At 43.0% G+C, this 144,179-nt stretch overlaps 3 protein-coding genes across 6 annotated transcripts in view; 1 reads left to right on the plus strand and 2 right to left on the minus strand.

The window, feature by feature from the left end:
• Positions 1-5,518, plus strand: part of LOC115198696 (synapsin-3) — a 118,208-nt gene extending 112,690 nt beyond the window's left edge. The window contains exons 11-14 of the mRNA XM_029760854.1: positions 1,003-1,134; positions 1,322-1,352; positions 1,509-1,671; positions 2,883-5,518. Of these exons, the coding sequence (XP_029616714.1) occupies positions 1,003-1,134; positions 1,322-1,352; positions 1,509-1,671; positions 2,883-3,006 (450 nt within the window). The 3' untranslated portion in view covers positions 3,007-5,518. The remainder of the gene's footprint in view (positions 1-1,002; positions 1,135-1,321; positions 1,353-1,508; positions 1,672-2,882) is intronic.
• Positions 5,519-28,232: 22,714 nt separating this feature from the next.
• Positions 28,233-91,544, minus strand: LOC115198701 (ras-related and estrogen-regulated growth inhibitor). Its single transcript, XM_029760861.1, has 5 exons — positions 91,293-91,544; positions 86,957-87,131; positions 35,011-35,067; positions 31,193-31,266; positions 28,233-30,050 (listed from the first exon to the last, which is right to left on the minus strand). Exons 2-5 carry the CDS (start codon positions 87,015-87,017, stop codon positions 29,640-29,642), a joined length of 603 nt encoding a protein of 200 aa, XP_029616721.1. The 5' UTR covers positions 87,018-87,131; positions 91,293-91,544; the 3' UTR covers positions 28,233-29,639.
• A 7,690-nt stretch (positions 91,545-99,234) lies between these two features.
• LOC115198699 (ras association domain-containing protein 3) overlaps positions 99,235-144,179 on the minus strand; it is a 54,742-nt gene continuing 9,797 nt past the window's right edge. The window contains exons 1-7 of one of the 4 annotated variants that reach the window (XM_029760857.1): positions 142,157-142,292; positions 137,970-138,094; positions 107,932-108,039; positions 104,468-104,623; positions 104,254-104,341; positions 102,515-102,630; positions 99,235-102,435 (exon numbers count right to left, since the gene is read on the minus strand). In XM_029760857.1, the coding sequence (XP_029616717.1) occupies positions 102,286-102,435; positions 102,515-102,630; positions 104,254-104,341; positions 104,468-104,623; positions 107,932-108,039; positions 137,970-138,094; positions 142,157-142,277 (864 nt within the window). In that variant the 5' untranslated portion in view covers positions 142,278-142,292 and the 3' untranslated portion in view covers positions 99,235-102,285. Of the gene's footprint in view, positions 102,436-102,514; positions 102,631-104,253; positions 104,342-104,467; positions 104,624-107,931; positions 108,040-124,829; positions 125,172-137,969; positions 138,095-139,150; positions 139,257-142,156; positions 142,293-144,179 lie in introns of those variants that run through there. The other 3 variants (XM_029760858.1, XM_029760856.1, XM_029760859.1) reach the window with 3 other exon arrangements.

The raw sequence follows: 144,179 nt of genomic DNA on the forward strand, positions 1-144,179 counted from the left end.
CACCAACAGGCATGTCACCCGCCCAGTTCTCTTCATTCTACCCATCTCCCAGCTGCGCACACGCACACGCACACGCACACACACATACATACATACATACATACATACATACATACATACATACATACATACATACATACATACATACATACATACATACATACATACATACATACATACATACATACATACATACATACATACATACATACAGACAGACAGACACTCGTAGACACACACATACAGACACTTGCCTGTGTACAAGGGGCACATGGATGAAAGGACTTCTGTCTGTTTACAGTGTGCTCTGGCCACAATGCGTGCAGCGGCCTGATACCGCTCTGGGGACACAACACATGCATTCTGCTGGCAAAGTGTTCCCTCCGTTCTCTCCCTCAATCTGTGAGACACGCTTTCCTCTGTTTGTTTTGGTTCTCATTTGGCGTGGCAAAGGCACAACCCTCTCATGCGGAGGAAAACATGGCTGTTGGATCTGTGTAGAGCCACATGCTTTGCGGAGATGGTTTTAAAACAAAGCACATGTGTTGTGAGTTGAAATGCTACGGCGTTGAGTCAATTTTCTATGTGGCTGTGCCATGTCCTGACATCCAGTGTCCACCCATAAGTTATGAAATAAGTACAAAATGTACTAAAATAATGACTGTACTATTTCTGATGTAATAATATGGGGGAAGTCACATCTCTCATGTTTTTGCCTATAGTACTGTATACACATTTCAGCGGTCAATAGACTCCTTTAATCACTGTGCTCTAACATCAAAACGGCAATGGTTTCACCCCCTCACCATCATCTTCATTAGGCCTAGCTCCTCAAATAAGATGTACAATACCGCTCTCTAGTGGCAAGAATGAAGTCAATCATGTTGAATGGATTTACAGTGAATTTCCCATTTTACTTGCATTGACGCAGTCCAGAATCCCTGCTTATACTGTCCGTGTTGTTCTTCACTCTGATTGGTGTACCTCTCCTGTGTCATCTAGGTGATGGACAGTTCCATGCCTCTGATTGGTGAGCACGTGGAGGAGGACAGGCAGCTGATCACTGATCTAGTGATCAATAAGATGTGCCGCGTGCTGCTCGGTATCAACACACCACAGCCCAGCGCTGTGAAGGTAAATCTCTTTCACCTCTTCTCCAGAGTGTAACACTATTATGGATTTGCATTTGAATTGATTATGTAGGTTCGATCTCAAAAGTAATGAATAATTGCTTCAAATAAGCCCTTGTGTAGGGAGTATATCAAACCAACCATGCATCATGCACTATTACTGTCCATTTTCAATGCTTTTCATTTCACAGCCACAGACGACCCAGCCAAGAAGGGCCCAAGGTAAAGAGACCTCCATCGACATCTTATCACCAGTTTGATTGCTACAACAATTGATTGCTGTTGTGGTGAATATGAATATTATGATAGTGTTGAGAAATACGCATAGTAGTGCCTTGAGTCTCTGAGACGAAACATGAGTGTGTGTTCGCTCTGCAGGTGGGCATCGCTCTGGCTCTGATTCTCCCTCCCAGTCAGCACAGGGTTCTCCTCAGCGAGCCCGCTCAGCTAACACCTCTCCCAGCCAGGCCTTCCAGCCAGGACCAATACCACCTCCCGCCGCCACCGGCACTGGCTCCCAGAAACAACCTCCTCAACTGAAGTAAGTGATCAAATGCCTCAAATCTCATTTCCATGATCAAGGCTGATGTTAACATGGGTGTGTAATACTAATACTAACTCAACAGAAGAATATAATTAAGCAATAAGGCATAAGGGGGTGTGTTATATGGCTGAGGGCTGTTGTCAAGCACGACACAACGCGGAGTGCCTGGATACAGCCCTTAGCCGTGGTATGTTGGCCATATACCACAAACCCCCAAAGTGCGTTATTGCTATTATAAACTGGTTACCAACATAATTACAACAGTAAAAATGTATATTTTGTCATACTCGTGGTATACGATGTGATGTACCACGGCTTTCAGCCAATCAGCATTCAGGGCTCGAATCACCCAGTTTATAATGTCTTATATTGGCCAAATACCACACCTCCTCGGGCTTTATTGCTTCATTAAAATTGTAAAGAAATCTACTGTGCTAAGTACAAGATCTCTAGTAAAAGTTCTGTGAAAACTGTCGTCTGATCATTAAAACCTTCTGGGTGAGTACTAGGAATATCTCTACTTGGAGCAGATCTGTGCAGATGCCACAAACGGCTGCTAGATGGAGACATTGTATAAAGATTTTACCGTACATGCTCCTGTAGCTCGACACTTCCTGTTTACAGAAATACTCTATTATAATCTCTGACATGCCAACTTTTGTTCCTGTTTAACGGCTGTTTAGTAATGGCCTGCATTTACAGGATGCTCAGCTCCAGCCAGCTCTTCAGAAAATAATGTGATAAAAGTGAAACTACCTCTTGAGTTTTGATTCTCTCGTAACTCCTCCCACGTGGATTGGCTGTTCATGGCAAAGGGGTTGTTGGTTAGGCAATTTGCAAGTAGTTTACAACCATTCCCCAGTTTGCCTCCTGGCTTGGATACACTTCTAAAGTTTGACTGTATTTCTGTCCATGTAGACAGTTGTTGGCTTTGCTATAATGAACATTAACATGTGTCTTCTAAGATTAAGCGCCTTTGTTAAAATCTTGTTGGCCTTAGAGAGCAAAGTGCACTAGTTTATTCCCTGTTGTGTGTGTCGTTGGCCAGCCTCTATTGATCAAACTGTGCAGTGGCGAAGTTGGCAGAATATGATCCCCTCGCCCCACTTCACACATGCGCATGCATGAATGCACGCACATACATCCACCTTCTCCATGTTGCATGCCCCTCAGGCCTCAGGCTCACTTCTCACTTTCGCACCTTGCAGCAAATCCCAGTCGCTCACCAACACCTTCACTGAGACCCTGAAAGGGAATGCCACGGACGACGAGGCCAAGGCAGAGACCATCCGCAGCCTGCGCCAGTCCTTTGCCAGCCTCTTCTCCGACTAACTTCAACTGACTCCCCATATCCATCCGCCTAATGTCAGCCATCGGCCTCCAGAAGTGCTCCAAGATACCATTATTTTACAGAGCTCGCTCAGTCAACCCACAGAGCGGGAGCTTCCTGTCCACCACTTCCTACTTCCTGTTCTTATCCATAAATTGAGAGCGTCCACCTCTCAGAATCATCCGTCAGATTTTTTTTTTTAAATACAAAATTAGGCTATAGTTCATCTAGTACTGCTTGGTTGGTGTAGTTGAGATGTCGGTTTGCATTCTATTTGTTCATCATCTGATTCATTCTTTTGTTTTGGTCATATTTGTGTTTATCAACTTCAAGGATGTTGATATACTTTGGGAGATAAAGGCAATATTACAGTATTTAGAAATGACCAATAATAGTGTATGAGCTAGGTTCACCAGCAATGCTTAGCATCTTGCCAGTCTCATTTCATAGAAATACGATTGCCATGTCTTGTAGACCCATACATATTGATTGGCTGATATTACAATATAATGATTTGTGATTTTGGCCTTTGAGTACCGAAGTATTTTTGATTAAAATTCCTTGAATTAGGTCAAGATAGTTTAGGCTATATACTGTACCTGTAAATTTGCAATTTTACGAGGCGGAAATATTATCTTGAGTCTTCCATCACAGACAATTCTTCCCTAAGTTCTAAGCATTTATGAACTATCCAGTGTAAATAGTGCTATGAACAATTTTTTTTAAATATTGGGCATTTGATTCACTACTATTCCCTTGCTGTGTATTGAAAGGTGGGAATTGTGTACATAACACAGAGAAGAAGTGCTGAAATCTTTGCTTCAATGGTTATAAGATAAGTTACCTTCTAATTCTGTACATACTGTAAGGTTGCAAATACTCCTGGGAGAATGACATTTACTTTTGATCCTTGGGTTTTGAATTTTGAAGCGTTGTCGACCTAAGAATAGACATGATTTGCAATGTGTTGGTATGTCTATAGCTTACATCCGCTTCAGGAAATGACAAAGTCGTCTTGTACTCAGCTACCACATATGCAGATATTCTATCTACGCTAACGATACTATCTGATAGCTGAGTGTCCATATTATCTCCCCCCCCATCTCATTATAATAGAGAAGGACAGACCAACACATGACTGGCTAGTTTGTTCTTTTGACTTAAGCGCAAACATTTTAAGTCTCTGCGCCCAAATGGATTTTCTGTTTAGGGTTACATGTTTGACTGGTATGAAAAATGGCAATTCTATTTCATGGAATGAATATTGTCCCCATACTTTCTTTTTACTAATTGCACTTCAACTCGCACTATCAGCAATATGGGTGAAATGAAACTCTCTCCATCTTGATTTAAATACATTTTTAAACAGTTAAGATTGTCTTTTCACTTTCAAACTATTTATTGTCCTAAACATATATGCCAATCATAGTAAGGTATTATTATCAAAATGGACCAAATTATGTGTTTGTATTGTAAAACCTGTGTGTTTTAATTATTTTGTCTGTTGAATGTGAAATGCTTCTACAATTCAAAGTACCGAATACTATGAAAAGCCATAACAAAACAATGATTTACTGAAAATCTGTTTTTTTTTGTTAACTCGTTATCACTGTGAGTGTTAGTTATGCTTCTAACGATTCAATCATTTTGCTTCTACGAGTGTTGATTAATAGTGTACATAGGTATAATGCTGTAAACTTGTGAATGCCACATCCATAGTGATTTATTTAGTCATTTGTTAATTGACAATTTCAGTAAGCAAATAATGTTAATTAGGCACTGAAGAAATTCAGAATTGAGTGGTGAGGTCATCTAGTAACTACCTCAATTCCAGCAAGCTGTTCTGCTAATAGTAGTTACCACTAATACTCTGAAGTGTGTGGAATTAAGACAAAAAAAAGGAATGGCTTTCACTTGAACTAATCTGTATGTCTGCATGTAATCCTACAATTTTAATCCTAACATTCATACAGTAAATTTGATGTACTGTGTCTCTCAAGTAGTTATTTCCTGTGAGTAAAAGGCAATACACCCATAAATGAGTATCTACGGTCAATAACTAAATGAATATGACATGGTTTTCATATCATGATTTACATGTCATTGCAATGGAGAATTAACGGCAAAAGCCCTTAAATGTATGCTTATTAAAGTGTGCCCTATGCCATTCAACAGATGCTCAGAAGTCATGTACACCAGCGTTGAATAGCCGTCCTCATCTCTTATTTTCCAATCTAACAGAACCTATTGTCATATATCCTCTTATGATGAGCATCTGCTGGAAGGCATTGTGTGCTCCCCTGTGTGTTACTGATATAAGTGTGGCATGAAAACTGACCCCTGGTGTGCCTCTGGTGTAACAATATTGTCATGTAAATAATTGCTATTGTCTGGCTGCTTATACTGTATGAAGTGTGTGATGCATAATGTGTGGTAGTGTTATAGATGCAAGTTATTTTAACATTGTTTTGTTATTTTGTTCAGTTTTTATTAAAAGTGACATATTTTATTACACTTACAGTGGTAAGTCTTATTTTTCGTATTGACAAAGCATTGTACAGCGACGATTATAAACCCCTATTATACAACCATGTAATATCCCATTCTCCATCTCAGGTAGTGTAGAATGCATAGCATCATGTCCCCATTGTCTTTGTCATAAGGAATACCCAGACACGGGATCTTTAGGACGTGAAACTCATAGAACACAGAGGATTTACAAGGTGAGTGCCCACAAACCAATTTATGGCAACATTGGAATTATCGGCACTTTCCATTGTCTCTGACTGTCTGTCACTTTGTATTTAAAGCATAGAACTTTATTAACTACCACCAACCCTCTTTCTGTTACTCAAGTCCCAGATTTCAGTGTGAGTGTCCGATCGCAGACAAGTCTTCTCCATTTAAGGCTGTTAGTGAGTCCTCTGAATTCTCTTGAAAGCACACAACTGTCAGATTTATTAATAATCCCAAAATTCCTTCGACTCAGATTAGTCATTTATTTGAGTTGGCGTGAGGTCTGGGTCTAGGAGTTGGGCAGGGGTAGGAAACTGCCGGAGGTACTGCAGGATTTTATCCCAACTAGGAACCACACTTAGCTACTTACTGATCAGGGCCCGGTTTCCCAAAAGCATCTTGATAGGATACCATAGGATCGTATGGTTCTAACGAAGAATTTAGCTTGAAGCTGCATTTGGGAAACCTAAATTAAAACCCACCTAGGTTTCCAGGTCGGTTAAACAAATACAAAATGTTGTGCCTGTGGCTCTCCAGAACCAGGGTTGCCTATCCCTGGAATAGGGGATTGGCAACAGCCCGGGCCCATTCCAGACCAAATAGTTTTCTGAATTCCTTACTTTGCTATGATCTGGACTGTTAAGAGGTGATAAAGTTAATGTCTCGCAGGCGAGTATTCCGTGACCGATCTAAAGCTCTTGGTTAATTTAAGATGAGGATTAAAATCAGGTTTAAAAACCTGCATACCTGTTTATCAGCTGAGTAACATTACAAACAGGGCCTGTCGCTGGCCTCAGTCTCTGTAAAGAGTTTTTTCTTTATAGTCAAAGCACTCGTTTCAGTAAACTCCATATAATGAAAATGACCTCTTGCCCCTCAGGTGCAGGTGACTAGTGCGAGGTGTCATATGAATATAGGTGCTGAAAGAACCGATACCATGGTTTCACCCTCATGGTTGTGGAATGTGTAGAAATTATAACTGTATCCTCACTGTCCAATTCTGAGATTAGGGTGCCAGGGTGTAGACAAAGGGACTGCCTGTGCATGGCACGCATAAGTAAATCGTCATTAAAGGTGATGACATAAGGTCACAGAGTTATTTGACTGGCCTCTGCAAGTGATATTTAAAGGTGTATATGGTATTCTTCATAAAATACCTCTGATGGAATGTTGATTTTTGCATTCACCTGTAATGAAAAAATATTGTAGAATTCAAAGACGAGACGAATTCGGTATTTCCAGATTTGTTACATAATACTTCAAATTATTTATTCACCTGCGACATTAAACTAACATTTCAGTTCCACCCTTGTGTAAAAGCAGTGGTGAGAAAAGTACTCAATTATCATACTTGAGTAACAGTAAAGAAACTTTACTTATACTAATAGAAAATGACTCAAGTGAAAGTCACCCAGTAAAACACTACTTGTGGAAAAGTCTAAAAGTATATGGTTTTAAATGTACTTAAGTACAGTGGTTGAAAAATACTCAACTCATACTTGAGTAATAGTAAATGCTATAAATCAAATTCCTTATATTAAGTAAAGCAGACTGCACGATTTTCTTGTTTTTAATTTACAGACAGTCAAGGGCAAACTCCAACATTTAGAAAGTTTACAAACAGTATCTGTTTAGTGAGCCCATCTGATCAGAGTCAGTAGGGATGACAATGCGTTATTAATAGCTGTGTGCAGGGTTCTACACTTTTCCACTGGTACTGCTACCAACTCAGTGGTGGCACCAGCACACGATTTGGTCACACCAATTTATTTATTTTTTAGATAGTTTTCCAAATTATTGATAAATGACCTGGCCTGTGTCCCATAATGTGCCTGCATTCCATACAGAACCAGGCTAATAATAACTAGCCATCTTTTAAAGTAGCATGCCGTTGTGTCCTTACATTGATTTGTATAAATTTACTGTAACAGCAAAGAAAAATCTTTCAAGTGCAAAATGTATTTATTGCAGATTTCGAAGTGCCATGTGTTCTATTTTGCAAAAATCCTCTAGAGGGCAGAATTTGAAAAAACAATACTTGATACTAAAATGATACCACAGCAACAAAATGTTCAGGTTTTCGCACTCAACATGATAATGCACGGCCTCATGTCGGAAGGATCTGTACACAATTCCTGGAAGCTGAAAATGTCCCAGTTCTCCCATGGCCTGCATACAGGTCACCCGTTGAGCATGTTTGGGATGCTCTGGATCGGCGTACACGACAGCGTGTTCCAATTCCTGCCAAAATCCAGCAACTTCACACAACCATTGAAGAGGAGAGGTTCAACTCTATGCGAAGGAGATGTGTTACGCTGCATGGGGCAAATGGTGGTCGCACCAGATACTGACTGGTTCAGATCCACACCCCTACCTTTTTTAAGATGGTGTCTGTGACCAACAGATGCATATCTGTATTTCCAGTCATGTGAAATTCATAGATTAGGGCCTAATCAATTTATTTAAGATGACTCATTTCCTTATATGAACTGTAAAACCTTTGAAATTGTTGCATGTTGCATTTTATATTATACAAAATACAGTATTTTGCAATGTTTTCATAATTCATTTCATTGAATGAAAACAATCTTTGAATCTTGGCATCAAGTTTGTTACGTGTAATGTTCCCTGTGAATTTCTGTACCAGCTTTAAGTTACAGTTTTAACAGTGGCGAATTGTATCAATGTGTGCTTACCAGAGTAGCCTACCACCAAAAAAACATGCAGGCCTTGACATTAACCTGTTTAGCCACTTGCCCTTCAGACAAGGAGGTGACTGAAAATGTTGTGGTGTTTGATGCAAGAAACCACTTTACAAAATAACATTCATTATTATTCCCATACCATTATTAGAGAGAATCCGACAAATTATGCTACCCTCTGCCTATTGTATTGGCTATTTAGCTTATTCAAGACAACTCAAAATACAACACTGCCCCTTTTAAGACATAAAAAAAAAACTCTTTACCTGACTTGCTTTTCAAAGATGGCTAGTAATCAACACATTTTGTGCTCTTGTAGGAAGCAACCACTCCCCCATTGTTGACTAGAAATTAGCTATATAACTGGGCTAATAACTCACAAAGTAGCAAAGAATATGAACGGGTGGCTACATGCAGCTCTTGCTTTGATCTCGAAACAAGCGCATGTACTCGCGACCGCTCATGCAGTAAACAGAATGGCACAGATCCATATATGGCAATTCTATTTGCATATAGGCTTACTGCAGCTCTGATTGGCTATGGTGCACCGGTCTGTGTAGCGTGTAGGTAGGTGCCTGATGCTTGTCAATCGAATCCTACTCCGATGCGCTCTGCCTACAAGAACATCTCTTGCATAGTTCGTTTTGTTTCTGTATGTTAAATTGGCTAATATTGCGTTGATTCGAGCACAATTCCCACAGTAGATCGCAACGTTGGTAGTGTTATCTAAAGGGGAATACTCTAGAAAGTTGAGTGAAGTTCAATCTCGTGTTTCTCTGCATGCGCTGATATTTATTATGCATGGCAGTCGAAGGGGAGCTGCGCGCAGTTTAGTTATTATATTGTGCAATACTTACTATGTAACCCATGTTGTTTGCTCCCCCCTGTGTCATTGATTGTGTCCACCAATTCCTGAAGAAACTCCAGTCTTCTTCCACCACATTCATTGCCTCCATGCCCTCATGCTCTCATATTTCATGCTGCAATGGTTCTCCATCTTCTGTCTTATCCAGCAGCTCTACAAATGAAATGTATTTATTTATTTATAAAGCCCTTTTTACATCAGATGTTACAGCGTGCATATACAGAAACACAGCCTAAAATCCCAAACAGCAAGCAATGCAGATGTAGAGGCATGGTGGCTAGGACATTTTCCTGGAAAGGCAGGAACCTAGGAAGAAAGATGGAGAGGAACCAGGCTCATACTGAACATAGAGACACATAAATGGTGTCCACGGGTTCAACTGACTCTGGTGAAGTAGATAAAGGGTATCGTTGCCAAAATTCCGAAATATCCCTTTAAGGCATGGATTTTGACAGCGCCCATATGCACATGGAACAAAATAGATGTGCTTTATGTGCCCCTAAACCACGTATTTAGAAACAAACTTTTTTTGCACTTTGTTTAATTTGGTTAAAAACCAAGCATCCCCTCATGTCAATGAAGGCTGTTTTTTTTGGTCCTGCCAAATGCATTCGCCAAGTAGTCAAGGCTATTGATAAAGGGTTTGGCTCATGAAACCGCTTTGAAATCTTAATTACCAGAGCTAAATTATTTTAGCCAGCTCCTGTTATTATTTTGGATGTGCGTAAAAACCCTCATGTACGTTACATGTACCATGAGGGGCATATGGACGAGATTAGCTGATGCCAGTGACAATATTTTAGAAACATTTAAGTTATTTTCCTTTTAACAATTGCTTGTTATCCGTTTCATGTGATTAAACAACAAGCCCTCAGTGGGAAAAACGAAATCTGTTTCGACAGCAATGCATCAGGTGTATTTATTATCCTGGCCATTCATTAGCCAAGGAGACTATCCATAAAATTTTTCTAAATGGTCTACTCGTGATGCTTTTGCAATATTCACAATTCACATAGTCCTACCTGCAGTGCAAACTGCATTCGGCTTGTATCCATCCCAGTTTCAAAAGGTCACCTCTTTTCCGGTTACCAAAGACGCGCTCCACCAAACATATTCAAATTATTCAGTCCTGTAACGCCGTATCAATGGTAGGCCTTAGCGTGTTGCTTATTGAGAACGTGCCTCACAGGTACAATACAATTTACCAGGGGCGAGAATCTGATATCAATTTAGGAGGGGACAATTACATGACATTTTATCAAGAGCAATTCCTGAGAGGGACACCAAAAGTAGTGCTGTAACAAGTAGCCTACGTTGTAATATGTTATATGTATATTGAGGAACCATAATTACTACTACTGGATAATTGATAGGTAGTTAACTGAAGGGTTGTGCCAACTTGTTTAAATATTTAAATCATTATACTACTACTACTACTACTACTACTACTACTACTACTACTACTACTACTACTACTACTACTAATAATAATAATTATACAATGGTACTGTACACTATATGGGTGCCGTTTTCGTAAATACAATGAGCATGGTGCGATCTCATCTAAAATCTCCATTGAGAACCATCACAAAGTTGGTCTCCGTATTGAATTTACCTTTTTATTTCACTTTTTCTGATACATTTATATAGTCATTAAATGTGTGCCACTGGCCTGAGTCTACTACAGTAGCTTTACAAGAACAAAAAGCTCAAAATAAGTACAGTTCTAAAAGCTAAAGAAGTAATTCAATGAATAACCCAAATAAATCAACCAAAATATCCTTCAAAAATACTTGTTTATTGTTCAGTCAGTGTCTCAAGTCTTCAAACAACAGCTATAGACAAGCATGTCACACAAAGTATGCAATTTTAAATAAAATAGCATCAAATAAATAATTAGTAAGTGTACTGTCACGTACTAAAAACTACTAAAATAACATATCATACTATACACCAGGGGTTCTTAAACAGGGGTCCGTGGACCCCTAGGAGTCCCTGGTGTAATTGCAAGGGGTCCGTGAAATAAAAAAGTGTAATGAACGTATTCAGTACGACAAGGTTTCCAGTAACTTTACATATAATATAGAGGGGGTGGGGGTCCCTGAGGACCGCTTAAAACCTTGCCTGCCTTGCCTCAAAATATGCAGGGGTTCCAGTACCCAAAAAAGGTTGAGGACCACTGCTATACACACTACTGAACTAATGAACAAAAGAACCAAACATGTTTGCGGGTTTCAATGGATCAAACATTGCTAGCAGATATTTTCCCTCTTGAGACTGTCCAGCCTGTCTTTATGTACATTAGACAACTACGCCGTTCAGTCTCTCTTGGCCCATGATAGCCCGTAGCCAGGTCTTCAACCTGCGGAGTGCACTGAAACTCCTCTCAGCCTTACATGAAGACACTGGCACCACAAACAAAATTCTGATCAGCACCTCAACTTGGTCAAACAACCCCCGCACCTCCACTGAAAGCCTCCTGAGGACCTCTGCTGCCTCTCCACTGCTGCTACAGGGGTATTTGTTGCAAAAGAGGGGCAACTACACTGAAAGATAATCTATGTTCAGCTCAGGGTACTGATCTAGAGACTTATCCAACTCACCCGTGAGAAGCGCTCTTTCCAACTTTTGTAGGATGTTTAGACTGTCCTGGTCAAAACGGTCGCCAAACTGAACCTCCACACCATCCAACACTTAAAAAAATTCTGCCTTATGGTGATCCACTGCTTTATCAGCAAATCGTCTTGAGTGTGTTTCAATGGAGTCAATCAATGTTGTTGCTTTCTCATACAGTGCAAGGTAGCTTTCGTCATTTCTCTTGCCCCTAAGAGATGACCGCACACACTCGACTCCAGCCTGCATACCAGAGACAGTCTGAGTTTCTTCTGCAGTGAAATGTTTATGCATTCAAGCTCTCCAAGAACAGCAGAGGCAAGTGTGAGGCCCAACACAGTCTTGCCTTTGCTGAAATGCTCAAATTAGCCACTGGCAGTTGAAGCTGTCTTGGATGCAGTTTTTGCCATCTCCTCTATGCTGCTTAGTACCCGCTCATACTGCCCTAGCACAGCTCTAATAGCAGTATTCCGCACAGTCCACCTTGTTGGACATAGGGGTTTCAGGGTAGTCAGATGTGTATCTTCGGACATGGCAATTGATTCAAACATGCTCTTAAACTTTCCTGACTGGCCATAGAGGACACCTAACTGATGGACCCAAGAAAGGGAATCCCGGATCAGTGGGGAGGCTGAGCAGCCAGCCTGTGTAATCAGATTTACAAGGTGTGCTCAACAATGCACATAGAGGGCTAATGGCTGCTGCCTCCTCACAATTGCCTGTGCACCTGTGTATATTCCTGCCATGTTTGAGGCACCATAGTAATTCTGCCCACGTAAGCCAGACATGGGCAAATTTAGCCTCAATACATGTTGCCACTTTCGCAATGCCCTCGCCTGTTGTCTCCGACACCCTGTATAGCCCAATAAGCTCCTCGTGAGGGACAAGGTCATGGTCAACATAACGCAGGCAGACACTCTCCTGTTCAGCACCAGAGACATATTGAGTACCATCAAAAATTACTGAAAATTGTACAATCGGAAGAGACCTAATCTCAGCTGCAATGCCTCGAATGACTGTATTGGCCATGATGTTCAGAATTTCATTCTGTGCTTTGGGGCCTGTGTACATCGTGGTATGCTCTGTTACTTACTTCAGTAAAATGGGATCATCCTCTTCTACCCTAAAAGTTTCAAAAGCTGGTATAAATTCCCACTATCATCTGTGTGGCCTCTAAAGACTTGTCCCTGTCTTACTACATGCCGCACCAAACTAACGATTTTCATCAAGCAATGCCTTGCGTCCTGCTGTTTACCCCACGCGCTGGATAACTGGGCACTGATTGGATTTAGCTGGTGTGCTGTTAGTTACAAAGTGGCGGTGGGTTTGGCAGTTCTGATGTGCTGTGAATTTTACAATGGCTTTTCTCCAGTTTCTAAATCCTGCACTAATGAAGGCAGCATCTTGCTCTTCGGCCAAAAGATGTCTTGAAAACCCTTGGCTACAGTGAAAACACAACACTCCTTTTATTGATGAATTATAATGTAGCCAGGGGAAATCGCGAAACCATTTCTCTTGAAACGTCAATACTCTGTTGGCAAGAGTTTGAGGTTCTATAAATTGTAGGTGTGGCTGATATGGTTTTGTGCCATCACTGAGGTGACTGGACAATGCTGTGCCACTGTCCCTATACTGGTGATGCTGGCAACAAGGTTGACACCTGGTCCTGCCGTGGCTGTGACACTTGAAGTGTCATTTGAAGTGTCTCTCCCTGGCTCTTTCCCTTTCACCACCCTCACTGACTCAGTCTGTCTCCTAGAAAATAAATAAGGTGTTTGCCATAGTCCTAACTACCAGTACCCAAAACAACACAGTTAATCACAACAGCAATACCATTGCCTTAAACTTGTGACTGAACCTAGATTTGTTTATGTTGAGTGGGGGTATCCATGGCATTGTCCAATTTTACAAGTCTAAAAAAGAGAACCTTTCATAATGTTGCCAAACAAAGACTCAACAAACTTACCTGAGACTGCCAGTCTGTCCCTGCCTATCTGTCCCCAGCTCGGCTGTCTGTGCCATCTGTTGCCTGCTCTGCCTAATGTCATTATTATGAAACATTTCCGTTAGCATTTCACGTCTTTCTTATGAACATTTTTATCAACTAGTCTGAGATATTAGGCTACTAGGGTTCTTACTTTGCTTTTTGGTGTACTGAAAATGCTCTGATGTCCATACAGTGTGCAGATTATTTACAGTAGGAGATGGGCTTCTATCATTCTATAATGGGCTTTTATCTACCAGGTAGCTAGCTAGGATTGCAGTGACAAGTGTTGACAGCTGTATGAGTTCACCATTTACGCAACGTAAGCTGCAATCTTTTGTAATTTTAATATAGTTGGTTTTCCTTTTATATTGGCTGGCTTCCCACAATAGCTGAATTTGCTGAGCTTGCGAACACAAATTCCATTTCCGTGGTGTTTGCCATAATCTTTGCTATCGTCAGTTTACTCCAAGATCGGCACACAGGTGCTTCAAAGTCCCCTAGCGACAATTTAGCTTTTGCAACGAGACCATTAAAGATATTTAAGACAATGGTAGAAGAGTGTAGTTCTGTTCAGTTTATCGCTAACCTTATTACTGGGACTTCGAAGCACTACAGCTGCGTGCTGATCTTGGAATAAACTGACGATAACTGACAACGCCACATAAATGGAATCGGTGTTAGATAGCTTGCTAGCTAATGTTTGCTTTAGTTTGCTCCATCGGTTTGCTCGCTAGCTCTGCAAATGCAGCTATTGTGTGTGAACCCTGCCAATGTGACAGGTTAAAGGAAATACTCATAGCCTGCTATACATTAAAAAGTATTAGTAAGTTCATAGTATGTGAGGATCTTAGATGTTTTAAGGTTAAAAAGATCATGCATTCTGTATTAGTTGATAGAGATTGATAACATTCATATAATTGTGTTAAAGTTAAAATCCATCAAGTGTACAAAAGGTAAGAATTGTAAAAGGAATGTGCAAACGTTATATTGATTACTTTATTTTGTGGTGCCTAATTGAAGGGTAAAAGTGTTAATCTGTGATCTACTAAATGCTCTTTAATCCATGAGCCTGAGATCGATTGCTCTGGTCTCCACCCAAGCTCGCGGGGAAATCGCGGTCTTTTCCTCATTACAGTAAAAGTTCTCATTGAGGAAACAATACCGTATCACTCTCGTGATTATTTCTCCCCTTTTTCAGGTACGATATTGATGATAAAACTGAGTCATTTAAATGTAATAATTCGCTAACATGTCAAGAGTGTTTAAGGTGTGTCATAGTAACATATTGAGGAAGTTGAGTTAAGTTTGCAGAGTAATATGAGCCCTGCTCGGTTGCAGCTAAGGCTATCTTCGTACTGAGAGTAGCTGCCATTTTATGTCGATCGTGAATGAACATGTGAATGAACATGTGCGTTGCTAATAAGATATGTTGCGGTGTTATTTGTGTAAGGGTTTTTCAAACACTTTATTGACTGTTGATAAATTGAGTTATGGTTTACTGAGTTAAAACGTTGTGCTTGACAGTTATATTGAAATGAGTGTATGTTTCAGTGAATTAGTGTATACTGTTGTGACTTGAATAAGCCTTGTACCCTACAACACTAGCTCTTTCCTGTAGATCTGTTTTGTAAAATGTGTTACTTGTGTAAAATGTGTTACTTTGGTAAAATGATTACAGTAAAAGTTCTCATTGAGGAAACAATACCGTATCACTCTCGTGATTATTTCTCCCCTTTTTCAGGGGCGTAACACCAACATAAAACTAAATCGCTATGACTGGATTAACCTCACATTAGCTACGTGCGTTGAGTGCCTTTCAGATGGTAGACACGAACACTGTCACCTTGGAACACTACATTGCATTGCTAGCTTCTCTCATTGACTTGAATTCAAACCGCTGCAAACACTGGTTGATGTTACTGCAGCTAGCTAGCAAACGTCAGCTAACCGCTAGCTAACATAAAGAGTGACCTTCAATTCAATCCAGGTCACTTAAGATACGTTTTCCCAAACTCAGTCTTGCCCCCCCACCCGTGTGCACAGTTTTTTTTGCCCTAGCGCTACACAGCTGATCCAAATAACCAACTCTTTGATTATTTGAATCAGCTGTGTAGTGCTAGGGCAAAAGCCAAAACATGCACCTGGGAAGGTCCCAGGACCAAGTTTGGGAAACTCTGGCTTAAGAGACTGATGAGTAAGGTTGAGACTCATCCAGAAACAAAGATGTGTATTGCATTCAGAGGAGGCTGGTGGGAGGAGCTATAGGAGGACAGGCTCATTGTAGTGGCTGGAATGGAATTAATGGAACGGAGTCAAATACAGTATGTGCTTTCCATATGCTTGATGTGTTTGATTCCATTCAAGCCATTACAATGAGACTCTCCTCTCATAGCTCCTCCCACCTGCCTCCTCTAATTACATTCCATCCCTCTCTTTACTCTGGAAACCACCAGAAAACAGAGCAGATAGATAGTAGATACTCAATCTAAAATATACAGGGGAAAAAGTGCTTGCAGTGATTTTAGTAAGTCAGTAGAAGGCACTGCTCCTTAACAAACCAATCCAAACCTACATTTACAAGGTTGTCCAAACCGACATTTACAACCAGAGTACTTCCAGCACGCTGTCAACTTAAATTACAAGGACAAAGTATTTTTTTGTAATTAACTATGTTTCTTTATTGTCAGTATTCAACTAAACACCACTTCTGGTTTCTAGCTTTTCATGATCATGGATTGCATGGCAGCTATTCAGGATTGTTATTTTTCAGGTCTCAGTGAAGTTAGTGATTCATGTATCATATCTGAATAAATAGATATTTGGAAATGATCAACTGCGATGTGCAGTTATCCAAAACTCCCACTTAATGTTACATATGTTGATTGTTCATTCAGAATCTGCTCAATTACATTATAAAGTAGACAGTGGGAGTAGGAGAACAAAACTTTCCTCTGTACCATTCCAAAGGAAGGAATTTTAGTGAACCCACCTGTGAACTATGTATAGATGCCAGTCTTTTTGTCCCTTCCATCCAAGTCCCTAACCACACTTTCCCCTCAAGGTCTGAACATGCGTCACAGCCTCACAGGGGTCCTTATTTCATATAAGATCCTCCCACTCTTGGGCATGATGTGTGCGTATGTGTGCCTACGCTATCTCCCAGACCTGTATATTGTGTCGGTCACCATAGAGAGAAGGGGGGGAGAGAATCTCCTTAGGTTAGAATCAAGGGAAGGCCTTGGTCGTCATGGTAACTGCAATGAGAATGAGAGAGAGAGAGAGCTTAGGAGTGTTGAAGGGAAGGCCACCAAGATGTCAATTACCCGCTAACCAATTGTGGTTATCTCAATGTGCTTGCATTTATGAGATGGAAATATTTCCTCCTCTGCCTGTTGTCCGAAGCCTCTCGACACACGCTTGTCTAAGCCACCGTCCTTCAGTGCTTCTTCCCATCCATACCTAAGATGACATGACAATAGCCTGTCATTATAATATGACTTTAGAAAAGCATAGGGAATGGATATTGTGCAATGGGATTGGTGCAATGTGTTATGCTTATAGATTATGATATATCAGGGCTATTCTGACACCGTATGTAGGCATAATGACAGTCAAACAGCAATACATTGGTGAATCGTTCCTGTTGAATAGCACGCTACTGAATGCTACAGGGTGGTCCCTCTGTGAGAATAACGTGGTGTTATATGACTAACTGCACAAGTCATTGTCAAAGATGACATCAATTCTTATCTCTGTTAGGTATTCATCAGGAAGTCAGAACAGTCTTTTGAAGTAAATTCAAGATAATTCCCTGTGTATTTTGTCTGCAGCACTGAGGAAAACGGTCATTTTCCCATGAACGCGGGCAGAAGAGCTGCAGTAGCTATTATTCTATTTGGCCTATATATCGATTCATATAGTCTGCCTGTTATTGACGGAACATTGTACCCTGACCATAGTGATTTCATTTCCTCTTCTGACAGTGTATTTCTTCTGTTATCCTTTGTTTTATTACTCCCCCCCACACACTTTCATAATTGAAATTTTTTCATCATAAGGGTCTGGAGAATGTGGAAATTGGATGAGAGCATGAAATATGTTGTAATGAGTTTGTGTGTGTGTTGAGTATGCATGCATGTATGTGTGCTGCTTGAGTGCATTCATTCATGTTCATACTCAATTTCCTAGATTTGATTGCAAATGTTTGCTATTTTCCCAAGTTAAACAGGATGTCCAGCATGGGGATTCTGACTGGCCTAGAGTAATAAAACTAGACAGATTTAGCCAAGTCGTTTTCACAATAGGTCACTGGGCAGAACCCAAGAGAATATGTACAGTATTACTTGAACTAAGTCATATACATGTAATTGTTATAGACGACAACATATTTACATGGCAGCTCAGTACATTCTTAAATTGTAATAACATGTAAGCTACCAGCAACTGTTCATACTAGAAACAGCAGTTCCAAAGGGACCAATTTGACCATGGCCTGACCCTGCCAATGGATGGCAGAGTTATAATAACTGTGATTGAAACATGGAACATTATTTGTGATACAAATAAGCAACAAAATTGTCCATTTGAGTTCAAGGCCAGATGGCAGCAACACAAAACAAAACTGTCTTTTGATGTGGCACTGTTGTATCTGCACTGTTGACATGGATTTCATGCCAAAGATACCATGAGGGTAAGGGAGATGCACGCACGCGCACACACACACACACACACACACACAAGCCTCCTGGAGCTGTTAGTCTGCTGGGATTCTGGCCACTGAAAGAGTTATCTGCCTGCAGAGGTAAATATGGTAACATGGACCCAAGGCAGGGTGCTACTGTATTAGCAGGAAGAGTTGCCACTGGAGTGTGTTGTGCTGAATGACAGCAGGTGGGCTTACCCCCAGAGCCCTGAGAACCGTCACAACTAGGCCATACATATAGATGAGATCTGTGCAGCCCTCAGGATCAACTAGTCACAGATTTACTTTCCACTCGATCACTAGATAGATCCAATGTTAGATCCAATGTTCTACAAGTGTGCTAGATATGATTTAAAGGTCCCTAACAGTTATTCTGATTGCCATGTAAAACCGTATTTTGCGTTAAAAACATCAGTAAAAACATCTCAAGCAAATTTAGTGATGCGCAACTCAAAACAACATTGAAATTGCACCAATGATGTCAAAAATATTTTACATCCCCCGTTTGGCATGTCTCTTTGTAATGCAGTTTGCAGCAGCACTGACGGATGTGTTGACTTGACAAATGTGTCAGAGTTTTGAACGACCCTTTACCCCCGTTTGTTCCATGCTGACTGAAGACCTAGCTAGCCAGTATCTAGCTAACACCAGACACCAATGAAAGGGCAAACATATACATATCTTTGCCATAGATGAATAGGGTTAACTTTTAATTATATTTGCTGACACCCTAGAGTCAAATTTTGGCTGATGTTTAATGAGCTGGGAAAAAAAATCCCTGAAATTTTCCATACCCACAAAAAAATATTTCTCTTAAAATGTGTGAACAAATTTGTTTACATCCCCCTCTGCTCTTTTCCTCAGGTTTGAAGCACATTCCTAACACCCAGACAGACTTAAAGAACTTGGCAAACTCCCATCCATCCATCATCTTGTTCTTGGAGTTTATTCTCAATGTTAGAGAATAACATGTGGATCTATTTCTATCATGCAGAATTGTAGTTTAGCTTGTAACTTGGGAAGCTCATTCAATAATACAGATTTGGGTGATTTCTGTCCCAGGGGACTGAACTGTAATGTTTTTGTTAAATTTAGACCACAATAAATTGAATGAGGTGTTAGTGAAGTGCTGGAACAAAAACCTTTACTGTCCTGTATAAAGAATATATGGCTGTCATGACTTCTATTGACTAAATACTGAACAGTTACCATTTTATTTTGTTAATCTATGCAGGTTTGATTTCTAAGAGCCTGGTAGAGATGGATACAACCATATTACAAGGCAGGACATTTCCCTGCATCCAGGTTGAGGCCTGCTACCAGCATGACTTACTGTCAGTGTCAGTAAGTCATGCATATTTTTATATATACAGTGCATTCAGAAAGTATTCAGACCCCTTGACTTTATCCACATTTATAAAAAATGAAAATATACATGACTTTGACTCAGTACTTTGTTGAAGCAACTTTGGCAGGGATTACAGCATCGAGTCTTCTTGGGTATGACGTTACAAGCTTGGCACACCTGTATTTGGGCGGTTTCTCCCATTTTTCTTTTCTGCAAATCCTCTCAAACTCTGTCAGGTTGAATGGGGAGCGCTGAACGCGTCTCCTTCCTGAGCGGTATGACGGCTGTGTGGTCCCATGGTGTTTAGACAGATGAACGTGGTACCTTCAGGCGTTTGGAAATTGCTCCCAAGGATGAACCAGAATTGTGGAGGTCTACAATTTTTTTTCAGAGGTCTTGGCGGATTTCTTCTCATTTTCCCATGATATCAAGCAAAGAGGCACTGAGTTTAAAGGTAGGCCTTTGAAATACATCCACATGTACACCTCCAATTAACTCAAATGATGTCAATTATCCTATCAGAAGCTTCTAAAGCCATGACATCATTTTCTGGAATTTTCCAAGCTGTTTAAAGGCACAGTCAACTTAGTGTATGTAAACTTCTGACCCACTGGAATTGTGATACAGTGAATTATAAGTGAAATAATCTGTAAACAATTGTCAGAAAAATGACTTGTGTCATGTACAAAGTAGATGTCCTAACCAACTTGCCAAAACTATAGTTTGTTAACAAGACATTTGTGGAGTGGTTGAAAACAAGTTTTAATGACTCCAACATAAGTGTTGGAGTCATTAAAATGTGTATGTGTGTGTATATATATATATATATATATACACTGCTCAAAAAAATAAAGGGAACACTTAAACAACACAATGTAACTCCAAGTCAATCACACTTCTGTGAAATAAAACTGTCCACTTAGGAAGCAACACTGATTGACAATAAATTTCACATGCTGTTGTGCAAATGGAATAGACAACAGGTGGAAATTATAGCCAATTAGCAAGACACCCCCAATAAAGGAGTGGTTCTGCAGGTGGGGACCACAGACTACTTCTCAGTTCCTATGCTTCCTGGCTGATGTTTTGGTCACTTTTGAATGCTGGCGGTGCTTTCACTCTAGTGGTAGCATGAGACGGAGTCTACAACCCACACAAGTGGCTCAGGTAGTGCAGCTCATCCAGGATGGCACATCAATGTGAGCTGTGGCAAGAAGGTTTGCTGTGTCTGTCAGCGTAGTGTCCAGAGCATGGAGGCGCTACCAGGAGACAGGCCAGTACATCAGGAGACGTGGAGGAGGCCGTAGGAGGGCAACAACCCAGCAGCAGGACCGCTACCTCAGCCTTTGTGCAAGGAGGAGCAGGAGAAGCACTGCCAGAGCCCTGCAAAATGACCTCCAGCAGGCCACAAATGTGCATGTGTCTGCTCAAACGGTCAGAAACAGATTCCATGAGGGTGGTATGAGGGCCCGACGTCCACAGGTGAGGGTTGCGCTTACAGCCCAACACCGTGCAGGACGTTTGGCATTTGCCAGAGAACACCAAGATTGGTAAATTCGCCACTGGTGCCCTGTGCTCTTCACAGATGAAAGCAGGTTCACACTGAGCACGTGACAGAGTCTGGAGACGCCGTGGAGAACGTTCTGCTGCCTGCAACATCCTCCAGCATGACCGGTTTGGCGGTGGGTCGGTCATGGTGTGGGGTGGCATTTCTTTGGGGGGCCGCACAGCCCTCCATGTGCTCGCCAGAGGTAGCCTGACTGCCATTAGGTACCGAGATGAGATCCTCAGACCCCTTGTGAGACCATATGCTGGTGCGGTTGGCCCTGGGATCCTCCTAATGCAAGACAATGCTAGACCTCATGTGGCTGGAGTGTGTCAGCAGTTCCTGCAAGAGGAAGGCATTGATGCTATGGACTGGCCCACCTGTTCCCCAGACCTGAATCCAATTGAGCACATCTGGGACATCATGTCTCGCTCCATCCACCAACGCCACGTTGCACCACAGACTGTCCAGGAGTTGGCGGATGCTTTAGTCCAGGTCTGGGAGGAGATCCCTCAGGAGACCATCCGCCACCTCATCAGGAGCATGCCCAGGCATTGTAGGGAGGTCATACATGCACGTGGAGGCCACACACACTACTGAGCCTCATTTTGACTTGTTTTAAGGACATTACATCAAAGTTGGATCAGCCTGTAGTTTGGTTTTCCACTTTAATTTTGAGTGTGACTCCAAATCCAGACCTGCATGGGTTGATAAATTGGATTTCCATTGATTATTTTTGTGTGATTTTGTTGTCTGCACATTCAACTATGTAAAGAAAAAAGTATTTAATAAGATTATTTCTTTCATTCAGATCTAGGATGTGTTGTTTAAGTGTTCCCTTTATTTTTTTGAGCAGTATATATATATATATATATATATATATATATATATATATATAGATATATACATAGTCATGCTGGTATATATATATATATATATATATATATATATATATATATATATATATATATACACACACACACTGCCGTTCAAAAGTTTGGGGTCACTTAGAAATGTCCTTGTTTTTGAAAGAAAAGCACATTTTTTGGTCCATTAAAATAACATCAAATATATCAGAAATACAGCGTAGACATTGTTAATGTTGTAAATGACTATTGTAGCTGGAAATGGCGGATTTTTTATGGAATACCTACATAGGCGTACAGAGGCCCATTATCAGCAACCATCACTCCTGTGTTCCAATGGCAAGTTGTGTTAACCATTTAACATGATACACTTGGATTAGCTAATTGATCAGTAGAAAACCCTTTTGCAATTATGTTAGCACAGCTGAAGATTTTTGTTCTGATTAAAGAAGCAATAAAACTGGCCTTCTTTAGACTAGTTGAGTATCTGGAGCATCAGCATTTGTGGGTTCGATTTCAGGCTCAAAATGACCTGAAACAAAGTACTTTCTTCTGAAACTCGTCAGTCTATTCTTGTTCTGAGAAATGAAGGCTATTCCATGTCAGAAATTGCCAAGAAACTGAAGATCTTGTACAATGCTGTGTACTACTCCCTTCACAGAAGAGTGCAAACAGGCTCTAACCGGAATAGAAAGAGGAGTGGGGGGCCCCGGTGCACAACTGAGCAAGAGGACAAGTACATTAGAGTGTCTAGTTTGAGAAGCAGATGCCTCACAAGTCCTCAACTGGCAGCTTCATTAAATAGTACCCGCAAAACACCAGTCTCAACGTCAACAGTGAAGAGGCGACTCCGGGATGCTGGCCTTCTAGGCAGAGTTCCTCTATCCAGTCCTCTGTCCATCTTGTTATTTTTTGTCCCACCCTTCAGCTCCACTCAAGTTGCTGCAGGGGGTGCTGAGGTATTGGCCGGGGTAGCCAGGTGGAAAGGTGTATCAGTTCATAAACCATGTGCCATGGAATATTTTGCAATCTATATGGCACAGCTGTCAATTTTTTGGTCCTTAAATGGAACTGGTATACTTTCTTATTTATCACAATTTTCATTAACCTCTTTTGGTCTTCAATGCAGCGCCGAGAGACAAGTTCCTTCCTTTCTCCCCCTTCCACTTGCCATTTTCGCGGTAATGCTGCAAATAGTTGGTTGTCATTTTGAGTAGAGCAGACATTTCCATATTTTTGTTAACTGCATGTGTGACAACTCAGTCCTATTTGATATAATTTACAAAGATTATATTGTTTTTAAACATTATTTCCAAAGATATAGTTTTTTTAATCAATTAGTATATTTGAGTTTAACCCTAATATTTGTTCTGTGTTTTCTGGTTTGACAGAGTATGTCCACTTCACTGTCAGACCATTTTATTGATAAACTACACAGTAATGTAAAATGTATATTTCTTAGTGATACAATAAGTATTATATTATTATGATTATTATGATTCGAGCCCTGAACGCTGATAGGATGACAGCCGTGGTATATCAGACCACTGGTATGACCAAACATTTATTTTTACTTCGCTAATTACATTGGTAACCAGTTTATAATAGCAATAAGGCACCTCGGGGGGTTTGTGGTATATGGCCAATATACCACAACTAAGGGCTGTATACAGGCACTCTGCATTGCGTCGTGCGTAAGAACAGCCCTTAGCCGTGGTATATTAGCCATATATCACCCCCCTCTGGCCTTATTGCTTAAGTATAGTACCCTTATCATAATTAGGTTGTAATTCATAGAGGTTAGACAAAGTATCTAGATCCTCTATGAGGCTGTGTAGGGATTGAAATTGTGGATTTAAAAGAAATCATGAATCATCAGCATAGTGACACCTTTGTTTTTAAGCCCTGGATTTCTAGCCCCTTGATATTATTGTTGGATCTCATTTTAATAGCTAACATTTCGATGGCCATAATAAATAGATACGCCGATAGTGGACAACCTTGTTTTACTCCTCTTGACAGTTTAATACTTTCTGAGAAGTGGCCATTATTTACTATTTTACACCTAGGGTTACTTTACAAAACTTTAACCCATCTTATAAGAGATTCTCCAAAATTGAAATATTCCAGGCATTTATATATACATTCCAGACGTACATTATCAAAGGTTTCCCTGATTTTTCATAGTGTTCTATTGTTTCCAGTACTTGTCTTATATTATCTCCAATGTATCGTACATGTAAAAAACCTGGCTGATTAGGATGAATAATATCCAACAATACCTTTTTAATTCTATGCATTTTGCTAGAATTTGTGCATCACAACACAAAAAAGGGGCCTCCAATTTTATAATAGGACTGGATCTTTATATTTACCGCTTTGGTCCTGTTTCAGTAATAATGAAATCAGACCTTCTTGTTGAGTATCTAATAATCTACCATTTTTATGGGAGTGGTTAAAACATGCTAATAACATTCCTCTGAGTACATCAAAAAAGTTTTGGTATACCTCAACTGGTATGCCATCCAGCCCTGGAGTTTTCCCAGACTTAAATGCTTTAATTGCATCAATAAGTTCCTCCTCTGTAATTTGGCCTTCACATGAGTCTTTCTGTACAGCTGTTAATTTTACATTATTAAAAAAAAATCCTTACAATTAACTACGGTTAGTGGAGAAGGAGGAGACTGAAATGAAAACATACTGTAGCTTAAAGTACTTCACGTCCCCTTTCAAAGTATAGTAAAAAGTTTCACTAAATTCTTTTTGGTAGCATTTCTATGTTGAAGATAAAATGCACCAAATTGTTTTTCCCCATTCTATCCAGGTCGCTTTATTTTTATAATATATTAGACTTGATCTTTCTTGAATAAGTTCCTCCATTTCTTTTTGTTTTTCCTCTAACGTATTCTGTGCCTCTATGGTACAGTTTTTATTGCTATCTGTCTGTACTGTTAGTCCCTCTATTTCCTTTGTTAATATTAATTATTTTGACCTAAATTGCTTTTGTTTTAAAAATGTGTAGTTATTGAATTGCATGGCCTCTAAAGGCACATTTAAAAGTTTCCCATAAAATAAGGGGATCTGCTGTACCTATATTATGTCAGAAAAAGTAAGTTATAAATTCTTCTGTCCTGGTTAAAAACAAGTTGTCATCCAATAGGCTTTGATTAAATTTCCAATTTCCTCGCCCATGTGGAAATTCCGTAAGAGTAATGTAAATGCCAATTATTTGATGGTCCGACCGCATTCTGTCCCCTATCAACACTTTTTTAAACTTTTGGTGCCAGCAAGAATGACATAAGAAATTAGTTGAGGACAAGCATAATTGAGCCTCCCATGAAAATCTCACTAGGTCAAGATATTTAAGCCTCCATATATCCCCTAGTTTCAATTTATCCATGATATTCGTCATTTCCTTAAGTGCATAAGGGTGATAGTTTGTAGTGTGATTTCCTTTACGGTCCATTGAGGTATTTAAAACTGTATTATAATCTCCCACTAGAGTCTTGTATTGTTTGTAGGCTTGATAAATGATTATATATATTTTCAAAGAAGCAGGGATCATCATTTATTTGGACCGTATAGATTGAGCCAAATCGGTTTATGTTCCAATAACATATTTAAAAGAATCCATCCAACTTGCGGATCTGTTTGAACAATTTGCACATTCGGATCAAAATAATTGTTAATTAACATCATCCCTTTTGAGTTTCTTTGCCCATGGGAGAAGTATATTTTGCCCCCCCAGGCCTTTTCCGACTTCATCTAAAATTGATGAGTTTCCTGTAAACAATAGATATTATATTCCTTCTCTTTTAGCCAGGTAAATACTGATCATATTTTCTTATCTGCTAAGCATTGCAATTATAACCATTTATCATGAGATATATGTTTCAAAACTATTTTTCATAATATACTGTAGCAGTCAAAAGTTTGGATACACCTACTCATTCAAGGGTTTCTTTATTTTTACTTTTTTCTACATTGTAGAATAATAGTGAAGACAAACTATGAAATAACACATATGGAATAATGTAGTAACCAAAAAAGTGTTTAACAAATCCTAAATATATTTTATGTTTGAGGTTCTTCAAAGTAGCCACCCTTTGCCTTGAGTGTGGTGTGTCCAAACTTTTGACTGGTACTGTCTATTTTTATTTTTGAGAAACCTAGCTAACATCAGCTACACTGCAGTGATGACGGTGGGAGTTAGCTAGTTAGCTTTCATCCAGCAGTTTCAATTTAGCTAGATATCTAGCTAGCTAATGGAATTTATAATCAAATCAGATGGTTAACTAGCAAATATATTATTTGTTTTCCCTTCTAAAGCTGCCTGATAAAGCTAGCCAGTTGATAGTAAAGCTAGGATGAATGAGGCCAGCTTGCTAAGACAATAGCATCTGTCAATGCAATGGCTGGTCTGGAGTTAATCTGAAATGTACCATTATATTTCACATGATAAGCAAACTACTGTCATGCCTTTTCACAAAAGAATGCAATGAATACAGTTAACAGACAATTACTTTCAAGTCGATAGTTTTGGTTTCATTTACCTCATCCTCTCTTGCGCATGTGGGTAGCTACTTCCTGAGATTTGATTAATGGAACAATCCAGCCAATGGTTAGGTTGCTGTGGTTTTGGCAGAGGGAACTGATTGGTCAGGAGTAAAAGGTCCTGCAAATCACATTTTTACTTGGGAATCTCTCTCTCCAAACTTACAATACTTTTTACAAGCTTATGAATCTCTTGGTAACGTGACAAGTGACAGAATTTCGAGCGCATGCAGCTTCAAAATCTGCAAGTGTATTTTTGATTCACAGCAGAATATTCATACTCGTAAATGGACTTGTAATAATTCTGAAAATAAATTATACTTGCAAATTGTATTGAATGTATTCAGATGTCAAGTTAAGTTTGCGACCGTGGTAAAATCTTTCACACATGATACATGCTTGCAAAATTAAATTACACATTTGGGAATCAAACTTGCAACCACGAATCTCAATGTGCGACCATGAAATTCAAAATACAAACTCATGTAGTTCTGTCATCATTATAATCCAATAGATACAGCATCTTCTCTAACTGGTCTGTGTCCAAGAATACACAGCCAAGAGACATCAGCTAAATCCATTATAATTTGAATAGACAAATGTACAGCCTACATCTGCAAGCTAAGAATCAAATCTACAGGCCTGTAGTATTCAACCAGTCATTGGATGGAGAAATGTACACACGTCCGTGAGCTATAAATCTCTCTTTAGGCATATACTGGTCATGTGATGGGGAGCTAACTGTTTCCAGCTGTGTGCTACTGGTTAGGGACCCCAGAGGGAGGAGAACTGGGGTTGTAGTGGTCCCCTGGTGCAGTATTTTGAGAGATTCACTACGTAGTAATTACAGTAGGCCTATCCACCCTGAGACTGGACACTCCTAAACAGCACCGAGACTTTTGTGTGTTTTTTCTCTGAGGACTACAGGGTTTGTGTTTTGTGTTTCCTTATATGCCTAAAGCAATAAAATGTCGTTTGGGTCACTTGAATTACACATTAAACAAAAAGCAAAGTGTTAATGTTTTTGACATATTGGGAAATGGATTGCAGGGTTTGAAGTAGCATTAACAGAAATAGCACTTTGCCTTGTAGCCTTCGAGAGTGGTCCCCCCGTGGTTTGATTAATGGAGGGCACCTTTCATTATGATTGACAAGTATTATGCAAATGTGACATTTCCCGTCACTCTAAACCATAATGCGAGCTATGCAGCTTTGTTAGACTGTCAAAAATAACAAACAATGACATTTGTTTATGCATGACAACATACTGTTAAAGATGAATCAGAAAAGAGACGTTTTCAAACTCGTCTTGGATATACATGTATCTAATGTTTAATTACAATTGCACAGCAAATTTGTCCGTTTTCTCCCCATTCTCAAAACTCAGAGACAGGTCGGGTACATTGGATAACAAAGAAACAGCATTTGGTTAAAATACAGGAGACATGTCGACCATTTTGTCTGCCTCTGGGTTATGTACTGTACACTCATTTGAGACCAATGATAAAGGCAATATTATACATAGTTTACAATTAAGGTACATTTAGAACGTCCCTGGAATTTGAACCGGAATGATGGATGGTAACTATTCCCCTGGATGGACGATACCGTGAAACAGTATTAGCATTGATTTACAAACTGAAAACTTTGGTCTCCTCCATCTTATTCGATCTTGTTTTAGGTTCTTTAGATGAAAAACGTATTTGAGATAGGAGCTCTATAGCCCTGTCCTATGCTTGGTATGAAATGGGGGTTGAGGTTTGGGTGGGGGAGACATCATTTGATGTCATAATAGTATGATGGACATTATTTGGATAATTGTTTATTTGACCAATCGTGTCACAGCTCAAAGGATATGTCTAAGGTCAACAAGTACCCAAGGCCAACAGAGCTCTGCAAACGGACAACATAATGATCTAAGACCATGAAAACTCTTGATGTTTCATGAATCCTTTAACGCTGCTCAAAGAACATGCATCCGTTGGCCTAGAGCAGTTTTTCCCAACACCGGTCCTCGTGTAGCCCTGGACTAACGCACCTCATTCAACTCATTGAGGGCTTGATGATTAGTTGACAAGTGGAACCAGGTGTGCTTGTCTAGGTTTACAATAAGGATGTGTACTGGAGGACCAGGGTTGGGAAACACTGGCCTAGAGCACATCAAAACATTATCCCACAAACAAGCTACAGGGAGAGGAAATTACAAATCGTTTGTCCATCATTTCTAATAAACAAAGGTTGGCTTCATGGACAATATTTTGTATATTTTGTTTAAAGTTGGTGGAGCTATAGCTACAAAACTGGGGTATTCACTATGCTGCTCAAGAAGGAAGAGTGAATTTCAGACTTCTGAATAACGGACTCTCCCCAACTTCCTTGGCAGTATACAGAAACGTCCCAGTTGGCTATGAAACAAAAGCATCTTCACCTCCCTCACGGACAAAGTAGTTCCCATCAATAATAGCCAACAGCCTTCCCCTTTACAATCAGTGTTGAATGGAGAGCGATTTGTGGCACACTCGGTATCAATGCAAATCTTCATTGATTTGTGCATTGACACTAAGTACGAAGAGGTTCGCTGTTCATTCGTGATTTTATATTTGTGCTCTTTAGGAGCTTGGTTGGCTGTATGATATTTCTACACATCTAAACCCTTGAAATCTGTCACTTTGTTCTTGAGTTTATCCTCTTTGTGAAGTGTGCTCAGCGGCTACCCCTAGCTGCTGATCTTGGTCAGCATCTTGTTGATGGCCTGCTTGACGTGGGTGGTGGAGCTACGGCGCCTGGCCTTGCCCTGGACCACTTTGCGGCGCCTCAACTCGCGACACAGCTCATGGAATGCTTCCGCCACCATGCCACCCTCGTCGGCGCACGCCGAGCACTCGTAGAAGGCGCACGCCATCTCGGCAGCCAGCCGCTCGCCCTCCTCTGTGCCCACCTGTCGGGCATGGTCTAGGTCGGCTTTGTTGCCCACCAGAACCAATGGGACATTCTTGGGTTTCTTGACTTCCTCTAGGAGGCCTCGCAAAGGTGCCACTTCATCAAAGCTGCCCCGGTCAGTGATGTCATAGACGATGACGAAGCCATCGCCCCAGCGCATGTGGCTCTCCTTCTGCTGCGTGTCCTCCTGAGGTAAAGATACAGGAGAGCAGGATCTTTTTAGCAACTAGCTAGCTAATTAGAATACTGTTGACCAATAGGCCCACTTGTTGTCTGGCATATCCACAAATATAGGCCCACTTGTAAATATACAAATATAAGCCCACCAATAGGCCCACTTGTTGTCTGGCAAAGAAACAATAGCTCTATGCAAGCCTTCATTGAACAAGTGATGGAGAATTGAGGCATCTGAACAGAGCTTTTTATAAAATAACTTCCACTAAGTTTTCAGCTGCACATGATTGACTGCACATGTTTGTAATGGATTCAAATGCTTTATTTCTCCTTTCTCAACATAACACTTTTTTAATCCCCCAGATTTGAACAGTCGGCTACCCTTCTGAACTGGGTACAAATTTCAGCAGCTGCTCCTGATTTCATCAAGTTGGTACAGCCAGTCCTGCCGTAACAAAACTTACTAGTCGTGTGAGGGAAAAAATTAAGTCTTAAACTTGCATGAGCCAGAGATATTCTTGACCTCAACTGTTATTGGCAATAATAACTTTGTTACAATAACTGCTGATAACTCACATTGAACATAGTGATACTTGACATCTATATAACTGACCGACTTTTGAACTTATCTGATTTATGAGGTATAAGGATGCCTTCGTGGTCCAAGAATCAAAGACTTGCTATGTACTCACCACTTTTAACAGCTTTGAAGAGAACGAAGAAACCTCAGCTCTACACTGGCTCTCTGACAGAGAAAGACAGGTCTAGCAACGCTTGGTTAGGCCCTCACCTAAACTCTCACTCCCTGCACTCTCAAAATAGAATACAATGTAATGAGAGAAGGATGACTTGGCTCGACGTTTCACAGGGGAAATTAGTACCAGGCAGAACACCTACGTACTCAGACTAGCAGCAGCACATTTATCGTATAATGTGTTTACCCAATGGCTGATTAGAACAGCACAGAGCAACGCAGGCGAGGATTTGGTCTAGCTAGGACTGCTACTGTGAATAAACCCTGATAAGTCATCATTATACAGTAGGGTTGAACTGGGATATTCAATTGACTATGAATTATTCTATTGCCAGTCACAGTACAAACATTTCTCTGCACAAACGTCTATGTTTTCTGTGCAAAGTTGCTGAAGCTCCAACCTGTCCGGCTGTGTCAAGGATCTCCATGGTCACAACCTCATCGTCTATGGTTGCTTGATGGCGATACGTTGATTCTGGAAAGAACAAAAAGACAAACGGGAAACCCCATTTAGAAGATGGTAACATGTTTATGTCCATCATGCACCGTTGAGCCCACCTGGTTGTTTAGGTGGTCAATGAACCCCATCAAGTTGAATTGCCTCAGGGAAGCTTTACCAATAGGATGAGAGGTGGATACAGATGTGAATTCTGGCTATGACCCTCTTTGTTGTACCTCGATGAGGAGTCATTTACCTGAATTGCCTCTTGTTAAAAACAACAACAACATCTGTGTAAAAACTCTCAAAAACCCTAAAAGGCACTTCAGATCTCCCTGTTCAAAACATGCTTTTTCAAGCATGGTGGGTGGCTACTATTGGAGCCCGAGGGGGTCTGGAGTTTAACCGCCAGTAACACTAGAACGCTCTGGTTGGGTGTTAGCTGTGCATGTCATCATCCCTGCCTCTACCCAGGTGCCCTCTGGGACGTAAAACGCTGTGTGTGATGTCACCGAGCGCCGTGAGTGACCGCTAGGGTGTTGATTTACTGCCTTCTATAGCTAGAGGGTAGCCTGGGTCTCACGGGATGTCCCATTTCAGCTGCCACGCATCCACACACGTGCAAGCGCACACCTGGACACACACACCTACTATGCGTGTTTGGGTATTGACAGCATGAACAGGGGGGCTTAGGGATGATTTAATGGTCCAACCTACATATCTGAAGATCTTAAAGGAGGGCCAACACCCCAGTCATTTTCCTGGCAGCAAATAACTCATTTCCTAGCGAGAACCTGGAGCCTCTAGCTGCTGTTGGTGTTATTTTAGAATGCTGAAAGAGAACGTCTCATACCAGAATATTAACTGGAAACGTCAACAGATCAGCCCCCCCATCTCAAGCTGTTTGTACTTTTAACTACTACGCCTCTTAGAAATGTTTTTTCTTTTTCTGCTCACTTACTGGATTACCAAGCATCTGCTTTCTTATTTGTTTCTATCTGTGCTATTTATTCCTGTGATTGTGCAATGTCATATGACCTCAATAAATTAGATTCATAGTAGGTAGTAGTTATTGTAGTAGATTCCTCTGCCCCTTTTATTGAGGAGTGACTTGGTAAGAGTTCATTCCATGAGGTGAATAACATTCGATCAGAGGGGGGTATAAATTGTTGTTCACAGCTACGTTCGGCATCTGCATGAACATAAAGGTAACCTTTTGTATTAATGGCAAGCCGTCTTACATAATTACACTGTTCACATGCTTCCCATTGACTGACAATGGAATTCTCGTATTCCTATTCTACGGTAGAGAGACATTATTAGCGGTTGCGTGTGTTAGCTGGGCAGGGTGGAGTCGGATAAATAAATAGCTTACAATTGAACAATAAACAGAGAACCACCAAATATGAAAAAGCATAGAAATGTAGAACTCTGTTTTTTAATTGTGGGGGGAAAAGTCCTGGCAAGACTGCCGCAATGAGCAGGGTTTGCCGCCATTGTCAAATTATTGGTGTCATGGCAACAAGCATGACAATGCCCCGGTCCAGAGCCAGGAAAATGCATTCCCCAGTGGAGGCTGCTGAGGGGAGGATGACTCATAATAATGGCTGGAACTGAGCCAAAGGAATGGCATCAAACACATGGAAACCACATATTTGATGTATGATACCATTCCACTGAATCCGCGCCAGCCATTACCACGAGCCCGTCCTCCCCAATCACCCACATAGATTATTTGACTATGGGAAAAGGGTATGCTTATGTATTTATTTATTGAATTGTGTATCTCCATCCCAAAAAAATGCTTTTCCTGATGTTAGTCACTGTAGCAGTCTTTTGTAATCATATTTAATTGATCCCCCTTGCGCTGGTTAAATCCTAACTCCTAAACTCTGATAATACAGATCAGAATTGAGGGAACATCCCCCCCAAAAACACAAGGTTTCAACATATATTCCTACAGTTGAATTATGTAACAATATGATAATGAAATTGCAAGCACTCTGTTGTAAAACAGCTTCATTTTGCACGGCTCAAATTAGCAGATGGCATCTCTTGGAAGTAAAGAGAAAGATGTGGTAGAGATTTCCTCTTATTATCATAGCTTCATCAAATCCATTTGTATGTGCAGACTGTACACCTACGCAAACTAAGTGCTTCTTGAATGTCAATCGAAACAGATTGCTGTTCATTTCATTACAGGCGTTTTGAGATTGACACCATGGGGTTGATTTAAATCAGAGAGCTCCATTTTAGGGGTTATATCGTCATATGATGAAATGACCAATTTTAGTAGACTACAAGGCACGTTATTAAAATCATATTACTTTTCTGGACTCACATAAACCACCGAAGGATATGTGTAACCTACAGTATACACAATCTGGGTACTGTTTGCAGAAACATGATTAAATTGCTTCCAGACCACGTTCTGAAACTTCATGAAATTAATCTGTCTGGTGTTGTAATTCAATATTCTCAACGTCCATGTTTCTTACAGAGCTGTGAGCGCTGTCTCTCTCTCTCTCTCAGCCCAAAGCCTTCATCTTTCATTCAACCCTTGTGTGATGTCAATAAATAAGCTGTGGTGGGTACTAGGCTATACTCTTGAATGCTGTTCGAATAACAAGCACTTGAACCTGCACCAAAAAGTACATCACATTCAGGGGGAAAATGGGGAAACTGTCAATGGGAATCAGAGACTTGGCTTGCAGTGAGAAAAAAATATATAAATATCTGCCGGATCCAATTCCCATTCCAGCTAATTGTTTGACAGCATGCTATAAGCATATCTTAGACCGTTGGTAATTGTAGGAGTATATATATATATATATATAGCATCCATCACATTGAAATGTCTGCATGCAATGAGGCTTAATGTCTATATCATGTTACTGCTCCCACCATGCCAACAGTTGGGTCTGTGGGAGGGAGTTTCTAGGGAGTTTTTCCTAGCCACCGTGCTTCTACACCTGCATTGCTTGCTGTTTGGGGTTTTAGGCTGGGTTTCGGTTCTGTACTTTGAGATATCAGCTGATCTAAGAAGGGCTATATAAATACATTTGATTTGAATTTGATTTGTGCCACGGTGTTCTTCAACTTCTAATGAGGCTGACTCTGTACATAGCATGCCGTCGAACCATAAACCGAACGACCCCAATATTGTTCTAGCTTTAAGCAAAACATGCTACAATAGGATTTTCCTGCCAATGACAGGATGTAGGCCTACTATACGAACCTCCCGTTGCACGGTCACTGTGGTCACTTAGCCTATATATGAACCTGATTAACCGACAACTGGCGTGAATGAATGACGCTTCGCCTTGCCCTAAACTTAAGGCATCGCCTCTATCCCTGTCTCATAATCACATAGCATTCATAGCATGTTAAATCACCGAACAGGCTCGGCTGGTCGTTTTGCTTAAAAAAAACGGAAAAAAAACTGAGGTCAGGCCTAACCTATAAAGGCATATTGTCAGGAAATGAATCTGTATGATGTTTTTGAGGAGATATGGGGGAAATATACTCCCACATGGGAGTGATTATTATTACTTCGGTTGCTATCATAACTCGCAGCGATAGAAGGCTTTGACCAACGCAGCACAGTCATCTCTGGATCAAAACAGCCTTTGAGGTCAGATAAAGCCTTTGATACCCAAAATCATAGGGAGAGTGTTTTACTGGCTGCACAAAACACACAGTAAGACTAGTGTTGTGCAGGTTGTTTTCAATGTTGCCTAGGACAGCAGGAGGGGAGCAGGAGTAGGTAGGATGTCTTACCAAGCGTTGGGTCATACTCCCAGATGAAACGTCTGGTCAGAAACCTCACCACTAGTGCTGTAGAGGTGGAGAGAGGGATAGATGGGGAGGGAGAGAGAGAGAGGGGTATTAACATACTGTGTTGTAATTGAATTCAATCAATCAACTTAAATATAGAGCAAGTAAAAACATGAAGATAGGATTATGTCTTGACAGACGGGGATAATCCGTTTGGGTGGGATGGAAAACTCTCCCCACTCAGTATCAGATGCACAGAATGCTCATCTGATTACGTAACAATTTACTCAGTTCAAAGGGACAACCACCTCGCTTTGATATGCACATCTAATCAGAGCCACTTACAAGCAGGAATGTATTAGAGACAGATGCTTGTAAGCCTTAAAGGAACCATGTGCATACAGATACAGCAGCATGTCATCTGAATACAAATATGTATTAGCTGTCTGAATTGTTTTACATCTTCAAATACAGTGTGTGTTCAGAGACAGCCTGCTGGACCAAACATCTGTTCCCCAAATATCTAATTACCATTTACCCCTATCTTTTCTTTCACTTTGTGTCTTTGTTGTCATAAATGTGAAAAGCATAAGACCATTCTATCCAATGGTCCCATAATCCCATAAAAATAGAAAAGAACACTACACTCTAAAAAATGCTGGGTTGCAGGCATTAGGACATTTAGTTGGGTTGTTTTCTTTAATAACTGATGGGTTATTGATCCTGGGTGCTGGGTTATTGATGCTGGGTTATTGAGATATGACCCAGCAGTTCAGATCAGAAGACTGGAGGGGTGGCTTAGTAGGTGTGTGTGTTTCAGGTAGTTACTTTTGGCCACCCGTGAGAGTAAATGTTAATATGTTCTGTTGTATTGTTATCCCATGTTAAGGTTGAACCTTATTGTAGAATTATAAACCCATTGGATGTAGTCACTAGCCGCTTCCCTGTGGTTTAGAAGAGTGTTGTTTTACAAAAGGTAAAAATAGCTTAGGAGGACAATTAGGTTTCTACCTATGATTAATTCCACTCCTCACTTCAGCTGTGCCATAAATGATCATTTACTGTTAAGCAATTGAATTTCTCTCTTTATTAGGCTACTGAAAGGCTGTTGATTGTGATCTGATACTTTAAGTGCATGTAGTGCCTTTATTTGACATTAAGAGAGATAAAATAAGTGCTGTAGAGTGTGTTATTCATAGAGTTGACATTTCAGTTGATAGTCTAGTAACTCCAAGTAAATACAATAACTTGGGACACTGCAGACCTAATTGCCATTCAATTAGGTTGAGATGTGAAGATAATAACAGCTTGGTAATTCCATTCAATAAGTTATGTAATAGGTATTCGAGACATTAAAGAAAAGTGTTTTCCACAAGTACATAGAGTAGCCAGCCAAATATAAAAAGTAGCCAGGCGCCCCCCAGGGTTCTAAAGGGTTTTTCAAATCAAATCAAATTTTATTGGTCACATACGGTTAGCAGATGTTAATGCGAGTGTAGCTAAATGCTTGTGCTTCTAGTTCCGACCATGCAGTAATATCTAACAAGTAATCTAACAATTTCACAACAACTACCTTATACACACGTGTAAAGGAATGAATAAGAATATGTACATATAAATATATGGATGAGCGATGGCTGAACAGCATAGGCAAGATGCAGTAGATGGTATAGATTACAGTATATACTTCCGAAGGAGCACTATTTTGGTGGCCTCTGGTACATTCTAAAAACTTGAGTCTGTATACCCAGCTGATTAGCCGATGGCCGAACTTGATGTCCACTCAGTCAAAACAGTTAGGGACAGTTCTAAATTTACTGGGGTGGTCTAAAATAGGAGAGGGTGGCAGGTAGCCTAGCGGTTAGAGCGTTGTGCCAGCAACTGAAAGGTTGCTGGTTCGAAAGCTTTCCCGTCAAAGTGAAAAATCTGTGAATGTACCCTTGAGCATGAAACTTAATTTGCTCTAAGGGCAATGTACTACTATGGCTGACCCTGTTAAACAGCACATTTCATGCATATATCTGGTCTATGTGACAATAAAACATCTAAAAATGTTGCTTTGGGTTGTGCTGTTTTTTATTGTGCACAGGGGAAGCTAGTGTGTTTTTTCCCCTGGTTTACATTCATTCTTTTGCAGGTTTTACTATACCATTTCTTCCAGCCAAATTTCCTCATCTGCTTGCATGCGCCTCCCCTATATCAAGGCGTTTTGGTAATTCCCTTGTCGTGTCTTTGGCATCATTAAAACTGAAGACTTATCTATCAAATAACTCTAATTATTATTACGCGATTAAACTGATTAATCATGGAACTGTAATTAACTAGGAAGTCGGGGCACCAAGGAAAATATTCAGATTAAAGTTATCATTTTCCTAATATAACTTTCAGATATTTTAATATCTGATCAATTGGTCTTCGAATGAATGAATTATTATTTACCTCACGTTAGTCTCATTCCAAACGTCGTAAGTTGTTGGTTATCTGCACGAACCCAGTCTTCACTATGAGTCATCCATACATCAATTGTCTTAAATCCTTTATTTACTAACTAAGTAATTCACAGAAATGCATAAACAAACAAGTAGATATGGTTACAAGGAAATTATAGGGGAATGTAACCTAGTGGGCTAAACCGGCATCGCGGCTTGGTGGACAAAAAAGGGAAGTGGGGGTCGGCTGAGATAAGACACTACAGAGTTGATAATTATAACAATTGAAATGCTAATCCTTTGCACATGAACGCTCACTCATTCGGGAATAATTGCAATCAATATATATATTTACGCTCAGTGTGTCGTCTTTATCTGTTGGAAATCTCTCTCTCTCTCTCTCTCTCTCTCTCTCTCTCTCTCTCTCTCTCTCTCTCTCTCTCTCTCTCTCTCTCTCTCTCTCTCTCTCTCTCTCTCTCTCCTCTCTCTCTCTCTCTCTCTCTCTCTCTCTCTCTCTCTCTCTCTCTCTCTCTCTCTCCTCTCTCTCTCTCTCTCTCTCTCTCTCTCTCTCTCTCTCTCTCTCTCTCTCTCTCTCATGTCGTTATAGAATAGATGTTTCGGCGGTTGTCGGTCTTCGCGTTCAATGATACCGAATTCCTAGCTGCAGACTAGTAATTAGCATCAAAGATCTGTTCTTATTCTGTCGGTATCAATAGTCTAAGAGTTTAACCACGTGATATGGTTAAAAGATTCAGCAATCTACTCAAACCTTAGGTTTATGGTCTCTCCTCAAACCTTAGCCGTCTCGTGGTAATCGAGGTAAGCTGGTCTCTACTCAAACCTTAGCCCTCTCGTAGTTATCGAGGTAAGCTGGTCTGAAGTGGGAAAACCCAGGTGGGGTTTTTATTCAGAACATAGAAAAGGGCTGTCCCATGACGCCGGGTCCTGCCTGTGCTCAGGGGGCGGTCCTCTGATTTAGTTAACCTCTTATGGCTAGGGGGCAGTATTTTCACGGCTGGATAAAAAACGTACCCGATTTAATCTGATTATTAGTCCTGCCCAGAAACTAGAATACGCATATAATTATTAGCTTTGGATAGAAAACACTCCAAAGTTTCTAAAACTGTTTGAATGGTGTCTGTGAGTATAACAGAACTCATTTGGCAGGCCAAAACCTGAGAAGATTCTGTTCAGGAAGTACACTGTCTGACCATTTTCTCCCCTTGTTGATTCTCTCTATCTATTACAAAGGATCTCTGCTGTTACGTGACACTTCCCATGTCTCCAATGGGCTCTCAGAGCCCGGGAAAAACAGGAATGACGTAATTCAAAGCCCTGGCTGAAACACACGAGAGCTTTTGCTAAGTGGTCTATCAGCAGACAAAAGACTTAGGCTCGTGCACTGTCCGCCCCCGTCTTTCTGTTTTTCCCTCAGTTTACAGACACGCAGATTCCCGGTCGGAATATTATCGCTTTTCTACGAGATAAATTGCATAAAAATTGATTTTAAACAGCGGTTGACATGCTTCGAAGTACGGTAATGGAATATTTAGAATTTTTTTGTCACGTTATGCGCCATGCGCACGACCGTGATTTACCATTCTGATAGTGTCTAGAACGCACGAACAAAACGTCGCTGATGGAACATAACAATGGATTATTTGGGACCAAACCTACATTTGTTATTGAAGTAGAAGTCCTGGGAGTGCATTCTGACGAAGAACAGGAAAGGTAAGACCATTTTTCTTATAGGAAATCTGATTTTGGTGAAGGCTAAACTGGGTGGGTGTCTAAATAGCTAGCCCGTGATGGCTGGGCTATGTACTTAGAATATTGCAAAATGTGCTTCATCCGAAAAGCTATTTTAAAATCGGACATATCAAGTGCATAGAGTTCTGTATCTATAATTCTTAAAATAATTGTTATGCTTTTTGTGAACGTTTATCGTGAGTAATTTAGTAAATTGTTAGTAAATTCCCCAGAAGTTTGCGGGGGGTATGCTAGTTCTGAACGTCACATGCTAATGTAAAAAGCTGTTTTTTGATATAAATATGAACTTGATTGAACAGACATGCATGTATTGTATAACATAATGTCCTAGGTGTGTCATCTGATGAAGATCATCAAAGGTTAGTGCTGTGATTTGGGTTTTTGTGACATTATATGCTAGCTTGAAAAATGGGTGTCTGATTATTTCTGGCTGGGTACTCTGCTGACATAATCTAATGTTTTGCTTTCGCTGTAAAGCCTTTTTGAAATCGGACAGTGTGGTTAGATTAACGAGAGTCTTGTCTTTAAATAGCTGTAAAATAGTCATATGTTTGAAAAATTGAAGTTTTCGGATTTTAGAGGAATTTGTATTTCGCGCCACGCCCATCATTGGATATTGGAGCAGACGTTCCGCTTGCGGAACATCTAGACGTAAGAGGTTAAACTCCAAAGGGAATTGGAGTTTCCTTCATTAAACAGTCTAAAATCACATTACATAATTTCACAAATAGTTTCATCTTTAGTCATTCATTTTATACAACAATTAGATGTAAGCCTCATAACTGAGACTCTTGTATAAACAGGATTATGGTAATGTGGCTGTATTGTCTCTGAGTTTCACAAAATTGTACCAAACGGACCAATTCGTAGATCGTTACTTCACCGATCTTTTATACATTCTCCAGAACATGAATGTCGTTCGGTTCTCCAGTTCTGTGAGGTGGAAGAAATTCCTTTGTTCTCTCTATGAAACTCACTCTCTCTCTATACTGTCTAGCCATGAGGAAGATTCTCCTCCAGGAATTTACGACCTCTCTGACCACAGCAGCCTGAGTGTAGGAGAGAGAGAGGGGGATGGTGCTCGCTGTGTCCAAAGAGGGCAATGTCATGACACCCTTATGCACTATGCTTTTCCACACGCTAACTTTTCCTATACCACAGATCAATATAGCCTACCAGTCTGTCTATCCTGCCTTCTATCCACCATTCATAGTGATATTTGATATAGTGATATAAGAAGTGGATCATTTGTACAGATCTAACTACCAATCAAACCCCACATAAAAGCATTGAATCCACAACAACAAATAGGAATAGCTGATAGGCAGCGGAGAGGCCTGGTGCATCATTGAGCATGAAAGAATATTGAGGACATGAGACACGCAGCTCAGATAGCTCCCCTATTGATTTTGTTTTGGGACAATATACAATTATCCTACAATACAATGAATAATTGCATTATTGTTTTCAAGTGAGTACAAAATTCTACTCTAGGCTGCAGTGAACATTTAATTTGAATAACGATGCTGGCCCAACACTCTTTTTACTTCTGATACTGAGATGCGCTGTCTGTTGGAGATCATCATTCTCCCAAGTAGACCTATAATACTGTGGCCACATAAGCTCCCTTCCGGCAGGCCCAGTTATTCAGGAAAGCTTAACACGCGTTTTGCCTCCTCTCTAATCCGACAGGCTATTCCTAGCGCACCAAGAACCTAACACTTCAATATAGCCTAAATGTCATTACATTTTTTTTATGTATTAGCTTTTTTTGTGGCATAAACACAACCAGTCACAATGTTTTAATGTAATTCAGCTAGTCCAGAAGTCTCCTGTAGGCCAGGCATGCGCATGTTGGTCCACAATATAATTCCGCATCCTCAAAATGGCTGGACAATTAACCAGGTTTCCATCCAACCTTGTTATGCGAGTATGTTTTTTTCATAACATGGGAAAGAATGCATTTTATTCGGCTAGATTAAATACATTAAGATGAACTTCACAGAGTGGGGAAAGTGCACGGTGACGAGGTTGATGGATGCTCCTTTCAATAAATATCGAGGGTCTTATTCTGGTGACATGATGATTGATGCTTGGCAGCCGTTTGACCCCCAAAAGTTGAAAATGCGATGGAAACCCATGGAACTTTATTGCGTACATGTCATTTGTATGTACGCTACGTATACACGCACAGACATTTATCCGCAACAAGTCAATTTGATGGAAACAACTCTGATGGGGAAATGTGCATATTGTTTTTATGTATATTTTAGAATATTCACATGAAAATCTGGTCACCAATTGGATGGAAACCTAGCTATAGACACCCTAAAGACTCTCGCAAGTGCTCTAGTCCAGTGTCCCTTTGATTATGCCTGCACATAATGATTCACCAGCAGCCCCAAACATCTAAAGAATAGGCTATCTGGTAAGAACACATTTTTATACACTGGTGCTGTTGTGTGGAGCAAACTACCACAGCAACTTAAAGCCATACCAACCATAACCACTTTTAAAAAACATGTCAAAAGCTGGCTAATGTGTTTAAAAAAATGTTTTGTCTGTATCTCTGCATCTACGTAATTGTAAATGTATTTACGTAAAAACAAATTGGGACCACAATGGAAATAAGTCCCCTACTTTATTGTGGAATCCTGGTCACTTAAAAAGCTTTGAACTGCTCCAATGCTTTGCTTGACATTTGCATAAAGTATGGCAGAGTTCCGCTCCACTAGCAGGTTTCTCGCCGCTCACCTTCCCACAATCCCCTGGACATTTCTCTGTGTCCTCATTGAAAATTAATGGGGGCGGACCTTCTCTTGTCAAATTGATTGTTGGTTAAAACCCACTAAGTCAGACTTCAATGGGAGTATTGCGGCAGGCGGTAAAACGCAAGCTCTTTTTAACGCAAGCTGTTTTGCAAGGCGCCGCGGTTCATGGTGCTCGCTCCAGTGAGCAGCGCCGCTGGCTCGGTGGTCTAGGCGCCAAAAGATGTAATTAGCTGAAGTCGAGCAGCCGCCGTGCATGTTTGACCAATGTGCAGAGTTCATCTTGTTTAAACAAACAATGTTTTAATGACAACATTCGAGCTGACAATAACCGGGATTACTGGTCTCTACACATGGCAAGTGGATTTTCTCGCGGTTCAATTGCCGTTTACCAGGCCCGTCTAAGTGCCTTTAGACTCATGACCGAGTGACGCTGCCGCGCTGCGCAGAACCCCAAACCTGGCTGGCTGCAGTCTGATTTGCCTTATCATTAAACAGGCCACACGCTCCAGCTGCATTTCCTCGGTGGCTAATTATACCGTTATCTACACCCGGTAAATTAGCGTTGCGCACCACCGTGTAATCCAATTAAGACTAGGAGAAACCGGGGCTCGCTCTGTGTGGTCTATCTGCCGGTAGCGCTTCCCCCTTGAACTCTGCAGTGGACCCATGGTTTCCTTTCTCCTCTCCTTTCCTTTCCCCTGCCTGGGCCTCGCTCTAGCTTTTCCATTAGCCCCCCAAAAAGCCTAACTTGTAGGCCAGGGCACCCACCCGTGGTCCTGCCAGCACAGAGCCACAAGATCTCCTAATGTACTGTACATGAAGAAAGGTTTCAAAGGCCCGCATTATTCAAGATCCGATCCCACCGCTAACAGGCATTCAATCACTACCCAACGTTGCATAGTGGCGAAGCAAAGTCTTGAAATGTTGCATGGAAATGTAGAACTACTCAGGCACTCCATCCATAGCCAACAGGTTGCATTGTTGCTAGCAGGATGTTGCTGTTGCATTACAGGGTCGTTGTTCTGTATGTATATGCTTGCCTTGCATCACTTGCCTCCCTCCCAGGTTGGCACTGCTCTTCTCTCTGTGGCCGTATTGTGCCTGTCTTGTGCCTGAGTGACTTCAAAAATGAGTCTCATATAAATTGAGTCTCAGAAGGTAATGGTTTCCTCGTGTCAAGCAACAGAGCCCCTGCTTTTGAAAGGGGATAATAGGGAAAATTGCCTTTTCCTTAGAAAATGAAAAAACATCAATCTTGAGCTGGCCTGTTTTCTCCTCATAATTAGTCACTACAAGAAGGCTATTTTTTTGAGGTTGAGTGTCGCAAACACGTTTCATTTAGCCCTAATAAACAAACTAGGAGTCAGTTCTTTTGACCTAAAAATTATATTTGGATGTTTATGGATGGTTAGTTAGGGACAGCCCAAAATGTACTGGGGGGAGGGGCTGGTCCAACTCAAGGTGTCATAAAAAAAAGAACGCACACCCCTCCCCAACATAAAACATGCTATTTTCACGACTCTCCCCTTGTGGTGTAAAAAATGGAACACCCTTCCCCCTCATAAAATGAACTCAAAATAATTCATGTTAACGACCACAAATAACAATAACTATTGTTATAAATGTGGATATCAACTTTGCCACTTCAGCTACCTTTTGTGGCATATTCGATGCCACGCAGGGCTACGGGCCAGATGAGCTCACTCTCCGTGCCTGTTTCATTACACTACCGGCTGCAGACAATAATGGGCTGAAACTGATTTTCGACATTTTGATGCCATATTTACAATTATATAAAATATATTCAACAACTTTTCCACCAACAGGTTTCAGTGCCAGTGCACCACACAACCAATAAACAAAGCATACCGACTTCGGCACTTCAATATCATGGTTTGCATTTTCAAAAACCACAAAAATAGACTTTGTCAATCTCAACAAACAGAGAATGCATCCCTCCCTACCTTGTATGCTTACCCAGTATTGAAATCTTGGCTTGACAATCTTTAAATGTCAAACTTTTTGGTGTTTTGTAACAGATGTCTCTTTCCATTCATCAATTGGCCACTAACACAGTTTGGATTGATTGATTTGATTTGTCAGTAAAAAAAATACATACACTACCGTTCAAAAGTTTAGAAACGTCCTTGTTTTTGAAAGAAAAGCACATTTTTGTCCATTAAAATAGCATCAAATTGATTAGAAATACAGCGTAGACATTGTCAATGCTGGAAACGGCAGATTTTTTTTAATGGAATATCTATAAAGGCGTACAGAGGCTCATTATCAGCAACCATCACTCCTGTGTTCCAATGGCACATTGTGTTAGCTAATCCAAGTTTATAATTTTAAAAGGCTTTTTGATCATTAGAAAACCCTTTTGCAATTATGTTAGCGCAGCTGAAAACTGTTGTCCTGATTAAAGAAGCAATAAAACTGGCCTTCTTTAGACTAGTTGAGTATCTGGAGCATCAGCATTTGTGGGTTCGATTTCAGGCTCAAAATGACCTGAAACAAAGTACTTTCTTCTGAAACTCGTCAGTCTATTCTTGGTCTGAGAAATGAGGGCTATTCCATGCGAGAAATTACCAAGAAACTGAAGATCTTGTACAACGCTGTGTACTGCTCCCTTCACAGAAAGCGCAAACTGGCTCTAACCAGAATAGAAAGAGTGGGAGGCCCTGGTGCACAACTGAGCAAGAGGACAAGTACATTAGAGTGTCTAGTTTGAGAAACAGACACGTCACAAGTCCTCAACTGGCAGTTTCATTAAATAGTACCCACAAAACACCAGTCTCAACAGTGAAGAGGCGACTCCGGGATGCTGGCCTTCTAGCAGAGTTCCTCTGTCCAGTGTCTGTTCTTTTGCCCATCTTAATCTTTTATTGGCCAGTCTGAGATATGGCTTTTTCTTTGCAACTCTGCCTAGAAGGCGCATATTTGTTAACCATAACATTGAAAATATATATTTTTTTAAAGGTCCAAGCATCTTCGTCAGAGGGGATCAAGCTGATTCAACACCAATTTACAGAGGCCAGGTCATGAAGGAAGGCTTGCTCATTCAAGTTTTTTAGCAAGCGTCTATGACAAATCAGGATGGGTCGTTTCACTGAGCAGCCATTACGAACACAGGCTGTAAAACAGTGATCACTAAGGTCATTACAGAAAACACCAGCCTGATACCTATCAGGATTATTTGTAAGGATAACAAAGGAGAGTAGCCTTTTCTGGGTGTTTGGAGTCATAGCTCGTGGGATTGCTAATAATCTGAGAAATATTTAGGGAGTCCCATTGCTTTAGGACTTGGTGAGATGGTTTAAGCATGTCCCAATTTAGGTCACCTAGCAGTACAAATTCAGACTTACTGTAGGGGCCAGGAGAGAGCTTAGGGCATTTAGGGTACAAGCCGGTGTTGATGGTGGCCAAAAACACCAAGCAACAGTCAACAAAGAGTTATCTGAAAGTTTAATGTGTAAAACCAGCAAATCAAATTGTTTGGGGACAGACTTGGTGGAGACAATTGCGCACTGAAGGTGTTCCTTGGTAAAGATTGCCACTCCACCACCTTTGGAAGATCTGTCTTGCCAAAAAACGTTTATAACCAGAAAGGTTAACGTTAGTGTTCAAAACATTCTTTCTTAACCATGTCTCTAATCACCAACAACTGGATTGGAGCTGTGAATAAAGGTTAAATAAAATAAATACAAATAAATAGAAGCTTATTACCTAAAATGTATCAATTGACGTTGTGGGTCAATTGATACATTTTAGGTAATAAGCTTCTATTTATTTGTATTTATTTTATTTAACCTTTATTATAGTGTTAATAACGTGCAGAAAACCCAGGCTTTTACGAGAGCAGTAATCAGTGAAGCAGATATCAGAGCACAAATAAGAATTGCGGCTAGCAACAGTCGATGGGCCAGGGTGTACATGCACATTTCCAGATATAATCAGCAGTAATACAATCAGGGCAAGGCAGAAGACAGGGAGAGCTCTGCAGTGTTGAATCATAACATTTGAATGTGCATTAGATGGCGACAAGATCATATTGTACAGAAATTTCATCAGATAACATGAATACAAAGCCAGCGAGAGGTGGTTAGAATAGGATGGGAGGCCAAGAGTCCGTGTAACCAAATGAGAGTCAGAGTCCCGGGTGTGGGAACAAACAGTCTGTCCCACGGTTGGGTAAACAAGCAAGATCATAGTCAACAAAGCATGCAGGAGTCATGAGGCAAATAGCATAAAGCACCAGAGAAAAATATAACGACTTGGGGCTAGCCATTGTAAGTTCAGAATCAACAGTGTGTGTGTGCGCGAAGGTGAGCAAAAGCTCGGGAGATAGGGGAAGTGTGGCAGGGGTACCTGTACCAGACAGGGGGAGACAGGCCAGCGCAGATTCCTTGTAGAAAATCCCAGCTAGCTAGCTAACGTTGCTAGCAAGTCTCTGTCCACCATCTTTTCCACATGAAAAAGGAGGTTGTTAGCTATATCGTTTCAGTTTTGGTGAGTTCAAGTAACAGACACATCTCAACATCAACTGTTCAGAGGAGACTGCGTGAATCAGGCCTTCACGGTCGAATTGCTGCAAAGAAACCACTACTAAAGGACACCCATAAGAAGAAGAGACTTGCCTGGACCAAGAAACACAGTTGAAGTCGGAAGTTTACATATACTTAGGTTGGAGTCATTAAAACTCATTTTTCAACCACTGCACAAATTTATATTTTTGGCAAGTTGGTTAGGACATCTACTTTGTGCATGACACAATTATTCCAACAATTGTTTACAGACAGATTATTTAACTTATAATTTACTGTATCACAAATCCAGTGGGTCAGAAGTTAACATACACTAAATTCACTGTACCTTTAAATGGCTTGGAAAATTCCAGAAACTGTCATGGCTTTAGAAGCTTCTGATAGGCTAGGTACAAAAGTATCTATATCCACAGTAAAACGAGTCCTATATCGACATAACCTGAAAAACCGCCATAAAAAAGCCAGACTACGGTTTGCAACTGCACATGGGGACAAGGATCATACTTTTCAGAGAAATGTCCTCTGGTCTGATGAAACAAAAATAGAACTGTTTGGCCATAATGACCATCGTTATGTTTGGAGGAAAAAGGGGGACGCATGCAAGCTGAAGAACACCATCCCAACCGTGAAGCACGGGTGTGGTAGCATCATGCTGTGGGGGTGTTTTGCAGCAGGAGGGTCTGGTGCACTTCACAAAATAGATTATGTCAATATATTGAAGCAACATCAGTCAGGAAGTTAAGACTTGGTCGCAAATGGGTCTTCCAAATGGACAATGACCCCAAGCATACTTCCAAAGCTGTAGCAAATTGGCTTAAGGACAACAAAATCAAGGTATTAGAGTGGCCATCACAAAGCCCTAACCTAAAAAAATGAAAAACAAAGTCCTGACCTTAATCCTATAGAAAATGTGTGGGCATAACTGAAAAAGCGTGTGCGAGCAAGGAGGCCTACAAACCTGACTCAGTTACACCAGCTCTGTCAAGAGGAATGGGCCAAAATTCACCCAACGTATTGTGGGAAGCTTGTGGAAGGCTACCCAAAACGTTTGACCCAAGTTAAACAATTTAAAGGCAATACTACCAAATACTAATTGAGTGTATGTAAACTTCTGACCCACTGGTAATGTGATGAAAGAAATAAAAGCTGAAATAAATCATTCTCTCTACTATTATTCTGACATTTCATATTCTTAAAATAAAGTGGTGATCATAACTGACCTAAGGCAGGGATTTGTTTTTACTAGGATTAAATGTCAGGAATTGTGAAAAACTGAGTTTAAATGTATTTGGCTAAGGTGTATGTAAACTTCTTACTTCAACTGTACAGTACATATATAGACACACACACACACACACACACACACACACACACACACACACACACACACACACACACACACACACACACACACAAACATACTGCTCAAAAAAATAAAGGGAACACTAAAATAACACATCCTAGATCTGAATGAATGAAATAATCTTATTAAATACTTTTTTCTTTACATAGTTGAATGTGCTGACAACAAAAATCACACAAAAATAATCAATGGAAATCCAATTTATCAACCCATGGAGGTCTGGATTTGGAGTCGCACTCAAAATGAAAGTGGAAAACCACACTACAGGCTGATCCAACTTTGATGTAATGTCCTTAAAACAAGTCAAAATGAGGCTCAGTAGTGTGTGTGGCCTCCACGTGCCTGTATGACCTCCCTACAACGCCTGGGCATGCTCCTGATGAGGTGGCGGATGGTCTCCTGAGGGATCTCCTCCCAGACCTGGACTAAAGCATCCGCCAACTCCTGGACAGTCTGTGGTGCAACGTGACGTTGGTGGATGGAGCGAGACATGATGTCCCAGATGTGCTCAATTGGATTCAGGTCTGGGGAACAGGCGGGCCAGTCCATAGCATCAATGCCTTCCTCTTGCAGGAACTGCTGACACACTCCAGCCACATGAGGTCTAGCATTGTCTTGCATTAGGAGGAACCTAGGGCCAACCGCACCAGCATATGGTCTCACAAGGGGTCTGAGGATCTCATCTCGGGAACCTAATGGCAGTCAGGCTACCTCTGGCGAGCACATGGAGGGCTGTGCGACCCCCCAAAGAAATGCCACCCCACACCATGACTGACCCACCGCCAAACCGGTCATGCTGGAGGATGTTGCAGGCAGCAGAACGTTCTCCACGGCGTCTCCAGACTCTGTCACATGTGCTCAGTGTGAACCTGCTTTCATCTGTGAAGAGCACAGGGCGCCAGTGGCGAATTTGCCAATCTTGGTGTTCTCTGGCAAATGCCAAACGTCCTGCACGGTGTTGGGCTGTAAGCACAACCCCCACCTGTGGACGTTGGGCCCTCATACCACCCTCATGGAGTCTGTTTCTGACCGTTTGAGCAGACACATGCACATTTTTGGCCTGCTGGAGGTCATTTTGCAGGGCTCTGGCAGTGCTCCTCCTACTCCCCCTTGCACAAAGGCGGAGGTAGCGGTCCTGCTGCTGGGTTATTGCCCTCCTACGTCCTCCTCCACGTCTCCTGATGTACTGGCCTGTCTCCTGGTAGCGCCTCCATGCTCTGGACACTACATTTACATTTAACATTTAAGTCATTTAGCAGACGCTCTTATCCAGAGCGACTTACAAATTGGTGCATTCACCTTATGATATCCAGACACTACGCTGACAGACACAGCAAACCTTCTTGCCACAGCTCGCATTGATGTGCCATCCTGGATGAGCTGCACTACCTGAGCCACTTGTGTGGGTTGTAGACTCCGTCTCATGCTACCACTAGAGTGAAAGCACCGGCAGCATTCAAAAGTGACCAAAACATCAGCCAGGAAGCATAGGAACTGAGAAGTGGTCTGTGGTCACCACCTGCAGAACCACTCCTTTATCGGGGGTGTCTTGGTAATTGCCTATAATTTCCACCTGTTGTCTATTCCATTTGCACAACAGCATGTGAAATTTATTGTCAATCAGTGTTGCTTCCTAAGTGGACAGTTTGATTTCACAGAAGTGTGATTGACTTACATTGTGTTGTTTAAGTGTTCCCTTTATTTTTTTGAGCAGTATAATATATATATATATATCTCTACAGAGCTGAGATTGTTGTATGCCTCAAATATATATGCATAGATAATAAACAGAGAGTTGCAGCCGTGTGTGTGTGTGTGTGTGTGTGTGTGTGTGTGTGTGTGTGTGTATTATGTATTATATATATATATATAAAATCTATGCAGTCACTTTACCCCTACCTACATGTATAAATTACCTCGACTAAAATGTACCCCCACACATTGACTCGGTGTACCCACTTTATATAGCCTCATTATTGTTATTTTATTGTGTTACTTTTTTTTACTTGTGTTTATTTTGTAAATATTTTCTTAACTGCATTGTTGGTTAAGGGCTTGTAAGTAAGCATGCGACAAGCTCAGGCCTAACCCCAGAGAGATAGAACTATGCCGGTGGCATGCTACAACACCGACATGCATTTCTTTATGTCAGATGGCTACTGCGCCTACTATACAGATAGACAGTGCATTCAGAAAGTATTCAGACCTCTTCACTTTTCCACATTTTGTTACGTTACAGCTTTGTTCTAAAATGTATTATATAATTTTTCCCCCCTGAACCATCTACGCACAAATCTCCATAATGACAAAGATGGGGTATTAGGAAAAAAATGAAATAGTGCATTTACCTAAGTATTACAGCCTCGAGTCTTCTTGGGTATGACACTACAAGCTTGGCACACTTGTATTTGGGGAGTTTCTCTCATTCTTCTCTGCAGATCATCTCAAGCTCTGTCAGGTTGGATGGGGAGCGTCGCTGCACAGCTATTTTCAGGTCTCTACAAAGATGTTTGATCGGGTTCAAGTCCGGGCCACTCAAGGACATTCAGAGACTTGTCCCGAAGCCACTCCTGCGTTGTCTTGGCTATGTGCTTAGGGTTGTTGTCCTGTTGGAAGGTGAACCTTCACCCTGGTCTGAGGTCCTGAGCACTGGAGCAGGTTTTCATCAAGGATCTCTGTACTTTTCCACATTCATCTTTCCCTCGATCCTGACTCGTCTCCCAGTCCCTGACGCTTAAAAGCATCCCCACAGCATGATGCTACCACCCCCATACTTCACCGCAGGGATGGTATTGGCCAGGTGATGAGTGGTGCCTGGTTTCCTCCAGACGTGACGCTCGGCTTTCAGGCCAGAGTTCAATCTTGGTTTCATCAGTCCAGAGAATATTGTTTCATGGTCTGAAAGTTCTTTAGGTGCCTTTTGGCAAACTCCAAGCGGACTGTCATGTGCCTTTCACTGAGGAGTGACTTCCACCTGGCCATTCTATCATAACGGCCTAATTGGTGGAGTGCTGCAGAGATGGTTGTCCTTCTGGAAGGTATGTGCCTTTCCAAATCATGTCCAATCAATTGAATTTAAGTTGTAGAAACTTCTCAAGGATGACCAATGGAAACAGGATGCACCTGAGCTCAATTTTGAGTCTCATAGCAAAGGGTCTGAATACTTATGTAAATAAGGTATTTCTGTTTTAAATGTTTTAATACATTTGTAAGAATTTCTAAGAACCTTTTTTTTTTGCTTTGTCATTATGGGGTATTGTGTGTAGATTGGAGGGAAACATTTTAGAATAAGGCTGTAACGTAACAAAATGTGGAAAAAGTGAAGCAGTCTGAATACTTTCTGAATGCACTGTACACGTAACGAAGGAGGATCTTTTGTACATTTTCGATCCAATTATTTTGTATAAAGATAAGCATTATATTGTTGATTATGGTAGTAACTCTGGTAAGCCTGAAACAGTCTTCCTCACTTCAAGTTCAACTGTCGGAGTCTGCTGGAGCGCCGGGGTGCACTGCCTTCATATCATAGGCCTGCAGTAGCTAAAGCTTAATAATAGCCGCACCATACCAAATGTTTCTAAACTTTATTAGGGTAATATCAAAAGTAAGTCAAGCCATTGTTTATGAGAAAAACCCAGTACCCCCCCCCCAAAAAAAAAAAACACACAACCCCAATGTGTTGCACCCTTTCACTGAGTTATAAAAAGGTAGCAGAACAGAAACCGTCTACTCTTTAGTTGACTGATGTAGCTGGCAAGGTAACTGCTGTTTAACTTAACAGAAAAAAACAAAAGTGTTTATTCGCAATGCTGAGCTAGTATTCTAACTGACATGTAAAGTTAGCTAATGTTTCATCCCCTATCCGATTGAGGTGAATGAATAAGCAACGCAAGTGAGTAGACCACAGCCAGGTCAGCTCTATCCTCTAGTTATCTGTAAGATAGCAATATGAGGTGGCTATTATTACTATCCGACAGCAGTTGTTTGTATGGAAATGTTTTGTAGCCTTTGTTTTGTCCCGTTTCAGAAGTAAATGAACTTTCGCCGGTTGATGATCCGTTAGAAAGAGCTGGCCAAAAGATGGCTTACATTAGCTATTATTTTTTGCCTCAATCAAACTAGACCTGAAATAAACAATGAAACAAATCGACCAAATGATTGAAAATTGATATTCTGACGTTTTCAGTGTAATGTTTAGTTGTATTAGTCAGTATGGCAATGTAACTTTATTGATCTTTCAGTTTCCCTAGCGATTTCCTTACCTTTCACACTGAAATAGTCGGTAATAAACAGCTCTAACCTTGCAGGCTTCACTGTCATGGTGCACAGTAGAGGTCTGCGTGGGAAATTCACTTGCCAGCCATGGTCCCAGTAATTTTGCGCCCTATAGGCAATATCAAATGCGCAAAAATAACCCAAAATAGCTTAAATTACCAGATATGAATATGGTAGATGTAGTTTGAAGGGAGCCGAGTTGGAGAGACTTGCACTTTCTCTTGAGCTATTTTTATAGCCTACCTTTTTAGAGTGGGAAGATTCCCAGCAGGGTCAGTCAGCCAAGGAAGACCGGTCTCTACAGAGCGCAGGTGAATTTTGCAGTATATTCAGTGAACGATAAAGTTCCATCTTGAATTGATGGGTAGACCTACAGTAGCTACCTGACAGCAGCTTAATTAAGCTTAAAGCTACAGTCTGGGAATAATGGTCCTTTCAATTATTGAACCATTTATTATACATTCTTGGATAATATAATGTATAAATGTACACCAAGGTAATTCTTTGTCATGCCTCATTTTAGGGGTCTCAGCAGGGTCAGGCAGCCAGGGTAGACCAGTCTGTGACAGAGGTGATGTGAATTTGAGGATTAAACACTTTATTCTCTCTGTGCAGCAAACACTGGACAAGCCAGATGATATTTTAAGGCAGTCTGACAAACTCCCAAGTTGATTTCCAAACTATATCAAGGGTTGATAGACTTTTCCTGATGACACAAAACATGTAAAAAAAAAAGAAAATTCAGGAAGACCTGGGAGATGCTATTGATGATGAATGGATACAGATATGTTAGAAAACCCAGTCATGTTCATATAATCTCAGACATAAATTACTGCAGTTTAAGACCATCCATAGAACATACTATATGCCAGTGAAACTGAATATCATGCACTCAGAAATTGTATTATTCTGCTGGAGGTGTAAAGCACAAAAGGGGACATATTTGCATATGTTGTGGTGAAGAATGCCAGAATTCTGGCAAAGAGTGTTCTTTTATCTCAGCATGTCTACAGCATCCCCCTTTTCCCTGTTTTTGTTTGCTTGGAAACATTGATACTGGAGACTTATCAGTGCCGAGTGTTGCAGTGGTCTAAGGCACTGCATCTCAGTGCAAGAGGTGTCACTACAGTCCCTGGTTTGATTCCAGACTGTATGACATCCGGCCGTGATTGGGAGTCCCATAGGGCGGCGCACAATTGGCCCAACGTCGTCCGGGTTTGGCTGTCATTGTAAATAAGAATTTGTTCTTAACCGACTTGCCTAGTTAAATAAAGGTTCCATTTAAAAAATAAGAAACTGTGTAACCTAGCATTTATAGTGGCTAATAAATGCATTGCCATTAATTGGAAGGATAGTTATCCTCCCACAATGTATGGAAGAAATGTCAAGTTATGCACAGAATCACTAGATTTGTTTTAAGATTAAGGGTATACTGTGCAACTTTCATCAGGTCTGGATGCCTTATATGGAATACTGTACGACAAAAGGAGTCTGTATTAAAAACATGCCCACGTCAACAGAGATACCTATTTAGGCAATCCTTAGCTGCTGAGCTGCACAGTCCTGGCCCTGGGGGCCTGCTGTACTGATGTCACTCTGGCCGTAGCCTAACACACCTGAAAACAATAATGAATGTTTCACTAAGATTCTAAAGCTGATTGGGTTGTGTTGGGGCGCTACAGGGCCATGGACCCCTAGGGGCAGGTCGGGGTGACCCAGCTATATTCCGTGAAAGGAAAAAGAGCTATACAGTACTATTAGGCCTATGATATGAATTATATGGAGGGTGTACTGTTTCTGTGTGTTAATGTGTGCTTTCATTCAACTTTTGTTTTCAAACATTTCCCTTGAAAAAAAAGATGGGGAGAGATCAGTTATTGACTAGACTGGTGGGGGTCGGACGGGTAAATTTGATAGAGGATGTCTTAAAAGACAATTAAAAGTTAAGTCTGTACTTTATTTGTAAGAGTTGTTCATTTGTTAGGCTATTGGTTAAAGGTGCAACACAATACTGATTATTGAATTATCATGATATCATAAGGTGAATGCACCAATTTGTAAGTCGCTCTGGATAAGAGCGTCTGCTAAATGACTTAAATGTAAATGTAAATAAGTTCAGTCTTATCAATCACTTAATCTCTTACCTAGCTTGATGACTGTGGGCATTTTTGCTTACTTTTTGTTGTTCTAAATAGATGGCTAGAAGGGCCATGGGGCATAATAGATTGTGTAGAAATACAGGAAATGTGCTTTAGATGCCCCCAAAAATGGGAGGACCCCCAGACCCCCTTTCAAGTTATATCCCCCTCTGCAAATAGCACTGCTGGGTGAGTTAAAAGTCATAGTCAATCGATCAATAATACTCAATAATGCAAAAATATGTAGAACCTATGAGGATAGAAAGATTCAGAAATTTTGTGAAACATCACAGCACAGTTAAAATATATTGCAAATAGAAATCAAAACTGGATGGTGTTCAGAGAAAGATGGGAGGGGTTGAGTGGAGGTGAAAGATGGGATTGAAAACAAACAAAAGATAACTATTGGAAGATATACTGTGTCCGTAAAATGTATATAGTGTGTATAAGCTGCAAGTAAAAGCCTAAGTGTTGTTGTCCATTAGTTTACTCCAATTAGGGGAGGGATCATACGGTTAGTGGATAATGAAGGAAAATATATATTTTTTAAATTTTTTAAATATATATTTATCAAAAAATATATGGGTGGTTGGAAATGCAGACAATTACATTGATGGAAGCCACAATCTATCTGCAATATTAAAGCTGATCTACCCCCTAAAAATAAAATAAATACAAATGTCCCCCCCACTTCTAAAATCAAAGTTGCGCCCCTGATTTTTATGAACATATTTTCTCTCCATTCCAATCTAAATTGGCCTCTTATTAGTGTCGTCACATTGAAGATAGTAAACAACACATCAGTTGGGGCAATATTGCAATATTGAAGCTTCTTACAAAGCCTTCATTAGTGAAAGTGAAGCCACAATGTAATGCTTTTACAGTATGTTCCACAAAAACTCTCAACGGTCATGCAATTGAGTGGTTCTTCACTAAATTGTGCTTTTCAATACCTTGTTTGACTTACTTCGGTTCTGTTTGGAAGCAACACATTTTGCCACTAATGTGGTTAAAGTAAACTCAAACAGCAGCAAGAGTCATGCAACTAGCAATTAGTCCCAGACCAACGTCAATGCAGAGCACAAGATCATTTGTCGTTTTGGAGAGCAGGTAGCCAGAGCTGTCCAACTAGGCTACCGGCCCATTTTTCTTCTTCTCTTGTTCGCCTGAAATTCCCCGGTGACCGTCTAGGTCAAAAGAGTTGCCTTTTTCAGGTGGAAAGAACAAGCAATGGAGTGTGAAGCCTTGTTCGAGGTAACATACAATATCTGATGTCTTGTGCTGTTCAAATTGAACCAGACTCATAATGCTCAAAAAGGCGTCGGATGAATTCTTAGAAAAGTAGAGCTTTTACAGACAATGCGCTTCCTTCCATAAGAGCTCCTTTAAAAAGCTAGAGTGTGTTATTGTAAATGTCTCTTAGTAGTCCTAGTCTTAAAACCACAAGCTTATTGAAAAACATGGTGCGGGGCTCAAAAACACAATAATGGCTACTCCACTCTTTTCCTGCCAGGCTGTGTTTCAGTAGGCCAGGCTGTGTTTCAAAGCTCTTATAAACCTGAAGTTTATTAGAACAGGCCAAGGGAAAAAGAGCTTAATCCTCTCCATCTGAATGGTTCCGCGGCTGCTACACAATATCTAGTGACTGTCTGTCTGACACACCGACTACCAGATCAATAGCCTCTGAGGAGTGAGGACTGTGGCCTGTTATAACTGGGCTGCCGTTAAGATCAATAGCTAAGCCTTGGGAAAGAAGAAGATCAGAGCAGATTTCACAATAAAACTGAAAAACAAAACAAGCCCAGACTCGTTTGAGAATTGACTCAACATGTAACCTAGGGAGGGATCAAAAAGAAACTACCAGTTTTTATAACCTGGGCCATAGCGTCAGAGTAGGAGTACTAGGATAAGGTCCCCTCTGTCCATGTAATCTTATTCATTATGATCGAAAAGGCAAAACTGATCCTAGATCAGCACTCCTACTCTACGGGCACAAGACAGAGAGAGGAGGACCTTTAAATTTGCTGTCTGGTGTCAACATAGCAACCATGGGAGGTGATTAGCAACAGGTTCCTTTTGTCTCAGGGTGAACTAATTACCTTTATAACATCCGAGGGAGAATGTCCGTCTGATAAACAAAGCAGAAGCAATTAGCAACTCCCAGGACCTTGTTCTAGATCAGTGCCAGTGTTATTCATTAAACATGCCCCTATTGATTCCGCCACAGCCACCAGACAGACACCACACGGCCCCAGGATTCCAGCTTGCCTTCCAGGGTCACAAAAAATGCTGTGAGGTTCCTCTCTCCCATCTCTGTCTGGTGGGTAGTCTACACTAGCCTGGTTAAACCTGAGTGAACTTGAGTGTAGTGTTCAGTCTGGTTTTACCATATCTGTGTTTGATATGAATCTTTCATTCAGTTATTGATGTTTTATGACTACAGAGCTGTCATGCTTGTTGCAGGTCCATTTGGGACATTGCTTTCTCATGGTTTACATTAACTGGCCTGGTGCTGAGATCCAATCCAAGCTGAAGTAAATCATTAACTGGAGTGACTGTTTGGGTAGTTTTAATAGCATTCCGCTACACAGTATCCTGTCATCTCACTGCTGCTCCATTGAAATATTGACTGACCGAAAACATGTAACTTGTATGTATGTATGTATGTATGTATGTATGTATGTATGTATGTATGTATGTATGTATGTATGTATGTATGTATGTATGCATGCATGCATGTATGCATGCATGCATGTATGCATGTATGCATGTATGTATCCTATGCTTCACAGTGTCGTCGTTCAGCCATGACTCCATCAACATACAGCTGGCTGGTTATACGCTGTACCGGCAGGATAGAACAGCGGCGTCTGGTAAGACAAGGGGCGGCGGACTATGTATTTTTGTAAATAACAGCTGGTGCACGATATCTAAGGATGTCTTGAGCTATTGCTCGCCTGAGGTAGAGTATCTCATGATAAGCTGTAGACCACACTATCTACCTAGAGAGATTTAATCTGTATTTTGTGTAGCTGTTTACATACCACCACAGTCAGAGTCTGGCACTAAGACAGCATTGAATGAACTGTATTCTGTCATAAGCAAACAAGAAAATGCTCACCCAGAGGCGGTGCTCCTAGTGGCCGGGGACTTTAATGCAGGGAAACTTAAATCTGTTTCACCAAACGTCTATCAACATGTTAAATGTGCAACCAGAGGGAAACAAAACTCTGGACCACCTTTCCTCCACACACAGAGACGTATACAAAGCTTTTTCTCGCCCTCCAATTGGCAAATCTGACCATAATTATAATTATTCCTGCTTACAGGCCAAAATTAAAGCAGGAAGCACCAGTGACTAGATCAATAAAAAAAGTGGTCAGATGAAGCAGATGCTAAGCTACAGGACTGTTTTGCTAGCACAGACTGGAATATGTTCCGGGATTCTGCCGATGGCATTGAGGAGTACACCACATCAGTCAATGGCTTCATCAATAAGTGCATCGATGACGTTGTCCCCACAGAGAATGTACGTACATACCCCAACCAGAAGCCATGGATTACGGCAACATCCGCACTGAGCTAAAGGCTAGAGCTACCACTTTCAAGGAACGGGACTCTAACCCGGAAGCTTATAAGAAATCCCGCTATGCCCTCCGACAAACCATCAAACAGGCAAAGCGTCAATACAGGATTAAGATCGAATCATACTACACCGGCTCTGACGCTCGTTGGATGTGGCAGGGCTTGCAAACCATTACAGACTACAAAGGGAAGCACAGCCGAGAGCTGCCCAGTGACACGAGCCTACCGTACAAGCTAAACTACGTCTATGCTCGCTTCGAGGCAAATAACACTGAAACATGCATGAGAGCATCAGCTGGTCCGGATGACTGTGTGATCATACACTCCGCAACTGATGTGAGCAAGACCTTTAAACAGGTCAACATTCACAAGGCCACAGGGCCCGACGGACTAAAAGGACGTGTACTTCAAGCATGTGCTGACCAACTGGCAAGTGTCTTCACTGACATTTTCAACCTCTCCCTGTCCGAGTCTGTAATACCAATATGTTTTAAGCAGACCACCATAGTGCCTGACCACCATAGTGGCTGTGCCCAAGAATACTAAGGTAACCTGTCTAAATGACTACCGACCTGTAGTACTCACATCTGTAGCCATGAAGTGCTTTGAAAGGCTGGTCATGTCTCACATCAACAACATTATCCCAGAAACCCTAGACCCACTCCAATTTGCATACCACCCCAACAGATCCACAGATGATGCAATCTCTACTGCACTCAACAGAGTCATTTCCCACCTGGATAAAAGGAACACCTATGTGAAAATGCTACTCATTGACTACAGCTCAGCGTTCAACACCATAGTGCCCTCAAAGCTCATCAATAAGCTAAGGACCCTGGGACTAAACACCTTCCTCTGCAACTGGATCCTGGACTTCCTGACGGGCCGCCCCCAGGTGGTATGGGTAGGTAACAACACTTCTGCCATGCTAATCATCAACACGGGGGCCCCTCAGGGGTGCGTGCTCAGTCCCCTCCTGTACTCCCTGTTCATTCATGACTGCACGGCCAGGCACTCAATCACCATCATTAAGTTTGCCAATGACACAACAGTAGTAGAGCTGGTCACAGACAACAGCCTATAGGGAGGAGGTCAGAGACATGGCCGTGTAGTGCCAGGACAACAACCTCTCCCTCAACATGATCAAGACAAAAGGAGATGATTGTGGACTACAGGAAAAAGAGGACCGAGCACGCACCCATTCTCATCGATAGGGCTGCAGTGGAGCAGGTTGAGAGCTTCAAGTTCCTTGGTGTCCACATCACCAACAAACTAACATGATCCAAGCACACCAAGACAGTCGTGAAGAAGGCACGACAAAACCTATTCCCCCTCAGGAGACTGAAATGATTTGGAGTGGGTCCTCAGATCTTCAAAAAGTTCTACAGCTGCACCATCGAGAGCAACTGCTTGGCCTCTGACCGCAAGACACTACAGAGGGTAGTACGTACGGCCCAGTACATCACTGGGGCCAAGCTTCCTGCCATCCAGGACCTCTATACCAGGCGGTGTCAGAGGAAGACCCTAAAATTGTCAAAGACTCCAGCCACCCTAGTCATAGACTGCTCTCTCTGCTACCTCACAGCAAGCGGTATCAGAGCACCAAGTCTTGGTCCAAGAGGCTTCTAAATAGCTTCTACCCCCAAGCCATAAGACTCCTGAACACCTAATCAAATGGCTACCCAGACTATTTGCATTGACCCCCCTCCCCTCTTTTACACCGCTGCTACTCTGTTATCCTTGATCCATAGTCACTTTAACTCTACCTAGATGTACATATTACCTCAACTAGCTGGTGCCCTCGCACATTGACTCTACAGTGAGGGAAAAAAGTATTTGATCCCCTGCTGATTTTGTACATTTTTCCACTGACAAAGAAATGATCAGTCTATAATTTTAATGGTAGGTTTATTTGAACAGTGAGAGACAGAATAACAAAAAAAATCCAGAAAAACGCATGTCAAAAATGTTATAAATTGATTTGCATTTCAATGAGGGAAATAAGTATTTGACCCCCTCTCAATCAGAAAGATTTCTGGCTCGCAGGTGTCTTTTATACAGGTAACGAGCTGAGATTAGGAGCACACTCTTAAAGGGAGTGCTCCTAATCTCAGTTTGTTACCTGTATAAAATACACCTGTCCACAGAAGCAATCAATCAATCAGATTCCAAACTCTCCACCATGGCCAAGACCAAAGAGCTCTCCAAGGATGTCAGGGACAAGATTGTAGACCTACACAAGGCTGGAATGGGCTACAAGACCATCGCCAAGCAGCTTGGTGAGAAGATGACAACAGTTGATGCGGTTATTCGCAAATGGAAGAAACACAAAAGAACTCGAATCTCCCTCGGCCTGGGGCTCCATGCAAGATCTCATCTCGTGGAGTTGCAATGATCATGAGAACGGTGAGGAATCAGCCCAGACCTACACGGGAGGATCTTGTCAATGATCTCAAGGCAGCTGGGACCATAGTCACCAAGAAAACAATTGGTAACACACAACGCCGTGAAGGACTGAAATCCTGCAGCGCCCGCAAGGTCCCCCTGCTCAAGAAAGCACATATACATGCCCGTCTGAAGTTTGCCAATGAACATCTGAATGATAAAATACTTTTTCCCCCTCACTGTATATACAGGGGGGTATCAGTACAGTCTCGCTATTGTTATTTAACTGCTGCTCTTTAATTACTTGTTACTTTTCTTTTTTATTTAATTCTTATACGTATTTTTTTAAACTGCATTGTTGGTTAGGAGCTCGTAAGTAAGCATTTCACTGTAAGGTCTACACCTGTTGTATTCGGCGCATGTAACTAATAAAATTTGATTTGATTTTAAATGTATGAGGTCACAACCATGGGAAAAAAATATTCTTTAGCACAGCTGAGGACATAACTGTGTGTAATGTGAAAAAGAAAGCTTATTGGCTACAACACAGGTCCAATGCGTCATGCACTTCATGTGGCCGCCTCGTGACATTCACCCTCCTCTCATGTGGCAAACGGATTTCTAGATCAATTATGGCTAGGGTTGCATGTAGTCCGGACCCCATAGATCTTACAGCGATCACCATGGCGATTGATTGCTGTTGTCCAACAGATCTCCCCTACACAGGAACACGGCTGGTGGAAATCAAATAACTGTCTATTTAGTAGGAGGAGTAACAGAGTAGGAGGTGTGTGTTTTTATACATGCTTGTTTTCCCGTTGCCCAATCCTATCTCACCAGTCATTTTTCTTTGACAGTAGGTGTAGAGTTGGAATATCCCATTGATCAAATCTGATCTGAAGAAAGTACTGTCTTATTCTTGAGAAACTGCCTGTAGCTACAACTACTTATTTCAGAGAAATATAGCAAAAACTGAGATCTATTTAAGATCTAAGTGTGTTCTGGCAAATATAGACTGGGCTCATTCAATTTGATCCTCGAAACCTTACAAACTTGATGCCCACTGTGAGGATGATTACAACTACAGTATGCAAGCTAGCATGTCACCGGGTTTATGGAAAATAAATGGTATGCAATGTAGAATTCAACTGTACAGAATACTGTAGAAATATTTCAATATGCAGCCTCTTAGGTCTCAAGTTCATTTATCCTTTGAATAACAAACCTGTACACTACCATTCAACACTGCATTTTAATGCTTCCATTTCTAACACTGTTCCGTCTGCCTCTTTGTATGCAACTTGAGTTATATGTAGCAGGCGTTTTAACAAGGTGAATGTAGTGAACTGGATTGAGCTTCATATTGTAAAGAGCAGTTGGAGATCCATTAGTGGGACTCGAGGCTTTTTTTCTTTATTCAATAGAGCTCGACAAATTATACTGTAATTGTGGGTATAAGGGCAACACACAGAGATGTACATAGCGATAAAGTGACAGCTCAGTTAGCAAGCCTTTCCAACATCATAGACTGCAGTAGTTAGGACCGACTGGACCCATGCTGCAAAAAAATATATATATTCTGGTCACTTCCTGTGAACACGAGGTCACGGCTCTGTGTCAAGTCTCAGCGTCCAGCGGGAGCTTTCCCAAAAGCCTCTTTCGCCGCCAGACGCTCTCTTGGGCATGTTTATGTTCCCTGGGTTACAAGGCGCTCCAGATCCATTGATAAACAAGATTTGTAGGGACATCAACTACGACGTTGCTGGATAAACGGAAATTGATACGCCAAATTGAACTCGTTAAGTCAAGAGGCTCATCGGGCGGAGACATGGATGACTTCCATGATAGGCTCCATCTTTGCCAAACGCCGTTGGCAGCGCCAATGAAAGTCTGCAGGCCTAGTAAGAAGATCCTTGTTCCGATTATTTTGTAAATCATTATTGCCAATTAACTGTAGTGGCCCTAGCAAGAGTTGTATTTGCCTGAGTCAACACTTTTCTTTCTAGGACCTCTCTGCTCATTAGTGGGTATCATGTCCCTGGTTTCGTGACGAAAAAGTGTTCACTATAACTAATAGGGGTCCAAACAAATATAATGACAATGTGCTATGCCCCAAACAGTTATCCAAACTCCAAAGAGATGAGAAATTAGGGTAGGTGATTCATATTTCATTTATCTCTCATGTCATACAATGCTTAAATCAGTAGGCCTAACATTTACAGAAGAAGTGCCAATCCTATGAAGTGCAAACACAACACAAATTTGTTCATGACTTATTTGAGCTACAGTATGTCTGACCGTGTCAAGCAGTCTTCTCTGCCATTTCCCCAGACTCTGATACCAATCATCTTACAAAAACAGAACAAATAAATGACCTCTGTTACTCCAAAGCTCTGCGCAATATCACAACACTAAGAATAGCAAATCATTCCTTTCATTTAAAACCATCATTAAATCACAGAATGTTCCCCCTGAAAGCTGAAGCTGGGGAAAATGAATACCTTACCTTTAAATACCAGTGTGAGCAGCCTGCCTCCAAAACTGGCACATCATGTAAAAGCTGTGTTTGTTTACACACACACCAGTGATGTGCAGTCAAGGTGTGTGTACAATCTAATTTAAAAAAGCTGTTTTGAAAAGCCAAATAAAAAAGGAAATTATATATTTTTTTAAAGTAGACTTTTTTTGTTATCTAATGATGTTCAGTATGCTTCAAATTCCCAGATTTGCTAAAACTGCATCAAAACCTCAGTCGCCAGGGTATTCATGTAGCTGATAGTCGATCACAGAGGAGAGGAATGTTTTACAACATGTTGGACAATATCAGTGTTCATATGAAAGCCAGATCATTTTGACATTTTTTGGGGCATGTTCTTCAATGGGAGGATAGTCAATGACGAAGGTTTGGCTCTATCAGCTGCAATCAGAACCTGGCCAGTCTAGAAAATATGGCTTATATGTACTGTACGAGTGCAGACATACACTATAGATAGATACACACTACCTCTGTACTTTTCCATATACAGTATGAGGTCACAGAAGAGGCAAAGGTAAACCATGCTATCTCTGCATTAACTGGTGATTATGGGTTTACCTCGAAGCGAACCCTCTCGAGTTAAGCCACAACCTCACAGGCTATATCATTCCTGTTTGATCACTGCATGTAGACCAATTAGAGAAGCTCTAAATGCACAGAATGATGTTAACGTAGCCACGGGACATGAAAAATAACCATGCACTCTATTCGACCTGATACACCTCATCCCTAATTGTAGTATATACTGTATATCCTTAAATGGGTGTGTAATTACTCAGTCAAAAAGAACTCAGATCCTTTTGATACACCTTTATGGGCTTAAAGGACTATGGAGGTCAATGGAGATAGATTGCTTTTGATTGTATTAAACAGGTCGCTGTATAGGAAAGCCTCTCACGTTAACTTTGAATGACTGGGAGATCCCCCAAAGGAGGGTCTGACCCGTGTCGCTCAACTTGGTACGTGTTCCAGCTCTTTATAAGCACACAAACAATGGGGGGGATGAGAAAGAGAGCCTTTCACTCCTGGCCCCTAAGGCAGCGTAATGTAGGACACTTAGAAAAGGGAGAAATCGTACTCTCCTAAGGGTGCAAAGGACCAAAACCCAGGATATTGTTGGTTGGGACTCTGGGAAGGGCTTAAGGTTTCTGATACTCCATTGGATCTCTAATCTGGCCAATGAACAATGGGGATCTATTCGTATTCACCCTGGCTCACTTCTCTCCCAGGTGATTAAGTACACATGATTTAACATTGTGTCAAATATTTGAGACTCATGAGTTAATCTGAGTTTGAGTACTACCTGTGACATGGAGGTTACTAAATAGATGACTTCGCAGGGAATGGATGACTAGGAATGGAATTGTTTATTTATTTTTAAAAAATACTTGAGTTTAGATATACATTTATGAACACTTAAAAACAAAGGTGTTCTATTGCTCAACTATTCCTACATGTAACCAGCCCAAAATAACCCTACTACGGTTGATACATAATTGCATAAACATGTGATTTTGTCTTGTGTTCCACAGGACTTAAAATATTAATGTTCTGCATTGTGCTATGGACAACACATAGTATTATATTAAATCAGCTAAAAACCTCCATCCAGATGATAGATCTGAACAGATCTTTGTGTCTACCTAATGACAGCACCTTTTTTTCTAAAAGTGTAATCTAGAACCTAAAAGGGTTCTTTGGCTATCCCCATAGGAGAACCCTTTGAAGAAGCCTTTGGTTTCAGGTAGAATCATTTTAGTTCCATGTAGAACTATTTTCCCCAGAGGGTTCTACATGGAACACAAAAGGGTTCTAACTGGAACCAAAAAGGGTTCTCCTATGGGGACAGCTGAAGAAACCTTTTGGAACCCTTCTTTTTTTTTTTTTTTAAAGAGTGTAGCACTCGAGTGTGTAGTGTCCACCTGAAGACAAGCATTAGTGTGTGTAGTGTGTTATTGAGAGAGTGGACAGATCCACTTAGGAACTCAGCCATTCGCAGCCACTCAATTTGCCAAAAGGGTGCCACAGGAAAACAAATACATTAACCGGAGCGTTTCCTCACAAGCCCTGCGTCTTAAAAAGCAAAAGAAAGCAACAAGAAAATGCTTAATAGATCCACCATTACATTTTAAAAGCCGTCCTAATCTCCCGAGACACAGCAGGGAAGGCTGTTAAAAGGGAAAGAATTGCTAACGATGACTCACTCACCACTAAGGAGACCAGCGGCATGGAGAACTCGTGACAAACTGGGGGAGAGCATGGCAAGGGCGAGGAGTAGGTAGACCTACGTACACTACCGTTCAAAAGTTTGGGGTCACTTAGAAATGTCCTTGTTTTTGAAAGAAAAGCACATTTTTTTGTCCATTAGAATAACATCAAATTGATCAGAAATACAGTATAGACATTGTTAATGTTGTAAATGACTATTGTAGCTGGAAACTGATGATTTTTTATGGAATATCTACATAGGTGTACAGAGGCCCATTATCAGCAACCATCACTCCTGTGTTCCAATGGCACGTTGTGTTAGCTAATCCAAGTTTATCATTTTAAAAAGGTTAAATGACCATTAGAAAACCCTTTTGCAATTATGTTAGCACAGCTGAAAACGGTTGTTCTGATTAAAGAAGCAATATAACTGGCCTTCTTTAGACTAGTTGAGTATCTGGAGCATCAGCAGTTTTGGGTTCGATTACAGGCTCAAAATGTCCAGAAACAAATACATTTTAAAAAGTGACCCCAAACTTTTCAACGGTAGTGTACGTATGGACAAATATTCTGGGAGAGCATTTTAGAGCGCATGGTCTAAAAATAAATAGGTTGATAAATAAATAAATCATCAACAAAGAGCCCATCTCCCTGTGACTCAATTGCTCCAGAGAGAGAGAGAAAGACGAATAGGAGCTAGATGAGTGGGTTCAGTAGAAGTGTGTGTGTGAACGCCGAGTTAGACGGAAGAAAAGCAAGGTCTTTTGACAATTCAAATAGAGGTAAGCGCTGTGAGCACAAAAGGATGCTCTGGGGTGTATTTAATACGTTCAGAGAGAGAGAGCAAGAGGGAGGAAGGAAAGAGGGCAGGAGATGTTGTCGGAATTGTCGATGCAACATGTGTGCCAATATGTGGCAAGCATATATACTGTAAGCCTTGTTTATACCTGGTACTAACCCTTTGTCCTAATCTTGTCCACATCCTGATTGTGCTCACATTTTTTGGACAGGTGTAGACAATTAAAAAAGACACATTGTGATCCGATTGTGATCAGATCTTCCTAACCACACACAGTGCCGGACCTGTATCACCTGGCCACACTTGCAATAGCTTTCCCTTCTCAGTTTATTAACACTCCAGCATTGTAAACAAACAACACCCAACAGGCTGACTACACCCACCTACCCTCATTTCGCCTGTCTAACCCTAAATAATTTCCCATCCATCCTCTTCTTCACTTCTCCTTTTCTTTGGCCTATTTGCGGTCACCAAATCAATCTCTTATCAGGACAAATGACTGGATGGTAATGTTAGCTGGCAGGCTCAGTCCCTTTACTTACTGAGGAACAAAGGTGACAGAAGAAACACTGACAGTGTGTCGATTCATACAGTAGAGTCTATTGGTTTTACTTGCTTACCAAAGGAATAGCAGGATCCCGTTTCCTAAGATTTAATCATACATTTTGTTTAAGTTTGTGCCAGCAGACAGGCAATTCGCAAGCCCTTGAGGAACCTATGAAGCTAAACAAGTAGCTATATAATTTATATATTTCAATGCAATGTCTCACGTTATTAATGGACGACCATAAAAACCAAGAGCCTGCAAATTATATCTTGCCCTAGCCTGCAAAGTACAGTGTATTCGGAAAGTATTCAGACCATGACTATTTCAACATTGTTACGTTACAGCTTTATTCTAAAAAGTATTAAATTATTTTTCCCCTTATCAATCTACACACACACACACAATACCCCATAATGACAAAGTGAAAACAGGTTTTCTGAAATGTTTGCAAATGTATAAAAAAAAAGTAACAGAAATACCTTATTTACATAAGTACTCAGACCTTTTGCTATAAGACTCGAAATTCAGCTCAGCTGCATCCTGTTTTCATTGATCATCCTTGAAATGTTTCTACAACTTGATTGGAGTCCACCTGAGTAAATGATTTTGATTGAGCAGGATTTGAAAAGGCACACACCTGTCAATATAAAAAGGTCCCACAGTTGACGGTGCATGTCAGATTGAAAACCATGATGTCGAAGGAATTGTCCGTAGAGCTCCTTGACAGGATCGTGTCGAGGCACAGATCTGGGAAAAGGTACCAAAACTTTCCTGCAGCATTGAAGGTCCTTAAAAACACAGTGGCCTCCATAATTCTTAAATGGAAGATGTTTGGAACCACCAAGACTCTTCCTAGAGCTGGCTGCCCGGCCAAACTAAGCAATCGGGTGAGAAGGGCCTTGGTCAGGGATGGTCACTCTGACAGAGCTCCAGAGTTCCTTTGTGGAGATGGGAGAACCTTCCAGAAGGACAACCATCTCTGGTAGTGGCCAGACGGAAGCCACTCCTCAGTAAAAGGCACATGACAGCCCGCTTGGGCACCTAAAGACCCTCAGACCATGAGAAACAAGATTCTCTGGTCTGATGAAACCAAGATTGAACTCTTTGACCTGAATGACAAGTGGCATGTATGGAGGAAACCTGGCACCATTCCTACGGTGAAGCATGGTGGTGGCGGCATCATGCTGTGGGGATGTTTTTCAGCGGCAGGGACTGGTAGACTAGTCAGGATCGAGGGCACAATGAACGGAGCAAACTACAAAGAGATCCTTGATGAAAACCTGCTCCAGAGCAGTCAGGACCTTAGACTGGGGCGAAAGTTCACCTTCCAACAGGACAACGACCCTAAGCACACAGCCGAGACAAAGGAGTGGCTTTGGGACTTGGCTTTGGGACAAGTCTCTGAATGTCCTTAAGTGGCCTAGGCAGAGCCTGGACTTGAACCGATCGAACATCTCTGGAGAGACCTGAAAATAGCAGCAACGCTCCCCATCCAACCTGACAGAGCTTGAGAGGATCTGCAGAGAAGAATGGGAGAAACTCCCTAAATACAAGTGTGCCAACCTTGTAGCATCATACCCAAGAAGACTCGAGGCTGTAATCGCTGCAAAAGGTACTTCAACAAAGTACTGAGTAAAGAGTCTGAATACTTATGAAAATGTCATAATTCAATATTTTTTATTTGCATAAATGTCTAAAAACCTGTTTATGCTTTGTCATTATGGGTTATTGTGTGTAGATTGATGAGGGGAAAAAATAATTTAAGCAATTTTAGAATAAGGCTGTAATGTAACAAAATGTGGAAAAAGTCAAGGGGTCTGAATACTTCACGATTGCACTGTATATCTAGCCTTACAGCATATAACCTGAATATTAAGCCCTTGTCTGGAAAATAGACTACTGTAGAATATTTACTCCCTGTTGTGTCTATCCTACAAATCACTCTGGTTGTAGATCAACAAAACAGAAGTGGTGTGAGTGGGTCAGAATACCAGCACCTTCTATGAAATGTTTTTCACATTCTAAAAGCTTATGTAGCATGTCTGTTTGAACTCAAGTTACCAGTATAGTCAATGTGTCACATTTGTAGGACTACCGTAAATCTCAGTCCTTTAGCAAAAACACTCATTGCGATAGAATTTACTTACATTATTTAGTACACTCAGTATGATCTCTGTAGGGGTTAGGGTTTTTCCAAGTGAGATGAAAACAACATGATCAAATGATGAAGCGATAGTCAGACAAAGACATAAATAATGCACTAATTTGCTTGATTTGTCAGGGTTCTGGAAAACACGCAATTTAATAAACAGACCAGCGTGCCAATTCCCAGTGCGTTCCATGGGTAATTTCACACAATTCCCATAACCACCCTCTGATCTCTTTTAGCCTCTAAATCTAAATGCCTAGATAACATGCTGTATGCATAAGTCGCATAAACACATTACATGTATCACAATTAAACTGTATTCTGTAGCCGTGCCAACACGTATGGGGTACATATCACTGAAAACCTTGCAGGAACTTGGCTCGCCTCTCGGTTTTAGAAGTTTGCCCGAAACATTCTAACCACGCCTGTCTTTTTGAGAGACACTTGTATGCCTCTCCAAGGATCTTATCTCAGGAATGAAAATGCCAGCAACGATTGTTAATTAGCGCACTTGTGCAGTGGAATAATGGCCATGATGAATCACAGCTTATGCCCACAGGACCACTGTGCCATCCCCAATATAATGAGGGTATTCCAACAGCATGTCAACCGGTCTACACTTTCTTGTAGGTTCTTGCACAGTGCTGTTCCGTGCATACCAAAGAACTATGGGTAGGGCTGTGGCGGTCATTACATTTTGTTAGCCAGTGATTGTCAAGCAAATAACTGGTAATTGCCCGCTATTATGAACACATTTAGCATCTCCTGGCTTCCACGCATAGCCTACAAGCCACTGATGCAGACCATAGGAACATCTACATTTTAATAAATCCATTTAATATAGCCTACACCATCACAAATCCATTATTTAGTTTAGACAGGTTTAAAGAAACATGATAAAGAAATGTAGTCCCTTTTAGAACAAAATAGCATACTCTGAATTGTCCCTGATCTGGCAATGCCAAATGGATGTGGGATACTAGTTCATTTAGCAGACAAGATTTGCTTAGAATTCAGAGGCATTATTTTATAGTATAAAGAATACAATTGAACGAATCTGAATAAAATAGAAAGGATCTTTTTTCCAAATGGTTTCCGAGGGAGTGCACACATACAGTGTTGTTGTGTTGAGCGGTTAAAAACTTTTTGGGGATCGGTGTCCCTTCCACGGGACGGTTGAGCTAACGTAGGCTAATGCGATTAGCATGAGGTTGTAAGTAACAAGAACATTTCCCAGGACATAGACATATCTGATTTTGACAGAAAGCTTAAATTCTTGTTAATCTAACTGCACTGTCCAATTTACAGTAGTTATTACAGTGAAAGAATATCATGCTATTGTTTGAAGAGAGTGCACAATTTTGAACATGAAAAGTTATTAATCAACATATTAGGCACATTTGGCCAATCTTGACCAAAATTTGGAACATAAATGCAATGGTTCATTGGATCAGTCTAAAACTTTGCACATACACTGCTGCCTAGTGGCCAAAATCTAAATTGCACCTTGGGCTGGAATAATACATTATGGCCTTTCTCTTGCATTTCAAAGATGGTACAAAAAAATACAAAAGAACAGTTTTTTCCCCCTTTGTATTATCTTTCACCAGATCTATTGTGTTATATTCTCCTACATTCCTTTCACATTTCCACAAACCTCAAAGTGTTTCCTTTCAAATAGAACCAAGAATATGCATATCCTTGCTTCAGGGCCTGAGCTACAGGCAGTTAGATCTGGGTATGTCATTTTAGGCGAAAATTGAAAAAAAAGGGGCAGATCCTTAAGAGGTTTAACAAAGAAACAGGTCCTCCTATATGCCTAATTTAGTTATTTATCCAACTTTAGTTGTTATACAAACGTTGGGCTAGATGTTTACATTTTTAGAAACATTCTAAGGCTGCATGATGCGACAAATGATGATTTGAAAAAAGTTGCATGAAAGGTATGAGCTCTGCATTGTTTCTTGTGCAGGTTGCACACACTTCAGTCTTTCATTCACAATTTGACAAGCAGACCCTTGATAATATTCTCACCAGGCCTCGAATTTCCTGACAGCATCCCCCTTGTGTGGCCGTAATGCCCCTAAATAATCCATGCCTTTTTCAGTCAAAGTGGCCGTTGTGCCCTTGGGCTGAATAAAATATATAATTCACTTATCCCGGCTGTCAATCGCCATGCTCCGAAGCACCTCTCACTCACATGGCTCTCTAAGATAGATCTCAATTCTTATTGGCCAATGCCCCTCACATGATCGGGTCCTTCTCACAGGCATCTCAGCTCTGAAGTAGGCTACAAGTGAAGACAGACAACTGCGCGCGTCCTTATCGAATTCCGAGGCACGTATTGAAGATGTTAAAAGAACTGTCCACATTTACTTTGTCAGCCAACAAGATAAGTAGGCCTAACGAACAGCAAAAGTACTAGCCTATGTCAATCTACTATCTCCATAGTACAAAAGTTAACCTATTCCATTGGTCAGCTTGTCCTGTGCGAGAAATAAATATTCTAAAACATACTCTGGGACAGTTGTGGGATGCAATAGACCCCAAATTAATACAACCACTCGCATCCCCCAAAAATGTCAAAGCAATGAGGCTGATGCAACAGTGCCGAAAGTTTAGCTTAAAATGTTGATAAACTATTAGGCTATTTCTTCACATTATAAGCGCAGTAATGCACACACGGCAGTAGGCTAAAGTGCGAATGTTCCAAAATGCAATCAATTAGTGGGAAAACACCATTCTCAGAAGTGACCGCAAATGTGACTATGCATGTAATGCTTTATCATAAAAGGTGCATTTTTATGGTGAAAATGATCTTCCCCAAACTTGAAACTCACACGCCGCCTATCGGTTGTAAAGCAGATTAATGTGCTTAAATTTTAAGAAGTTATTTCGCCACTTTAATTGTGATACTGTCGGGGTAGGTTCCTTGTTAATCATTGGCTTATTGGTGAAATCAGTCAGACAGACAATATCTTCTTTAAGTAAACCAATTAAACCTTTATTAATGCATTTGCAGACAGAAGTTGACAATGGAAACACAGCTTGTATGTTTCAGAGTAAGTTCTGCAAAATAAAACAGGTCAAAGTTGCTTTAATATACTTACAGTCAACCCCTAGTGGTGTAACTGCCTACGTCAACAACTTCTACTCATGAGACCAAGCCCATGCAGTTATACAAACTTGCAGGAGAAAACAATAGTCAGCAGTAATTTTCCATTCAAGTGTGGCTTGCAGTGGTATATCTGACTTGTTTCTTATTTATTTACTTCCCTGCAGGGGTCTGTGTCTATGTATCTCTTTTAGCCTTGAGGAGCTCTCTCACAGACACCCTGTTTTGACCGCAATGGCTCACACATCTCTCAGACCGTTTCTATAAGAGGCAGAGACTAGAAAACAACTGTGGAGCAATATTAAACCTTATAATGCATATATTGGTAATCTGTGGTCCAGGACCCTATAAATGTAGTGGAGGAGGGTCTTATAGCCCTTCCCCTTTTATTAATACTACATAAGCATAATAAATTATTATAATACATCAATAATTTTGTGCAGCCCCTATCATGACCCCAAGGTAACCCCCATCAATACAAAGCGTATCAACATATTGGCCTATGGGCTAGGCTTCATGAAGTGTGACTATGATTTCAAAAAGTGTGCTCTGTTTCTTGCCTTACTGCACACGCTGGCAAAAAAAATAATCACAAGTGATAGCATAATACATCATTCACAAGTGATAGCATAATACATAATTCACAAGTGATAGGCTGATGTCACCCATCAGACTATTCTTAATTTAATCTTGTCTTCACATATACTAAATAATATGTGTTAAATGAGTTTTGATTTAGAATGGACCATTATCATGCACTTTTTTCAGAACAGGGGCAGGAGAAAATAATACATGTCATATATGAAATTTGCTTAATATTAGGAAAGTTGAGAAATAAAAATAGCAGGCTTAGCCTATAGAAAGCTGATGGGATCCTCTTTTTAATAGAGCACATCAAAACTCTTTTTTTCTCACGCAATTACATAGCCTATAGAAATGTTGTGCAACATGAGCTCATGGGAGCAGCAGCATCGGAGCAGCAGCATCAGAGCTTGGAGAAGCCTAGTTACCGTGACTAAACGGTCATGTGGAATTTGACTGCGTTCATGACTCGTAACTGCCAGTATGGCGGTAAGATGGTCACCGTAACAGCCCTAGCAATGGGGTGAATCGTAACTTCCACTGAAGTGAAATTTTCACTTAGATTCCCCATTTGACATCAATGCATGACAGAGAAATTCGACTTAAGCAGAAGATTTACCCTTCAAGTACATCACAAATGACTTGAGATTGGTTATGCACTGATCTCTCTCTTTTATCCTGTTCAGAAACAATTCTACACTAACTGAATTCAAATGACTGTCAAATCGATGAGGTTGTCTGTGTCCTTTAATAGTTAAATACAGGCCTTGAGAAACACTAACACGCACATATTATCTGCCTCAATTTTAAATCAGGATTAGAGCTTCTGCTATCTGTTGATTGGCATTGGTTGTTTAGCGAGGATTATGAAAGAAGTTGAAAAAAGTGCCATTACTTTCAAGACTAGCCGTCTCGGGAAGTAATAATCATTTTGAAAAGTTAGTCTTCTTCTGTTTGGTGATTTTTGCCTTCCCTGATGACAGCAAATTTGCTTGTTCTCAGTTAACTGAGCAGAGCTGGCATGTTTCTATCAGAGTAACTGGCTATAGACCATATGGCCATTCTATCCAGTGTACCCTCCAAAGAACTTTGGGTTTTAATGCGTGTGCATGTACTTGTATTAGAAGGGCATGTCATAAAAACAATAAAGACCTGTGGGGGGTCCTGTTCCCAGAATGTCATAAAAAAAAAAACCATCTGACTACAACAAAATAACACACACTCAGTGCTCAGCAACAGACTGACTGTGTGGTCTACAATATAACCACCTGAAATGTAGCGGACGTTCATCTTCGGGGCAGCAATACCTGCCAGTTTCTTTGTTTTCCAAAGGCCCAACTCCTCATCCTTGCCCTTTCGGCGTGAAATACTGTTTACATATCTCTTTAACAAGACACTTGCATTAAGCTGATTCATGGTCTTCTTGAGGAGTTGGGTTGGGAACCATAAACAGCAGTATTTCTGGGCTGAGAGGAGAAGAGGAGAGCAGCGGGCAGGAGACTTTATTATTGTTATCTTTTCTTCTCCGTCAGGCAGGGATGGATGGATGGAGGGAGCGGAGGGAGGGAGAGAGGCAGGATGTTCGGGGATCTAGCAGACTGGCCCTTTTATGGGGCCACATTTCGCACTCAATAAACCTTGTTTCCACTTTATTTGGACTCCCAAATAAAAACACCACGCTGCCGGAGCCACGCTGACATCTCACAAGAGTGTGTGTGTGTGTCAGTTTGTGTGCGTGCCAGTGTGTGTGTGTTTGACAAATAGCATCTCCAGACTCCAGCATCTCTCCAGTGAGTCAATAAACCAAAGCCTGAGAAGTGTTGGAACAGACTCTGTCCACACAGTCTGTCAATATACTCTGTTGCTTTATTAGACCTGGGTCTATGTGTGTCTAAGGATATCAAGACATCTCTCCAACCAATCAAAATCAAGTCTCACAAACACATCGTTCTCAAGCCAAGAAATGTCCCTTGCCGTTCCCTGAACAAACCAATCTGGGGTAGACAATACTCTGCTTCTTTATTCAACCCGGGTCTCTGTGTGTAAGATTTTTTTTTACCAACCAATGCAACCAAATCTCACAAACATGTACACACACTGTCAGCCTCAAGCAAATAAACTTCCCTTTCACTGAACCAACCAATCTTCTGATTATGATGGTATATGTTCTGCTGGCCAACAACCCAGTGATTGTGCATGTGTAACGTTAGCATGCTGTCACACTCCCGTTCCCTCTCAGAAATAGCGCCCAATAATATCATCCTGTCTCCAGGAGACCAAGAAGGAAAGGGAGGTGATGATGACGGTCTGAAAGTCTATTGGAGACACAGGCAGAAGATGTGGTAGAGCATGGTGTTTGCAACGCCAGGGTTGTGGGTTCGATTCCCACGGGGGACCAGTACGGGGGAAAAAAAATGTATGAAATGTATGCATTCACTACTGTAAGTCGCTCTGGATAAGAGCGTCTGCTAAATGACTAAAATGTAAATGTAATGTACGGTGTACTCCAATGTAAGGAGATTCCTTTTGAGGAAGGGGGAGACAGGTTTGCACTGTCTTCACATGCTATTCTCCTGCATCCATATAGTCTGTGGGATGTGCCTAACTGTGTATGTTATCCTGACTATCGTCATCATAAACAACAGCCATATTTGTGAGGTCTGAGTAATCTGATGTTATGCACCCCATCGAGAATCTGTTAGGAACAACTTATTGAAGAGACAAAAATAATCCTCCCCTTTCAAGTGTGCGAGTGTGGTAATATTTAACATATATACACATGCATTATATACACCTCACATGTGACTCAGACCAAGCAATGAACCTATTAAAATGTTTATCTGACTTCATAAAGATTATTTAGCAATATGCAAGAGACTATAGTTGAATTTCAGTACTAGGCAATCAAATACTTAAATTGAATTCTAAATACAAGTGCACTTAATTACTTTGTAAAATGAATGGATTCACATACAAGGCATAAAACTTAAGTTATAAGGCAATGCTGACATTAACAAAAGCATTATTCTAGGCATATAGATCCTAAGGTTAACTTACAAGACAAAGCATGAACAAAGAGATGCCTAGGAAATGAGAATTGATCATACAACCTTCCTCCATGAAATGGATACAGGATAAGAGAGAGAACAAAGGCATTTAATTAAATTTATAACATCTGAAGGTGTAACCGAGTGGCGCAGCGGTCTAAGGCACTGCATCTCAGTGTTTGAGGCACCACTAGACACTACAGGTTCGAATCCAGGCTGTATCACAACCGGACGTGATTGGGAGTCCCATAGGGCGGCGCACAATTGGCCCAGCGTCGTCCGTCATTGTAAATAAGAATTTGTTCCTAACCGACTTGCCTAGTTAAATAAAGGTTCAATTATTAAAAAAAATGTAATAAAAAAAACCCACCACCATTGACCAATGAAATGATACCAAGTTTACAGTAACCTGACAACCAGGCTCAATCTCCAAATGGTGTCACGGCATTTAAAGGCTTGTGTGGGGGATAAGACCAATGTAAATAACTCAGAATTCCTGAGAGGATAATAAAATCCCTTTGCATAGAGTCATTTAAAGTTCACCCTGTACAGATACAAGTAACCAGAGATCATACATACATATAGATAGCTTCAGAGTCCTCTTTTGGGGACAAGTTTCAGATGGATACTATAGTATTATTCTATGTCTGGTATCCATCACACATTCAATAGTCAGTCCTCTGGCTACTGTAAAGGAGAGATACATTTTGGCCCCTCAGAGGGGGAATGGCTTACTTGTCCTTGGGCGTTTTCCTTGTGTTCCTGCACCATTTGCCATGCAGCTCCAGGTGACAGAGAGCACATAAATTAGGGCAGAGCCTACAAGTGTGTCTGTGCATGCATGTGTGTGGGTCAGCATAGGTTGTCAGAAGAGTAATGGGCTACTGCACTTTCTACTCAAACCCTAAAATCCTTAATGCAAGTGTCAATTTGAAAATAAGCTCCGGGTCTAAGCTTCCGGGAAACACAGCAGTGGTTCTGTCAGGTTAACCAGGCTACCGATACATTTTCAGAAAGCAATCACACCCACCTTCTGTCTGACTCAAACTCTCTCCTCATCCACTGATAACCCCGGTCTTGCTGAATGTAAATAAGCCTATATGGTTGAAAAGTATATCTTCCTCTACTCGCTTGAAGAGTTGGGTTCATAGCTGGGTATAATTGACATCGGAATCTGCAGAATTGTTCAGAAAATTTGAAAAAGCACTTAGCCAAGTGCCAATGTTTCGTCATACTCATTTCACTCAGTGGTAACTTTCTCTTGTAATTGACGTTGGAGGCTGCTGTCACCAATTTTCAGCTGCCATTCGCTCTCTTTGGTCAAAGACATCAGTCTCAGAATTGCAACGGCTGAACTTCTGAGAACCATACTCATACGTCGGACCTCTTCTTTCAAGTTATTTTATATTATTAACCCTCTTCGGAGGACAAATATTTTTTAGTTTTTTTGCTACATGTACATGCAGTTGAAGTCGGAAGTTTACATACACTTTAGCCAAATACATTTAAACTCCGTTTTTCACAATTCCTGACATTTAATCCTAGTAACAATTCCCTGTCTTAGGTCAGTTAGGATCACCACTTTATTTTAAGAATGTGAAATGTCACAATAATAGTAGAGAGAATGATTTATTTCAGCTTTAATTTCTTTCATCACATTCCCAGTGGGTCAGAAGTGTACGTACACTCAATTAGTATTTGGTAGCATTGCCTTTAAATTGTTTAACTTGGGTCAAACGTTTTGGGTAGCCTTCCACAATAAGTTGGGTGAATTTTGGCCCATTCTTCATGACAGAGCTGGTGTAACAGTCAGGTTTATAGGCCTCCTTGCTCGCACACGCTTTTTCAGTTCTGCCCACAAATGTTCTATAGGATTGGAGGTCAGAACTTTGTGATGGCCACTCCAATACCTAGACTTTGTTGTCCTTAAGCCATTTTGCCACAACTTTGGAAGTATGCTTGGGGTAATTGTCCAGTTGGAAGACCCATTTGCGACCAAGCTTTAACTTCCTGACTGATGACTTGAGATGTTGCTTCAATATATCCACAGACTTTTCCTCCCTCATGAAGCCATCTATTTTGTGAAGTGCACCAGTCCCTCCTGCAGCAAAGCACCCCACAACATGATGCTACCACCCCCGTGCTTCACGGTTGGGATGGTGTTCTTCGGCCTTGCAAGCCTCCCCCTTTTTCCTCCAAACATAACAATGGTCATTATGGCCAAACAGTTGTATTTGTTTCATCAGACCAGAGGACATTTCTCCAAAAAGTACGATCTTTGTCCCCATGTGCAGTAGCAAACCATAGTCTGGCTTTTTATGGCGCTTTTGGAGCAGTGGCTTCTTCCTTTCCGAGCGGCCTTTCAAGTTATGTCGATATAGGACTCGTTTTACAGTGGAAATAGATACTTTTGTACCTGTATCCTCCAGCATCGTCACAAGGTCCTTTGCTGTTGTTCTGGGATTGATTTGCACTTTTCACACCAAAGTACGTTCATCTCTAGGAGACAGAATGTGTCACCTTCCTGAGCGGTATGATGGCTGCGTCGTCCCATGGTGTTTATACTTGCGTACTATTGTTTGTACAGATGAATGTGGTACCTTCAAGCATTTGGAAATTGCTCCCAAGGATGAACCAGACTTGAAGAGGTCTACAATTTTTTTCTGAGGTCTTGGCTGATTTCTTTTGATTTTCACATGATGTCAAGCAAAGAGGCACTGAGTTTGAAGGTAGGCCTTGAAATACATCCACAGGTACACCTCCAATTGACTCAAAGGATGTCAATTAGGGTTGGCGCCCCCCCTTGGGTTGGCAGCCCAAGGGTTGGCGCCCCCCCCCCCCTTGGGCTGTGCCGTGGCGGAGATCTTTGTGGGCTATACTTGGCCTTGTCCCGGGATGGTATGTTGGTGGTTGGAGATATCCCTCCAGTGGTGTGGAGGCTGTGCTTTGGCAAAGTGGGTGGGGTTATATCCTACCTGTTTGGCCCTGTCCGGGGGTTTCATCGGATTGGGCCAGTGTCTCCTGACCCCTCCTGTCTCAGCCTCCAGTATTTATGCTGCAGTAGTTTATGTGTCGGGGGGCTAGGGTCTGTCTGTCACATCTGGAGTATTTCTCGTCTTTTCCGGTGTCCTGTGTGAATTTAAATATGCTCTCTAATTCTCTCTCTCTCGGAAGACCTGAGCACTAGGACCATGCCTCAGGACTACCTGGCTTGATGACTCCTTGCTGTCCCCAGTTCACCTGGCCGTGCTGCTGCTCCAGCTCCAACTGTTCTGCCTGCAGCTATGGAACCCTGACCTGTTCACCGGACGTGCTACCTGCCCCAGACCTGCTGTTTTCAACTCTCTAGAGACAGCAGGAGCGGTAGAGATACTCTCAAAGATCGGCTATGAAAAAGCCAACTGACACTTACTCTTGTGTTACTGACTTGTTGCACCCTCGACAACTACTATGATTATTATTATTTGACAATGCTGGTCATTTATGAACATTTGAACATCTAGGCCATGTGCTGTTATAATCTCCACCCGGCACAGCCAGAAGAGGACTGGCCACTCCTCATAGTCTGGTTCCTCTAGGTTTCTTCCTAGGTTTTGGCCTTTCTAGGGAGTTTTTCCTAGCCACCGTGTTTCTACACCTGCATTGCTTGCTGTTTGGGGTTTTAGGCTGGGTTTCTGTACAGCACTTTGAGATATCAGCTGATGTAAGAAGGGCTATATAAATAAATTTGAATTAGCCTATCAGAAGCTTCTAAAGCCATGACATCATTTTCTGGAATTTTCCAAGCTGTTTAAAGGCACAGTTAACTTTGTGTATGTAAACTTCTGACCCACTTGAATTGTGATACAGTGAATTATATATGAAATAATCTGTCTGTAAACAACTGTTGGAAAAATTACTTGTTTCATGCACAAAGTAGATGCCCTATCCGACTTGCCAAAACTAGTTTGTTAACAAGAAATTTGTGGAGTGGTTGAAAAAGGAGTTTTAATGACTCCAACATAAGTGTATGTAAACTTCCGACTTCAACTGTACATTTTACATATACATAGATACATACATACATACATACATACATGGTACTTTCATATAAAGCAGTCACATAACAATACTTCACCAACATAAGCTCTTTAATCCCAACCCTCAGCCACTCTCAGACCATCCCACCTATCACCATAGACCACCCTCATTTGGTTTCCATGTGCCATATATTTTACAATTGTGCTGTGATGTTTTATATAATGTTGTTCCTTTCTAAATCGTACAGTATCCACAGATTGTGAGCTAAAGATGAAAACCTTTCCTACGAGTTCTATTATATTATTTATTGACTGACTATGGCTTTCCAAATTGCCCAACACTGCTATTTGTAAGGTTCATTTGAAGTGCATGCTGTGATTTTTTACCATTCCTGAACCTGTGACCAGAAAAAAGCAACATACTGTAGGGGCAATACCAAAATAAATGACCTATTGATTCTGTCTCTTCACAGCAAAATCTGCAGAGCTGAAATTGTTGTATGCCTCATATACAGTGAGGGAAAATAATATTTGATCCCCTGCTGATTTTGTACATTTGCCCACTGATAAAGAAATGATCAGTCTATAATTTTAATGGTAGGTTTATGTGAACAGTGAGAGACAGAATAACAACAAAAACATCCAGAAAAACACATGTCAAACATTTTATAAAATGATTTGCATTTTAATGAGGGAAATAAGTATTTGACCCCCTCTCAATCAGAAAGATTTCTGGCTCCCAGGTGTCTTTTATACAGGTAATGAGCTGAGATTAGGAGCACACTCTTAAAGGGAGTGCTCCTAATCTCAGCTTGTTACCTGTATAAAAGACACCTGTCCACAGAAGCAATCAATCAGATTCCAAACTCTCCACCATGGCCAAGACCAAAGAGCTCTCCCAGGGATGTCAGGGACAAGATTGTAGACCTACACAAGGCTGGAATGGGCTACAAGACCATCGCCAAGCAGCTTGGTGAGAAGGTGACAACAGTTGGTGCGATTATTCGCAAATGGAAGAAACACAAAATAACTGTCAATCTCCCTCGGCCTGGGGCTCCATGCAAGATCTCACCTCGTGGAGTTGCAATGATCATGAGAACGGTGAGGAATCAGCCCAGAACTACGCGGGAGGATCTTGTCAATGATCTCAAGCCAGCTGGGACCATAGTCACCAAGAAAACAATTGGTAACACACTATGCCGTGAAGGACTGAAATCCTGCAGCACCCGCAAGGTCCCCCTGCTCAAGAAAGCACATATACATGCCCGTCTCAAGTTTGCCAATGAACATCTGAATGATTCAGAGGACAACTGGGTGAAAGTGTTGTGGTCAGATGAGACCAAAATGGAGCTCTTTGGCATCAACTCAACTCGCCGTGTTTGGAGGAGGAGGAATGTTGCCTATGACCCCAAGAACACCATCCCCACCATCAAACATGAGAGGTGGAAACATTATGCTTTGGGGGTGTTTTTCTGCTAAGGGGACAGGACAACTTCACCGCATCAAAGGGACGATGGACGGGGCTGTGTACCGTCAAATCTTGGGTGAGAACCTCCTTCCCTCAGCCAGGGCATTGAAAAATGGGTCATGGATGGTATAAACAACATTTAGTTTTCAATTAGTCGGAAATGAGAAGTTGTAACCTGTATAATAAGGCAAAAAGGCCCTTTTTGAACAAAGGAAGAGTCTTTGTTAATAATCTACCCGAGAACCATTTTGGGTTTGAATATAACTTATGTATGAGTGAAGATTTTAGTGAGAGCTTTAAAGCTTTAATATTTAAATCATTTTAGCCCCCAAACTCATATTCATTATGTAAATAGGCACGTTTAATTTTGGCTTAGCATTCCAAATAAAATGTATTTTTTTTGCTCATGATTTAAAAATCGAGTCATCTGGAGTAGGCAGTGCCATTAGTAAGTAAGTAAACTGTGATAGGACCAAAAGACAATGTGATTTTTCCATAAATAGACAAGTATTTACCTCTCCATGGTTGCAGAATCTTATCTATTTTTTCTAACTTTCTATTGAAATTAATTGTGGTAAGTTCATTTATATTTTTTGAGATTTGAATACCAAGTATGTCTACTTCACCATCCGCCCATTTTATTCGTAAACTACTAGGTAGTGTAAACACTACACGATCCAATACGTAATATGTTACACTTGTCATAATTATGTTTTTATCCAGATAGGCTACAAAAGTGATCAAGATCTTCAATGAGACTGCGCAGGGATCCAGATTGTGGACTTAAGAACAAACTAGTCATCAACATACATTGACACTTTTGTTTTTATCCCCAGGATTTCTAACCACTTAATGTCCTTGTTGGATATAATTTTAATAGCTAGCATTTCAATGGCCATAATAAATAGATGGAGACAACGAACAGCCTTGTTTACCTCTTAAAATCACAATACTTTGAGAAGTAACCATTATTTACTATTTTACATCTAGGGTTGCTGTACATAACTTTAATCCATTGTATAAGAGATGTTTTGCTTCCTCTCAAAATATAATTTGGTAAACTCTGTAAATTATTTTTGGTAGAATTTCTATGTTGAAGATTCAAGAACAATTTTGTGCATTTTTCACAATTTTCCATCCAATTTGCTTTATTTTTGTAATACATTACACTTGATCGTACCTCCATTTTCTTTCAAGTGTAGATGAGTCAAGGGAAATTGTTTTACAAACTGGTGCCTGATACACCCCAAAGCTGCTAGCCTAAATGTCTCCTCACTCCTTTTCCTCAGACTTTTATCAGTACAGTCTGTGCTGGAGAGTAGTACTTATCTCATTTATTAGGAGTAATGTGTTGAAAGTCATGTGGTTTTGAATATTTGTTTCTGTGAAAGTCATACAACATGATCAGAAGTAAATATCTTATGCCTATGTCTAATTCAATGGCAACAAGAATGTCATAGGACAAGGCAACTCAACTACTATTTGAGCAGGTCCAGTGACACAAATTTCCTAGCTGGCAAAGGTCCGGATGGATATCATTCTTTATTGGCACTGTGGTACAGCGTCATAAACTGTCATCTATGACTTAGGAAACATGTTATATAAAATAAATCAAATGCGCCAAATACAACAGGTGTAGACCTTACAGTGAAATTCTTACTTACAAGTTCTTAACCAACAATGCATTTAAGAAAAAAATAAACAAATAATTAAAGAGCAGCAGTAAAATAACAATAGCGAAGTTATATACAGGTGGTACCAGTACAGAGTCAATGTGCGGGGGCACAGGTTCGTCAAGGTAATATATATGTGGGTAGAGTTATTAAAGTGACTTATGCATAGATAATAACAGAGTAGCAGCAGCGTAAAAGAGGGGGGGATGCATATAGTCTAGGTAGCCATTTGATTAGATGTTCAGGAGTCTTATGGCTTGGGGGTAGAAGCTGTTTAGAAGCCTCTTGGACCTAGACTTGGCGCTCCGGTACCGCTTGCCGTGCAGTAGCAAAGAGAACAGTGTATGACTAGGGTGGCTGGAGTCTGACAATTTTAAGGGCCTTCCTTTGACACTGCCTGGTATAGAGGTCCTGGATGGCAGGAAGCTTGGCCCCAGTGATGTACACGTTGGCCAATAGTATGGATGGCAAAGGCAGATTAGCCGCTCGTCGGCAGATCCTCACAAGGCACCCCAATCTCTTTCCGCGATACCTCTTCCGTCTTTTTCTCCTGCGAATGACGGGGATGAGGGTCTGTTCGGGTGTCTGGAGTAAATCCCTCTCGTCCAACTCATTAAAGAGAAATTCTTCATCCAGTTCAAGGTGAGTAATCGCTGTTCTGATTTCCAGAAGCTCTTTTTGGTCATAAGAGATGGTAGCGGCAACAAGATAAGTTACAAAAAATGCAATAAATAAATAAAATAGCAGTTGGTTGAGAGCCCATAAAACAGCAGCCATCCCCTCCGCCGGCACCATCTTTGAGACATGACACATTTGAATGAATTACAACTTTTTTCTTTTGAATGTAAACATGTGCATCATTGCATCAACTTTGCTGAAGAACAAAAGTGGTTGCAGTTGTCCATTCAAAAAGTGCACTGAACCATTGTACATGGGCCTTGAATTATTAAATAATATCAAATCTAATTGTATTGGTCACATACACATGGTTAGCAGATGTTATTGCAAGTGTAGCGAAATGCTTGTGCTTCTAGTTCTGACAGTGCAGCAATATCAACAAGTAATCTAACAATTCCACAACAACTACCTAATACACACAAATCTAAGTAAAGGGATAGAATAAGAATATGTACGGATGAGCAATGACCGAGCGGCATAGGCAAGATGCAATAGATGGTATAAAATACAGTATATACATATGGGATGAGTAATGCAAGATATATAAACATCATTATTAAAGTGGCATTAATAAAGTGACTATAGTGATTAATTTGTTAGGAGTGGCCAATGATTTCAAGTCTGTATGTAGGCAGCAGACTGTGTTAGTGATGGCTGTTTAACAGTCCGATGGCCTTGAGATTGAAAAACAGCTTCTGTCTCTCGGTCCCAGCTTGGATGCACCTGTTCTGACCTCGCCTTCTGGACGGTAGCGGGGTGAACAATATTTACATTAAATAAAGTGCTTTTCTGGAGAACAAAGGAGAGTTGAACAAAAATAATCTGAATGCTCAGAAAGTCACTGTGGGCAATATTCATGTATAAGCCACTCTGGGCCTTGCCCTTGTATCAACGAGAGAAATTGCACTGTCTGTCTCCTGCCAATGCTTTGAACTTTGGCACAAATGATGTGAAAGCAACTCTGAGACACTGGTACAGGTGTTCACTGGTGAGTCCGGTATGGCATTTGTTTTTTTAAGAAAAGTAATTGTGGAGAAGACTGATATACAGCTGTATGTGGCACCAAATATGGTCAGGATGTGTAGTACCAGTTTTTTTGAGAACAAGGACATCAACTGCAGGCACCATCTTTCCCCAGAAAGTGACAGGGTCGCAATCACAAGCCTGCTCCTTCAAAGCCACACTTTCTTGCAGCTCAATCAACTCCATTTGGGGTTCTGGGTGAGCAGCAGTAGCTCTCTCCCAACAGTGAAGTCATCAAAGCAAGCCTTGAAGTTATCCATTAGCTTCTGGATGAAATCGACATGGTTGGGAACATCTTAGTCTCCCTGCATTTGCACCAGAAGATTGAGGAAGTGGACAAGGTCTCCCTGGAGATCATTCTGGAAAAGCTCAAATTTCCTCTGGAAAGCCCGGACAGCTATTATCATATCACACACACTGTTGTCCCGTCCCTGCAGCTTAACATTGTTAAGGTGTGATGTAATGTCTGTCAAAAATGCAACTTGTCGGCAGTCCCTGTCACCGTCTTCTCCTCATCTTCCAAAAACTGAGTTGCCTTGTCACTCTTTTGCTCTAATAAGAACGCTTTGATTTCCTCCCGAATGGCCCAAAAGCCTCCCAAAACCCTGCCTTTGCTGAGCAATATGATATTGTTGTGCAATAGTAAGTAATAAAAACGGCATTGGTCTCTGTCAGAAAGCCTCGTAGCAGGCGGCGTTATAGGGATGATGTTGCTCTCAAAAAGTTGATCAGTTTCATCATCGTTGTCGTGACCTTAGAATACTCTTTTCCCAGACTGGCACACAGGACAGATTGATGGGTGATGTAATGGTATGATGTCAGGTTTAGGGCGGTCCTCTTTCAAACGTGCAACCAGCCCCCCTCTCTTTTCCTATCAAGGCTGGAGCTCCATCTGTTGTGATGGAGACCACGGACTTCAGATCTATCCCCCTTTTTGTCAGCATCCCTTTGATGGTCTCATGGGTATCCTCTCCCCGTGCGTTTGCTTCTAGATTTGTTAAGACCAACAGCTCCTCACAGAATTCCTTCTTTGCTTCAATCTGACAAACACCAGCGGCTGGGCATGATCAATGTTATCTGTTGATTCATCCACAGCTAATGAAATGCATGGTGAATGGCCTCATCAAGTTGTGAAGTCAAATTTTCAGCTAATATTTCAGTTCTCATTGCTGTGGAATCTGACAGTGGGATCTGATCTTTTCCCTAAGCTAATTTTTTGTTACCTTCAAGCAAGGCGTCAGCAACTTCACACATGCATTATTTTACCATCTCAGCATCGGAAAATGTTTTTTTTGTGTTTTCCCAAAACCCAGGCTATCCTCAGTGAATACTCCATTTCATGTTGTTGGGCTGTCAGGGAATTGACATGGACTTTGGTGGACCTCTCATATTGGGATTTGAGTTGGTTAATCTTGTTTGTTCTCATCCCCGTGTTTAGGAGATACATCGGATCGATATTACTATTGTGTCATAACATTGGCACTTTTCACAAGGGCTACGGACTCACTGCATATTAGGCACATTGGTTTTGTGCTGGTTGTGGGAAGAATTACGTTTCGTCTACTCGTCTTTGAATATACGGTTTTCGGGCGTACATGATTATTTATTTTATGAACAAGCCATATTACTAAAGATACTGGTAACTAAGCTCCTATCTGCGAGATTAACAGTTGAACCGCGGTCAAATCATTATTTTACCTTGTGCTTGCTTGTCCCGAGGTTCCGCAGAGGATATTTGCATTGATGTGATTGGGTAAGACGTGGCCTCTTGTATTTGCATATAACCTCACGTTTGGATTAGACGGGGCAGTAGTAGAGGTGCGCGTTGCTTCGAGAGAGAGAGAGAGAAAGAGAGTTTGCTGAGTTTGAGAGGCCGCGGCACCTGGTTGATTTTTTTTAAAGCTGTCTAAAAATAATTAACTTTTATATAACTAAATGATGTTTAAAACTAGATGTTGTTCGGTCCGTATTGACCCTTAACTGGGTCTGGAACCGGACCGTGGTCCGCCAGTTGAGTTTGGCTGTCATAGGAGGATGATGTGTGTGAAGTCTTGCACTATACAGGGCTGGGCTGTAGAACATACTTCCCTTTTATAGAAGTGGTATTCCTTATTCCACATGACCTATTAGTGGTTAATAATACATGTCCATTGCAAAACAACCTGCTGCACAGTGTACAGTACTTACAGTTCTACATGGGTTTTCATGGAATCATTTGGCATCTTTCCGCAGTTTCCAAAACAGTCCCTTATTTGACCTTCACAGACATCAGTGTTACATAATGGCCTTCTTAAACATAGATAACGTTCAAATAAATGTCTTCCAACACCATCGAGAGCAATCTGTCTTCATTTGTGCCGTGCAAGAGACATATGCTCTTCATTATCTTGTTAGCTACTGCAGATATCATAATAAACAGCATACTAAATATGGTGACCCGTTTGACTATACAGGAGAGTTTTGCCAGTTTGTGTTCAACTGATTCAGAATGTGTTGAATTGGCTTGGGTAAAGTAAGGCACTTCAGACCAGAACAACAATCAGCGGTTGATTTACTAGATTGTTTATTGTGTAATCGTCACTGAAACATGGGAACTAAAACAAATACTGTTCTTCTAACAAAAATAAGCCCACAAGTCATATATCTCACTGACTCACTCCAATAGTTGAACAAATAGAACGACACAAACATGGAAAGACAGACAGCCGGAAGATAGACCGAGAGTAAACAGACGGAAAATCATGTAGACAGTCCAACAGATCGACATTAGGCACATACTGTATTGTACAGCGGATAGACAGGCAGGGAGGCAAGCAGACAGACAGACAGATAGTGGTCCTCCTACCTGATTTACCCACTCCTGCTCTACCGAAAACGGCCAGCTTCATCTCGGGACTCTTCGCCATGGCAGCAGGTAGCGACCGGAACCAGAACGGACCAATCACAGAGCCGATAGTTCACACAGCAGGGTTCTGGGATCAGCCACCCATCCTCAGTTCCAGACACGGGAGCTGGGATGTCTGGGAAAGCAAACCATCAAATACGGGATTAAGGCTTTAATATGAAACAGCTTGTCACAAATGAACTTAGATGTATTTCCTGCTGGGATCTGAAGCTATGTGAAATGACAGGCAAGAAGCCTTTGATATACAATTTCCAAGGCAGTGAGTCGTAAAAATGGGAAAGGCACGCGATTCGAGGCCGTCTGGTTTGTGGGATGAGGTCTCTGGATCTGAGAAAAGCATTTTATGTCTAATGCATTAAAAAACCGTATAATAGGTGTAAGTGTTGTGTTCTCTATAGTTTTCTTTGTATTGAGAACCCAGGTGTACTTTATTTTGAGGCTGTCAAATGGCTGTCAATGGTGTGCTAATTAAAATACCCTCAATGCGCTGGAAGCCATTTTGGCTCAAGGGAACAGGTGGCCGCAGGTATTTCTGGTTATCCTCATTCTGACAGGCAGTTCATCATTCTGAGATTCTCTTATTATAATGAACGTGCTCCATATCACTAGGGAGGGTGAGGCAGAGTGAATCCCTCCGAGAGGCTGTGGATATGTCAGGGTACTGTGGCTCCTGTTTATCAATGGCTTAGCCCTGACACACAGAGACACGCACGCATGCTCACACCTACTGAAGTGATGGATGAGGCCCATCTGCAGAAGCGTTATCGCGGGCAACAGCATCACCCCTGATATGAGTCACGTACTCCTTTTTTGCACAGAAGGCTGTTAGCAGCTGCATTAGTATCTGAGCTGGTGTGGGAGGGAGAGGGAGAGCATATGTGGGAGGGCAGTCTTCTGAATTATTCATTCAGAAATAAAGCAAAATGATTCCGTGCTCTAAATAGCAGTCAATTCCGCAGTAATCTGTCTAGCTAGAAACCAGCCGAGCTGTGTTGCTGCTGGCGCTGAAGATAACTGACAGAAATAAACGCTAAACATCACGCATAGTGCATTGCTTCACCTTTCTGCGAGGTATGACGGGAAATGAATGCACATTCTCTCTTCAACTAGAGAAATAAACACCGTTTAATTATCACATAGACATACATTTGCACTAAGTCATGGGCTGGCAGCCCTAACGATGCTCTAGCACTATGTTTTTTCCCCCTCATTTAGAAAACGGCTGCTGCTCAGTACACCATATATACGGAGTGAAATTGTCTGCGTTGCAAATGGCACCCTATTCCATACATGGAGAACCACTTGACTAGAGCGTATGGGCCCTGTACACTATATATGGAATGCAGTGCCATTTGAGACACAGCCATTGTTTATTTGACACCAGGTTGGCTGAGATCAAGAAGTGCGGTGAATCACCTCCCATTAGCCAATCGCAATCTCTCTCAGATCCTGGCACTGGTGCCATCGACAGCCATCCCTCAATACCACTCACTCCCTCACTGACTTGTGTACAGTCACACAGCACTCTCCAAGCCTTCCCACTCAAATTGAGCCCTTATATGGTATGATTGTGCACCATCTGTGCCCTGTCCTAGCCTCCCGAAGGTGCTCGAGTGGCAAACAAGTGTCTCAGTCAACATCGCTGAGGTCATCCTCTCCATCCCCTCCCCTCCCATCATCTATCCCTCCATATCCCCATCTAGACCCAATAAACAGAGAGCCAGGAGACCTCTGAGGCCACACCACCACTCTGGGTTTATACAGCTCTATGCTGCTGCACTAGGGGCTGCAGTGCCAAGCCCTGTCTCTCTTGCTCCAGAGCTGTGTGAGAAATGAGCATCATCCATCTCACAACTTTCTCTCTCCTGCCAAGGGAAGCTGAAGGTTCTAGACTGGAACATCCCGGTCTATCCGTCTGGCTCCAACGTCTGTCTCGGTTTGGGGACACACGTATCGCAACGTAACAACAACATTTAAACAACATCCCCCATCTGTGAGGTTAGCGTCTTCTGAGCACCCATCCACCTTGGTCAAGTAGACCCAAGACGAGGAGAAGACGAGGAGGAATCCATCACGCAACTCCCTCGCCCTGCTAACGTCAGTGTCACTTCCCTGGCCCCTGATTGGCTCAACTTCATGTACCACAGGTTCCCCCCACGGCCCACACTACCCTATCTGTAATCCAATGACGTCTCCTGAAGGGGAGGCCAGATGAATAGCCTCAATAAGGCCTGTGATGGATTGCGTTAAGTGGCTGCTAAGTGGTCGGGGGGGGGGGGGGGGGGGGCGAGGCCGGGGGAGACTTGGTGACAAATTGAACACATCTGGAGTTTAAAAAGAATAACGAGTCCTGCCACAAAGAGCCTTGGGTGATAGTGAGATCTGAGCATACTGTATGGCGGTGTGTGTGTGAGAGAAAGGAGAAGAGAGAGAGCGAGATGGGAGTGGAGGGAAGATATGGGCGATAGGTGCATTGCCTCTGTAAAACTGTGTTCACTACTTTAAGATCCAGCGCTTAAGAAAATACCATCAAAGCCTGTTAAAAGCGAAGGTGAGGAAAATGAAACGTGCTGGCATTTCACCTGAGGGCTTTACACTCGAGACCTTGTCTAAACATTCAAAATAAGCACATTTATTTTTCTTTCCACACCAAAGCCAGAGCTCTGTGCCCATGCCCAGTCCCGAATGCCATTTAACGTTGAGTCAGCAGTGAATGTGGTGTTGTGTCGTAGTTACTTCCGTAGACAGATTACAGGCTGCATGCTTCCAAACCCTGGGTGGAGACCTGAGTGAGTGCTTTGAGCATAGTGCACCACACGCTAAAGAAAGACCTCCAAAAACCACAGCTTTTCCAAAGGGACACAAAAAAAAAAATCTGTTTGATGTGTGCACTGTTCATAAACGCACTGTTCATCAGAGTCAATGTGGCAAATGACATTAGCAAAGATGTAATTCAACGTTCAAGTTCTGTTGAAGTTGTTGAAAAGGTTCAACGCTAATTGTGTGCATTTCAGTAGGCTGCACCCTGCCTGAATAACATAATAAAATAGCATTCCAATTTTTCCAGATGGTAAGCTGAAGGACACATCATAGGCTACACATTGAAAGATCTCACGATGTAAAATGCCATTATTTCATTCTGTCACATTGAGCTTATGGTATAAAGCAGTAGCCGACTCTTGGCAGTCCTCCCGCCAAACCTGTGTTGAACTCTGCTCTGAGAGAGTGTGTGTGTGTGTGTGTGTGCTCTGAGAAGATCAGATCTGTTACACAACACTTCCACACAGCCAGCTCAAGTCTTAGATGACATGAATGCGAAATGAGCAGCAATGTGATAATTCTCACTGCTTGGCTCGCACAGGCGATGGGGGTAACTGACATATTAGACCATCTTGTACATTACATACCGTGGCTTTAACATTTCTAGTTGTTTCAATTAATGATATACCCATTTTTTGGGGAATAATATGACTATAAATACCTTACTGGGCTTACTACAACTGTCTTGCCTTATCAAAACAAAGTTTAGTCCATTGTTTATGTTTTTATAGTATGGAAAAACAATGTATAGCTTCAAGTAATGTTGCTCTTATGAAATGTCTTTCCTTGAGCATTTTAATAGACCTACAGATATAATAGAAATACAGTTAAATTTGCATGTGATAATACAATGGGATGCATTTGTTCCAATGTTTATGACCCTTTCTTTAGTATGTAGATGTTTTATGTCACATACACCAGATAGGTGCAGTGAAATGTGTTTTACAGGGTCAGCCATAGTAGTATGGCGCCCCTGGATCAAATTAGGGTCAAGTGCCTTGCCCAAGGGCACAGCGACAGATTTTCACTTAGTCGGCTCGGGTATTCGAACCCGCTACCTTTCGGTGGGTTACTAGCCCAACATACTAACCACTAGGCTGCCGCATGTGACAGAGTGTGCTTTAATGATTTCTTCCTATTCAATATGAAACGTAGAAAATATCTCAGTTGTTGGCAACAGGTAGGAGATGTGTCACATCCATTAGTCTACAGTTGACATGCTATTGACGTGGAACCAACGCGTACGTGGAAATAGAAAGGGAGACCGCATAATTACTTTAGAAAAATAATGAGAAATACATATGGAATGAAATAAACTAAGCTGACTAACTAAGTCGTTTTTACAGTTGTAGCCCTATGAACAACCAGGTGACTTCAGTTAGGTTACTTTTGGAGACCAATGTCATTCCATACAGAAACAAGAAATCTTCATCTCATAATAAAAAGGTTGACTCACCAAACGATTGGTCAACGTAAAACAATCCTTGTTCTGAAAGCAGCTGCGATGCAGGAACAAAAGTTAATCAATGTTTCTACAGCTTGTAACAAGGAGAGGCGATGTCTTGACTCGAATCCAACCGATTCGGACCCAGCGTTCCCGAAGAGAGGAGCGCAAGGTGGACACCGCTACTTGTCCTCTGATCAAAGCAGTCTGAACGGTGGTCAACCACAAGCACTGTCAAGGTATCTCCAAACGAGGGTCAGCTGCAAGATACGGAGTGGCGCTACTGAACTTGAGTTGTTAATAGCACATTGGCGTGCTGCATACCGTTGCATCTGTTGCAGATGGAAGCAGAGGACACTAGGGCCCTCTGCCGTCAGTAAAGTGAAATAAAACACACCGTAGGCTACACTCAAAGATGAACAAATATGTAATTATGTTACAATGTCATTTGAATAATCAATTGATCTATCATGGCATTGTATTGAAAGTAATGATTGATTACTAATTTAAGACGGATATTGTGGGAAAGTGCAAGAGCATAGCCTCTCTCTCTCGCTCTCTGCAGCAAGTATATGATACGGTTATGTGCACACTATTTGGATAATGTTGATCTTACTGAGGTTGGATGTATTTGAACATTTAAAATGTCACATGCTGTAAATTGGTCGGAGAGGAAATGTCTGTTGACCCGTCCTATGTTTTCTTATTATCAGAATCATTAGTTACCGTTGCTTACATTTTTTTTGCATAAAGAGTTGATAAAGGCTTTGTAAATAAGGTGGCCTTCATTCCGTTTGAGATCTGTTGTGCAGTTTGTGAGAAAAAGAGGGCTATTTGATATTTTTTGACATTCCCTGATACACAGTTTGGACGAGAGGAACGTTTTCTCCAAAGTCCACCAGACTGGCGATACAGAGAGCAACCCTGTTGGTAAGAATTCCAGGTTTATATTCAGATACAACTGTGGAACCATATGAGCAGGGCCATGTACAGACCTTTGGAGGGGCAGGTGCTCAAAGTGCCCCCCCCCCACAAAAAAAAGAATTGACTGAAACGTCTTACATTCATAGCTAATTATCTAATGCTCCTGAAGCCAACATTTAACATATACAGTACCAGTCAAAAGTTGACACACCTACTCAGTCAAGGGTTTTTTATTTTTTACTATTTTCTACATTGTAGAATAATAGTGAAGACATCAAAACTATAAAATAACACATATGGAATTATGTAGTAACTAAAAAAGTGTTAAATCAAAATATATTTTATATTTCAGATTCTTCAAATTAGCCACTATTTGCCTTGACAGCTTTGCACACGCTTGGCATTCTCTCAACCAGCTTCAAGAGATAGTCACCTGGAATGCATTTCAATTAACAGGTGTGCCTTGTTGAAAGTTCATTTTCAGAATTTCTTTCCTTCTTAATGTGTTTGAGCCTATCAGTTGTGTTGTGACAAGGTAGGGGTGGTATACAGAAGATAGCCCTAGTGGGTAAAAGACCAAGTCCATATCATGGTAAGAACAGCTCAAATAAGCAAAGAGAAATGACAGTCCATCATGACTTTAAGACATGAAGGTAAGTCAATTCGGAAAATTTCAAGAACTCTAAGTTTCTTCAAGTGCAGTCAGAAATGTCATCAAGCGCTATGATGAAACTGGCTCTCATGAGGACCACCACAGGAAAGGAAGACCCAGAGTTACCTCTGCTGCAGAGGATAAGTTAATTAGAATTACCAGCCTCAAAAATTGCAGCCCAAATAAATGCTTCACAGAGTTCAAGTAACAGACAGGTGGAAATTTGTCCTTTGGTCTGATGAGTCCAAATTTGAGATTTTTGGTTCCAACTGCTGTGTCTTTGTGAGACGCAGAGTAGGTGAACGGATGATCTCCCCATGTGTGGTTCCCTCAGTGAAGCGTGGAAGAAGAGGTGTGATGGTGTGGGGGTGCTTTTCTGGTGACTGTCGGTGATTTATTTAGAATTCAAGGCACACTTAACCAGCATGGCTACCACAGCATTCTGCAGCAATACGCCATCCCATCTGGGTTGGGCTTAGTGGGACTATCATTTGTTTTTCAACAGGACAATGACACAACACACCTCCAGGCTGTGTAAGGGCTATTTGACCAAGAAGGAGAGTAATGGAGTGCTGCATCAGATGACCTAGCCTCCACAATCACCCAACCTCAACCAAATTGAGATGGTTTAGGATGAGTTGGACCGCAGAGTGAAGGAAAAGCAGCCAACAAGTCCTAAGCATATGTGGTTACTCCTTCAAGACTGTTGGAAAAGCATTCTAGGTGAAGCTGGTTGAGAGAATGCCAAGAGTGTACTGTATATTATTAGCCTTTATTTTCTGCAAAATACTCATCCCACTGAAAGCAAGCTTATAGCCTACTGCTCAAAGAGAGGGCAAAGGGGGGTAGGCTATCTGATCATAGCAAAAAAAAATACTAATTAATTTGACTTAAATTTCTTACATTCATAGCTAATTTAGCCAGATCACCCATGATACAAGTCAGTATTCAACGTCCATCCATGTCTGACTACGTCAGGAAATGACGTGGAAACCAGCCACAAGGGGCAACAGTGAGCAATGTTATCTTCAAATAGGTTTTGGTTTTGCTAGGGCATTGTGGACTGGCATGGCATGGGCGTAAACATCTTTCAATCCAGCCATAGAAAGTTGTTTTTGAGATTTTTGTTTTAAGCCTATCCCAAACCTTAACCCTTAACCATTCTGAGTTATGCCTAACCTTAAGATTTAGGAGTTAATGCCTAAACTCTAACCAGTCTTTCCCTGTGATTGGAGTTTATTCTGCTACTGACATCTGCCTCTTATGTGGTTTTTTTCATCATGTGTTTGCCATTCATACGTTCTTGTCTCTGTAATTCATTAATGATACTGAGTGATAAAACAATTGACCAAGTTGGAATCAATAAGTAAGTACTACTCTACTCTCAGACCTACTAACAAACATTCAAAATAACTTCTAACTGCTGGAAGAGTGCAGTGTGCACGCTCGGGTGGGGACAGAGGCGGGGGAGGGGGGATAAAAATAACAAAAATGGTGTAAAGTAGCTAGTTTGAGGGATAATTCTTTAAATAAGGCTATCAAAATAAAGAGAGTCACACACTATTTGTAAGCTCTCAAGAATTTATTGGGTAAAACACCAATGTTTCATCATCACTGTAGCTGAAACAGCTTGAATGCTTGAAACAGGTTATGTAGGCCTAGCTGAGGAATGCTACACTCCGTTCTCTTTATATCAAGGTTGAGTTTTGATAACTAGTCGCGTGATTTGCTAGCAACACCATTGAGTCGTCTATTCTTGTAAAAAATGTAAATTATGAAAACATTTAGCTGTAGGCCTATCTATGTTTGTCCAACTGCAATCCTTCAGCGGGGTACTGAAATTCATCATTTTTATAAAAACTTTTAGCGAATACTACCACTAACTTTTTCCTCAACTGTGGTTGACTAGGCCTCTATTAGTCTATTATTTCATAATCATATTGCAACATGATTAGATGCTTTACATAGTATTAACATCAAATTGAATTATTAATTTCACACATGACCAAAAGTATGTGGACACCTGCTCGTCGAACATCTCATTCCAAAATCACGGGCATTGATATGGAGTTGGTCCCCCCTTTGCTGCTATAACAGCCTCCACTCTTCTGAGAAGGCTTTCCACTAGATGTTGGAACATTACTGCAAGGACTTGCTTCCATTCAGCCACAAGAGCATTAGTGAGGTTGGGCACTGATGTTGGCCAATTAGGCCTGGCATGCAGTCTGCGTTCCAATTCATCCCAAAAGGTGTTTGATGGGGTTGAGGTCAGGGCTCTGTACAGGTCAGTCAAGTTCTTCCACACCGATCTCAACAAACCATTTCTTTATGGACCTCGCTTTGTGCATGGGGGCATTGTTATGCTGAAACAGGAAAGAGCCTTCGCCAAACTTTTGCCAAAGTTGGAGGCAGAGAATTGTCTAGAATGTCATTGTATGCTGTAGATTTAAGATTTCACTTCACTGGAACTAAGGGGCCTAGCCCAAACCATGAAAGACTGCCCCAAACCATTATTCCTCCTCCACCAAACTTTACAGTTGGCACTATGAATTGGGGAAGATAGCATTCTTCTGGCATCCACCAAACCCAGATTCGTTCGTCGGACTACCAGATAGTGAAGCGTGAGTCATCACTCCAGAGAACGCATTTCCACTGCTCCAGAGTCCAATGGCGGCGAGCTTTACACCATTCCAGCCGACGCTTGGCATTACGCACAGTGATCTTAGGCTTGTGTGCGGCTGCTCGGCCATGGAAACCCATTTCATGAAGCTCCCAATGAGGCAGTTTGGAACTCAGTAGTGAGTGTTGCAACCGAGGACAGACAATTTTTATGCGCTACGCACTTCAGCACTCGGCGGTTCCGTTCTGTGAGCTTGTGTGGCCTACCACTTAGCGGCTAAGCCGTTGTTGCTCCTAGACGTTTCCACTTCACCATAACAGCACTTATAGTTGACCAGGGCAGAAATTTAACCAACTGAATTGTTGGAAAGATGGCATCATATGACGGTGCCACATTGAAAGTCATTGAGCTCTTCAGTAAGGCCATTCTACTACCAATGTTTGTCTATGGAGATTGCACAGCTGTGTGCTCGATTTAATACACCGTCAGCAATGGGTGTGGCTGAAATAGCCGAATCCACTCCTCGGAGGAGGAAGGGGAGGACCGTCATCCTCAGTGAATTTCATGAATTGTAAAACATTTAAAAAGTTATCATTATTAGGTATAACTATACTAAATATAATCGCGTCACCAAATAATTGATTAAAACACACTATTTTGCAAAGGTCTACAGTAGCCTCAACAGCACTGTGTAGGGTAGCACAATGTTGTAGCCGGAGGATGTCCTCCAGCCTATCAGAGATCTTGCAGCATGAACTGACATGTTGTCCACCCAATCAAAGGATGAGAGAATTCATCTAGTACTGAAAGCATAAACTTCAGCGAGCTAGCACTGCAGTGTATAAAATGTGGTGAGTAGTTGACTAAAAGAGAGAAAAAGACAATAGTTGAACAGTTTTGAACAAATCCATTTCTTCCAAAATGAAGGAGACGCAAGAGAGAAATAGCGAGAGAGTGTCATTTTTCTCCAGTTTCACATACTTAGCTAGCAAATGCAGCTAGCTAGTTTAGCCTACTGAAACACCCTCCTCAAACAGAGGGATTCTATGTTAGCTTGCTGGCTATGACTTTCCAACACAACACTGGAACTCTTCCAAGTCAAGGTAAGCTTTTGGTATTACTAATTTATTGCCACCGGGGCCCGCCGGTGTAACTGCTTACTGTACACTAACGTTACTGCATGATTGTAGCGGGTTTACTAACATGTTAGTTCTATTAGCTATGCTGACTTTGACATTACTTTAGCTAACATTGTGACAACGATGTAGGCTGTGTGTAACGGTCAGGCTTGGAAAGGTTTTTTCGCCTGGTCACATACAGCTGATGTGTTGTGCATTGAAGTCCACAAGCGAAGGGAAGAGGTGAGAGGAGAACAGATGCAAGAAGGAATGCAACTTGGCTGCTATGAAAGTGAACAGTGTTTACTCGTGATCAGGGATGTATTCATTCTGCTGATTCTGTTGAAAAAAAATCATAAAAACGGAAGCAAAGGGAAAACGGGGATAAACATACCTGAATTTGTCCAATAGAAACTCTCGTTTGCAACTGTTGGTCTAATGATTACAACCAAGATCAGCTAGATGCAGGCCCAAACTTTTTTTTGCATTCCTGTTAGTGAGCATTTCTCTTCTGCCACGATAATCCATCCATCTGACAGGTGTGGCATATCAAGAAGCTGATTAAACAGCATGATCATTACACAGGTGCACCTTGTGCTGGGGACCATATAAAAGGCCACTCTAAAATGTGCAGTTTTGTCACACAACACAATGCCACAGATATCTCAAGGTGAGGGAGCGCGCAATTGGCATGCTGACTGCAGAAATGTCCACCAAAGCTGTTGCCAGAATTGAATGTTAATTTCTCTATCATAAGCCACCTCCAAAGTCATTTTAGAGTACATCCAACCGGCCTCAAAATCGCAGTCCACCTGTATTGCGTTGTGCGGGCGAGCGACTTGCTGATGTCAACGCTGTGAACAGAGTGCCCCATGGTTGCGGTGGGGTTATGGTATGGCCAGGCATAAGTTACAGACAACGAATACAATTGCATTTTATCAATGGTAATTTGAATGCACAGATTCCTTGACGAGATCCTGAGGTCCAAGGATCTGTACACAATTCCTGGAAGCTAAAATTTTCCCAGTTCTTCCATGGCCTGCATACTCACCAGACATGCCACCCCTTTGGATCGACATGTACGACAGTGTGTTCCAGTTCCCACCAAGATCCAGCAACTTTGCACAGCCATTGAAGTGGAGTGGGAAAACATTCCACAGGCAATAGCCTAATTAACTCTGTGTGAAGATGTACCGCACTGCATGAGGCAAATGGTGGTCACACCAGATACTGACTGGTTTCTGATCCACGCCCCTACCATTTCTTTGAAGGTATCCATGACCAACAGATGCAGTTCTGTATTCCCAGTCATGTGAAATCCATAGATTAGGGCCTAATGAATTCTTTTCAATTGGCTGATCTCCTTATATGAACTGTAAGTCAGTAAAATCTTTGAAATTGTTGCATTTTGCGTAAATGTTTTTGTTCAGTCTACATCCATTTTTGGACTTAAGAATTAATATGTACCCATTGATTCTTGAAGAATATAAACCTATAAATGCTTCCTGAGCTTAGTTTAAAGGGCAATTCCGCAACTTTTCAACCTCATAGTCATCTGCAGCACCAAACCTGTGTCTACGTACTCTGTGTAAACGGCATGCTTCTATTACCTGTGTTTAAAAAGATAAGGTCCTAAAAAAATGTATGCTTCTTTGTGACACAGGGTAGGATTAAAAGTTTAAAAAAAATTAAAAACCTGCAATGAGTTTCTAGTCCAAGGGAGGGTATTTCTGTGCTCCCCATGTCACTGCAAATCTCACTACTTGAAAATCCCAGATAATCTTTTTTCTTCTCAACAAAACGTAGAAATGCGCCGTTTCACATATGTTAACCCTGGTATTGTGCTGTAAATAATTACAATTAAGTTGAAAAGTGCTGCCGTTGCCCTTTAACCGTCCTGTAAGAACCCCATATATAAGCTTGCTTTACTCCAGTGTTTGTAAACAAGGTCGATGTAAACAAAAGTGTATAACCTCAAAACATGATTAGAACTAGAATTCTGATATCATGGATGGTCTGTCTTAACATCCATTGCTCTGTAAATTAATTTGAACGTGATTAAATGTATCCAATAGGGGGAAGATTGTCTGGGCTGTGCCTGCCCGGCCCCGAGAGAGAGCCCTCCCAATAACATCAACAAGATGCTATTCAGGCTCATAGAGGAAAAAGAGAGCAGGACCTGTAAGTTGAGTTCACAGCCACCTACACGAAGGACCTGACTACAGCGATATGCGGGATGATGAAGAGGCTGCTTCACACTGGCGCAGACTCCGAAGTCCACAGGAAGAAGCTCAGTCCTGAGACCCTCTGAAGATTGAGACCCCGGGCACACAGGCAAAGACATGCCGGTGTAGAAACCGGAGACCTATGAGCAGGTGACATACACCTGGGCGACTGCGGACTTGCCCACCTATTGATGCAGATGCCCCTGCTATGCTGCACAGCCGTTGTACTACTGCAACACCTTAATGAGCTACCCCCGGTATGGCTGTGTACTGGAGAGGTGGTGGAGATCGTCATGTTACATAGCAACTGCTGTTTGCCTCTTTAGGAGCTGCCTATAGGAATGCAGTCAGGTCTCATTATTAGTTCTGCATTTTTGATTCACTGACCAGAACATTGGATTCACCAAATGTTCCCTTTTTTGTACAATTTAAAACTTTAATAGATGAATTCAGTCCTTTAGAGAAGGCCACATTTGGTAACAATCCACAAAAAAAAAGTTATACAAAAATAAACCTGCATCATCAATAATATAAATAGAATATAGCAACGTTTTCTTTTTTTTCTCCATTATAACATGTCAGTTCCATCCCTTCTCCTCCAAGCTGAGCCCACAGCTGCTGTGTTCATCCACATCCTGGTACTGAACCATCACTAACACTGTCAGCAGAATCATTCCAGGTATAGATCTTACAGTCTCTGCATATAGCACTGCAGCGTAGAACATTACAAGAGTATAGCTGAAGAGACAGGGGGGCTAGCAATCTTTGGCAAATAACAGTTATGCATCTAACTAGTTTATGTTTATCTATAAAAACGGTTCATATATTTCCAGCCTCTGGTTCCTAAGAGCCACATAGTAGGCCTATATGCATTAGGTGTAGATAATGCATGCTTTATAGTATATTTATATGGGTTACTTTAGCAGTCATCCTCCTACATCCCAGACTTAACAAAGCTAGCCAGAAAAACCAACTTTCACAGTCTATCTTCAATTGTATCATGTTATGGGCAGTGCTATAAACAAATCATACAAGAGCTTGTATAAACGTCACATTTTAGAAACACCACATCTTTCATAAAAGCCACTCATATTTCAATAAGAAAGGCCTAATTATGAAACATTGTGTAAAATTATAATAGTGGAAGATCGGCATCTGGTAAATGGAAAAGGCAAAGAAAAATCCCTGAATTAAAAGGTAAAGTGCCCAGAAGCTTCAGTAGATAGTAAACTGGTCCGATAGAAGCTCTTTAGATAGCTATTAACTGGTCTGATTCAAAGCCCTGATGCTGAGATGTGCAGACCTCTAACTAGCTAACACAGGGCCAGTGGTATCTGTCAATGTAACACTGTGCTTCGCGACACCATTTTGCAAGGCTTGCAAAGAAAATAATGGCTTTCGGATATAAAATGTAATAGATTATTTTACCATCTCATTCCATTAACCCAGTGTTAACGCAAATTAAGTTCTGGGTATGTAACCCCTTATAATAAACTCTAGCTATAAAATGTTCGCTTAATTTGAGGCCTCTAGGAGCACCAGGCAAAGCCTGAAATAAATCAAAACATTTTATAATAGTTTGTTATAGAATAGGAAAACATAAGCAACATCATACATCACCAAAAGGCTTTCGCTCAACAGTTTGATGCAGGTGTAGAGCGAGATGACAGTTACAGCATTTATCCATTAGGTGGGGCTATATAACCACACCACTACTCTTTCTATAGAGATAAACATGGCAACTAATGCAGTACCATCAGAAAAAACATCATATAGTACTGGCAGATAAACATCATGGCTTTTAAACATGCCAATTCAACATATAATCTTGCATTTGGTCAATGTGTTTTGATACTGTGCCGAGGGTTGATGGCCCAAAATGCGCACACTAGTTGCTCTGTCCATTCAATTGATTGTCCATCTTTTCCAAAGTACAGTCTCTGTTCAAATTACCTCCCCTGTAACTACCAGAAGATGGATACAACCCTGGTAGAGATGTAAATACAGTAGAGAGAGAGAGAGACGGACAGGGAGGCAAAATGCGAGAACTTCAAAGCAACGGGTTCTACCCGCTTTCTCCTAGTCTAGGAGACTGAACACATGGCCATGTGACGTCACCTCTACAATAAACGGACTAGTCTCTTTGGTCTGTTAGCGCATCCATTTCCTGATGTCCCATGCAGAAAGCATGACACATGCAGCTTTGCTTCAGGATTCACACACTGGTGCAATGTAAGACTGATTAAAAGCATTTATCCTACCAGCCCCGAAGCAGATTAAGACAGATGTAGCCATGTTCAATGACTACCAAAGGAACAGGAACATAGCCATTGTCCTTTGCTGCTATTCCTGACCATGTTATCCGTGGCCATCGGCCTGGCACTGGCTCCAACAGAGGCCCTGAACTTTCTCGGCATAGACAATCTCTTTTAACATGGAACTCCAAAAACCTGTTTGTCACATCCATTTCATTTTTTTGTTACAGTCTTAAGTTACTTATCTACTTGCTCTAAAACCATTAGTCAACTTCCTAAAATCTTTCCATTCTCACAGCACTAACCTCTTCGCCTCTGACATGACTAGTCTCCGTCCAGAGGTCAAAGGTGAGCGGTCAGCTCAAACTCCACCGTCAGTCTGGTCACAAGCTGTCACACTTCCATCCTGACCTCTAAACCCCAAACAGCTTGTGACTGTCAGACTCTACAAACTGCACCAAATATGCTTCTCCTTTCAAGACCATCACAACCGTCAGTTTAAAATACACCACTCTTATTCTAGTTCGTATCATTTGCCTTCTCTAGTTTCTATTTCGTCTTGTCCATCTAATACCGTGTCATTTCCATGATAAACCAGTCTAGCCTTTATGTTGCCGATATGTTTTCTGTGCATTAACCCCTGTGTGAGAAATCAGTGATACGAGTCGGTCCCTACGGGGGTTGGATTGCAGCCACGCCTTCATAGAATACAATAAAACTATTTCAGCAAAGAAACAGAGCAAAGCTTCACCCACATAAATTAAAAAAACGACAATATGTACAAACCCTTGCATCCACCAATTAAATAAAAATTCAAAATAAATTGATTCAAATATTTTGGGGTTTGAATCATTCACATGTTCAAAAAGGTCATTCTAAAAGAATTTTTAAAAATTGCAATAACCAGAAGGATCAAAAGAGAGTGAACAGAAGAGTGGATATGGCACATGGGGTGTAGGCCTACTCAGTAAAGACAGAGTTAGTCTTGAGTGCTTAATGCAAAGTCCAGGCTGAATGCAGTGGAACCACAGATGCCCTCTAGTGTCCATCCAGTGTATTGCACATAGGGTCCACAGGTATAATCTGGAGTTTATTCCAGCTGTCTGTCTCTCTCCAGCTTCTGAATCAGGTTGGACCAGTTTTCCCCCCTCAGTGTCCCTCAGACTGGATTCTGGTTCCCAGCCCTCTCTCCTCCAGGGGCAGTAGTAGCGTTACCCCGGCCCCCCTGCTGCTCTCATGGCCTCCTGCAGTTTGAGTCTATAGTTGTCATAGCGACGCGTCACGGAACACACCCGCTCAGTCTCCTCCTTCTCCAGCATCCTTAGGAAGTTACTCAACTCTGGGATGGAGAACGCATCCCACTGGAAGAGGAGAGAGGTATGGTTAATACAGGGAGTGCGAGTGTGTGTTTAGTGTGTGTGGGAGTTCAGTGTGTCTTACCATGACCTCGCCAGTCTGCTGTTCTCTCAGGACAAAGCCCAGCATGTCGGTGTTGGGACCTGCTAGCAGACGCAGGAACAACGGATGCTCTCCCTCCGACAGCTTACACGTGTACTCTACAGGAGGAGAAACACAATAATATGCTGTGGTTATAATGCATGATTATTAGTGTTCATTCTACAAAAGGGTTCAATGTCAAGTCAGGGGGGGGGGTGTGTGCTGTAAAACACTTACTAATGAGAGCTTCGGAAACTGGGGATAGGCCAAAGTGGTGTGCGCATGGAAAACAAGCATGGATTTAACAAAAATAAAAATAAAGTGTTGGCTCCATGCCATGGGGTAAGCACACACAGAAATGCACACGCATACGGGTCAATAACCACAGCGGCCCCGTCAGATCAGAGACCCAAGTCTTTCCTGCGAGTCAAGTCACCAGGCAGCCCTAAACCCTCCTGCATTCTCCATATCCAGAGACACCAGCACCAGCACATACATTACAGTAGAGGTTCTCGCCTGCCTGCTAGGCCTAGCCTACAGGCTCCCCTATTAAAACACAGCTGGTGAAAGGGACTAGCTATACACAGCTATGTACCAGATGGTGCCATGGTGGTACAGTACTTTAGCCATCCATCTCAGCAGGACTGGGAAAGACCCGCATTCCATACCGGATTCAGACATCACCGTGGCATTTCTTGCTGCAGGCAGGGGCTTTAAGTTTACACCACCATCGGAATGGGTCATAAGTTACATAGACATGCATACACTTACCCTTCCTCATATATCACGCAGTAACCACAGATCTGGGGTCAGATTTATGACGCTACAAATTCTAACCATTACGAACTGAGTCCATGCCCCACACCCCCCGTGTTTTTAATTGGACCACAGTATAGACTGTCTAGACAGACCCTCATTAACAGGCTCAGACCTCCCCTCTTCATTTACCGAAGGGAAAACACCGCAAACACACAACGTCAGAGCTAGCATTCGAGTCACGCCGTCCTAGAGGTCGGGGATAGCGTGTGTGCGCTGTCAGATTACACAACAGTGAGAGAAGAGATTAGACAGACCGTGACAGACTGCACGGTCGGCACTGATACTCGGCTGGAAGTCTGACCTATTCACAACCATAAGCCATAATCTACCTGCACTCCTATTCCCGACTACTCTACCCCTAACCCTGCCCCCACCCAGTCTTCAGCAAGATGGGCTAATCTCCTGCTCTGTGGTATAGGGACTAATCCATCTTTGCTTGTCTGCTGGGGGTCTTGGACTGAGCCGAGTGAAGGTCCACGCTGAACCTCACCAGCGAGTTGCCCTCTCAATCTTATCTAGCAGAGCCCTAAAACAGGAAGAACAGTGGGGGGGGGGGGGGGGGGGGAGACGGACAGAAGACCAAGACTGCTACTGTAAACTGTACTGAAACCTGTTGTGGACTTCCCTCCACAGGCTGGCTGGTTGAGAACAGCTGCTGCTGGGCATTGTGTGTGTGTGTTCCTGCCCTGGTGGGTTATTCCAGCCACAGGGGTAAAAAGCAATGTGTGTGTGGGGACAGCCCTGTGGCATTCAGTAACATGAGGGCGAGGCGTCTAGAAATACACACCCTAAACCCTACAGATACCCACACACTATGTTCAGACACCAGCCCAGTTCTGGCATGCATGCTATCCAGCCAGCATCTATGGCATGACAAACCAACTAATGTCTCCTCTAGCCAGAAAGACAGACCACACACTTACCTTGCTCATCCCTGCAGCAGCGTTTGTACAGGGCATATTTAGCAGGGTTGTCAGCTACGGTGAACTTGGTCAACAGGGCCTGAATCACCTGATAGAAACAACGTTAAAGATAAGCATCAGTGTACATATAGAATTATAGCCATTTTCTACAAATCACTGCACGCAGGTTGTACGTAACTCTGTGTGTGTGTGTGTGTGTGTGTGTGTGACCCACCTGTCGTACGGTATTGTTGGAGCTGATGTGAAGAGTGTTAATCGCCCCCTGAGGGAGGTAGAAGGCCTCCTCTCCTCCCTGGCCCCCTTGTACTGTGACGGGTCTCCTCAGCTCCAACTGCACCTTGATGAACCCCGTATACACACCACTGGGGTTCTGCAGGGAGAGAGGGAGACAGGTTAGAATACTGCGGGACAACACAGAACAGGTACACAAGCACTCATGTTCGCACACCACACACAGTAAGCTCTGTCATGTCTGTGTGAGAGATGACCAGATGATGGGGTGGGTGGGGGCTTAACTTCACTAGGGTAGGGGGCAGTATTTTCACGGCCGGATGAAAAACGTACCCAAATTAAACGGCCTACTACTCGGGCCCAGGAACTACAATATGCATATTATTAGTAGATTTGGATAGAAAACACTCTGAAGTTTCTAAAACTGTTTGAATGATGTCTGTGAGTATAACAGAACTAATATGGCAGGCAAAAACCTGAGAAAAATCCAACCAGGAAGTGGGAAATCTGGTGCTTGTAGTCTTTTCAAGTCATTGCCTATCTAACTGTGACTTGGGGTTCATTTTGCACTTCCTAAGGCTTCCACTAGATGTCAGTGTTTAGAACCTAGTTTCAGGCTTTTGCAGTGAACAGAGAGCGAACAAGAAGGCAGGGAATTTGGTGACTCAGAAAATGATATGAGTTTTGTGGCGCGCATTCACGTGATGAGGTAGCTGTGTTCCAAAACGGTTTTCAAGACATTGGAATGGTCCGGTTGTAATATTATTGAAGTTTTATGTTAAGGCTCTAAAGATTGATGCTATACAAAGTTTGACATGTTTCAACGAACGTAAATATAACTTTTTTTAAACTTTTGGGCGCGCTTCCTACATTTGGAGTAGCTTACTGAACGCGCAAACAAGGAGCTATTTGGACATAAATTATGGACTTTATCAAACAAAACATTTATTGTGGACCTGGGATGCCTGGAAGTGCCTTCTGATGAAGATCAAAGGTAAGTGAATATTTATAATGCTATTTATGATTTTAGATGACTCCAAAATGGCGGGTATATGGATTGCCTGGTGTATGTTTCTGAGCGCCGTACTCAGATTATTGCAAAGTGTGCTTTCCCCGTGAAGCTTTTTTGAAATCTGTCACAGCGGTTACATAAAGGAGATGGTTACTATAATTCTTTGAATAACAGTTTAATATTTTATCAACGTTTATGAGTATTTTTGTAAATTGTTGTGCTGATTCACCGGCAGTATTGGAGGCAAAATATTTTCTGAACACGCGCCAATGTAAAATGCTGTTTTTTGATATAAAGATGAACTTTATCGAACAAAACATACATGTATTGTCTAACATTGAGTCCTAGGAGTGTCATCTGATGAAGAGCGTCAAAGGTTAGTGCTTAATTTTAGCTGAATTTCTGGTATTTGTGACCCCTCTCCTGCTTGGAAAATGGCTGTGTGGTTTTTCTTGTGTTGTACCTGTCCTAACATAATCTAACTTTATGCTTTCGCCGTAAAGCCTTTTTGAAAATCGGACAATGTGGTTACATTAAGGAGAAGTGTACCTTTAAAAATGGTGTAAAAATGGTGTAAAATAGTCGTATGTTTGAGGACTTTGAATTATGACATTTTCATGTTTTGAATTTGGCGCTCTGATTTCTCACTGGCTGTTGAATAGTGTGTCCCGTGGGTGGGACGGTAGCGTCCCACCTGCCCAAGAGAGGTTAACATTAGTTACCAGATGGAACCCAGATTTGTGGGCCCATCTTTAAGCCCATTACTTCACATGCCATCCCCCTGTGGACGGGACAGCACCGTGTGTGTGTGTGTGTGTGTGTGTGTGAGTGTGTTTAGCAGTGGTGTAAAGGTACTTAAGTAGTGCGTTAAAGTATTTTTACTTGAAGTGTTTTTTTGGGGTTACTTTATTTATATTTGACAACTTTTACTTCACTACATTATTTTCTTTAAGAATGTACTTTTTACTCCATACATTTTCCCTTATGCCCAAAAGTACTCGTTAAATTTGAATGCTTAGCAGGACAGGAAAAGGGTCCAATTCACACACACATCTAAAGAGAAAATCCCTGGTCATCCCTACTGCCTCTGATCTGACAGACTCACTAAACACAAATGCTTTGTTTGTAAATGTCTGAGTGTTGGAGTGTGCCTCTGGCTATTTTACTTTATTTTTTTTACAAAATATGGTGCCGTCTTGTTTGCTTAATAGAAGGAATTAGAAATGATTCATACCTTTCATTTTGATACTTAAGTATATTTAAAACCAAATAATTTTAGACTTTTACTGAAGTAGTATTTTACTGGGTGACTCACTTTTACTTGATTCATTTTCTATTAAGGTTTCTTTACTTTTACTCAAGTATGACAATTGGGTACTTTTTCCACCAGTGGTGTTTAGAAGGGTGAGAGAGAGAGAAGAGATAAGGTCATTAAAGGAGAAGAGATGAAACATCAATCAAGCTGACTGCCACTACTAAAATGCACCCGCACCATTACATAGTTATATTTCTATAGAGGAAGAGAACAAAGTGACTTGTGGTTGCGATAGATGGACAGATCAGGGACACAAAGAGGTGAGAAGAAGAAAAAAAAAGGTGTGGGAGCAAACAAAGACATTGTAAAAAAAAAGACATGACCGCAGTAGAGTCATCATGCCTGCCTGACTGCATGTTTTAGATGACTGACAGGTCTGATCGCATGGACTAGATGGATGTCAATGTGAATCAAAAGAACAGTGGTTCGAACTTTGACCCATCCCCAGAAGGAAATAAGTATGCTACAGTTATTCATCTGGTACATCTCTCTCAGACAGGCCTGTTCCAGACAGGCCTGTTCCAGACAGGCCTGTTCCAGACAGGCCTGTTCCAGACAGGCCTGTTCCAGACAGGCCTGTTCCAGACAGGCCTGTTCCAGACAGGCCTGTTCCAGACAGGCCTGTTCCAGACAGGCCTGTTCCAGACAGCTAGTCTGGTGAACATGTGTTGTGTGCCACCATCATGCCCACAGCTTGGTGAGCATTGAGCAGTCAGTTAGACATAGCTGGTCCTCTTCCACATAACAGGGGAGGTCAGGACAACAGAGCTTCTGTTCAATCATCATCATCATCACTAGTAAACAGAGGAAGGAAGGAGAAATGTGGTGGAAGCATGCAGCAAGCAAATGTGTGTGTCACATATCTTGTGGATCAGGAGGGGATAGATGACACACAACACATGAGCCTTTACAGATCAGCTCTGAAGGCTGGCAGACCCACGCACACACTCGTGGCAGAGATAACCATCAGAGCCTGACGGTCATACAAGTTCGTTTAGGGATGAGGGGGTCAAAAGTGGGAAGCTAGGTCAGAAGGGATGATAAACTGAGGTAGCCTAATGTCTGATGGAGGAGTTGGGTTAAGGGTGAGTGGATGGGGTCGGGGTTAGAGGTCACTTACCAGGGTCATTTTGAGGTGGTCCTTGGAGGAGGAGTTGTACAGCTCGACCTTCTGTCTGATCTCCTCTCTGCTGAGATGAGTCCGTAACTCCCTTTCCTGCTCCACATCCTGAGACAGAAACAGAGAGAGTTAAGTGGTGTTATGGCCTGAAGAGATTGGTAAGATCAGCTGATACAGATCGACATAAAGAGCATACACACACACTGACAGGCCTCCAGCCCTGGGCCTGCCACAGTGTTGTCCTGACCTTCATTTGGAGGCCCTAGATCAGGGATATTCAACTGGCGGGGCCCAGGCCAGATCCGGCCCGTTTATTAATTTATACTGGCCCTTTGATTAATTGTGAACATTAATGAAAGATCTTAAAAAATAAAATGCCAATATCGGACGTTCAGTTCCAAAACGACAAGCACTATGGTGATTCTCTATAGTGTGGTTTCTAGTGCCTATGTGGCATGTTGATTCTACACATGAAGTCTAGCGTTTGAACGGATTAAGTTACAAAATTTTATGACCACAATTCTGAAAGCTACGACTAACACATATGTGCCTTCCATTTCCCTCATACACACAAGGACTCGTTAAAAGGGAGTGTGACAACAAAATATGCCTAATGACAGAGTAATTAATTCAAAGCATACTTCCTTCAGACTGGAATTTTGCATTACCTAATGACACACTGAATCGTCGTTATTTATTGAGATGCTTAGTTTTCAGATGATTTTAAAATGACCTATTTACTTTTAGAACCTTTTAATATTTGTTTAAATAAAACAACAAGTGAGCATCAATGTTTGTTGCACCTTGACTCACGTCACTTCTTTCCTAATTACTTTTGGCAACATTTCAGTTTAAGAAAAGTGCTTCATTTGTGGTTGTGCGTTGCTTTTTTCCCCCCACCTGACAATTGTGGCATATCAAGAAGCTGATTAAAACAGCATGATTTCACAGGTGCACCTTGTGCTGGGGACAAAAGGCCACTCTAAAACGTGCAGTTGTCACAACAATGTCACAGATGTCTCCATTTTGAGGGAGTGTGCAATTTGCATGCTGACTGCAGGAATGTCCACCAGAGCGGTTGTCAGAAATGTTTGTTAATTTCTCTACCATAAGCTGCCTCCAACATTGTTTTAGAGAATTTGGCATTAAGTCAAACCGCAGACCAAATGTAACCGTGCCAGCCCAGGACCTCCAGATCTGGCTTCTTTGGGCTCCCGAGTGGCACAGCAGTCTACTGCATCTCAGTGCAAGAGGCATCACTACAGTCCCTGGTTCGAATTCAGGCTGTATCACATCCGGCCGTGATTGGGAGTCCCGTAGGGCGCCGCACAATTGGCCCAGCGTCATCCGGGTTTGGCCGTCATTGTAAGTAAGAATTTGTTCTTCACTGACTTATAGTTAAAAAGGCAATACACAAAAAAATAAATCTTTAATTCTTCACCTGCAGGATCATCTGAGACCAGCCACCCGGAGAGCTGATGAGGATTATTTCTGTCTGGAATAAAGCCCTTGTGGGGAAAAACTCATTCTGATTGGCTGCGCCATTGCCCAGTCATGTGAAATCCATAAATTTAGGTCTAATGAATGCATTTCAATTGACTGATTTCCTTATATGAATTGTAACTCAGTAAAAAAAAAAAAATATAATAATAATAAAAAAAATTAAAAAAAAAAAAAAAATAAATCACTGAAATTGATGTACGTTGCGTTTATATCTGTGTTTAGTAGTTGAATAGCCCTGCCCTTGAAGTTGATTTTGGAAAATAATCTAGGGGAAACACTGGAATCACACGCATACAACCGTCATGCATCTCACACACCCTGTATCTTATTGGGTCTCCCCCTCAAAGCAAGGGTCCACCACAGCACAGACGACTCATCCATAGGACAGAAGTGCGTCAGGCCCAACCCAGGGAGAGGAGGTCATAGTTATGTAATCAATGTTCTCCCCAGAGCCAAAGAGAGTCATTTTGCTGAAGGCTGTGACCGTCACACACACACACACACACACACACACGTTTAAACTCCTAGAAAGCAGAAGGATCTGACTTCAGAGTTTGTTGATAACGATAACTGAATTTGAGTAATATTTCTTAATGGACACGACTGCAGCTTCCGCTCCATATCACCCTGGATCATGCGGTCATAGCAGACACACGTCATCCTCCGTGTGTGCCTGAAGGTCCAAAGTCCAGACAGCGCTGTGTGTTCTTACATGGGCATAGTGCTTCTCTGCTCTAAGGCTCCTAGCTACAAAAAAATATAAATAAACCCCACTCAGTATCCTGACAAGACCTAGCAGGCACTGGACACCTTATAAGGCCACACTGCACGACAGACCAGGGTGCCAACGTGTGTGTGTGTGCGCGCGCACACACACACACACACACACACACACCACAGTCCACCTTAGGCAATAACATTGATAGTGGAGTGGTATGGTTTTAATAGCCTAGTATTTACCTGAGGGAGACCGGGCTGACTGGGGCATTTTCCTGACCTACTAGTGTTCTCTTTAATGTCAACATCAAGGCAGTAAAAGGCATGCTATGCATGCACTTCTGGAGGTGCTTCTGATTTACTTGTTTTTACTACCTACCACAGAGGACAACAGGCTCATAAATTAACAGAACAGAGCTCCTTACTGTTACGGTTAGCAATGGATGTGGTCTAATGCTGTGGTTTAGACTCCTACCGCAGCCAGCTGCCTTCACAGACTGGGAACTGGGCTGGGTGGAGCTGTAGTAGGATGGGCCAGTGAGAACTGTTGGTCAAGTCCACCTAGCCCATGGTGTGACCCAGTAGGTTCGTGAGACTATAAGTTGCAGTGTATGAGCCCAAACAGGTGACATTGACCTGCTGCTTGGTCGAGCCCAGTGACTCACTACAGGATTACTAGGTCAACCGCACAGTTAGCACTACACCGACATGATAGCCTACCTCAATGCTAACAGAAGCCTTGATATGCATAGGAGAAAGTGGCTCTGCACTGATAACTCAAGGCCTTTGCTGACAATCTGACGTACTGTCTTTTACTGAAAGCAAAGAAAGTCTTCACATAAAAACGTCATGTCTGAACTCAAAACCCCAAAATAACATTGTCGCTGTGGTAGAACATTTATTTTTGATTAGCGATTTTGTGCATTCATCATCAGGTAGCCTGATTTCAGATGTTTCATGTAAACAGGATTATTAGGGAAATCCTTCTTGCACAGCATGCAAAAGTTTAACTCAAACTTTAATATTATTCTGACTATTCCCAATATTCGTATTATTGTGTGCATAATCAGTGCTGGTTGTGTTCCTATTGGTCAGTCACCAAGATTGGCTGGTGTTACGAGCCGCACTGCACGATAAAAGCAAAATAATTCTGATACTGGCAGAATTTTGGTTGGAGCCTACGACCGGATGGAGCTGTACTTAAAATCGTCAGATATAGACCCTCCTGTTGCACTGAACAAGCCAAGACGACCGACAATTGTTTACGACCTACGACTTTGCAATTGTCAGTGACGGCAAAATCGTCGCATAAGATGGCTAACATGGTGGACAGACTATCCATCCATCCATCCATCCCACACACGGCAGATAGAGCTAGTCATCCCTGAAGTACTTTACCGGGTCGTACAGGTCACAGCCGATTCAGGTGGCTCACAGTAAGACCCAGGGGATTATGGGTAGCCACAGAGAAAGAGGTTGGTGATGGTTACGACAACACTTAATAGCCGCTATTGCACGGGCCATGACCACTCTGGGGTTGTGTGAGAGTGAGTGAGAACAGATTTGGGTTGGTTACTGTGTTAAAAATAAAAATTGTCTTCTCACCCTCTCCAACCAACTCTATAGGATTACCTCGGTTTCAAACAGAACCTCGCAGAGGTCATGATCGACTACATCAGATGACTCCACGCCGAGCCAGTTCAGGACCGCGGTCCTGAACAAACTAACATCAGTATCATTACTTTGGGTTACGAGGCAGAGTATGTAAAGGGAAGTGTATTTGAGTCCATACAGACAAATGAGGCAGACAGGAGAGGGTTAAGAGGAGCTCCAGTGAGACGGAGCGTGACAGGCAAAAGGCAAAACAAACAAACATCCCAATGAGGTAATGGACCCCCCCCCCCCCCCCAAAAAAAACCAGCCTTCTCACTCCCACAGTGTTTGTTAAAGCCACAGGCCACTACACTGCAGCCAGTGAGGGAGAGCAGAAAGACAGCAGAACAGACCCTGAGAGTTCAACCTGTTGCTCTTTACATCTTCACCCTACACTCACCCCTACACTCCCTTCACTGTAGTTACTGCAGCATCAAGGTTAATGAACGCCAGTCGGATTAGACTCCGTTAAAATGAACGACAAGCCTATACCGCTCCCTCTGTACTCGGATTGAAGTAAGCAGTTAAGCAACTTTTCCTGAGGCAGGCAGGGTTAGCTGGGGTGGCAGCGGTATAAGAGCAGGACTGATAAAGAGGAGGAGGAGTAGTTTAGGGTGAAGAGTCAGTAGGCCGAGCATCGTGGGATAGTGTTCGGTAAAGATGCTCTGGGATTGACTGCTTAGAGTAAGCCTTAGTAAGTAGAGTTACAATGAGTTCAGTGCTGGGTTAAGTAGAGGTGGTGTAGCTTAACGTGTGAAGTAGTGTGTGTGGTGTGTTCTAAGAATAGAGATTAGGCTATGCTTTGGTGTTGTCAGACTGGTTTCTCCAGTGCTTCTCTCAGTCAGGCGAGGAACAGGTAGACTGACTAATTTAGATAACATCAGCTATGTAGGTAATCCGTTTACAGACGGACAGATCCAGACAGCCATGCTTCAAGCAAAAAAATAGGAAAAGCTGGAAATAGACTAAACACTCCTGATTTAATCTACATCTGGATGGGCGTGGATATTGTTCTCGATAAAGATTCGGTATGGGAAGAGCAGTTTGACCATGTGTTATGGTATTTTGTGATGACCGTCTCAATCAGTGCCATAGCGCTGTAACAACTATTGCCCCCCCACTCCGTGTGAGACTTCCTCTTCAGCTTAGAGGGGAAGTCCACAGCAGCCACACCTTTCCTCCGCATAACAGACATCGATATTCCTCAACGAATGCAGGTTCTGTAGTCTTAAACCAAGCACTGCATACACCTCGTTCAGTACAAGCCCACTTGGAGAGCTCCTATACTACCACTAAACCACAGCGAATTTCCCTGACACCACACTACAAACACAGTATTCATTTTGACCTGGAGGGATTCCAGCAGCCATTTACTGTACTGGAGTTTGACCCAGTACTGCATGCAAACACACAGAATAGCATAGGAAAGACTAAACCACTCCAATGACTGCAGCAGGAGAGTGGGATCCATCCCTTACTGTCCCACAGGGTAGAACAGAAGTGAATTCCTGCTCAGTGGGCTCAGAGTGAGAGGGTGACAGAGTGAGAGGGTGACAGAGTGAGAGGGTCCATCCTGCCTCCTGTGGTGTCGATGGACTTGCATAACTCAGTGGCTTTAGGAGGAGTAAGGAGGTCAGGACAAACACTCTGCTGATCACACAAAACAAAAAATACTGAGCTGAACAAACTCTGCCCTGAACAAAAAGAAAAGAGGAACGGAAACCATCCCGGCAGAACTTCTGATTCTCCCCACAGACCCCTGGGCTGCTGGCCTGGAAAGCACACTGCTGATAGAAATCTCCAGACTCCCTATCTAGTTGAGGTATGAAAACACTGGAGATTGTTAAATATGAAACTTGGGATGTGCATGTTCCTCCTAGTCTGTGCTTCCTGTGTAGTCTACTGCTCCACACCAAGTAAAACATATGAGAGAGAGGGGTCTGAGGTAGTGAAGGGGTGCTAAGAAAAAAAGTGATAGTTACATATCAGGATTTTTTGGGGATGATATATCGTATCGTTTTGACGAGATCACAAGATTTTTGCGATAGTTGGCTGTACATGCAGCATCCAGTATTTTTCCTTCTGTCTTTTAAAACTAGGGAGCCAAGTGGTTTTAAGTAGTTTTATTTCCATGACTGATCAATACGCATTATCACGGCTTTCGCTTGTCCCCCTGTCACAGACATGTTGAGCAATATTTTAGAAAACAGTGAAGCGCAAGAAAATAAAAATCCCTATTGAATTGGAATACATACCGCATCACCACCTAAAGTATCGTGAGATCGTATCGTGAGGTCCGTGGCAATTCCAAGCCCTAGTCAGAGGACAGGGAATTGACGATGACTGAGGGGCAGACCTAGGCTCGTGCTTTTTCGTGGGCCATTTCTTGATGATCTCTCTCACGGTTTCTCTCTAGTCCGCATCCGTGTGCTCCACACATCCAAGTCAGGTCCTCCCTGTCAAACTGATGAGTGTTACCATCTCCTCTGGTCCCACCGTCTAGGGCTGTTCGCGACAACAACAAAAAACATCTTGGTCGACCAAGAGTCGTCTGTTATTTCAACCAATCCACTGGTCAAATTTGAGAACACATGGCATCATGTGGTAACCAAAAAAAAAAGTTTTGATTCTTCAAAGTAGCCACCCTTTTCCTTGATAAGTAGGTGTCCAAACTTTTGACTGGGACTGTACATCTATAGAAATAAGACCTAGCTTGCTTCTGTTGCCTGTTTGAGTGTTGCCTGTTTGAGCCTCATGCAAGTGCAAAATGTTGGATAAAGCAATTTCACAGATTTGGCTGTTTTTAAATCTTTGCTATGCTGTAATAACGGCTAAACAATGTGATTTTGATAGGACCTGACCTATAGCCTATCGGTCACATGCATGCAATGCTTACATGTTTCACGTAAAGAGAGCAATGGTTAATGGAATCTTTTTTTCTAAACAAATTGGGGATTTTGGTAACAGAACAGCGGTGACAGTGCAATAAACACTTGCTGTGCTATGGTGCCTTTTCACAGCAGTAGGGAGGAGAGCGAGACAACATGCACTCGCTGTCATTTTTGTTGTTTTAACACAGTGTGACTATCGGGCTTGGAGTCATTTGTGTATCTTTATTATTTAAATCAAACAGACAAGCTCAGTGCATTTGCAGTTGGTTTTATTCAAACAGTGTGTCTATATATGGAACAATACATTTAAACATTTTGACCAATCGATTGGTCGAAAGAACAGGACGACTCTTGGTTGACCACCATTATATATTTTGATTACAGTTACTTATTTTATAATAATAAAGACTTCGAGTCTAAATGAAAATTACACGAATTTAAAAGTAACTTCTATTGCCAACTTTGTAAAAACAGACTACATAAAGCCAAAAAATAATAATATTGCAGCCTGCAGGTAGAAAATCTCCTGATAAAAATGCAGGAAGCTGGTGCTAACAAACTTGCAGCATCGTGTAAAATATTCTGGGCCCTCAGAGTTATCCCACACCAGTGAGCACCAGACAGACACATCTGTAGCCTATTTGCGCAAGGGATAAGAAGTAATCAGGTAGGCCTATTTTATGAAGTTTCCACTGGATAAGAGCATGATTTTATTCCCCCCCCCCAAGCTGAGCGAGAGAGCTGGAAAGATTTTTCAAATTGGCAATAGTTCCTCAATGGATGTAAAAACAGACTTTTTTTACTTGCCGTATGAGGTGAAGAAACAATTAATTTGATAACTCACTACCACTAATGAGCCGTGGAGCTTAAGACAAATCAGAAATGCGATCAGATCTCCAAATGGGCACATTTATAAGCCAACTTTTGCACGCAGGCCAGGTAGCCGAGGCCTACTTCTACACGTATCCAGATGCACGTCCTTACTCAACATTGACAGGAGCACTCCAAACAAAACACAATGAATATATTGACAACTCTTAAACGGAATGAAACGAACCAAAACTTGTTTCTCACAAGTGTAGCATAGGTTGTGCGGTCTGCAAACTAACGTGTCCACTCCAACAATGAAAACTGTACAAGACTAATAATATATTGAACGCATTAACAGAAATTACGGTAACCAAACAAACCTTGTAGATATGAAATTATGGGAATTAACTGTAAATGTACTACTGGTGTGCCAATGGCGCGGCCTCTGCAATGGATTAGTCCACAGACAGGCGTCAATCAAGACGTTTGTTGTTGTAACAGCGACTCAAAAATTAAATAAATTCTAGGCCGACCAAAAGCTCATTGCCCAAACAATCGATCGGTCGACTAAAGGGGGTCAGCCCAAGTACAGTCCTCCGCCAACACAGCTGTATAGCTTCACCACATAAGACAGTGCTGATAACGCAACTCTTCACCCCTCAACCCCAAGTGGCTTCTTGCCAAGATGTTCCAGCACAGTTATTGGTTTTCTAAGACTCCTGAAATATAGGCTTAATATCCGTGTGCGGAGCACGACTGCCTGGGCAGACAGGTTTCATTACTGCAGCACGTAGCCTAGGCCTGTAATAAAGACATTACATCACTGTGGTCCAATAACAAGACTGTTCTACTTCCTCAAGCCTCTCAGCTCCTCAGGCTTTTTAACCACACCCCATCCTCCCCAATCTCTTCATCTGATCAGCCACTGTTACCCAACTCTGTGTGTTTTTCAACAATGGGGAGTAAGCATGGGGTGGTGAGATGTGACATTACGAAAGGCAGACTTCCCTGTTCTTCAGTAGCTATGTTAGAGTGTGAGGCAATAGAACATTTCACAGCACCGAAAGACTCCCGTCCTTTGAGAACCCAGGTCAACAATAACCCAGACTTCCACTGTTGAGTTTTATTAGCTGGCTCTGTGGAAACCTGGACCCTGCACTACAGACCACAGACACACACAGGCCTGTTACCTAGGGAGACAGGGATGATTGGCAGTTCACATTAACTGCCTGGGGAGGATTCATCATGCCTCAAACCACTGTGCTGGGTCAGCTTGTCGTTGACCTAAATGTGAGAGAGGCCCACACAATACACGCTATAGTATGTAGCCTAGGCCTATGACATGGCACAGTAGGAGACACACAGGGAATACAGTGTAACAAATAGCACTAGGCCCAGCACTGTTCTTCTGTCTTCCTGGTCCACTTCTCACTCTAGAGTGGTTCTCCATGTCAGAGACAAAACAGGCTTGGCTTTAGACAGGTCTAATTACAGTAACATGGAAAACATTCCTATAGACCAACAATGAGGATAATAAAGGGAGGGATGAAAAACAGGTGTGTCTGTGGCAAGAGACAGGAATAGAATAGAAGACAGAGGAGAGCAGTATGTGGAATATGGGGAAGACTGAGCAGATGTGACTGTGGTTCACTCGGGGAGGAAGTAGACTTGTCTGACTAACACTCATACAGTATCTACCATAACTGTCACGGAGGTATGAAGCGACAGGGAGCTAGCCTGTAGAACTAGTCTATGGGGAGTAGCATTGACCCACTATCATGTCTGTAAGCCGCACTTAGCAAAAGAGACGGGAACCATTCTGCAGAGAACGTAACAAGAGCAACAGCACCAACACACTAGGCTAGACCACTCAGACAGCATGGCTGCAGGGAACATGCAGTGGAAAAATTAATTGAAGGTCCTTGGCTGCAAGGTACAGACGGTCACATCAAACACAACCTCTGGGGAAACTACTGTACTAACAGTTCCAAGCTAGTCAAAACAGGCTAACACTATAACTGGAGACTAAACTCTGACGATTAAAACTGCACTACTTTAAATCAACGTTGATGAAAAGGCTCTCGACCCGGAGTATGGAGAGTTGAGACATTGACAAGCCTCTCATAGTGAAACTGAAGGTCTGTTCATAACATTGGCCTAAAGGCAGCTAGCTTACCGGCATTAACTAACTATAGGTTAGTCTCCTGTGACAATAATTAACTCAGCCTGTCTGTTTGTGTGTGTGTGTGGGTGAGCGTGAGAGACATTACATGAGTGCCAGTAGCCTACTACACAGTATTCGCTTTTTACCATGAGCATGTCCAAAACTGAATAAGTGCTCAATTAAATCCATTCAAAAAGAAGAAAGAACACATGATAGCAGGGTTGTGTAACTCATTAATGCATGCTTAGACCATAGTTAGGCACTAAGCAGGTGCAGAAACACAGCACAGAGGCCCTATAGGGTTACAAAGCCACACTTACCAACCTGTCCACGCTCTCTGTGAGAGGATGGGGGACGGGAGGGTGGTTGCTCTTCCTACCATGAATAAACCCATACAACTTGGACATGACAGAGGTCACAGACCCGCGAGGCTCATTCACCTCTAAGCACCAAAAGAAACATGAACAGGCCCATCTCTGGCACAATGGAGTGCGAGATGAACGGTGTGGCTGATAGAAGGCTGTGCCGACAGGAGCCGTAGACAAAGCCTTCACTAAAATCACAGACACAGCTACAGTACTAGCCAGGGCGGAGACCAGCAGCTATAGCCACACAGTGCAGTGACTGTAGCAGCGGGGCGGTGACTAAAACCCCGAGAAAATAATAAGGCTCAGTGAAGACACCAGTAACTGCACCTTTATCAGTTGTTTTACAATGTCACAATCCATAGGCATAATTAGTCCCTGTGCCCAAGAACGCAAAGGTAACCTGCCTAAATGAGTAACGCCCCGTAGCACTCACATCTGCAGCCATGAAGTGCTTTGAAAGGCTGGTCATGCATCACAACACCATCCCGGAAACCCTAGACCTACTCCAATTCGCATACCGCCCCAACAGATCCACAGATGATGCAATCTCTATTGCACTCCACACCTGGACAAAAGGAACACCTGTGAGAATGCTGTTCATTGACTACAGCTCAGCGTTCAACCCCACAGCGCCCTCAAAGCTCATCAATAAGCTAAGGACCCTGGGACTAAACACCTCCCTCTGCAACTGGATCCTGGACTTACTGACGGGCACCCCCCAGGTGGTAAGGGTAGGCAACAACACGGGGGTCCCTCGGGTGTGTGCTTAGTCACCTCCTGTACTCTCGGTTCACCCACGACTGCGTGGCCAAGCACGACTCCAACACCATTATTAAGTTTGCTGGCGACAACGGTGGTAGGCCTGATCACCGACACCGATGAGACAGCCTATAGAGAGGTCGTCAGAGACCTGGCAGTGTGGTGCTTGGACAACAACCTCTCCCTCAACATAAGACAAAGTAGCTGACTGTGGACTAAAGGTTGGGAGGGCATTGAATATGCCCCCCTTCACATTGACGAAGCTTAGTAGAGCAGATGGAGAGCTTCAAGTTCCTTGGTGTGTACATCAACAAACTATGGTCCAAACACACCACAGTCGAGGGCACCACTACCACATTGCTTTGACTAACCTGTACCCCCACACATTGACTCAATACCAGTAACCCCTGTATACAGCCTCATTACTGTTACTTGTGTAAATATTTTCTTAACATTTATTTTCTTAAAACTGCATTGATGGTTAAGAACTTGTAAGCATTTCACGGTATTGTATTCGGCACATGTGATAAATAAAATTAGATTTAGGCAAATGGTGTTCAGTATGCTGTGAGGGCTGGAACACCCATGCGAGTGTGTATTGAGAGTGCTGGGATACCCCACCAACGCAATAAACACATTAGGCCCACAGTAAAGAATGGGTTTCCACAACACTCTGGCCTGAGCAACTTCAATCGCATCGCTCCAAGACGTCCTGTTACACTCTTACATGGACCTACAAGTGACATGATTGAGCAGCTGATAACACTGTATGCATTTAAATGTACACATGTCAATGGGTATAGCTAGCAAGTAGCTACGAGATCCAATTCGCTCCACGCTGTTGGCATGTCCTCCCTTTCTCGCTCTCCTATCACGTAGTGTGCAATGGTGTGTGTGGAGCTTGTACGTAGTGTGTAATGTGTGCAGATACCATGCGTAGTGTGTGTGATTGTGGTACAGTAATTACAGCCACAGCCAATTTCTCTAACTGCTCCCAGAACCAGCATATGGTAGCCAGAGATCCTCAAGGATATTGACCCACAACCCTCTGCTCTGTACCAGTTGACCTCTGACCCTAGCCAGGGGAAATGAGAGGGTGGAGGCCGACTCCCATCAGTTAAAATGATCCCCTGGATGCCCTTCCTAGTGTGCAATATCCACCTGTAGGCCAGGTGTCTTCTGGGACCTATGAGTAAGAACCAGCTCCTATTGTGCCTCAGTAGTTCTACTACAGGGCATTATTCAAGATAATGATAGTTTGTTGTCCAGAGGAGAGGGGATTCTCTCTCAGACAGTGAAGGGGTGTGTGTCTCATAGACCACCTGTTCTGTTGTCTTGCCAGGATGGGACATGACCACAGGTGATACAGTTCAGTAGGTCTGGAAGCCTGATCAAGTGGTGCCGTTCCATAACTGATGTGGCTGTGCATGCACGAGTAGTCGTGCACACACACGGGTCCAGTGTTTAACAAACACCTCATCTGCTCCATGACGCAGGCAGTCTTTGAAAGGTAATCATATTATCAAGGAGCCTGCTCTGTGTGTGTGTAGGAGGAGGGGGGCTGCGATAGCAACCGGGACCATTGCAAAAACAATCAAATTGAGTTTCCTCTGGAACAGAACACTTAGAGCAGCAGGCAGTTATAAAATAGGGCTTTATGTAACATGCAGGCAGGTCATGCGACAGCAACATAACAGGGCAAGACTGGCCACGGATCATGAAGCAGCCTACACCCATGCCAACTCCCTTCAGTAAAACCCACCTTTGGAGCACAGTCTTATTTTCAACATAGCTCTGTTTGGCATGTAGGCTAGATGACGTAGGCCACGTTTTGCATTTCTAAACTAAGAAGCACGTTTCCATAATCAGCCTTTTTTTTAAATCGGTAGCTGCAAGGGCTGAATTGGTGGAGTATGCTGCGTGGGTCTTGCTTTGTTTAGCTGAAGTATGAAAACAGAGAAACAGTTGACATTCTCTCCTTTCTGCAGCAGAACAAAACTCACAACAGCAGGAAGGAAACAGGTCTGCATGGCACCCATTGACACAAACACACAGTGCACAGGCACACACAGCTGAGTCGAGCTGAGCAGTGTTTAGGGCTGGCTAGGTTGTGAACATAAACAGATGAAAGCCTCAGGGACTCTTCTTCAAACAGTCTGTACCTCAAGTGGTGCCCAGAGCCCTCTGCGGCTGCTTAGTCATGCTATTCTGTCTCCTATCATTAACACGCCATATCGAAACACACAAAGCCTTTTGTGTCTCTTTGTGTGTAAGGTCTATTGGAGATCTCCCTGGAGCAGAACCTACATTTTGTCTAGGCTAGGTGTGCCACTGCCAAACTCATCTCCAAATCTGAAGACTCAAGTCAGAGGAGTCATCTCTCTCACACACAGACCAGTATGCTGGAAAAATGGACACCCCGTCCCTGAATAGCAGAGACAAAGCTCTCAGGCATTCTCACTTCTCCTTCTGGCACAGGCGTCTGGAGAGGTCTGGCTGCCGTTATGTAAACTCACAGCAGACTGAAGGTTCTAGTTTGAGATTGGCCGGGGCTCCTGGAGGTCTTCTCTTTCACTCAGACCTTTTCCAGTCCCCGAAAGCTAGCGCTAAGCCAACGCTAGCACAGTACCGCCAAGGAGGAAGCGCAGGCCTGGTGAACAGGTTTGTATGTACTTTGGACTTGCATGTTTGTTTACATTTCCTACAGCAAGATGACAAGCAGGACAAAATAGAGGAACTGTGGTAAAATGTGATACTGTAATAATTAGGGCCAGGACGATACCAATAGCGCAATATTTTTGGGATGGCAAAAATGAAAACACGAAGCAGACCAAACTCTTTGGTCCTTCAAAAACCTGCAGTATGTAAAGTATTGTGTGATGATGTTTGTTTTCAACATTAGGGCTGATTTACTAAAGATATATCTTCTTCATGTTGTGTTTCCTTGGCAAGGAAGTTAGTCCCAGCTCTAGTAATATTGCATAACTTGTCGCAGTGCTAGCAGCGTCACTACAGATCCTGGTTCGATCCCAAGCTGTGTCACAGCCGGCCACGACCGGGAGACCCATGAGGCAGCGCATAATTGGGCAAGCGCCGTACGGGTTAGGGGAGGGTTTGGCTGGCCGGCCCGGGTTGTCCTTGTCCCATCGCGCTCTAGCGACTCCTGTGGCGGACCAGGCACAATGCACGCTGACTCAGTGGCCAGGTGTACGGTGTTTCCTCCGACACATTGGTGCGGCTGGCTTCCGCTTTAAGTGAGCAATGTGTCAAGAAGCAGTGCGGCTTGGCAGGGTCGTGTTTCGGGAAGATGCACGGCTCTTGACCGTCACCTCTCCCGAGTCAGTACGGGAATTACAGCGATGGGACAAGACTTACCACCAATTGGATAGCATAAAAAATAAAAGTATGCACAACTTGTACTGAAAGTGACAGCAAACAGAGAACCAGATACAAAACTGAGAACAATCAGGAACTGCAACACAATAGCTGAGGAACTAGGGGTGGAAGAGGGGGAGATGCGTGAGGGAGGGTGTGTTAATGGATTGTGTGGTTGATAAAGGTCCTGACATGCTTTTTGCACGCCATGCTGTCAGGTAATGTCATAGACAAGTCAAACCCAGCCTCCCTGAACGTGTGTGGGGGCACTGCCACCAAAACCCTCCTGTACTCTCACAGGAATATAGTCTGCGGGACTGAGGTCCAACTAAAAGGGGCCTTTTCCCACCAGCAGCAGCAGAGACTGGAAGGGAGGCTAAAGCAGCTTCTTTATCTGTAGCTACCACGGAAACCATGGGTGTGATTACATCCCCTTCTAGTAATCTGTGGCATCCTCTGGTCCGGACAGAGCAGTGTTTCTGATGTCTGAGGAAGACCGATACTAAGCTGTTTCTTTCCCCTCCCTCTGTTGGACAGATCACTCTCAATCTGGAAACAGAGCACTCAAGGAGAGAAACTGAAATGCGTTATTGTTGTACAGCACCCTAAACACACAAACAGCCACCGCTTGTCCTCCACTCAACCCAACCAACAGCCCTCTCTGTGACCGAGGCAGCCCATAGTTTGAGTTTTATACAGGAAGACTGCCAGAGGAGATAATGCGTGGTGATTATCTTACGTAAGCGTCTGCCGTTGTTGACTTTGGAGTAGAGAAACAAACAGCAGCCCTCTCTTCCTGCACGGCTGCCATGTTAGATTGAAACAGACCGACTCACTCCCACCCAGCTCTACTAAAACCCAACTATTTTAAGTACTTATTTAACTAGGCAAGTCAGTTAAGAACAAATTCTTATTTACAATGACGGCGTACCAAACCTTAACCCGGACAACCCAGACGACGCTGGGCCAATTGTGCGCCGCCCCATGAGACTCTCAATCACGGCCGGTTGTGATAGCCGGTTGTGATACGGCCTGGAATCAAAACCAGGGTCTGTAGTGACGCCTCTAGCACTGAAATGCAATGCCTTAGAGCGCTGTGCCACTCAGGAGCTAATACGATAACCAATACTACACACACTCTTATACCAAACACCTACTATTATGATTAAGGTACTATACATCAATATAACTATCACATAGCGCCACTACAGACCCATAAGAACCCATTAGAGTCCTCTCCTCCCGTATACAGAAAGAGGGCTGTGAGTTACTGAGTAGTCCACAGTATTAGCTAGCTACTCTGGAGACACAGAGATTAGCTGAGGAGGGTTATGAGGCCCCGTCACTCAGAAGCTGTGCCGCCGCCACCGTGTGTCTATTGCAGCCGTTTCCCAGCAGCCCAGGCAGGGTCAGAGCCTTTTGAGTGTCCATGGTGCTAAGGGGTAAACAGAAAGACTAGAGGCATGTTGAAGCTGAAACGTCGACTTGTAAAGACACACACACACACCACAATGAACAGGCAGTCTTGGTTAAACATGGGACAAGGCCAACAGAGAATCTAAATCGTCACAAAAACCATTGCTCAAGGAGACATTGCTACAGAAAAAAACTAACTAGCCCCTCCGCTTTATCATTAACTGGTAGCCTAACTGTTTGTTGGTGGTGGTGCTGTCAGGGGGGGAAGGAAGGAGACTTATCTAAGCCCATGAAACCTATTTGAAACAAGTAGCAGTACAGTACATTTAAAAAGGCATTAAGTCATCTATATGGTGCTGGATGAATAGAACCCCATAGCGTAGGATTTGAGCTGCTGGAGGGTTAACTAGAGGAGCTACTATGAGACCCTCTGAGTAACGTTTCACCCACAATAACACAATTGTGGGGGCAGAGACAGCATCTTGCTTAGTGGGCAAGTCCCTTCGTGGCATAGTGTGTGTTGCATGGGCCACATTGTCCGCAGCCTGGCATGGAATATGACTGTGTCAAGGTCATATGGAAATATGAGGGTCAGGCTGAGAAGAGTTTGCAAGCTCAACACACACATAGTGAATGCAGTTGTGTGTGAGAGACAGGACAATCACTTACATTATATGCAGAGTCTTGAGTCTGGGAGACAGACCAGCAATGATGAGCACAAATTGACCTACTTATGTCATCCATAGTCAGGATGTCATGGGCTTTAACCCAATCAGGGGCTAAAGGTCTCCTCTGGCATGCAAGTTTCCAATTAACCAACTTTTCCACTGTTTAAAATACAACTATACAATTTAATTGTCGACTATAGCTCAAAATATAAAAGCCCGTAAGTGGTTATCCTATCAAATGTATGATCCCACGTGGTTCTGAAATATATTAGCTGCACGTGCCACTCAGATTACGGCTATAATTGTCCACCATCAGATTAACTCCATTCAAATCTAAAATCATAAAGCCTGGCAAACCCATATGGATTTAACCTAAACAAATAATTGATAGCTAAAGTTAGCTCATGAGACGGCTAGCGAGCCTGCCTGCCATTGGTTACGTTGAAAATACCGTAGAGCAGACTGCACGCGAAACGGGTAACTCCTTAACGCGTTAGCAACAGGTTGCTATCTTCATATGACAAAACACAGTAGCTACTAGGCGAGACGTTCGCACAAATTAAAGTTCATGTACCTTGCACTGGGTTGGTTTCCCTGAAGGCTTCTTGAAGAACGAAGTTCTGGCGGTGAAAAAATACTCTTCGGAGTCCTCTTCTAAACTACTGTAGCCACTACTCATGGTGCTAGTCCACGTCATTTGAGGAGAAAACTAATCTCTTCAAATTTGGCTGCAGCAAAGCAACAACTTGAAAATAAAGTTGGCTACACCTCCGCAAACTTGTTTTGTGAACCGCAAAAAGCAGAACACTTTCCAACGCTCGAATCCTCCGTTCACTCTTCAACCAACTACTGACCAATTCTCACCCTCTAGCGCCTATGGAGCTGCGCTGTCTGTCAGCCGCTCTGAAGACACGCCTACTAGAACTCATTGAAAGTCTTTTATAGAAATCGCCTTTGACTTTCTTCCTCAACTTCTTCTTCGTGTGGTTTTTCGACAGACTAGACGATGTGTTGCTGCCGTTTACAGGTCGGAGAGCCGATTGCACATTTTGGTCAACACAAAAAAGGGAAAAGAGGAATGGGACAAATTTAAATTGCACCACCATCTAACCATGCAACTATACACCATCCCCAAAAACCAACCACACCGTCCCACTATTTTTTGCCCAATGGATGGAACCCCTTCTCTCAAAACTTCCTGTAGATCTTCTGCACTAAAATCTCTCACACCCAAATATTTCTCTGCTACTGCAACTACCACATCTATCTTCAGTGGTGTCTGCTCCATCAGTGCAGTTCAGTTGATCGCCATGGCTATAACCACAAGAAATCCAACCTTACTAAACTCATCCTCTCTGGCTCTCTCTCTTCAGGCCTGCTCACTGGGGGGCTCCCAGTCAACTCACTCACCCTCGGGTTATGCTCTATTCTCTTCGCTGCCTTAGCATAGGAAACTTTCTGCCCCATTCGAACTCTGGCAATCTCAACCTGTCTCTCTTTCACAGGGCACTTCGTATCCCCAGCTGCATTGGCACCAGCACAGTTGACACACAGTGCTTTCTCTATCCCAACTGTAACCTGACTATACTCTCATGCACATTTCTCACATCGTGGAATTTCCCTTCTACATACTGCTGCAACATGTCCAAAACCTTGGCACCTAAAGCACCGTAGCGGGTTCGGAACATAGGCCCTCACAGAATAGCAAATATAACCTAACCTTAACAGGTAGAAACTCTGGGTCAAAGCTCAACAAAACAGACAGGGTATTTTCAGTCTTGCCATCGGGTCTACATCTCACCAAATGGCGGAAGTCACAAACACTAGGAATCTTCATTTTCATTTGATCCACCTCTACATTCAACACTTCCCTACAGATCACCCCTTTCTGCACACCCCAAAGCACACCACAGGTTGAACCCCGAGCTGCGTGACTTAAAGCACCCGCTTCCTCTGGGAGGCGGATATGTAACCAATGTGAAATGGCTAGTTAGTTAGCGGTGGGGCGAGGAGAGGGACGGAAGCTATACTGTTACAGATACATAAAAAATCCAAACAATTCCACTTCTCGAAACTTCACAGATGTAACCATTCCCAGTTTATCCTTTACCCAGCTTGACACAACGTACGGGTTGCCCAAAAAGCAGGACTCAACCCTTTTCTAAAATCTCACTCCTACCGGTCCAAAATCATCTCTGGTAGGATTCTCGGGGCAAACGTTGAAAGACTCTACCACACCTGCTGCCGCAGGTAGGCCCACTACATCCTGGACTGGCCCCACTTCAGAGTGCTCACCACTGCCGACTGACTCCATTTCAAGATCCTCAAGAGAGCATGAAGACCTATAAGTAAGATTACTTGGTTTGTAATCAGGAGACGTAAGTATGCACTCCTCAAACGAAGGTGTATACACAGGAGACAAACCTCTGATCTTAGTAGCGCCATTCTTGCGCTTTCGCGTCATCGCACCTCCTTCGCCTCTTCCCAACCTACACTTTCCACCGGCTTCTCCGTGGTCCACCTGTGATTTGTTGAATACATCAGAATAAGTAGAGATAAACCATTACATTCACACCAATGAAGCGAAACCCATAGTTATTTAATTCTTTCTTGCTTGCTTCTCCCCTCCTGCCTCTCATACTTTTCTTTCCTTAGTCAGTGTGGCATTTGATGACATACTCCCGAGTGGCGCAGCGGTCTAAGGCATTGCATCTCAGTGCAAGAGGCGTCACTACAGTCCCTGGTTAGATTCCAGGCTGTATCACATCCGGCCGTGAGAGAGTCCCATAAGGCGGGGCACAATAGGCCCAGCGTCGTCCGGGTTTGGCCGGGGTAGGCTGTCATTGTAAATACGAATTTGTTCTTAACGGCCTAGTTAAATAAAGGTTACATTCTTTTTTTTTATACTGTAGGTCTATATGCTCAGCACTTCCACTCATCATCAAATAATCCATTTGAATCCATAAATGCACACATCCTAAAGAGACAACATAACATCTGCTTGCCACTTACCTCAATGAACATGCAGCACAGCGAAGCTAGCTTTCTTATTTTCCTTCCCTGCAACATGCTGCTTCACCAGAGCTCCAGGACCAACTAAACTAAAAATGCAGACCAAAGGCATTTAATACTTTAGACTTACATACGCCCAGATGAATGGGTGGAACATCAGACGTTCGCTCAGACCAACCTTTTAAAATTTCCAGTGACCCTTGATAGTAGTGGTAGTGTGTGCTTGTGTGTCTCTAAGTGTGTACGTGTCAAAAACCCCTGCCTATCGGTCAGAACCACATATAACCTATATATAAAATCAGAATGTCTTGCCCCTTTCTAAACTCTGCATAGGCCTATGGGAGCCACCCTGACACAGCTCAATGTGCTCGGACGGGATTCTGTAGCCAGGGGTAACATGACATCATCAGTAACCAGGAAATGGGATGCGAGAACCCTACGCAGGAACTCCGGTTCAACTGCATTCTCACCTTTCAATCCAAACTGGTCAAGGCATTGGTTATAGTGACCTGGGGTCCATCTCTGGTCCGTCTCTACCATATGAGGACAACATTAGTTATGTAAACGTTTGGCACGGACGAAGAACAGCTGAATAAAAACACCCAAATTAAAGCCTTGTTCTCTGTCAGACATGAGACTGGGTTGGGTTCTAGCCAGGAATAAACCCCTCTCTGCTACTGACTCTCATTCCCTAATGTGGGTTGGCTTTCTCTCCTACTGGCGTTGATCACAGCGAGTCATGAAAATGTAATCATTTCAGCAGCAGCTTCTCATGCTGTTGTTACGACAACCACCCATGCAGTGTCAGATAATCTGTTGTATAAGTATTAATAAACATTCTTAAAACACATTTGGTGTTTGACCGCGGGGAGGCTAGCTGGCTCCTGGGTTTATTTGGTTATAAATGTGTAATATGGTTTTATTCATGTTTTAACTCAGTGGTGCTATTTTAATGTCTGATAAAGTTGTCTTGCATCGGCCAACAAATGGAACCCATTACTGCGATTCTCAGAGAGCAGAGCTATAACGCTTTAACAGCCACAATGAAAAGTGCACGCAGTTCATTTCTATTAGGATTTTAGTTGCCTAAGGCTTTTTTCTTCGTACATTTCTACATGGCTCCTCCTGTATGGCTTGTTCTTTAACACACTAATATCATACAACTAGCTAGCCCACCCAGTCACTAGAAAGGCTGTTACAATGTCAGATACTGGGTCAAACGTATGTAACATCTGTAGTGAATAAGGCGTACGACCCTTATCCTGACCACACCCAACACATACTGTAGCAGGCTTCTTGGGGGTTTATGGAGGGACAGGCCTAATTTAAACCCAGAGTGCAGAGCCGACCTAAAAATAACCTAGGAGCACTGGAACAGCCAAACCCTCCAACCACACCACAGCTTGGCCAGAGAAGACTCATACAGCTGGCCTCTCTGTCCAGTTCTCTTGCAGTCTCAGAGCCAACTGCCCACGTGTCTGTTAAGGACAAACTATACTGTCCACTAGAACCCTGTCTAACCAACAGCTCTTCTGGTCAGGTGGACTGATGGGCACTAGTTGTTACGGCTTCCGTGGCCTGTATTTCTGTAGTACTGCGCTGACTTTGGAACCAACAGATCGGCTCCTGTAGGTGCATGGGAGCGTGTGAAAAAAAAAATCGCAGAGAATGTCTCAGACACATGGGAACTCATTCTCAGTCCCAACCCCCTCACCCTCTCTCCCTTCCCTGGTGTAAAACAATGGACACTCGGCTTGAACCCCGCCCCCCTTCCCGATCTCCAGAGAAAGAGAGAGCGGTCAGGCAGGTCAGGCTAGAGAGAGAGAGCGGTCAGGCAGGTCAGGCTAGAGAGAGAGAGCGGTCAGGCAGGCCTGGCTAGAGCGAGAGCAGTCAGGCAGGCCAGGCTAGAGAGAGAGAGCGGTCAGGCAGGCCTGGCTAGAGAGAGAGAGCGGTCAGGCAGGCCTGGCTAGAGAGAGAGAGTGGTCAGGCAGGCCAGGCTAGAGAGAGAGAGCGGTCAGGCAGGCCTGGCTAGAGAGAGAGAGCGGTCAGGCAGGCCTGGCTAGAGAGAGAGAGTGGTCAGGCAGGCCAGGCTAGAGAGAGAGAGCGGTCAGGCAGGCCTGGCTAGAGAGATAGAGCGGTCAGGCAGGCCAGGCTAGAGAGAGAGAGCGGTCAGGCAGGCCTGGCTAGAGAGAGAGAAAGCGGTCCCGCAGGCCTGGCTAGAGAGAGAGAGCGGTCAGGCAGGCCAGGCTAGAGAGAGAGAGCGGTCAGGTAGGCCTGGCTAGAGAGAGAGAGAGGTCAGGCAGGCCTGGCTAGAGAGATAGAGCGGTCAGGCAGGCCAGGCTAGAGAGAGAGAGCGGTCAGGCAGGCCTGGCTAGAGAGAGAGAACGGTCACGCAGGCCTGGCTAGAGAGAGAGAGCGGTCAGGCAGGCCAGGCTAGAGAGAGAGAGCGGTCAGGCAGGCCTGGCTAGAGAGAGAGAGCGGTCAGGCAGGCCAGGCTAGAGAGAGAGAGCGGTCGGGCAGGCCTGGCTAGAGAGAGAGAGCGGTCGGGCAGGCCTGGCTAGAGAGAGAGAGCGGTCATGCAGGCCTGGCTAGAGAGAGAGAGCGGTCGGGCAGGCCAGGCTAGAGAGAGAGAGCGGTCAGGCAGGCCTGGCTAGAGAGATAGAGCGGTCAGGCAGGCCAGGCTAGAGAGAGAGAGCGGTCAGGCAGGCCTGGCTAGAGAGAGAGAGCGGTCACGCAGGCCTGGCTAGAGAGAGAGAGCGGTCAGGCAGGCCAGGCTAGAGAGAGAGAGCGGTCAGGCAGGCCTGGCTAGAGAGAGAGAGCGGTCAGGCAGGCCTGGCTAGAGAGAGAGAGCGGTCAGGCAGGCCAGGCTAGAGAGAGAGAGCGGTCAGGCAGGCCTGGCTAGAGAGAGAGAGAGGTCAGGCAGGCCTGGCTAGAGAGATAGAGCGGTCAGGCAAGCCTGGCTAGCGAGAGAGAGCGGTCAGGCAGGCCAGGCTAGAGAGAGAGAGCGGTCAGGCAGGCCTGGCTAGAGAGAGAGAGCGGTCAGGCAGGCCTGGCTAGAGAGAGAGAGCGGTCAGGCAGGCCTGGCTAGAGAGAGAGAGCGGTCACGCAGGCCTGGCTAGAGAGAGAGAGCGGTCAGGCAGGCCAGGCTAGAGAGAGAGAGCGGTCAGGCAGGCCTGGCTAGAGAGAGAGAGCGGTCAGGCAGGCCTGGCTAGAGAGAGAGAGAGGTCAGGCAGGCCTGGCTAGAGAGAGAGAGCGGTCAGGCAGGCCAGGCTAGAGAGAGAGAGCGGTCAGGCAGGCCTGGCTAGAGAGAGAGAGCGGTCACGCAGGCCTGGCTAGAGAGAGAGAGCGGTCAGGCAGGCCAGGCTAGAGAGAGAGAGCGGTCAGGCAGGCCTGGCTAGAGAGAGAGAGCGGTCACGCAGGCCTGGCTAGAGAGAGAGAGCGGTCAGGCAGGCCAGGCTAGAGAGAGAGAGCGGTCAGGCAGGTCTGGCTAGAGAGAGAGAGAGGTCAGGCAGGCCTGGCTAGAGAGAGAGAGCGGTCAGGCAGGCCTGGCTAGAGAGAGAGAGCGGTCAGGCAGGCCTGGCTAGGGAGAGAGAGCGGTCACGCAGGCCTGGCTAGAGAGAGAGAGCGGTCACGCAGGCCTGGCTAGAGAGAGAGAGCGGTCAGGCAGGCCTGGCTAGAGAGAGAGAGCGGTCAGGCAGGCCTGGCTAGAGAGAGAGAGCGGTCAGGCAGGCCAGGCTAGAGAGAGAGAGCGGTCAGGCAGGCCTGGCTAGAGAGAGAGAACGGTCAGGCAGGCCTGGCTAGAGAGAGAGAGCGGTCACGCAGGCCTGGCTAGAGAGAGAGAGCGGTCAGGCAGGCCAGGCTAGAGAGAGAGAGCGGTCAGGCAGGCCTGGCTAGAGAGAAAGAGGTGAACACTCACTGGACCTGTAGTCTCTCTGGCTGAGAGCCACAGCCTTTGGCAGACATTACCCACATTCCTCTGCAGACAGGGGGTTAAGGTTCTCAGCACACTGCAGGTTTACAAGCTGCAGGTTTAGTTAGTTATAGGCGAAGGGGTAAGAAGAGGTGAGGGTGAGATAAAAGGGGTAGGTGCGTAAGGAGGCGAGTGGGTGAGGTCGGGGAGGCGTAAGGAACGTCCCTTAAATGACTCCATAAATGAAACTTACACCACAAAGGCTAGTCTGTGGAGAGAGTGTTGTGAGAAAACAGACACTCTCTACTTCAGGCTAAGGAGGTGTATCCGTGAGTGTGGGAGTCCGAGTTCCCCTACCTTATCATCTAGAATGACGACATTGTTGTAATAATTCACACTGTTTTATTATCGGGAAGTACAAAAAAAATATTCCTGTGAGCAATGATATATGATGTGCTTGAGATAAAACACAGATGAGGAATGCTCACTCATAAGTGTGATGGATAGCTAGTTTTGGAAAAAGCCAAGGGGTCTGAATACTTTCCGAATGCAATGTATATGGATTACACGCTGGCCCCTTCTCTGTGGATCAACTTTAAACACCTGTGGCCATATATGAGGTTAGATTACACCACAATAGTACTGGATACCTGTCCCTACCCCCTTGACTTAGCCAAGTAAGGCCTGAGTGACTCAACTTTGACTTCTCCTGTGTTTCTTCTGAGGCACTGAGTGCATTGGAGTGAGTGTGTGTGTGTGCGCGCGCGCGAGTGTGCCTGTTGCAATATATCTGCTGCCTCTTTTCCTCTGAGGCACAGTAACTCACAACATTCTCTGACAGCCTAGAAGCTCCACTCACTCATGAGCAAACACCATAGGAATGTTTGGATACAGATACTATGCTACTGTAATATATTCCATCTTTGCTTCTGTAGTTACCTAATTTTCACAAGTTCACAACAACAACAACAACAACAAAACGTTCTTAGTTATGTGCAGACTACTGTATTTCACTTAACTGGTTTCTGAGCTACACAAACCAGCCTCCATTTTGCACTTCAAACGGTAAAGAACCTGGCACCCAACGTTGACCCTGGAGAGATCAAAGGGACTATTACACTGGGTAACATACTTACTCTTTGGGGAGTTGAGCTTCTGCCCATAATTCTGCACTCTTCGTTGCCAAAACAGCCAGATCAACACTATCCACTTCACACGCTCTCGGTTTTCTCAAATCAAGTTGAATCTCAAGTCTTTCAACATTCATTTTGCACATGTTTTTATACCTTTATCAATGACGAATGTGCGCCATTTAGAGTGGAAGCTTATTGGTCAGGAGCGGAGGAGGAGGCATTCGATTATTCGGGTAGATACGGTGGGCACAGTTCAAGGCAGCATTGTAAACATAAACACACACAGACCCAATTCATACCACACCATTGGCTACCCTACGATCAGCCCATAGGCACAGATCTATAAATGTATAGGGGCAACTTTATCCTACTCATAACCGCAGACAACACAGGAACAGCTGCGGCTCACAGGTATAATACTATCGGCAGGTCAGGACTCGCTTAAAGAGTCACAATAGACCTGCTCTCTCCCAGCCTTACGCCTCATACACAGTAACTAACTGTGGCTCCTTTGTCTGGCCCTTAGACGGACACAGGGCTTAGAATCATCAGGGCCCCACTCTGTCTGTACATTAAGGGGGAAGCGCAAACACTAACTATAGACACTGAGGGGGAAGCACAGTGACGCTGCAGTTAAAACACACAGTCACTACAGGCAACATAAACATAAGGTGAGATTATCCCTCATCCCACTTAGACACAGGCTCTGATTAGATGTTGGCTCTGTCAACAACATGGACGTCTCTCCTCCTCAGGTAACAACACAGTGACTCACTGATTACACTACAGACTGGCAGGGAAGATAGGAGACGATGGGAAACAGGGGAAAGAAGGTGCAGATAAGAAACAATAATACATCATGTATTTACAGGCTGACCTGGAAGTCATCAGGCTGCGACCGTGATGGGATTTTGATTGTGACTGTGGTACAGAAGCCACTCTGTCTTGTGGTTCGACATAAGGTTTAATTTTATAGACATGACTTCTTAGGGCTGTGAATGATAGGGGAACTAAGCTGGAACCATAAGGGACTGCGATGACCACTGATGTATCGCAGACCAAATGAATATTGACTAGTAGTGATAGACATTCTAGTTCAATAGAGTTCACTGTAGAGTCCCAGAAGATTCTTTGATCCAGACAGTCATGTCTGCTATGTCTGCTGATAGGAAACAATGTCTGTCAGAGGTAGCTGGGGTATGGGGAAAGCCTGGGGATGTCTGGTGTGTTGAAGATGTTATCGTACATCTTTATCTGCCCAGTTTGACACAGAGAGGGAAAATTGAAATAGCTGGAACACCCTGTCTGTAAAACAGCAACATGATGAACCAATCTGGGCTGAACTCTGACCCCGCTCCAACACAACAAACACATAACAATAAAACCTGACATCAACATCTACAGTAAATCAGGACCGGGTGTGACTTGGTTAACCAAGTCCTCTTTAACTGTGTGTTTCACAATATCCCTGCAGTTGAGGTTAGGTCACTAAAAGGTCAACTGTCTGAAGTTACAGCCCACTAATCATATAGAACAGAGCTGTTATGCAATATCTGATTTAGTGGATTTTGTTTCCGAGTTCTATGTTCTGGGTTCTGGGTTGGAGAATGGTTCCAGGACCAGGCACTCTGCTGAGAGGTTGGGTTCTGTTATCAGAGGAGTGTAGGCCTATATCTTATAATGAGAGCCGTGTGACAGAGCAGCCTTTTAGTGATTAACATAGCATAAGTGAAAAACAGAGTCGTAACAGTGTTCAGGTGGTATTTCCACCACAAATGTACATTTTAGTAATTTATCAGACGCTCTTATAAAGAGCGACTTACAGTAGTGAGTGCATACATTTGCATACTTGTTTTCATACTGGTCCCCCGTGGGAATCGAACCCACAATCTTGGCGTTACAAGCACCATGATATACCAACTGAGCCACACAGAATTGTATTTAACATTTGGGGTCACTAAGGAGATGGTTGGCTATTTCTGTTGGCTGCACAGTGTGCTGTTGAGGAATCTTCATTCAGCATGAGGTCTAAAGCTTTGTTCGATCTATGTAGAGCTTTTCCTGCCCTCTTGTATATATTTACGGTGTCCTTTCATTTTGGCCCCTAGCTTAACCTTAGTAATCGGTCGGTCTTCAGGTCAGAGTGGATGTTTTTAAGAGGAGCGTTAAGATAAGGTAACCCAGCTAAGATAAGGAAGAAAAACTGACTGAAGCAGGTAAGATAGCATACCTATGGCATGACGCAAGCAACCCTATAGGACGTACTACATTACCCCGCGCACGATGAGGAGGAGAAGAGGGAAGGGAATAAGGGAGACTCCAGTTAGTCTGAGAGCTCAGAGAGGTGTAGAGTCCCTGATCATTCCGCCACAGGTAAAGAGTTCTGTGAAGGCTTGTGACGAATGCACATGTTAACAGAGGTCTCGCAAAGGTCAAAGGTTAAAGTTCAACAACTTATAATAATAATAACAATAATAGACCTATTATTTACCGCTTGTCTGGTTAGATAGCCTATCAGAGAGCATGGCTCAGCCTATAAGAGTGCAGTAGGGGACATTGTCATATAGAGTTCAGAGGTCACTCTCAGCACTGTGCGTAGTCACTCAGTCAGAAAACACATGCCCTCAGTCAGAACAACTATCTCTACAGCTAAACTTACTATACATCAACTAAATAAATTACACATTAACTAACCGAGTACAAATTATGTACCCGGGTGTCTTCGTGCGTCATTTTTTGCGTTAGCGTGTTCATTTTTGAGTTAGTGAGCTCTTGTTGTGTATAGAAATTAGTTAGCGCCGACAGAGATGTATTTTGCATGTGATGCAATCATGTCTCTAATGGTGAGAAATTGACAGTGACACTTGCCATTTCCAAGAACTTTGTTTCAGGCCCAGTAACAGAGTTAGCCCATGACAGGGCAAGAGCTCTGGGTCAGACTGATGTCAATCTCCGTATTACTCTGTTATAGTCAACACAGTGACGCACTCCAGACCAGAACAATCACTGCTGGATGCAATCACTGATCTATCCAAATCAGCTAATCACGTTACGCTCCTGCACGTCATGACTGAGTGCTGCCCCAGATCTCGTCTCACTCAGAGGCTGTGTTACAGAGTGTGTAGGATTCCTAGTTCTAAAATGTCACCATGTGTTGACTGGCAGCCATATTGAGTCGGCTTCATTCCTGTGAAATTCATCACGTAACCAGCTGTCTGTGATTCATTTAGTAGTACAGGTACCGACAGACAGACAGACAGACAGACAGACAGACAGACAGACAGACAGACAGACAGACAGACAGACAGACAGACAGGTTTTAATCTATTAATCATGATAGTTACTGAGTAATATTGTAGAGGCCCTCTCTATTCCTAGTTTATTACAGACTCTTCTAAACTGGGATAAGGAGCTCATTGTCTTCCTGTGTCTGTGTCCTCTGGGTATAACAGAGGTTGAGAAGATCCATCCAGCCTCTCTCCGATTCCATTTCCTTCACCGAGACATTTCCTGTCTCGTGGCTTCATATCATTATCTGTCCATTTCAGGAGAGTTGGAACCACAGACCACAGAGCAGAGGCAGAGAGTTGGACAGAGATAGAGCTACGGTCTACTGGGAGGTTCAGAGTACTTCATATAAGGATAATAAAGGATCATATAAATATAGGAATCTGGTTCTGGTTCTGGGCAGTCACATGGGAGAGTTTGATCAAAACCCAACAATGCCTCCCGCTGTCTGACCCGGCCGCAAGCACGCACGCACACACGCACACAGAGACACAGACGACACACAGACACACACACCCAACCACAGATGAACACAGAAACAGAAACACGACACTGTGAAACAACAACAATGACAGACATCTGCATGTCTCAGCAGCACTGTTCAGCACTGGTCCCATTTTTCTGCTGAGCTAACATCTCACCACTAAACTGTTTCACTGCAGTATTGAAGCCAGACTGTTTTTGACAGAGTTGAAGATCCCTGACATGCTGAATATGCCACGCCCTGATCTGTTTCACCTGTCCTTGTGATTGTCTCCACCCCCTCCAGGTGTCGCTTATTTCCCCAGTGTATTTATCCCTGTGTTTCCTGTCTCTCTGTGCCAGTTAGTCCTATTTATAGGTTAGTCAAGTCAACCAGCGTGGTTTTCCCCGTACTCCTTTTGCTATTATCTTTTTTATAATCTTCCCGGTTTTGACCCCTGCCTGACTCTGGGCTACTTTTCCGCCTGCCTGATCATCCTGCCTGCCCTGACCTTGATTATGCCTGCCCTTCGGTACCTTTTGGACTCTGAACTGGTTTTGATCCTTTTGCCTGTCCACGACCATTCTCTTGCCTCCAACCATCTGCCTCCTGTGTCTGCATCTAGGTCTCGCCTTGTGTCATAATAGCATATGATCCACAGAGGTGTGTCTATATGGCGTAATGCCCTCACTCATTCCATCCATCCATCCATCCATCACACACGAGAGTAGTGTGTGTGTGTATGGGTGTGCATGCTTGCATACGTGAAGTTGACCAAGGCTCAGGGACTTAGGGACAGGGCCCCCCCACACACACACACCCTTGGATTCTCCTGGGACCACAGAGGACAGAAATGTGTGTGAGGCCACCCAACACAACCCCCGCTGTACGTGACAGCCGGCTCATGTTGCTATTGGGTGTGCTACAGGACCAGGTAGTTTAGAATGCGCATGCATGCACACACACACACACACACACACACACGATGACTCCAGGGCTATTAGCCTAGTGGTTAGAGCATTGGGCCAGTAACTGAAAGGTTGCTGGATTGAATCCCCGAGCAGACAAGGTGAAAACCTGTCGTTCACCCCTCATAGCCTGTCGTTCACCCCTCATAGCCTGGTTCCTCTCTAGGTTTCTTCCTAGGTTTTTGGCCTTTCTCAGGAGTTTTTCCTAGGGAGTTTTTCCCAGCCACCGTGCTTCTTTCACATGCATTGCTTGCTGTTTGGGGTTTTAGGCTGGGTTTCTGTACAGCACTTTGAGATTTCAGCTGATGTACGAAGGGCTATATAAATACATTTGATTTGATTTGATTTGAGTTCCCCGGGCCCCGAAGACGTGGACGTCGATTAAGGCAGCCCCCCCGCACCTCTCTGATTCAGAGGAGTTGGGTTAAATGCGGAAGACACATTTCAATTGAAGGCATTCAGTTGTACAACTGACTAGGTGTCCCCCCTTTCCCTTTCCTATTATATAGAGAATCACATGGAGAGCTGGTCTCAAAGCATTGGCCCCACCTAGCTAATCCCAAACACGCACTCTTCAGTATGATACCATCAGAGTACTCAGAGTCAAGCCATTTATCCCCCCCCAAAAAACCCTAAGAGCAACACATCCCCCAAACAGTCACTCACTCCAGCCAAGAGTTCTATGACAAGAGAGACAGAGAGAGCGTCACCTGGTGGTACATTAGTGAACGACGTCTCAGTCCCTCACTGTAATCACAGGCAGGATGAACACTCATTCTATGCACTCTAACGCCCCCTTGTGGTGAAACACAGGAAATACAGTCCTAATGTGACCATCACAGAACATAATATCAGCACTCATCTCATGGAACAAAGTGTTGACCCTTTAATTAGACAACACAGACACACAGAGGGAGTGAGAGAGAAGGTGGGTACTCACAATGGCCGGTGCGTTGTTGTTAAGGTGGTCCTGTCTGAGGGGGGTGTCAACGGCAACAGGACCACCGGGGTGACAGTCCAATGACACTCGCTCTCGACACTCTGGGTGACACGTGTACTTACACCCTGGAGCAGGAGGAGAGGAGCTTGTTAAATAATTGTGAAGAGCCCACTCTGACCCGACCTTGCAGACTCATAGAGCCTGCATTACCTCATGGTGAGTGTTAACAGAGCGGGCGGTGTTTAACACCGCACCAAAATACCCTCATTTCATACTTCCAGTTATTCTTCCACCTCTTGAAGACTCTTGCCACTTCCTTGCCAGGAGGATTTCAAGTATTCCCGTCTGTGTTTGACTCAATAGCAGCGTGATCATGAACAGAGACCCGTGGATTCACTCAGGTCACAAGTACTTTGTTAAATATGCAGCCAACCCCTAACAGGTTTAATCCATAACCAAATAACTAATGTATAACCCAGACACTAACGTATTTAATCTGCAACGCAACCCCAAACGGCCACGCGAGTATTCCCTGGGACTCCAGGCTCGGGTCTCCAGCAACAGCAGTAACCAGGTGAGGTTGTGTTGTGTCTGGAGAGAGAGGACGGGATGGAAATGAGGTTGTCCACAGTATGCAAACACTCATACTGACCCCGTTCACAGTCAACATTCAAACATCTTTCATCTGAGCTCTCAACATTCAGCTCAGTCAAGTGAAACAAAAGCTGCGATTCCAACTATTCCAAGTGCAAGAAAAGTGTCAACATTGTATAATACATTGGAATGACAAAGAACAAGAGGAACTGTTCCGCTGCCATTCAATCGGCTCTGTCTGACAGGCTGGGAAAAGTCTACAGTGACACACAAACTTCCTCCCATGCATACTGTAACTCCGCCACGGCAGAACAAAAGGTTGAAGGAATCTCGAACATGTACTCTCTTTCTTTCTCTTTCCTCCTCTCGTTCTCTGCGCTGGCTTGGCCAGCGTCCAGCAGCCCACTTAGAAATAACTCAGTACGGAGGAGAGACAGGGAGAGACGGCTAATAACACAGAATACATTACACATCACTGTGACCCTCCCTCTGCAGAGTACAGAACATCCAGCAAGTCCTCACTGTTAGCACTGGTGTATAGGAACAGAGTGGAATGTGTGTGTGTGTGTTTGTGTTTCCTTTCTTACCTGAGGACCTCCTCTTCACCTGCCGGCTGAGCTTCACCGACAGTTTACAGATGGCTGCTCCCATCCCCGACCAGCACACCATTTCCCTCCTGCCTCACACACTCTTCTCTCTGAAGCTCTCCCTCACTGCTCTGTCTGCCAACCAATACTCCTTGACCACTGCCTACACTGTACCACCACTGGCCAGTAGCAACAGGCCCAGCTTCGACGCACTCACTCTCTTACACACAGGCACAACAAGCATCAGGAACAATAGCCTGTATGGACTGGGAACCCCCGCCTCCCTCGCCAGCCCAGACCTACACAGAGACTCATTTGCCTAGCTGCTACCACTCTCTCTCGCTTTCTCTCTCACACTCGCCCACTCACTCTCGGTCTCCCCCTCCCACTCTCTCTGTATGGTAGTGCTGAGTGGGTGATTTGCCTGTCAAATGGAGGCTCAGTGGGTCACAGTGATGGACACACAGACAGTAGGAGAGAAGAGAGAGGGAGAGGCGGAGGGGGAGAGAGAGAGTGTGCGTGTCCGAGCGTGCGTGCGAGAGAGTGTGTGCGTACGTGTGTGCGTGTGTGTGTAGGCCAGGGATGCTCCTCTCTGAGCTCACCAGCACACAAAGAGGGTGGTCAGCTCTTGTCTGCTAGGCTTCCTGCCCTAACACTCGCTAACCCTCTGTAGCTCTCGATACAATGAGGCAAAGCCTGAGCATTGTCTCAGCTAGGCCCTGGCGCTGGGACAGAACCAGAGAGGAAACGTTACACTGTCCGTCCACGACGCCATGACATAATAACAAGCACCACCACAGGCTATGTCATCAGACATAAGGCACTCTGCCTGTGATGCATGAACTTAGAGGAGATTTGTCTCGCCCCAGTGAGGAGAAAGAAACACGCTTCCATGTCTTACACAACTGCAAAAGACTGACATCTGATGATGATTTTCACTGACTGTCTGATGAGTTAAGCACTTTTTTTTTCTCTGGGAGTCTCCTGGGCCTGTGGGGAGTGTTGTGTGTGTGTGTGTGTGTGTGTGTGTGTGTGTGTGTGTGTGTGTGTGTGTGTGTGTGTGTGCGTGCGTGCGTACGTGCATGTGTCTGTATGCGTAGTATAGCTGTGCTGTCTCGTTGATAATAGCCCTTCCTGTAATCAGCCAGGCAAAACCAATCGATCAGACTTAATCAGTGGAGCTGAGAGGAGAACAGAGCGCAAGTCAGCATCTCCCCACACTCCCACGAAGAACAACAACACACTCCACAAACAGATGCGTACCAACCCCACTCGCCCCTGAGCCTAGCCAGTGTCAGCTGGGTGTAGTATTTAGAGCTGGCCGTCTAACCATGTCTCTGTGTGCTGGGAGGAGAGATAAGGAACCTGTGGCGACCTTCTCACTGACGTGCCAAGAGCCAATTCAGCCAAACTCGGCCTCCCCCTCCCAGCAACACACACACACATCTTCCAGTACCACTCCCAACATGTAAAGACCATAGCCTTTGTTTTAAAAGCAAGTAAGAGAGGGCCAGACCTTCACCCAGAGGACACCGTGTGGTTGCAGAGGACATGACAGTACTCAAGCCTATTCTCCTTGGAGTCCCGCTGTGACCAGGTAGACCTGTGTGCGTGTTTGGGGATGGAGTGTGTGTGTGTGTTTGTGTGTGTGAGAGAGAGAGAGAGAGATATAGTTTTCTTATCCTGTAATCAAAGCTGGAGTGAAGCCTAGTGTTTCAGTAGGTACAATGGCTGTATCTGGGCTATGGGTCGACGTGATCAATTTACTCAAGCAGTTGGTATGACACTAAGGATCTGGATGCAGCAACACAATAGGACAACACTGTTTAGTACCGGACTGTAATAGGAGTAGAATGGTCTGGGGGCTGGAGAGCTGTGTATTTGTGTGGCGAGTCCAGACAGGTGGTGCGTTGTATTTGTTCCGGCGCTTTCTTTAGACAACAGAAAATAGATCTCCTTTTGGAAGCAGCGTTGCGCATACTTAACAGCCCTCTCAGTTCCACATTCTACAGTCGGAGACTTCAATTCTGAATTCCACGTCTCTCATTCCTATCCGGCTCCACTCAGGCCCCCACTAACAAAACACACCGCACTAAAACACACATACACACTGGCAGGACAGCAGGTGGTCTCAGACCGCGCTGACTGTCAGTGGAGGAGACGGAAGGGTTGTCATTCCACTGTGGTAGTGTTGTTTTTCCTCAGTAAACGGTAATCAGTTTCACATAGATACCAGCGACGGGGACTAAACCCATTCCCTCAGCACTTATGAGCCTTTTCACACATGGCTGCGAAACACCTAACTGAATGCACACACACTTAACTATGGAACGCGCATATCTTTCCATCTCTCTTCCACTCTCCCTCTCACTGGTATCCCTTCCTCTGTCTTTCGGTCTCTCTGCCGAGTCTGTCTGTCCGTCTGTCTGTTTGCCTGCCTTCCACACAAAGTGTTTGTGCTGAGTCTTGCGTGTTTCATTGACAGGTCAGGGATGACATTGAGTGATCTGTCTGTGGACTCAACACTGCATCTGTGGACCTGAACTGTAGGTCCCTAAACAATGTGTTTATACACTTGTTTTATCTCTCAGCTCATGGCCTCTTCGTGACACCAAACAGTCTGTCTGCCTTACCACCATGCTCTGGGGTTGGCTGAACACAGGCCCACATACACACACTCGCATAAACAAACGTATATATACACACACACACACACACACACACGCACACACACACACACATATATATACATATATACACACACACACACACACACACACACACACACACACACATATATACACACACTCCCACACACACACACACACATATATACACACACTCCCACACACACACACACACTCACACACACACACACACACACACACACACACACACACATATATACACACACTCCCACACACACACACACACACACACACACACACACACACACACACACACACACACACGCCCACACACTCCCACACACACCCACACACTCACCAGAGTTCCTCCAAAGCAGGCTTAGTTCCAGGTGTCCAGAGCAGCGGATCAGTTTGGGAACGCGGAAGAAGAAACCAGATAACCTCCTCAGAGTCCTCCCAAATCCTTTAGCCAGCCCCATTGCTCATTCCCTCACACAGAGCTCACACACACTCATACGCTCACACACCCAGATTCCAACTCATACATACTGGGCTCCATTTTGCAGAGAGCGCTGCGCACATCCAACATAAGGTTGCCCCGGTCCTGCAAATCCCAGACTGTCTTTCACTCTGGCCCCTCTCTACCCTCTTTCTCCCCCTCTCTTTCTCTCCCTCTCTCGCTATCCTGCCCTGTCTGGATTTTCTGTGTCATGTCTGGCCTGTGCTAGTCCCTCCCCTTACTGTCGCCCCCCATTCACCCTGTGTGTGCGTGTGTGTGTGTGAGAGTTGCTATCCTCGTGAGTACCGGAAATCCCCACAAGGATAATAAAACAAGGATAATTCTCCCTCGTGTACAATTAGGGTTAGGGGTTAGAGGTTAGGTGAAGGAGTTAGGGTTAGGGTCAGGGGTTAAGGTCAGGTTGAGGGTAAATAGGATTATGAATTGAAATACATTTTAGGTCCCACAAGGATAGTAATACATAGTGTGAGGTCATTGTGATGGGTCATTAACCTGTCACAGAGGGTAGTGTCTTCTGGAACCACACTGTCACTGCACCTGCACAAACAGCAGCTGGGCGCTAGGGCAAACACACGCGCAGGCAGGCAAGCACACACACACACACACACACACACACACACACACACACACACACACACACACACACACACACACACACACACACACACACACACACACACACACACACACACACACACACACACACACACACACACACAGCCTTCAGTGGAGAATGAAAGCTGATCTAGTTATGGGGAATTATCAATTATTTCCAATCCAGGAGCACAACAGGTCTCTAACATTTCCCTGTGGTGAATGAATGGTAATGTTAATCCACCATCTCCTCTGTGTCTAATCTGATTTCACCAACTTCTCACCTCTCCATGTAAATGGATTTGGACGAGGCCCACAGGCCTAGCTGACCATTTGGGCCTATAAGGCCAATGGTTCTGTGTGAATGACAGGGATACAGTGAGGGAAAAAAGTATTTGATCCCCTGCTGATTTTGTACGTTTGCCCACTTACAAAGAAATGATCAGTCTATAATTGTAATGGTAGGTTTATTTGAACAGTGAGAGACAGAATAACCACAAAAAAATCCATAAAACCCACGTCAAAAATGTTATAAATTGATTTGCATTTTAATGAGGGAAATAAGTATTTGACCCCCTCTCAATCAGAAAGGTTTCTGGCTCCCAGGTGTCTTTTATACAGGTAACGAGCTGAGATTAGGAGCACACTCTTAAAGGGAGTGCTCCTAATCTCAGTTTGTTACCTGTATAAAAGACACCTGTCCACAGAAGCAATCAGATTCCAAACTCTCCTCCATGGCCAAGACCAAAGAGCTCTCCAAGTATATCAGGGACAAGATTGTAGACCTACACAAGGCTGGAATGGGCTACAAGACCATCGCCAAGCAGCTTGGTGAGAAGGTGACAACAGTTGATGCGATTATTCGCAAATGGAAGAAACACAAAAGAACTGTCAATCTCCCTCGGCCTGGGGCTCCATGCAAGATCTCATCTCGTGGAGTTGCAATGATCATGAGAACGGTGAGGAATTAGCCCAGAACTACACGGGAGGATCTTGTCAATGATCTCAAGGCAGCTGGGACCATAGTCACCAAGAAAATAACTGGTAACACACTACGCCGTGAAGGACTGAAATCCTGCAGCGCCCGCAAGGTCCCCCTGCTCAAGAAAGCACATATACATGCCCGTCTGAAGTTTGCCAATGAACATCTGAATGATTCAGAGGACAACTGGGTGAAAATGTTGTGGTCAGATGAGACCAAAATGGAGCTCTTTGGCATCAACTCAACTCGCCGTGTTTGGAGGAGGAGGAATGCTGCCTATGACCC

Source organism: Salmo trutta, chromosome 8 (assembly GCF_901001165.1).
Source record: "Salmo trutta chromosome 8, fSalTru1.1, whole genome shotgun sequence".
In the NCBI taxonomy this organism is placed as follows: Eukaryota; Metazoa; Chordata; class Actinopteri; order Salmoniformes; family Salmonidae; genus Salmo; species Salmo trutta.

Excerpts from the sequence above, each read along its gene's own strand:
- LOC115198701 (XM_029760861.1), bottom strand. The coding sequence starts at position 87,017 with ATGGCGAAGAGTCCCGAGATGAAGCTGGCCGTTTTCGGTAGAGCAGGA. Across the intron at positions 35,068-86,956 it reads AGCAGGAGTGGGTAAATCAG|CACTAGTGGTGAGGTTTCTG; the intron begins GTAGGAGGACCA and ends CCACCTCTACAG. Across the intron at positions 31,267-35,010 it reads GGAGTATGACCCAACGCTTG|AATCAACGTATCGCCATCAA; the intron begins GTAAGACATCCT and ends TGTTCTTTCCAG.